General features: G+C 50.8%; 2 protein-coding genes across 2 annotated transcripts; one reads left to right on the plus strand and one right to left on the minus strand.

The window, feature by feature from the left end:
- The first annotated feature begins 4,478 nt into the window (after positions 1-4,478).
- LOC107192781 (excitatory amino acid transporter) lies at positions 4,479-12,820 on the plus strand. Its single transcript, XM_015582118.1, has 11 exons — positions 4,479-4,941; positions 6,392-6,517; positions 6,637-6,844; positions 7,590-7,632; positions 7,705-7,958; positions 8,075-8,308; positions 10,483-10,677; positions 10,801-10,935; positions 11,004-11,112; positions 11,189-11,307; positions 12,457-12,820. Exons 1-11 carry the CDS (start codon positions 4,767-4,769, stop codon positions 12,503-12,505), a joined length of 1,647 nt encoding a protein of 548 aa, XP_015437604.1. The 5' UTR covers positions 4,479-4,766; the 3' UTR covers positions 12,506-12,820.
- A 2,632-nt stretch (positions 12,821-15,452) lies between these two features.
- Positions 15,453-117,443, minus strand: LOC107192775 (protein dachsous). The gene is made up of 18 exons (XM_015582112.1): positions 117,407-117,443; positions 116,422-116,606; positions 58,297-58,477; positions 53,764-54,243; positions 40,084-40,247; positions 39,582-39,986; positions 36,694-37,102; positions 33,584-33,862; positions 32,856-33,079; positions 31,941-32,607; positions 31,409-31,762; positions 28,952-29,278; positions 28,355-28,841; positions 24,745-25,690; positions 24,374-24,659; positions 20,470-20,766; positions 17,865-18,321; positions 15,453-17,784 (listed from the first exon to the last, which is right to left on the minus strand). The coding sequence occupies exons 1-18, from the start codon at positions 117,441-117,443 to the stop codon at positions 15,453-15,455; spliced, it is 8,517 nt and encodes a 2,838-aa protein (XP_015437598.1).
- Positions 117,444-124,071: the final 6,628 nt, after the last annotated feature.

Genomic DNA, 124,071 nt, shown 5'->3' on the forward strand with positions numbered 1-124,071 from the left:
GAGGAATCGCGAGAATCGAGAGGAATCGCAAAAGACGTACGACAGAGGAAGGGAATAAGAAACGAGATTCACTTCGAGTCAATTTGTTTTCCTTAAGGGCAATATATCTTTCGCGAAATAGCTGGCCAATCATCCGTTTCGTTGATCACGAATACGAGCGTGATTTATTGCATACCAAGCGTAACGTAAATTGGAGCACGCTAGATGCAGATAAGGGCAAACGATGGTGCATGCATTGCTCGCACCTGATACAGAAACGGTATTGTACTGGCAACAATACCCTTCTCCGGAACAACGTAAGGATTTCTGATAACGGCGGCCACCAACGGAAAATGTATTTTACTCACTGCTGCCAACAGATTCCAAGTCCTCGCAGCAAGAGACGTTTCACCGTGGAATGCTGGACCTCTCGTGGTTTGACCCATCTTTCGCGTGGAACGTACTTGCATCGCAAACGTACACCTTCAACGTGTTCTTGAATAATTTTTTTATGATATTCACGAGCGAAGATGTGTTCTTTTTAGACCGTGCTAAAAAAAATGAGCAGTCAGAATACCACCAGTAGGTACACACATACACATATGTCACATTATTAAGTTTATATTAAATTTTAAGCGTGTTACTGAGTTGTGTCAAGTCATTTAAATCACATATCACCATACACCGTTACACCATCCTTGCATTAATTGCAGCAAACTTCAAGAGAACATTTAGGACGACGACCGGTGGTGATCGGTTCATTATTATCTATTCATCGATGTAATTTGTTGAACGTGACTTTTCGCAATCTCATTTCCAAATTAACCTCCGTTAGATTTCGCCGTGCACTCGGGTGCTCGCGTGGCTCGAGTCGAAACTTTTCAACAGGCACGATCGATCTTCGTCGACCGTGTTCGGGCCGCGACGAAACTTCGTGAATGAGTGAAAAAACCGTAGAACAAAAATGAAAAACCCTCGGGGTGGAGAACAGACGAGTTCGATGCTTGAAATTACACGTCCCTTGTAACACAGCGTCGTAGAAGGAAATTGAAAAATTTAAGTAGTTCAGAGAAGTTTCAACCTATCGCGATCAACGAAAATTGAATTCCGAAATCATGGCGGGTGTCTTCCTGGCCTATCGAACGTCCAAACGGAAGTGACCGAACGAAAACAAGACTATACATACATCATATGTATATAGGTGAAGAATAGAACGAAGGACGAGACTGGATAACAGTGGTAGTATACGGGCAGGTAGCGCGTCATCGTAAAAGAAGGAGACAGGGAATAAAGGCTGGCCGAAGATCCAAGAAAGAACGGACGGACACTCGAGCTTTGGCTGACGTCGCTTTACGTGCCGGTATAATGGCTCTTGTCTTCGCCGCAGTTCCGAGTTCTATTCAAGCTTCGGGCGACTCACCAACCACTGTGCAACAGTGACGCGATTCTTAAATCTACCTTAAGCAGCCCGGTTTCGTTTTCCGTCGTTCCCGTTCCCTCGCAACACCTACCTATTGCGCGAGTTTTCAATTTCTCTGTCGCCGTCGCGGTTGACACGGCCATGGCGTCTGTCCTTGCGAGCAAACGCACCAAGAACGGTGTGCCAGCCATGTTTTCTCGAACACCGTATTAATCGACTTCACCGTTGCTGGTACACGCATCGAGGAAATAAAGGCAAAGGAAGATTAATGGCCGAGACCAGGCGGCTGGTCGAGTATTCGCGCCCGGATCGCTTTTGTCCCGCGGTAACTACTCTGTTTGTGCTCGTTAAAGCTATTTGCTAGTTCGCAAGTAAACAATAGGGAATCGCGTTATGGTTACGACAATATGATGTAAATCTGAAACTACAACGTCATCGCCTATCGGCATTGTCGGCAGATTATCGAATTCGATCACTTTCGAAGTGTTTCGAGCTGGATCGAACTAAATTTACATGCCACGCGACTAGATTTAGACGCGCTTACAACCGTCGTAACGCTCCTGAAATTCTCCGGGAATTACGTTCGGTGACTATTCCGACAGAAGACGATCGGGAGAACGGCAATCGATAATCCACACTCCGTGTAATTCTCCGTGTGTTTCCGGTAGTCTTTGGTATAGCTTAATTAGGGTATTCTCACGATGTTCATTCACCGTTTGATCTGCTTACGTGTACGTATCACTACTCGTATGAGTAGTACGTGCCCGCCTGGGGGTTCCGACAATCCGATCGCTGGTATTCACCCGTTCGTTTCGCTTTCCACATTTCTTCTTTACTTCCCGTACAGCCCTCGTCGACTAGCGATACAAATTGAATCGGTTGTTCGTTCGTTCGGTATTTCCTAATGAGATCCTCGGATTGCCAGCGAGTCGTAAACCGGATCTTCGACGTGCTGGCCTATAAATGATATTTCTTGCGTCGAGCTTTGACGTCAGTCTGAAAAATTCAGTCTGGACGAACAGGGCACCGATGCGCGGCCGTTTTCTTGCGCGGAAAGAAAGATGCGGAACCGGTGGGTGTATGTACGATACGCTCGTGGAAACTCGATAAATAGAAGGTCTCGTATAGACGGTGCTGTTGCTGTTACGCTCACGGCCGTGGATTATTTACAAGAGGGATGAGAGACTTTACTCCGTCGGAACGATCTTGGACGAGAAGTTGCTTTCCATTATTCAGCAACGGGTGACCCTCCGTCCCTTCGAAGCGCGGAATTCTTCAACGACTGGTCGCTTAATTCACGCGTTTCGAGAAACATTTATCATATGGATACGACGGGAAAACCGGCGTTGAAAGGCAATTCGCGATCGGACAAGAACTGATCGTTTTTCAAGATCACGTTTATTCGAATTGTTACCGAAGACGTCGGGGATTTTACTATGCCATTACAGCACCGAATGACTGAGAGTCTTCTCAGATTCGTCAAGTATATATCACTGTGCAAAGATAAATTCGACATACATCTCTATAATTCTAATCTTCTCGGAATCGTAGCTACGAAGAGGGTGGAAATGTTTCCAAGAAATTATAATCTACCAAAAATGTAGAATTTACAGGACCTGTTCGAAACGCTATGCTTGTTGTAATCGTCAATGAAATGCACACGAATCAAATGATTTTCGTATTTTTAATCACTATTTTCCTCGTGTTTTTAATGTTATGCAAATTGCCGCGATAATGCTTGGTGCCTCCATCTGTCGTTGACCGCGGCAAGCAGCTGAACTACTCCCTCCGCAGTAGAAAAGTCCACTATGGTCGGACGCGAGTAGATTCGCCCCGTACCCGGTCGGACAGTTACCGGGCCTGCATGTACCTACATGTGTAAATACATACTGTACGATATGTATAGAATATATCCATATATAAGATATGTCGCATCCTGCATCTACTGATTCCTACTACTGTGCCGCGCATGCGGTCGTACATATGTAAAAGTAGAACATTGTGGTAGAAAGTTCTACGCTTTTGTAGTATTTTTAATAAATTTTACATTTAATTACTGAATACAGCGGAATCGTTGGTATATATTATCGCTGTTCTCGTATACAGAAGGACAGTTTCACGGTTTTGATTACGTAATCAGAGGCAACCGAGAAATCCAGGGCATTCGAGTGGAGAGATTTAAAGCTGAAGAACAATCCTTTTCATTTTCAGATTCATTTCGTTTCGGCTAATGCATTTTCATCGGGGAAAAGCGGATCCCCTCGCCGTCCCCCGGGCGTAACGCGGTACCCTCTTTCGAGACATCAAAGCATCCGTGGCTTTATCCGGTCTCCTTTGTGTTTTTTCTCTGTTCGACCATCGTTGTTTGCGATGCACAATCAAGCGGCAATATCATCGGCGTCGGTGCACAATCCTCGTTTCTGTCGACCGACTTAGCCGCCGGAGTTCGCGCAAGCGTCTTCCGTTTCGGCTCGGCGACTACGTGCCGAGGGAAAGGGGAGCCCCAGTAAATCAATACGTATATGTCCGCCAGTAACCGGCCAGTAGGAGCTCATCCTTCGCGTGAAACGTGTCGAAAATTAAACGAGCACCGAAATTTCCCAATATCGTACGTTCGCGATTCCGTTGAACTGTTCCGCTGCCCGGGTGACGCGCTTCTATCCGTTCGATAAAGGAGAGACACGAACGAGCATTCGTGGTTCTCTGTTCTCTGTTGCACAGGAACACCGAGGATATCGCCCCAAGTTGCGATCTGCCAGCTCTTAGAGGTAACTGACCCTGTGCAACAGCGCGAACGTTCAGCGCTGGATCAAACAACCACTTCGGGGGACCGGTGACCTCGGCACGAACGTCGATCAGCAAGCTCCTCCTTCGAGACATCGTCGCCCGCCCGTGTCCGCCCGCCCGCTCGGCCTGTTTCGTCGATGTTATCGCGCAGATACCCGAAAGCGTAAGCCCTTCGAGAAGCACGGAACAAGGTAGAAACGCGTTCGAGTGCTGTTGGAACATCCGGTGGCCGCGGATCAACGAGAAATAACCGCGAGAAGAAACATTGCTGTCCGTTCGAAGGGGTGTCGAGTAGCATCCCGCTATCACGATCGAGCTACCAGGCTCTCGTACGGCCGTCAGGCTATTTGGACGTTTGGTGGGAGTCCGTGATTGCTCGTTCCGCACGGATTTCCCGAAACACCCCCAAAACGGCAACCCGTCGTCGTCGTGGTGCTGCCGGGGCCCCGCCGTTAGCCGGGACAGATCGCGAGAAGGGAGCTTGGCAGAATCGGTCGCGCGATCGGCCAGAGGATCGGCCTCCTCGTGCGCGACCGGCTCCACCGCCACCACCTACGCCGCTTACTGGCGGCCCAGTGAAATGGAGGAGAAGTCCTCGGCTCGGTTCTCCGAGTATCTGTTCGCCAAGATGGATGGGCAGGACGTCTCGGCCTCTCAGGGTCCCCGTAAGGTGACCGCCGACACCAGAAAGTTCATGCGAGAGAACCTTCTTCTCGTGGTCACCCTCTCCGGCGTGTTGTTCGGCATGATACTTGGTGAGTACCGAAAACTTAGTCTCAAACCTGAAATCTTAAATCTTCGATCTCCAATCCGGTCGAATACCTATAGCAATAACAGAAAGCTCACGGCTTTCGTATTCGTTCCTCCGAAAAAAAAGAAAAAAAAAGAAACATGTGCTTCGCGTGTATCCACGGGAAACTAACCACGAGATACCTAGTGTCGAACGAGTACACGATACGCCGATATGTCAAGTAAATATCAATTGCGTGCGCATTCATCTCGAACGGAGGGGAGCGCGAGTGTCTTCGTGGTATACCCACCGAACGAACTCGCAAACTTTCCCGAGCTTCGCGTTTCCGGAATGGTGGCCGCCCTTCCCCTTGTAAATAGGGCAAAAAGATTGTATAGGTAGCTTAAAGGCGCGGTTACAAGCTCGAGGTAATGGTCGAAGCGTGCCAAAAGAAAGCTGCACATTCATCCGTTACAAGAAGCATGCCAAGGTCGAGTTCATCCGATGCGAACCGATTTTACGTCTGCCGACAATGGTACGGTCGAATCATCGATTACGAGTGACAAATAAGAACCGTTTGGTCGTTTCACGTTTCTTGACCGAGCCGAACGCCGTCTATTGTGTATTGCGTCACGTGCGCGTGTACAGGACTGGCGTTAATAACGATTGGTTATGCGCGCTGCTTAACGAACGGGGCTTCGTAATCGTTCGATCTATACCTACATACCTATTCTTCGAATATCGTTTCGGAATTTCGTAAGAAGCCGGTGGCTCGAGAACTTTAGCCGACAGAAGAAACAAGCCTTTCCTGTCGCTCGCGTAATAGGTCGCGGACGAGCCGATTCGAAATTCACATTAGTTACATAAAAGCTAATCGCGTTATCGCGTCGAAAGGTGCCAATCACCGACGAGAGGTTTCTTTCAAAAGACTCGTCTAATTAATTTGCCCCCTCGTGGCCGAAGGACCAACCTTGAACGAGCCACTCGTGCACTCGACTCGCCCTATCCTTTTCTTTATCCGTTTAATCGTCTGCTTAATGTCAGGGTGTGTGTGGAGACTACGAAGCAGCTCTGAATCCGAAAATGCAACTTCTATCGGAAACGCGTCAGGCGCGGACGTTCGCAATCGCGTCGAATGACGTGCACAAATCCACAACAGGATTCCTTCTTTTTGCGCGTCAATTATATAGGAGTTTCGATGAAAAGCTCTCGTCTACTTTGCACGCGCGTATCGATAAAGCAATTTGTTACATAACATGCCGTTTCTATAGCTAAATGGCGCTATTCATTCCCGGGGAGATTTCATTGAAAATATCGGGCCTTGCTATGATACTACTCCAAGGTAGCTTTACTCGCCTACGATTTCGCCACGTATTATTTCGATTATATCTCCGCGTTTATTATACAATACTATACAACAACGCGACGTGTCCACGAAGGAGCTGGAGCGGCTGTAACCTCGTTACTCTTTACAGGATTCGGTCTGCGACCCCTGGGCCTCGGCGATGACGCAGTTATGTTAATCAGTTATCCTGGAGAGCTCTTCATGAGGCTGTTGAAGTTAATGATCTTGCCGCTGGTGATCGCCAGCCTTATATCTGGTAATATTCTGAAATTTACGATGTATATATATATATATATCTATCTATGTGCTCGGTGAATACGAAATATCTCACGTTTCTTATTTCGTGATATAAAATAACGACAGGAATGTTTTCAGGTTCAGCGAGCTTGAACGCAAGAATGAACGGAATGATCGCCGTACGCACGCTGGTCTACTTTATACTCACCTCCTTGTTGAACGCTGTCCTCGGCGTTATCCTCGTTCTCCTTATTCACCCGGGTAATCCTGGCATTCGAAGATCGATGGCAACCTCGCACAACGGACGAGCCGTCAACATCCTTGACAGCCTTCTGGATTTGGGAAGGTAGTTTTCTTATCTTCCGCCGGGACCGCTCCTCGTTGGTTATCGATCGGAATCGTTATTTTCGTTCGTTTGCGTGGTCACGCATGGCAACCGCCTTCTGGAATTTTTCCATGATAAAAATGGAGTTCCTTACCCCGTTGTCGGAGCAACGCTCGACTCGTTCTACTAATCCCTGTGCTAACACGGATATCGTGAGAATTTTCACGGTAACCTTGCTCGTTGTTGGAACAGTATCATATCGATTATAAACGTTCGTCTTATCTAAACACAGCGGTAAACCCAATGCCGAGCGATAACATCGTTTAATAGTTTTCTGTTCGCCGTGCCGTTTTAAATAACCAATCGATCCTATGCCCCTAAGTCGCGTCACGTCGGGGCGTACTTCCCTGTCTGGCAATGAGCTCGGCAATACGTTCTGGAAAGAATAGGGGTATCTCGATGAGGATTAAGGTCGCGTAGCTTCACGATCGGTGAACTTTCCTAAGCCGTCGCAACCATCGAGGATGATACCCAACGCGCTGAAAATAGAAGTATGCATATCGATCGTGGGTACTTTAGTCGCAACGGGCAGAACAACTCCGTGTAAAACATACGCTTGTACGCGCGTGTCGTTCACTAATACAATTGCGCGTTGTATGGAGAAACGATTCTGTGAAAGCCGATAATCGTAGGTGTCGAGTACCTATTCGGGGTACTTATAAAAAATATACGCCGTATCTGAATCGAACTTTCTCGAACGTTACAGGAACATGTTCCCGGACAATATATTCCAGGCAGCGTTCCAGCAGGTGAATTTTTTTTGTCTTTCAACGGTCATACGTCCCTCGGTTTCGTCTAACATTTTCGATTGTTCCCGACAGGCACACACGGTGTACGTTCCAAAGACTCAACCGTTTCGGAACCTGACCGACACCATGTCCACGGAGGTCCTGGGAGATGTGGAGCTGACGAGAGTGACTCAGTACAGGAGTGGGACGAACACGTTGGGCATAGTTTTCTTCTGTTTGGTCTTTGGAACGTTCTTAGGTACGCTCGGCGAAAAGGGCCAGATCGTGATCGACTTCTTCAAGGCTGTTTTCGAAGTCATCATGCGAATGGTGTCGACCGTGATGTGGTACGTGCAAAACTTTTATTCCAGAGTAAAGACTTTCACGAAGCAAAAAAAAAAAAAAAAAACAAAGAAAGTAAAATGAAAAAAATACCAATGGAAAAGTATCGTTTGACTCGTAGGATGACTCCAGTGGGCATCACCTCCGTAATTGCCGGGAAAATACTGGGCGTGACCGATCTGGCGTTGGTGATGTCGCAGCTCGCTTGGTTCATCGTCACGATCGTGATCGGTGTCTTTTTCTATCAGCTGGTGATCATGCAGCTGATCTACCTCGCCATCGTGAGAAAGAATCCTTTTAAATTCTATGCCGGCCTCGCCCAGGGTACCCTCACCGCCTTCGCCATGGCATCAACGTGAGTCGTCGATCTTCGAACTCAGCCCGACCTTCAGAGTACCCATAATAATCGGCTGCCTTTACATGGCCTCGGTCGTCATCGTCATCTATTTTCCGACCCATTTTAGTTTCGTCACACGCATTCGCTTCGATCCTACCCGCGAGATTCCCTTCGGTCCCACCTCCTTTTCTTTCGTTTTCGGACGTGTCCTTTTCGATTATCAGTTGTTGAAAAAAAAAAAAAAAACAAGAATTACAAATAAACGAAACAAGACGATAACGCGTTCGAGACACGAAAACCACCAGGCCGGGAGCATACGATTTTCGTATCGATTGATAGAGACAATATGTTTCAGCTAGCCGAGAGGAGGCTTTGCGAGGCCGTGGTCCCGTACTATATTCCATTCCAAACAGCTCCGGTTTTAAGCAGCGTTTCACAACGTCGCTCTACGGAGACGTTGTCGAACGTTGACGGAGCCGTTCATTCTTCCCGTCCAAATTTTGATCCCTCGTCAGGGTCATTACGTTTCTTTAATATTCTCGCGTTTCTCATGGGGAGTTCTCGTCATGACCAATGAGAAAGAGAGATAAAGAAAGAAAGAAAGAGAGAGAGAGAGAGAGAAAGGGAGAGAGGTATGCAGTTCTGGGTGGCACTTAGGATGCGGATACTCCCGGTTGTCGGTGATCGTCCACGAACTTTCGGTGAAGCTTGGCATCGATCCGTCGTTAATTTACCAACGTCCGTTTTAAGAAAAGCACCGAAATTTCGAGGCGCGTGCATTCGAAGGAATGAAAAGTGGCGAGAGATTTGGAAGGACACGCAATGATACACAAGTGCATGGGAACGGTGTTCGTGTCTCTTGAGCCGGAAATCAGCTGACTCCGTGTCACCTGGACTGATTCGCGGCGCGGAAGCCTTCGAGGGCTTCCATTATCCGAATCTTCGTGCCTTTCGCCGTCGCGCGGGCAGAAGTGAGAGGCCGAAGAAGAAGATACCGGCAAAGGAGGCTTCCGCGCTAACCATGTTATTATGTAAGCATCTTTTCAAGAAATCGAGGAAAACTGAAAAAAATATTGCTTGCTCGCGTCGAGCCCGCTCTTCTAGGTCTGACGGCGACGCCCATCACTGGCCAGAACTGCTGAACTACGATCGTTTTCTATCTTTGATTATTCATTCTCTTGCGGATCACGCGCAGCAACGATCATTTTTTCAGTTTATCCGACAACGTTTATCGTACGTCCAATATCCATTTTCCTTTACTCTCTCCTCGACGATTCCCTAGACTTTCGATCTTCTGAACGTGTTCCCATTTTCCTATTTTTTTCCCTGTCCACGTTGTCACGTTGTCACGTTGTCACTTTGTCACGTTGCTCGTCCTTCGCGTCCAAACCTTTCGATGCATCGTGGGACAGAGAAGCATTCGTACATGAAAAGATCGGAATTATTCCATTCCACGTTGAATGCCACGCGTCGAAACCTTTTCCGTCCCATCGTCGCGGTGCTCAAGATCGTTCTAACCGACCTGCAACGCCAATGTCTAATTCAACTTGTTTTCTATGTGGATTAACTTTTTCCAGAAGAGAGCGTACACAACTATGCGTACACTGTGACTGAGAGAAAGACACAGCTCTCAGTGTATCTGAACAGAGACTGTATGAATATCATGATGATGTATTAGAGCACGCGCTGCACGCGGCCTTTTGCAGGTGGTTCAGAGAGAGGTCGAGGGTGGCCTTGGTAAGTAATCGATGGCCGCAACATGAAGGTACATACGCTTGTCTGTTACAGATTTAGGTTCACTCGGGAGATGAAACGGACGATCACCTTCTTCCCGGCGTCGTTTCCGATTAATCCTGGTTGATTTTCAGCTCGCCTCGCGGTCATTCTGGTTAATTATTTCATTTCTCGTAACGCCTTTCCGTCGGTGAACACGCTCTATCGGTCGACTTACGTACAACGCGTCGTCCCATTATTCTCTTCTTTGACTCGTGTGCTTGTCCCATTCGCATCGCATTGCCATTAAAAAGCGTGTACGACAGCGATGAATCTTTTGTGGAAAAATTTGTCGAACGATCTTTCGCCAGAATGACCCTCCTCCTCATGGACACCGGCAAAGCAGCACGCGGGAAATAACCTTGCTATCCATATAGAAACGCGACATGCACTATCTTTACTAATGCAGCTTTGTACAGGGCTGCCGCGCTTCCTGTCACGTTCCGCCTGATGACGGACAAACTCAGAGTCGATCCCCGAGTCACCAGATTCGTTCTACCGATCGGGTGCAACATTAACATGGACGGGACGGCTCTGTTCGTCGCGGTTGCAAGTATATTCATCGCGCAGATGCATGGCATCGCTTTGGGCTTCGGCGAAATCGTAACCGTAATGTAAGCAGCTGTCCGCCAACTCTAATGGCTTCTTGCCTAATTCTCATTAGCCTAATGTACCTACGAATGCGATGTAAATCTATCGGATCGGCCGAGCTAACTAAGACTCTTTTCTTTTCGAAGCTTAACGTCGACCGCCGCTTCCGTGTCGTCGGCTTCGGTGCCAAGCGCCGCCCTCGTACTTTTGCTGGTCGTTTTGAGCGCCATCGACGCTCCGGTATATAATGTCTCGTTGCTGTTTACCATCGATTGGTTCGTGTAAGTATCGTCTTTCCTACCCTCTGTTTTCCTTCTATTCGTGTAATCCGAAATTTTCACGCGTCCAGGGATCGCATACGAACCACAAACAACATGCTGGGCGATTGTTACGCTGCTGCCGTGGTCGAGCAATTATCGAAGAAAGAATTGATGGCTTTGGACGCGGCAGCCTATCAGGTACGGTATCTTCGTTTCGTATCGAATCGACGCAAGCTGGAAACGCGCGGGGACCAATCTGCCGATTGTGTTTCAGTCGGAGACCGTTCTACCGACGACGATCGCGAACGGATGCATTTCCGCCAATAGAGTACCTGATCCTGACACCATCGTAGTTGAGATGCAGGACGATTCGAGGATAGCCGGCATCGCCAAGTAAACAAGCTTGTTGGTAGGGCTAGGCTATCACTTTGTACGATCACGAACGATCGCGTGCATTCATCCTGGTTTTCGCCTTGTGTCTTTGATTCCGCTTCGATATGCTCGACGGGACTGATTAACTTACACATTGCGAACATAACGTGTTCGATTCGTTGACATTTATAAACGACGATTCATGGCAGGCTTCTTTCGTCGTGCACGAGTTACTCTCATTTCCGTGTTTTCGCGAATCATTTCTAAGGATCCGGCCCGTACCGACGCGGTCGTTACATCTTGAAAATCAATGATCCGCGTCAATTATATCGATCATCGGAGGAGGAAGCCGAGGAGCCTGCAGTACGCTCGTGGTAAACGTAATCGCGTCCGCCCACAAAACTTGTCTCTCTCGTCCGCTCAGACACACGCATACACTCTCCTTTTTTTTTATAAACCGTCCCGTAATTATTAAGCGTATTATCCCACTCGCGATTTACGGCGGCCATTCGTACAGTGAAAATCGTGCCAGTTTGACCTAGAAGCCGTAGATCAGCAGACCGCGCGTAACTTGTAAATAACCAATCAATCGCAAATGTAACGTACCGTGGTCGAATGATTCACACGCAAGAAGCAGAACGCGCTTTCGTACCGGCATTATGCAAATTGTTGCGCAATGACCTTAGGGGTGAACGCCACGATAAATCGAGCGTGGCATCGTAGAAAAGCGAGCGTATGTATTTAATGCCGGGAGACTAATACCTTCGCTCCTCGAGGATCGTTTGTTTACACGCTACGGTCCAGCGAGCGAGGCTGCGTTCTTTCGTTGACTTTGCCAACGCAACGAAGTGTTAACTTCGCAACGGTGGTTAAGCAAGCGGCGAATTCGTACGAATTCATAGAATGTCGCACACAGGTATCGCAGGTCAGACTCGAATCAAGTTGTCGTTCGTGTGTCAAAGTTTGTTGGAATCATTTGTTTTTTTTTTTCTTATCACCGTACCAGGCGTTCATCACATCGATCATAGACATTCACGAGTATACCTATATGTACATACGTAACTTTGTCGATCGTCATCCTCGAAAGCTCATCAACCGCTTCTTAATGTGCCGCTCCGAATCGACGTTGACTTCAATGGCGCCTCGTTCAACGTTATTGTTTCGTTTCAGCATCAGCGTGTTGCAGATGCCCAGGAGCGTGACGGAGGAGACAGTTTGACCACTGATTCATCCCGAGTTTAGCTCGAAACGCGTCCCGTGCATATCGTTAACGAACGCACACTGTCTTCTCGGGAAAGTTATAAAAGAACGATGCGTTTCAACGAGGATCGAAAAGAGGACACGTCGGGCACCCGATCCGTCTGTTCAACGCGTCATATTTTGCCGTTCCGTCGATGCCACGGAACTTCGTGAATCGCGAGTGCTCGTAAGGAACAATTCGAACGCAAGTTTCGCCGTGAAGATCGTTCGTTTCCGAAATGGGTAACGCGTTTAACGGTATATCAAAAACAAAGTCAATATCAAGGAGTGCGCAACACGAGACTACTTTAGGAATATAGCAATAACGAAACTGTTCCAATGCTTCTGTAGTGGCATCGTCGAGGGGAATGCAAACCGAGATATCGCCGATTCAGTTGCGCTCCTGAATAGTAACGATCGTTTCTGTTGATCGGTCGCGCGAGCAGCGTCGAATGTGGTGCCTTATTTTAACGCGGTGTTCACCGGCCGCACTGAAACTGGACAGAACAATTCTTTTCGTTTTCCGGACATACGGAAACGTTAGCTCATTGGCTGAACAAACACATTTTTGGTGATCGATCGTGTTCTACTGCCACAAGACTTTTCCACCGATACGTAAACACTCGACTGTTTCAAGTACCTTTCACGATTGTCAGACAATGAGTAAAACGTTGCACGGCGCCACGATGACTTTGCTACTTTCGATCCGGCTCGTTCCTAACACTGGATCATGATCGATGATGCGAGAACATGTCCCGTACTGTTGGTAAACATTTTTCTTCCCTTTTTTTTTTTTTTTTTTGTTTCGTGTAAACACACCGTAGACATAGTAATGTCGCGACGCAAACCGATTAACGCGAGCCACGACATTAGGAGCGAAGCGAATAGTCATCGGTTAGGTTCGACGCGTGTAATGTCTTTGAACATTGCTGCAAACCTAGGCGAAACGTTGGAAACAAGATTGTAGGTTTCGTTAGAATCTTGACTATTATACTGAATTTAACTTTCGGACCATTGACGACTCTACATTATACAGACTGGTGCACGGAAACCTGCGCGGTGGTGTGCACCGTGTCCGCGATTCTGCCTCTGTGCACCGTCACGATTAGTGTTCCCCTTTTAGTATTGTATAATTGGAACATCGAGACGCTGGTTCTCCGTTTCATAGCGTAGATCCCAGAAACGAACGAAAGAGAAGATCACATCTAGCGCTCTTTGACGGGCAGCCTCAAGACTGGACATGCCATTTGAATATGTCGTTTTAATAAATACCACGTTTAACGTTCTAGGAGAAATTACGAGAAGAATCCACTAACTAATTATAGACACTAGATATGTAGGTCGATACGTGTTCCATCGTAGAGACTGTTTAAATGTACAAATTAACTGGATAAATAGTGCTTCGTAGTGTGTGTCGTTTAACCCGAATGATTCCTGGCGATAATTTACAAGCCCGAGCGTTGTTTCGTTTGAAGAATACATACTCTGCTTTCTTCTTTGGTTCTCCCGTTGTTACGTTGGGTTCTAACAGAATCGTTCGCATCGATGTTTATCCGAGCTACTACACACCTCTGCGCGATACCGACCTTGTGTTACCGTCGAACGGTGAATGGGAAAGTGCTTTGTTTATAGCCTAGAGAGCAGGAGCGGTTAATAGAGAAAGAATTTATCGAATTACTTCAAAGACTACGTGTGAATATACTTATAAGGCTCAACGTGTTGTATAACAAGATGCAGGTTTATACGGGACCACGTTGTTCTTTCTTCCCTCCATCCACTCCCACGTCCCTTCCTCACAATCGTTCTTCGTCCCGTATCCCAAATCGATAACGTCGTAATACGGATCGCAAAGGTTTGCCAAGAAACGAGAATCATGGTTTCCTAAAAAATTCATTTATTTAAGATCCACCATCGCGCGGATCCTTGGCTCACAGGAGAGTCTTTGTACAAAGAGTTTTGTTCTTTTTATTTTTATACAAAATATGACATATCTATTCGCTAGTATTTATGCGTATTCACGTGGCTGGGCGTTTCGTCTGCCCGTGTTACATCGAGATTTTTACGGGGCAAACGAAAACGCGATGTAAAAAAAAAAAAAAAAATAGAAAATTAGACGAGAGGTTAAGGAGCGTGTCCGGATCCACGCTGCCACGAATACCAGAATGATCAGTCCGCTCGTGGCGACGCATTTACGACGCGATGACACACCGCCATGCCCGAGAAAACGTTTCACCGGGCGGTTGACCTAAAAAACGATTACATCACACTGTACATCCGCGTGTTTCGACCGGCATGGCGTGAACATCGAAATCGTTCGCGTGTAAGGGCAGTCTATCGTTTTGATTATAAGGCGAAATATCGTTAATCATTCTTTTCGTCCGTTCGTTGGAGTATTATGTACACGGTTACTTAACGGTTAAGCGCTCGCAGCTCGCGCCTCCTATTTACAGGGATTCGAGTATTTTTTCAGCTATTGATCGGCCGACGCGACGATCGAAACGGCAAGTAACAGTCGTATCGTACAAAAAAGGAAGAGAGATAATATCAACATACAGGAATAGTCGTGCAATCGCCTCATTTTCGTCGTCGATACAGGTATAGTGAGTAGGTACATACAATCCACGCGTCGAATTCCTCGTACAGCGCGATAAGACGAAATTATCTACAATAATTAATGCGCGCGAAAAGGAGGCGTTTGCTTATCACGAGGGGAATAGAAAATTTGCACCTTGGCGCCTCCGATGTTCAGTCATCGAAGGTCAGTCAGCTTACAGTCTCTAATTTATACACACCGCGCGCACTTAAATCACACGATCGGTTCGAATTTACTCAATCCGTTTCTGAACCGTCGAACAGTGCGATCCCGATTTCGAGGTATCACGCGGCTAATACTAATACGTGACCGCGACATTTATTTCGAAAGATCGTTAGATCCGGAGCTCGGCGTCGGTAACCGGAATTCCCCTATTGGCACTCTGACTGGACCTTTGCGTGGCGGGCGGCACCAAAGGACTGATGCTGGGACTTCGTGTCGCGAGGGGTGACAGGGACGGGGAGAAACTCGGACTGAGGGCCGCCGAGGGAAAGGTGGAAGCATCGTGACTGATCGGGGACCTCGGGAGGATGCCTCTGGCTAACGCGGGGGCCGCCAACGATCTGGGAGCAACGGAAGTAAGCAACGGCGGGGGAGGGGCTTTATGTACAGACTTGGTTTTCCCGCTGCTTCCCGAGTTTCCGCTTTGAACGCTGGCAGCGTCGTCCTTCAACCTGGCGATTTCGCTGAACACGTGAGCGAGGGGTTGATAGTGCGGACCCCAGTCGAGGAGATAGTCCCAATTGTACGATCCTGTGAGTTCCTCCTCGCTGTGCACGATCGAACTCAGAGAACCGTTCATGGACGGGCCACCGGGTACCTCCAAGCCCGACATTGGTCTACCGGATTCGCCTATTTTTCCGTAAATCAACGTGGCGATGTCGGCCTCGGTGGCAGCCTCGTCCTCGAACAGGTGCAAGCTGTCGAGGGGCAGCGCTTCCGGTGGTCTTCTAGGTGTGCCGGCCGGGGGATCGACGATACCTAACCTGGCTAAGTATTCCTGAGTATTGTGCACCGACAGATCGCTCGCAGAGTCACCGGTCTGTTGTCCCTCGTTGATCATCCGAATCTCTTCGTCCTCTCCGTCGTCTTCGGCCGAACCTCTGCCCGACGATCCGGACTGATCGCTACCTGACAATTCCGAGGTGGTCTGCTGTTGTCCGGATTGGCCGGAAGTACCGTACGGTGGTATCTCGTCGTATTTGGGTGGCGCGAATTGACAAGAGGCGGCACCGCCACCCCCGTTACCGTTTCCAGAGCCTCCGTTCCCTGCACTACCGACACCGGCCACGCTTCTAATAGGAATAGTGTCGAAAGCGCTTGGATCGACGTAGCTGTTCGACGCGGTGGCGTTACTCTCTCCGTTTAGACCCGGTTTCGTTCCCGGTTTCTTGTGCCTTCGATTGCGCAGGTGAAGGTAGAGGAAAACAGCCCCGAAAGCGACAACCAAGAGAAGCAGAGCGATCAGTAGACCCAAAGCCCAGTCCGCCAGACCTCCGGATGCGGCGACGGCCATATTTGAACCTCCCACGTCGTTCGGAGTGGCCAACGCAGTGGCGCCTCTCGCTTCGTTGATGTCGTTGTCGTCCATCAATGTGATCTCCACCACCGTCATGTTCGACAGAGATCCCTGTCTACCGGAACTAGCGCTGACCACCAATCGCGACGATTCCTCCACGTCCATGTCGATGTGTATCAGTTTCTGTTTCACGATCAACGATCCCGTGGTACGATTCAGCTTGAAATACGGGTGCTGAGACGTCAACTGATAAACCACCCGACCGTCTGGACCCTTGTCGCGATCGGTAGCCGTCACATGGCCAATAACCGTGCCAGGGAGTATCCGAGCTCCACTCCTGATACCGAATCTGTACATTCTCTCGGTGAACTGCGGGTAAAACTCGTCCCTGGATTCGATTTCCACCCGGACTCGGACGGCGGCTGCTCGTCCACCCGTGTCGGTGGCCCTCAAAGTGAAAGCGTATCGATTGCGCAGCTCGTAGTCGAAAACTGCGCGCGTGGTCACGGTGCCGGATTTTCCGTCCACCGCGAACAGCTTCCAGCTGTCGTCGATGTCGGAGAAGCCGGTCGCGGCGGCGGACACGATGGAATAGTTCAGGGAACCGAAAATGCCGCGATCGAGATCCGAGGCACGAGCCGAGAAGACCGTCGTACCGATTGGCTCGTTCTCTCCGACAAACTCCAAATATTCCGAGACCGGGAATTTCGGGGAGTTGTCGTTCACATCCTCCAGACGGATTCTTAGCCTGGTCAACGCGCAGAGAGGAGATACCGGATCGCTGTCGCACGCCATCACCACGAGGTTGTAGATTTCCGGCTCGAGATCGCAGTCGAGGGTTGCGTTCACCAGCACGGCCCCAGTGGTCTTCTCTACGCGAAAGAGGCCGGCGTCGTTTCCGGATGTAATTTCGTACAGCAGATTCGCAGCCGCGCTTCCAGCCAGGTCGTCGTCCTTTGCCTGCAAAATCGCCACGACGGTTCCACGGGCTGCGTTCTCCTTAATCGATACCTGGTGCAACTCTTCCAGGAAGCGGGGGTAATTATCGTTCGCGTCTTCGACCGTGACGATCACCGTAATGGGTTCGTCTCCGGCTAGCGATCCAGTTGTCATATTCTGGTTCTTCGAACCGAGTCGCAGGACGTACCTAAAAAATTAATGTCGTCGTAAGCACTCCGAAAGAAAGCGAATCAACGTGTCAGGTCGTGTCGAATAAACCGTTCTTACCTGTCCTTCGTTTCTCTGTCGAGCACCTTGGAAAGAATCAATTCTCCTCTGGACGCTTCGAACGTTCCGCTGTCGTCGCCAGCAACGATGCTACCGTCCAACAAGTCCACGTCGGACAATCTCATCAGAATGGTTCCCCTCGAAGAATTTTCCTTCACCGTTATCTTGTATTCTTTTCCCGGCAGCGTGCTCTTCAAGCTGCTCAATCGTACCACGATCGAGCAGACGGATGACGCCGGCGGTTTCCCGTAATCTTCCGCCACAACGGCCAGCTCCACCTCTTTGGGCAGGGGTCTTGGTATCGCGGTACGGTTAACCGTCAGAACACCGGTCACAGGATGCACGGAGAAGCCTTTGGTAGCTTTCAACAGATAATATCGTACTCGGCTGTTTTCCTCCGTGAGGTCGTCGTCGGTCGCGTTCACCGTCAGAATTTCTTGCAGGTCTCCGCGTCCCTCTGTACGACAAACGGAAACAGAACGTGAGCATGATGCAGCTACTAGGTAGACACGTAAAAAAATACTTCTAATAATACTGGTATTACTTTAGTATCGCTAGTTGTGAGTTCAGGATCACTAGTTTTGACTTCGTTGTCACTAGTTATCATTAGTTTTTACTTCGTTATCACTAGGTTTAATTTGTTGTCACTAGTTATTACTAAGAGTAACCACCACTAACTACTAACCACCCAGCAACACCCGCTAACCATCAACATACACTAATCGACCTAACCACGAACTAGTGGTAACAAATTAAGACTAGTAATAACTAGTGATAAGGGAGTAAAGACTAGTGATGCTAAAGTAACAACATATATACACGTGTACCGAGGTTCGACTGTCGGTTTTCAAGAAGTGCGAGCGCGTATGTACTCGAAAAGGGCCCGAGCCAGAGCCCGGGACAAAGATCGAGGGATCACTGGCACGAGGTCAAGTACCCTCTGCCTCTTTTTGTCGGAGGTAGGTACGTCCTCGAGCAGCACCACCGCTCTGCCACCACCTCCAGTTCTTTCTTTTCTCGGTAAAGGAGGAGGATAAGCCGTTCTGACGTCGGGCTGAACGGAAGTATGAAATAATAACCAGTTGTATAAATCGCTCGGCCGGTCGAGCCGTGGGGCCAGCTCCGCTCCGCCGTACAAAAATCATTTCGATGCGTTTCAAATCGTCGGATAACTCGGCATTAATGTGCCAAGCCTCGACCTAAAGCGAGGAAGAGAGACGAGGATAACCGAACGGTGGGCCAGGAGAAAGAGAAAAGGAGGGAGCAAGGGGCGGAAGGGCGGAGAGGTGGAGAGACTGAAATAAAACTTCACGGACTCGCAGCCCTTTGGGGATGTCCGAGGTGAGGAGGTAGGACGACCTCGGAGAAGGAAGGGAGGATCTTAACCGAGAAGTGACAGGTACTCTATAATTATTGCGAGGTGCGTATGACCGTGGAGTATACGTGTTCGCGTCACGATGCCTTACTGGGACGAATTCTTATTACCGGCAGCACCGAAGTTCGCCGAGCTTTCTCCCTTCTCTTCATTAATCCCTTCTTCTTTCCAGAACGTGTATTCTGCCGTCTCGGGACACCTTAATACGATTTTGATAATCACCGGATTAACTCGTCTTCCTTGTTCGCTGATCGCGAAATAAACGATCCGCCTTTCACGCGAAAAAGCATCGAAAACGTACACAACCGAGAAGAATTAGATCTCCTCCCCGGATCCCGTGGCTCCGGTTATCGACCGGCTACACGCCTTTCGGATCTCTCTTCGAAGGAAGCCCTTCTCGTCGTCCCCCTGCCTTCTTCTCCCGTTTTCGCGATTCCACGTAGCGAGGGTTGAGAAGAGGCGAAAAGAAGAAGATGCAAATTCGCGAGGCCGTCGCCGTGGGAGCTCCCCCATTTCAACTCTTTCCACGTCCACCTCCTGCCAATCCAGCCTCCTCCGTCACCCCTCTACCGCCCACCCAAATGCACCATTAGGCGCAGGCCTATGTATTTTTAATAAGTTTCGAGAGTCTTCGAAGCCGGTGATCTCGGCCGGCGGTTGCAGCGAAGGCGGCTTTTCGGCTGCTTCGCAAACGGTGTCCTCGCGTTTATTTATGTGCGAGGCGTTCGCAATTCTCCTCTTCTCCCCATACCCCCCTCTCCACACCGCCGTCAACCTCACCCCCTGTCGTCTTTGCCGTTCCTTTTCGTGCGTCTCTCTTCCACCTTCGGTTCCTTCGTTCACCGATCCTTTCGCCGTTCGAGCAGCTAGCTTTTCATCGGTCCCCACCCCTCCACCTCTGTCGTCCACCTTTCTTCTCCATCGTTGTCGTCCTTCCTTCCTCCTCTCTTTCTCTTTCTCTCTGTTCGCCTCTCTTTTCCGCGCTTTATCTTGGCGCGGTGTCAATTCGAGTTTGGAACACGGGCAACAGGACAACGCGTGTCTACTAAAAACCAGTTTTTACACTCGTGTTTATTTCACGCAGAGGGGCATGTCCCTCTCCTTTGTCCCCCGTTGACATGCCTCTTCCTTCCTTCCTTCCTTCCATCCTCGCACCCCCGTTTCAATTTCACCCCGATGTTTTCACGAAACACCAACCGAACAGCTTAAGTTTCTATGAATATTACTCACCTGGAAGAGTAGTGATGTACGCGGATTGCTGCAGTCGAGGCGTGTTGTCGTTCAGATCCGTCACGCGAACTATCAAGTTCGTGATCGCCTCGTGGATGCCATCGCTGGCCATCACTTGCAGGCTGTATTCCGACCGCGTCTCGGCATCCAAACGTCTGCGGAGAACGACCTTGCCGCCGTAACGGTCGATACTGAAAGGGCCTGGATTAGTCACGTTCCCGAATCGGTAAGTCAAAGCCGGGGAACTGTCCACATCGTTCGCGGTGACGGTCGTCAGCACTGTGCCCACTGCTGTACCTGTATCAAGGTTATCAATGAAATTCAATGAAATCAGGACACCCCGTATTGCAAAGCATAATTGGTACGTCGCGTCGCCTCGTTAGATTCGGTCAGGGAAATCGCGCATCGACGAACGTAAGATCGTACAATCGGAAGCTGGGTCGTGGGGTGCACTCGATGAAACGTTCAACAACGACATCGAACGGGAGTCGCTGTATCGTCGCACAATGCCAGACACCGTTGTTACTGATGAATGGCGTCGTTATACGGGCCGTATTTCCCCCTGGTCCTTTTGTCCTCGTGACAGAGAAGCCACTTTGTCACCGGCAGACGATCATTCGCGATACACACACGGTGCGACGCGACGCCGTGGATCCCGGGTCGGGCGGAGCTCTTCCGCGAACTTAAAGACACTCGGAGGGAGCCGCGTTTAAAATGCATCGAATCCTGACTATCGGCTCGTTTCATCTCGCTCGTGGTAAGAGAAGAGGCCCAGCGAATCCCTCGAAAAATTTCGTGCATCGCATCGTGGAGGATAATCTCGGGCGTGTCGTGGGCAAATTACGAGTTACGAGCAGACCGATACGACGCACGGCAGGAAGCTGCCGGAATATCGAAAATCAGAGTCTGCGAGGAAAATATTGTCGCGATTCGTCACGGGCGACGGTAAGTTCGCCGAACAAGAAACGGAAGAGAGAGAGAGAGAGAGAGAGAGAGAGAGAGAGAGAGAGAGAGAGAGAGAGAGAGAGAGCAAGCAAGTTAGGGGTTCGGGATCGTTTGATACACGGCGAACGGTGCAACACCTGCACCGCCAAAAAGAAAAATGATTTCGCGGCGCAGCGTGGCGCGTTCGAACAGCTTCGGGGAGACTAGTTGGCACGCGGCTACGTCCGCTCGTAAATTTCACGGGTGATCGTTAAAGTCGTGTAAATCGGTTTCAAGAGCGGCCGCGTCCCAGAGCCAACGCGTGGCCGGCCCACTCTGTGCTTCTCCGGTTCCGGTAGTGTTCTCCGGCGTCGGAAGCAAAGGTGAGTATACGATCTCTCTATCGTGGCGCGTTCTCTTCCTCGTTTCCCTGTCCCTTCTTCCGAGGATCGAACGAAAACAACCGCTGGAGAACACGGCGAATGCCGTGGAAAGCTCCCGGCTCGGCAACGAGTTCCTCGCGAAATAATAAATTTCCGTCTCTACCCACTCGATCTTCGTAAGTTATATCGAGTTAATTCTGATTACCGGAGGTCCTACGCGTTCGCGGATCGGCAACTGTACAGAGGTATGTACATACATATGTACCTACTGTACGGTACGCGAACGCGATACGTCGGCGGTATGCTCCTTGTACGGAAAATCCGCTCGTCGGTGGTCTACCATTGTTTCGATTTCTCGTGTCAGTGCCAGTTTCGGAACCGATCCGATCGATGCTGTCGTTTAAATCCACCTTCGATGTACGCCCGTGTGGACGGGGCCACGGCGGTTGCGTTCTGTGTACGCCCCGAGTGGACGCGGCGAAGACCCTTCAAGGAACAAAGGCATGGGGCTATCAAACATCGGCGAACCGCACCTCTCGTTTTAGGCCGAACGATAATTATATACGCCGCGTTCCTCGGGATAATTAAAAACAATTAAGTACTGTGCGCTTCGCTAAAATACGAGCGGCGGTCGCGGGAGACCCGGGATCGTTGTTTATTGGCGCTCGCGCTCGCCCGCGGTTCCACGAAATAATGAAGTATTCGGTCGACCGGTGGAAGATCGACGATACTATGAAGCATATTTGCTATTCAATTTGTTCGTTCGAGAGTCCGCGGACGACCACCGGGTTACGTACAGTCGCAGGGAGATTGAAATTCCGGTGGATTTGCGGATGGTTCCATCCGTGTTTTCGCACGATTGCCAAAAGGACAAATCGGTATCTACAAGACCAGTATAGCGTGATAGGGTGTCTGAAAAGTCTGACGCGTTTCTGAGTCTGCGGCGAGTCGCGTGACCACGGTATTAAATAGATTCTATCGAGCATCGATAATAGAAGTGGTAGCAGTCTCGTTTGCACCGGAGTGAAGTTTTACGGTGATACGAATTAGACAGCGATCTCGCGTTACACGGTTTTTAGAATATCGAAATAAGAGCTGGCGAAAAAAGCGTTGTGCCGATTAGACGAAGAGGACGGAGAGGAACTGGGGAGACAAAGAACAACGAGAAGACGGAAAGGAAATGGATGAAAAATAACGGAGAAAGCATGAAACGATGGAAAATCAAGGGTGACAATAAGGATACGGTCGCGGTATGAATTGAGTTAAAGCGCGCATTTTTTTCCCCCGGGACAATAGACAGACTAACACGCGCGAACAAAAGAATCCATCGTTCGAGGTGCCAAGGTTCGTAACCCGCAAAACCATGACCATTTCCATCTTCGAGTCTTCCTCATTCCAGGCCGCATTTTATATCCTTTTGTTTCGCATCTTCGTATTTTATGCGAAGGGAATATTGTTCGAAGAGGACGGTAGCGGCGCGAGGCTGGCGCGAGGCTGGCGCGAGGCTCTGGCGCTTGCGCGTCGAACTCCTGGCCACCTTCGCTAGGTGCTGCTGTTCCATTGAATCGTATCTGTCAATGGGGAACAATATGAGAAGCCGAGAAGGACAGAAGACTGGACGAACGACGCGCAAGCGAGAGACGGCGAAGTGTATACCCGAACGGGCGTTCGCAGCCTGGCCTAAGTTATGCAGATTGTTCCGAACAGTTGGACTTTAATGCCGGCATAAATCCTTTGCCACTTAACTTTATATGTACTCCGAGAGTAGTATGCACTCCCACTTCGACTGGCCCGCGTTGCTCCCTCTCTTTTCGTCTCGGGCCAACTTTCGCCATTTCTTTCCTCCCTTCGTCATTTCTCGTTCCCCTTTCGACCTTTCCGCTCCGTTGTCTCTTTCCTCGGCCGCCTTTGCCCCTTGCTCGGTCCTCTAACGGATCATCGTGCTTCACTTTGCCGCGCAGAAACGTCTCTTTTCGTGCTCGCGTGGGCGACCTTCCAAGATATTTATCTACCGCGGGATCGACTAGATTTTAAACGAACGAGGATAGAGTACGGGGACGGACAGGCGCGCGCGTTGCGAGACTGAAATTCGATCCACGATCCACGATCCGTGAACGATCGCTAGGCGGCGTGGCATGGGGCGTGGACTGGCTACCGTGCGACACAGCCAAAACCTCTTAAAATTAAAAGATTCAACCCCTGCCGCGAACAAAAAAGTCTCATTCGCCTCGACCGATCGGGCAATTAGATCGAAGAACGGGGTCATTGAGTGATCGTCAGCTATGTACGTTGTAAAAGCGCTGATTGGAAATGACACAGTCCGATGAAATACAAGGAGGCGTGCACGCGATTGCGTCTGCGTCGTAACTTGTTCGCGCACCATTGCAAATAACACCAGCTAATAATCGTCGGTTAGCCTTCATTTCCGAGGTACGTTAAGCAGAATAAACGCTATAATTGGACTATACGACCGTTGTAATTATCTCTCCCGTTTAATTTCTAAGGTTCGGTGGCGGTTAATTTTCATGCTACTTTTTTCCCTTCGATATCGTCTTTGCTGTCCTGATTTCATTTACGGGCAATTATTAGCGACTTACCTTCGGACACCGAGATGATGCTGTGCTCCGGAAAAGTCGGCTGATTGTCGTTGATGTCGATCACTCGAACGCTGAGCGCAGCTGTGCCGGTTAATTGGGGATTTCCTTGATCCGTCGCGATGATCGTCAGCCTGTACTTCTCGCGGATCTCGCGATCCAGAACGATGTTGGTCCGAACTATACCGCTGTACGGCGGACTTATGGTGAACGCGTTATCCGGATTTCCGTCGACGATGTGATAGAGGATCCTACTGTTCACTCCTTGATCAGCGTCACTGGCCGAAAGCTGCGTGGCAAACATGCAATACACATACGACTCTCAAACTGTAAAATAACATTAACAAAAGGTAATGTTCGATGGTGTATTTTACCTTGACAACAAAGTCTCCTTTGACGTTGCCCTCCAGAACGGTCGCCGAGTATTGCGTCTGCGTGAAAACAGGCGGATTATCGTTCACGTCGGACACTCCGACGACTACTTTAACGTAAGCTTCCAAGGGATCCGATCCAGTGGTCCTGGCAACTACGGCGAGCACGTGCTTCGAACATTCCCTGGGTTCCTCCTTGGACAGCTGTCCCTCCAAAGATCTTGCCCAGGAATTTGTCCGTCCGTCTTCGGATTGTCCTTCCGTGGGTTTCACTCTCATGTCGGTCCAGAGTTCCGCGTCCAGTCGCGTGGGATCGTTGACACGAAGCATTCCAGTGTCCTCGTCGATGGCGAACGTGCCGAAATCGTTTCCCGATCCAAGGGAGTAGGAAACGTGCTGTCTTCTACCGTCCGACCGGACAGCGGTGACCTGGACCACCTCGGTGCCGGCCGGCGAGTTCTCTTGGATCGCAACCTCGTAGGTTTCGTTTTGAAACTTGAGCACAGGCGACAAGTCCGCGGGGTCACCGACTTGCAGCTCGATCAAGCCACGAGCACTCTTCGACGGATTTCCCCTGTCTCTCGCCAACACTTCCAGGTGGTACGTCTTGCCGTTGTCCTGCGACAAGGACAACGCCGCCGTGACTGCGCCGGTACTCGGGTGTATTCTGAATTTGGGCTTCTCCTGTTCGTGCAAGAACGAGTAGACGATTTCTCCGTTGAGGCCTTCGTCCGCGTCGGTCGCCACTACTCGAAGAATGTTCTTCTCCGGTTGAGTTCCGATCGACACACGGGCGCGAAATGGAAATTCCGCGAAAACTGGAGTGTTATCGTTGACGTCGCTCACTCGGATCTCGACAGGGATGGACGTACTTTTGGCGGCGTACTTTCCGCTATCGGTGGCCACCACGACGAAGTTGTAAGAGCTCCGACGTTCTCGATCCAACGGTCTGCAAAAAAAACGATCGTAAAGAATAACTTTATAAATATCCACGAGTCCAACAGTTATCGACGAATGGGGGAAACGAGTGATGTTTCTATTCGACGGAAAATTCAAGACCGTGGCCAGTTAACGAAAATTACACCCAGTTTACAGCTCGTTCTTGGGGGCATCTTTAATTCTGATGCATCGGCCGATAGACAATTGTTCGAATCCGGAGAACGGGCCGGATTTAAGCGGAAGGTACGGTAGCGGTGGCGGCGGGCAGCTTGTTTGTGTGACGGAAGCCTTAATCGCGCACGGCGATCTTGTGTAATCCACGTCCGCCATTACCGTAACTCTGCGGATCCTCCGTGGCGGCTCAGCGACCGTCGTTTCGTGCCTTAAATCGCACGAAAGCTGGGGGAGGTTGGCTGCTTTTTCGCCGTTACCAACAAGCGAATTTAACGTCCCCGTCGCCGTGAGCTATATGCCCCGAGAAATCGTTGTATCGACTTGGTGGAGCGCGAACTCTCTGTCTCTCTCTCTCTCTCTCTTTCTTCCTTTCACCGATTTCCGCGTTTCTAAGCATCGACCGGTAGGTACGTTCCCCGCGTTTTTCAGATTCGTTTTCCTATTCAGCCGATTCCCGGCGGTGTTCGTTATTTACAAGGTGCCGTTTTCCCATTCGTATGTATACGCGGAAAGAACGGTACGACGCGACTCGACGTCTATATCGCAGCGGCTAATTCTAATCTAATTATACTATCGCGGTAAATTTTTCGCTCGACCCGCGGCTTGAATGCATAATTTGTTCCCATTCAAAGGTGGCCGTTTAACCGGTAACATTCAATTGCCGGGGATTTTTTCCCATGCATGCCGACGGATACCGACGATAACACCGAGGGGCGGGCGTAATTTATCGAATCGGCAAACTTTGTCTTTATTAGCGGCTTCGAGAAGTCACGCGAACTCAGCGAATTCGCGGGCAGCCGATAAGCACCGGCGGGTCCCCGATAATGGGCTTCGCGCGTACGTACGTACGTACGTGTACGTAATAACCTTTAACGAGCGTGGAATAATAATCGAATCCTGGTAGCGCGTAAGATCAACGGGGTTATTTACGATTTAACCGAGTCGACTTGCCCGACTCGGGCCGTACTGTCGTGCGATTAAACGAGGTCGACTATTTTCATTTACGGCAGCACGAATCGCCTCTCCGGAGATGCCAGATAATATTCTTCGAACTGCTGCTCATTGAAAATCATTGTTTCTGTCACGGCAATGTTGCGCCTTAGCCTCCTCCTCCTTCTTCTCGGCCTCCACCTCCGCCCCCGCCTCCGTCTCGGCCTCGGCGAAGCCGTCTGCGGACGAAAGCAAAAGGATCGCGATCCACGAATCCGCGATCGAGGTCTCGCCGCGGTATTATCGGGACCGAATCGTCCTCGACACGAAACTTCGTTATCGACTCGATCTCGTGAGATCTGGTCTCGTTTCGAGGCACGGATCGGGCTGTATCTTCCGGGTGGTCCTGGGAACGGACAACGGAGAACATTGGTACACCCTGCCGGCGGTGGAGAGCCCGGCAAACGGCGTCGACACGCGCAGCTAACAGCAATAGCAACAATAATGGCAACAACGCGACACGGGTGTACGCTCGATGGCTACCAGTGCGGAGGTACGACGAGAGAACGCGAAAAGAAAGAGAGAAGAACGAGGAGGAAGAGACGACACGGTGAGAGAAAGGGACGGAGAAATGACGCGAAGAGAGATCGCGAAGAAGTGGCCCGACCGGGATCTGGTTTTGCATATCAGGCTTTTTGCCGGCTGAAATAACGCATTGAAATGCCACATGGTGTCCCGCTGAAATGACACACGGCTGTCGCGCGGCAAAAGTACGCCCCTGCGTGCCTCCTCGCGGCTACCGACACCCTTCGCCTTCGCCCCCCCCCCGCCCCATAGATCTTCCTATTCTGCGACTCCATTCTGTCGTTTACCGCTCCTTTTTTCGCCCCGTTTCTTTTTCTTCCCTTCCCTACCGACTTTTCTACAGTCGGTTGCGTCTTTATCGAAAATAAAACCAGAACGGACAATGTTACATAGCTATTTGTTTTGTCCAACGGAATCGACAAAGGCCACGCGGGTTCGGATGTCTTTGTTGAAAATTTCGTCGAATCCTAAAAGGAATCCTAATGTTATCCTAAAGCGATTCTGATCGATGTTGTACTTGGCGGGTGTCATATGTGAAGTTTTGTCACCAATTGACGTTTAACGACGCCTCGCGATACACAGTTATTGCGCGTGTAATCGTGACAATCATAGCAAAGAGGGACGAGGAACGATAATTTTATGACGTTTCTAGAGCTACTGCCTTCTTCCACTTCCCTCACCGTCTAGTCGAAACTATTGCTTCTTTCTCTACGTACCGCCCGCTCGCACCTACCAACAGTACCAACTACGTACTTCTTGTTTTATGACGTTGGAGTGGCGGTGTAATATCCCACGCGATAATTAATGTCAGAATGTTATCAGTTTGTCGGTGTTGTTACCGCGAAGAAAAGAACATTACGGTAGAAGGGATTTGCCAAATAGAGGTGTTGCACGATCGTGGTGAGAAGATCGCGTAAACACGTTGTGTAGATGGGAAAAATGCTCGACGCTTTGATAGTAAAGAACAGAAGTTACAATTACTCACCCAGCCGTTGTGATCACGCCAGTTAGGTTGTCAACCCTGAACAACCAGCTTGTCTCCTCTGCGATGGAGTACGTGATCTTCCCGTTTACTCCTTGATCGGGATCGGTCGCTCTTACCGACATCACGCTGGAATCGGGCGCCACATCCTCGGATATCGTCGCCGCGTATTTAGCAGGATGATAGTTTGTAGGGTAATTCGACGACGCGTATGGAAAGCCGCTAGGCAATCCGAAGCTGGGATATTCGACGTTCTGAAGCGATCCTCGTGGTCGCGACTCGGTGTATTGATTCTGGGCGAACGCCGGAGCGTTGTCGTTAACGTCTAAAACGATCACGGTCAGGTTGCATCGAGCCTCCAAGCTAGGTCGGCCTCTATCCTTCGCCGAAATCGTCAACGCGTATTTGGAGACAGTCTCACGGTCCAGATGCGACATCGAAAGCATACCGGTTACAGGATCCAAGATGAATTTTGCGCCGATATTGCCACCTGGATTCAACGCGATCGATCAGTTGGACAATTGCAAGGAAAATTATTTATTAGGTACATACATGCATAGGTACCTGATAAATACTGGTTGGAACGACGGGAATACTCACCCACGATACTGTAATAGATCTCGCCGTTCTTTCCTTCGTCAAGATCGGTCGCCGCGATCGTGTGAATCACAGCAGTCTCTTGGTTCTCCGGGACGGCCAGCGTGTAACACGAACCCGCCCGGAATTCGGGACTGTTGTCGTTTTCATCCATGACTAAAACTTGGAGCGTGCTGATATCCAACAGCTTGCTGGACCTTGCCAGAATTGGGACCGAGTAGAGGGAGGTCTCTTCACGGTTCAGGGGGCCGCGGAGAGTCACCAGACCGTTTGGGGAAACGGCGAACTTGTCCGAGGCCACGTTGCTCGGAATGCTGAAGCTGATGTTACCTGCGCATAATCGTAGTATGGATTTTCCTCAACATCTTTGCGTTTTTATCGACAGAATAGATTCTAACAAAACACACATGTACAGGTACGTAAACATACATCGATATATCGGTCAAGATTCAGTTCTGTAGATGGTTCGGACGCGTTGGTATAGATTTTCAAATTCCAGAAGACGGTACTTACGTTCGGTCACCGGTCGTAGATTATGTTTCAACGGGCTTATTGTTGGAACAAAGCAACGCGATCTTTGCGAATGTTCACCCCTCCCCCTCGGCCTAGCGAAGAAAGTATACTCGCGTGTATTTCGTGCTCGTAGACGAAGCAGCAAAACGGTAGTTACGGTGGCGACACGCACACGCTCGTGCCGCACGTACGCGAATGCCTATGCGTACCGCGGCAAGCTGGCGGCACGATGATATACGCGGCCATTGTTTCGCCTCTCTCCTCCTTCTCCGCGTCTCTTCCCTTCCCCACATTCCCGTTCTCCCTTTTCCCTGCGATGGCACGGACGCGGTTCCGGAGCCCTACCAGGACGGGTCGTCCTTCGGGGTATTGCATAGGGACGCGCGGGTCCCTTTGCCGGTTGGTTCCGCGGGGCGCGCTAATGCGCTCGTCTGATACACGGGCGCCGCCGCCCGGTCTAGATAAGCGCAAAACGAGCGATATATGTACCCTGTTGTCGGCCATACAGAACGCTTTGCTACGAGACCGGGAACATCGGACTTTCCGAGCGCATGCTTTTAGTAATAATCGTGTGATTGGGCTTGTTCCGCGTTGCTCCTCGTCGTTCAGCTCGGGGACGTTGGAGGGCCAAGAATCGAACAGGGCGACGTTGTAAAACCGATCCGAAAGATCGTGCACGATGATCGCCCTCGGATCAGTCGATAGACGAGCCACGTTGGTTTCTAGTTTTAAACTAAACCGTACGCGATTAAACGAGGAAGCAGGACGTGCAATGTCGAGAGCGGGGACGATTATCGTTATCGGATGTACGCTGAAAGTAGAACCCGAGCATCTGTACCATGCGGCGGCGGCGGCGGCGGCGACGACGAACGTATCCACGAGGATGGAATTTTCTCGTCGCTGGAATCCTTCGGCGAGCTTTTAGAGCGGCGACGAGGAACACCGTTGGTTAGTCGGTGGGAGGACTAAAAGGAAGGGGAGACGAGACTCGGCCGCAGCAGGGTATACCGCAAACGTTACACACGGATGGAACGCGTTCTCGACCCCGAGGGAGCCGGACCGCGAGTCATTTCGTTGAATTTACTATAATGCCCCGTACCGACCGGATTCAAGGCAATTATTCGAGGTATTTTCATAGCAGCAGGGCTTTCCTATTAGCCGGGCTGGGTATCCGCAGCAGCCCGACGCCGATTATATTCCCTTCTCGCAGCGGTACGGCGTAGGTGGCGCGCACCTTGCCGTTACCGTGCGGTGCCCATCCGCGCGGATGCCGCCACAGAATATGTATGTATATACCGAAGCAGCAGCAGCAGCAGGTAAAGTCGAAAATTCAAGAGGGAGAACGAGGGAGAACGGATACGGCGAGGAGAGAAGGAAAGGAGGCATAGCGATGGTGGTGGTGGTGGCGGCGGCGGCGGCGACGACAGGGACAAGATAGGAGACTGTAATTTCAACTTCTCGTCCTATACAGCGCTAAATTGACAGCCCCTCCTGTTCCGTGGCACTTTATGCACCGACGCACCACCGAAACAATAACGACGCGAACGAAACACCTAAAAGGGTAGCCGCGAGAGACCCATTTTTGGTCCTCTCCTATGTCCTTGTCGTCGCTTTCGCCGGCGTGTGCGCGCGTGTACGTGTGTGGGGGAGATCGATAAGTTCCGAGCGTGCCGAGTTCGGCTTTGTCCCTTTGCATTATCCTTGCAAGCGTTAAACGACTACACGCGGTTTCTATCTGATCATCTTTCGCGAGCAGTGATATACGAGCATCGGCGGATATTTATCAATAAACTGACCGGTTGTAAATCCAACGGTTTTATCCCTGCGTATAGGGAATAGGTATAATGGAATCGGGAATCAGGAATCGGCGATCTTGATCGATCCGCGGCAAGATCGTTAAGCCGATCCGATAACACTTTCGGAGAGATCTGCGGTGAACGTGCTTACCCTGATCAACGATGATAGAACCGGCGACGTTTAGAATCGGCGCTCCAACCTGGAGGTCCTCTGAAACTCTAGCTACTGGGTTGGCGAGCAGTAGCCGAGGAGGCCCGTTGGTCTGTCCAGAAGCCAGCAGCGTCAGAGTCAACCTAAGAGTCGACTTTCGCGGCGGGGAACCGTGATCGTTCGCCGTAATCTCGAGTTCCGTGGACCTCGCCATCGGCCTCTCCAAGCTCACTATACCAGACTCGTAACCCACCGAGAATCTCGCCTCCTCGTTCGCCGATGTAATCACGTACGATACACGGCCATTGTCACCTGCGTCTTTATCCACGGCGACCACTCTCACGAGCGTAGCTCCTGCAACGATGCCAATTTACGATATGCCTATTATCATACATATATAATTGAATCGCCCGTCTGTCTCCACCTTAATACATTCATTCGATATTAACATCGAACCATCCTTGCCGTTGTATAATACAACACAATAAAAACTATGTATTTTTATAGGTGTATGTATTGCGAAGCCACTTACCTGGTAAGAGATCAGGCGTCACCGGGACTTTCGTTGATTCCGGAGCGACGAAAACCGGATCGTTGTCGTTCTGATCGAGAACGATGATCCTCGCGGTCACGGTGGATGCTAATCGTTCGCCTGGTGAAGCGCGATCGGACGCCCTCAGGATCAACGTATACTCCGCCCGTTCCTCCCTGTCCAACGGTTTCGTCAAAGTCAGAGCACCGGTCAGGGAATCGACGGCGAAGCTGCCTTTCGACGGAATTTCGGCTACCAGCCCGTATCGTAGTTCCCCGTTCAAGCCGCTGTCCAAATCCGTGGCGGTCAGATTGTACACGGTCGAGCCAATCACAGCCTTTTCGGAGACGCGAACGGGAATCGGATCCTGGGGCCACCGCGGTGGATTGTCGTTCGCGTCTTCGATGACGATCTTAACCGAGACGGCGATGCTTTGAGGATTCCCGATAGAAGTGGTGTCCAGCGCTCGGATCTCCAGGTGGTATTCGCTGACGTTCTCGCGATCGAGGGAATGAGCGACCACCAGCTGGCCGGAGCTACGATCCACGTCGAACGCTGGAAACTCGCTGATCGGTGTCAACGAGTCCAGGGTGAAGGCCACACGACCCGCGGGACCTGCCCCCGACACCGAACCCACCGCATGTCCGATGCTCGCATCCTCGCGCACCTGAATCGCGCGTTAATATTATACATATACATATTATATATATTATTACAAGTAGATATACCTATACGTATGTGTGTATAATTCAACCCATTTCTCGTAATTAACTTTTCGCCATCGTGATCTCGCGATGACTCGACTGTCGGAGTTCCCGGCACGGCGTTTTCATTATCGCTCGTCACGGTCGTAAATTCCGAGAAAAATCGGGATCGAACAGAAGCTAAAGGGTGGTGACTTTGGTCGATACTCACGTTAAAGGTAAGACTGCTGCTGGTGAAGGTCGGCCGGTTGTCCGCGAGTGCTAAAACCTCGACTCTTAGAGCTCGCACGCTGTGCCGTGGTGGTCGTCCGGCGTCGGTCGCTTTCACAGACACCCGGTATACGTTCCGCTCTTCGTGATCGAGAACCGCCTTCGTTCTGATCATACCGGTGATCGGGTCGATGGTGAAAACGTTGTAACCGTCCGAGTCTCGGTCTGAGAATCAAGGTTATTCGTGAACGTGAAGTAATCGAAGCAGCAGTAAAAAGTCGCGAGACGGAGGGCGGAAGAAGTCGGGAACGAATATCGTTGAGACGCTATTAAGGAAATGGCAATATTACGGGGGCTCAGCGTCGATTTAAGCATGTATCCGACGATGCCTGGGGATGCCGAAACAGTCGCGGCGTTCGTGAACGTGCTCGAGAAAATCAGTTGCCGATCGTAACGAGAAGATATAATCGTGCAACGTGTTCACCGTGGGCCCCGCCGATGCTCCATAAAATTCAACAAAGCCGCTCCAGTCCATTTTTAAGACCGTGCATAATTGTTTCGGTAACTGGCTAATTAATTTCTCGTAACGTTTTATTTCTTTTTCGAATTCTCGCGGATCGACGTAAAAGGCGGAACAGGTTCGATCTTTTACGGTGCCCCCACGTATCGCCCGTTCGTAGGGGTGTCCGTTGTTGGCCGATCGATCGCACGATGCATGATCAAAGTCACCTTTCAAGATGCTGTAAGTCACCGTGGCATTCTCGCCAAGGTCCGTGTCCAACGCCCTGACTCTCGCGACTTCTGTTCCCGGCGGTTGTTCCTCCCGGACGCTGACCACGTCCCCTTGAGGATCCACGATTTCGGGCGAATTGTCGTTCACGTCCAGAACCGTCACTTTCAGGGGCACCCTGACAGCCCTCGACGGCGTTCCTTGATCCCGAGCCTCGAGCACCAATTCGTGCACACTCTTCGTCTCTCTATCCAGTGGTTCCCTGGTGCTGATCTCGCCTAGAAGTCACGAACGAAGGAAAATTAGACGATTCGTTACGATCGCAGACAGTACTCGCGCGCATCCCATACGTGGAACCGTTCTTTTAACGAGTTATTCACAAGTTCCCGTCGCTCCATTTAGCAGCTGACGTTCGTAAGTAGAGGTCGAAAAACGTTTATGACTCGCATTCGTTTCAGCTTCGCGAGCTGATTACTAAAACCGTTTCTACGAGGAAAATTTACATCCTGATCGGTCTCGAAGAAAACGCCTGAAATCGATCCAGATGGACCATGCACAAGGAACTGAATTATCATAAATATCCCCGTATAAAACTCGATACGCACGGCCGACAAACGTACAGCCGACACCGCGCGGATAGACCGACCTTATCAATTTCCCCGGACGGGAACGGTTAATTGGATAATCGCCGTTCGTGCGCTCTAAGAAACGCCATTTGAACGCTCGAATTCCACGGTCGCGCCTCGACTCCGGCTATCGTATTTCGTTTCCGTCCTCTTCTCGCATATTATAATCGTACCACGGCCGCGTGTAGAGGTCCCGCGTGTAACGAGCCTCGCTGTAATTACGTACTCTCGCAAAGTAGATGCTGTTGCAGAAGTCGCGAACTGCGCGAGGGTTGTAGAAAGAGCTGGAGATCGAGCAGAACGAGTAGGAGGCAACGAAGAACATGGAGAAGGAGAAGGAAAGAGGAGAGCTGAGAAGACGAGGTAGAAAAAGAAGATGAGAAAAGGGGAGAAAAGGCAGGTCGAAGCTGTCTTGCCGACCGGTCGGTGCATTAATGGGTAATTAAGCAAGCGCCTAGCCGACCTAGCAGAACTATTCCAAGATCTGGAAAAGGAACGGGATAATAATTCGTACGCAAGGTCCACCGGCGTCGGTGTTCGTTCGGTGGGACACACAGGGCACCCGCGTTCCTCCACGAATTCTCGACGTACCTAGTCCAGCAGGACGCGTTCTCCTCGTCCGGCAGCACCGGCACAGAGAACAGAACCCCGTCGACGTGGCCGAGCCGTGCTCGTCGTCGAGAAGACAAACGATCGACGAGGGACATGCAAACGCGCCGGCATCGAGGGATACCATCGCGGAACAATAAGAAGTATATCGTAGGACGCGTGCTAATGCGTTTCTCGTGTTAACCGTGGGACCGTGCGACGACGGGTTTCTCCGTTCCCTCCGCCAGACCCGACTCTCTTTCCGCTTTACCCGCGTGTCTCTTCCAATATTTGGAAATCCATGCTCGTCCGAGCGTGAGTTAGAAAAGCCCGTTTCGCGTTGCAGCGTTGCACCGCGATCCAAAGGAGATTTCTCGGAAACGATCGGTCCTCTGCCCTGGCAAAACTGTCCAACTGCCGCCTATCCGCCTATCGCGAAACGGTGGATCGCAATGTACGACGGCGGTTCTTCGCGATTTATTCTGAAATTTCCGACTCTTCCGACGAGTACCTACATAACAGGCTATAGGTCTTCTTCCTTGACTTTTCGGAGCGGCGCGGCACGGCGGCCGAACAATGTGAAATCTCCCCCGACAAAAGATTAATACATATAGAAGCGCCGGGTACGACGGGGCAGCTGATACTTCCGGCAGAGGGGGCCTTCGTTTTTATTTTTCTGTGCCGAAGGTTCGCGCCGAGACGACCGAACAAGTCCCACCACCTCTCTGCAAACAGGCAACCCGGCGAGAGCTCTCGGTGGGTACGCGAGGAAGACCGGCCTGGTCTCGAACCAGCATGTACACAAATACTCTCGTGTCGCATGCCAATCAAACCACGTATGCGCGTAGCATACGGGAAGGAAGATGGAGAGAGAGGCAGCGTGCGTGCTCGTTTAGCGGTGCACGCTGAACCCGGACCCCTTTCTGGTGATTTGTTACACGCCGGCCAAGGTGAAAGCACCACTCTTACGGGATTATACTTTGATATCCACGAAGCAGGGGAGACGCTACAAAAACGAAATAATCGCGCCACCGTCCGCATCTCTGATATTGCGGCGTTCTACGGTCCTCCAATTAAAGGCATTCGTATCAAAAATAAATTTACCCTTTTCCCCTTCACCCTCCAACCCCCGATCTTTTTTCTCCTCACCGTTCCGGCCGCTATAAATCTTGAACTCGCGCCTCCGCCGAGACGCGAGCTTCTACAACATGGACGAAAGCAAGCGAACGGTAGAGCTTTGTGCGCCCGATTCATTAGGCATTTCGAGGACTTACGAAACGCCCGCGGAGATCTATCGAGGTTTCGAACGCTTCCAACTGGGTTGCCCAATCGCACGGAATCGAAATGTTCAACAATGGGGTACGCAACTCCGGTCGATGAACGTAGCTCGGCTTGACGCAACAGCTACGCGTGTAAATTAACAGCGTCGACGGGTGAGGGCTATTTAGGAAATTAATCGCCTGTTTCTCTCGTTTCCTCTCGCCTCGCTCAGCGGCCGCCGTTCGAATTCAATTCGAATAGATCATTTTTTCCGTTGGTTCTCGCGGCCACGTCGAGTGAATTCCTTCTTCGGATTACTACAAAGGAATCCCAAGCTGTAAATCTCCTCTGGCCGAGCGTTCTTCAATGCCGTTCGGTTCTGTTCATTTCGTCGGGAATCGACCGGCAAAGTGGATTCGCTAATATTTTTCCCGCGACTCGAATATCGCGTGGGATATACACTTCGCTCCGGTTGACTCCTCGACTTCGGTATACTTACCAGAGACACCGTTCGTAAACACTCGAACGTCGAGTCGCGTCGTTTCGTTTCGTTTCGTCGAGATGGTCGCGTACATTAACCGCTAAAAAGAAAATACGCGGCAAAGAAAAAGGGAGAAAGAACGTAGTCTTCTTACCTGTGTCGGGATCCACCGCGAAGCTGCTGTTGGGCTGAACCACCGCGTATCTGAGCAACGCGTTCTTCCCCAGATCGGAATCGGAGGCGCTCACGGATCCGACCAGCGTACCCGAGGGCAGATTCTCCAGCAATTCGAACCCGTAGAAATCCCTTTCGAACCGCGGATCGTTGTCGTTGTCGTCCAACACCGTCACCAGGACGGATGCGCTCGCGGTCGCAGCGGGTGAACCGTTGTCAGTCGCGAGTACCGTCAACGCATGACGATCCAGGGTCTCGCGATCGAGAGTCTGCGCCAGATAGATCCAGCCGGTGTTGGGGCTGATCCGGAACGCCGAGGATCCTTGGAGACGGTAACTCAACCTCGCGTTATTGCCCGTATCAAGGTCTACCGCGGTCACTTGGAGAATCTGTCGGACAAGAACAAGCTGTTTTAGCGTGTTTCCCAGACACGACGACGCGAAAAACAGAGAAACAAGTAAAACGAGTATCGCGTATTATACTTCGTTATTTTATTCATTATTCGATAGTTGTATCAATAGTTTGTTTTGTTATTTGTTATCACTAAATCCATATATACTGTTTTCATTTTCACGTTAATTCGTATTAGGATAACGCCGAACTTCGGTGACGACATCTATCGTGTCGGAGATTTAAGACCTTCGTTGACTATCACAGTCTCATCGTGAGTTCGCGCGTAAACAGATTGTTACGGGTACCTCTATGGAATCTGAATATCTGCGAGGCAAACGTTTGTCGCGGAGACGAAAGAAGAAAAGTAAAAAAGAAACGGGTTAGGGCGTTCGTAGAAGAAGAGGGCGGCGACGAGGAGACAGATAGAGAGAGAGAGAGAGAGAGACAAAGAGATAGAAGCGGCTAGGAGACAAGACCAGTCGATCCGGTTGTTTCGTATTAATTAAACGCACCCAAAGACCGCGAACCCTAAACGCGTTCGAACCGGCCGATATTTTCCGGCGCGGGAGGATCGTGAATTACGAAGGTTGAAGGAGAAGAACAGAAAGAAAAAGGAGAAGATGAAGAAGAAGAAGCGTAAGATTGAGGGTATACATATAACTTTGTATCCCGTGCACGAAGCTGGCGCGCGGGCAATGATGGATGGCGAACGAAGGGAGAGGAGGCGAGCAGATTGAAGGTAGGAAAAAGGATGAGGATGGAAAGCATCGTTCGTCGTTGTTCAGGGGGAAAGGAGAAGGGCGTAAAGGTGGGGAGATCATCGAGCACCATTAGAAGGAGAACCTGACGTGGGAGCAGGCTGTAATGTGTCTAACTGTACGTTATTAGTTCGCTGTGGGTGAAGGGTTACGCTCACTGTAGCCAGGTTACTCTTGCTGGCTGCCACATCCCTCCCCGCTCGACCTCTTCCCTTCTCTCTCGTTCCACCGCGGCTCAGATATAGTCCGGATACCACCGACAGCTCACAGATCTGTTTCGCCGATAGATACCACCGATATATACGTGTATACCGGGAGAAAGATGGAACGAAAGATCGAGTGGCGAAGGAAGAAAGAAAGAAAGAGGTAACGGCGAGGAACGTGCGCGGTTCGCGTCGTCGTTCTCGCTCTATCGTACCCTCGTGTATCCGTTGTATTAAAAATGTGACGTCATTTAACGATCCTATCTCGCGGCAACGATCTCGCGACCATTCGTCATCGGTATCCTCGTATTCGGGATTACGTCTACCGGTGGCTACCACCGCGAGGAATCGTTGTTCGTCGCTCGTTCCACGGCGGTTAGATAGCGCTGCCTCAGTGACGAACGTGTTCTCGGCCGTCTAATGACTCTTTCTCGACTCCCCTTTCCTGTTCGGTTCCCGCGCGTTTTCTCTTTCGAATCCACGTTCTTTGAGAAGGGCACGTACAGTAGTCTCCGGCGGTTTCGACACCGACCGCACGATCTCGTAGTTGACTCTGCTCGAGATAAATAATCATTTCCGCGGGCTGTACTCGGACAGCGTAACAGACTGACAAAAGGTTTCGCGAGACCGCGTGAAGATTCGTTCCGCGTCCGACCGTAATGGTGTTTAACCACGATAAATAACCTCTCGAGCGGAATAACCAGCAAAGCCTGTTCATAAAACGAGCAGCTACGCGCCGCGTTTCTGTTAAACCTATCAACGATTACCTATCAATCCCGGCGCATCCCGGCTCCATCGTGGCCAGCAATATACGCGTACATATCGCGTTACAACGCGCCGCGTTCCTATATCAAACTATCAGTTATACTCTATCAATCCTTGCACCGAACTGGTCTGTCCGGTAACCCCGCAATCCGCATCAACTAATCTCTCGCGCATTGCATCCTTCGACTAATTCGTATCTGTTCTATGCTGACAGGGTGAACTCGATGGGTCAACGTCTTCTTCTTCTCCTTCTTCATCTTCTTCCACCCGGTTCGGCGCTTCTAATCGAAGGTGAACGAAAACAGTGGAAGGCGAAGAGCGGATGGTATGGTAGCCGCCGCCGCGTACGTTCGATCCGAGTGGGAGCAAAGGTTTAACGGGAACAGTCTTCCTGGTTGTCCCGCCGGATGAAATTACGCATGACAAAGACGACTTTGAGAAACAAAAAGGATGGAACACGAGGGAAAACGGCAGGAACACAAGAGGAAGGCTGTTAATTCCTGTTCCCCACCTCCCCCTACCGATCCAGAATTTTGCTTCTCCTCTTTCGCCGACTACCCCCCATTCCCCTCTCGCTGACTCTTTCTCTATCTATCCCGATTCGTTCCATTATTTTTCGCGTGCATTTCCATGTACGCTCACGCACTCCCCCGCTCCCTTGATTCCCTTCCGCGAAAGGGAATCCTACCGCACGTCTCCTCGACAAACAAATGCCCGCGTGACGGGCGTGTAATGAAGATTTTTCTCACTTGAGAATCGAGCTTGGCGCCTTCGGGAACCTCCACGTGATACTCGTTCCTCTCGAACACTGGGGGGTTGTCATTCACGTCCTGCACCTCGACGCTCAGGCTTAAGTTCGCGGAGAGTCCGGCACCGTCCAGAGCCCTTATCAGGAGTCCGTGACGTTGCTGGGTCTCGTAATCCAATCTCCTCGCTAAATAGAGCTCCCCGGAACGAGCGTCTATCCCGAACAGGTCGTTGCTGTTCTGACCAAGGACGTAGCGTATCGGGAGTGTCGGGGTCGTGTCCGGATCGGTTGCGTGCGCCACGTACAGTGTAGTGTGTAGGGGATGAGATTCCGGTACGGAGATGCGAACGGTGCTCGTCAGGAAGATCGGTGGGTTGTCGTTCGCATCCTCCACGTTCAGTTCGATCTGAAACGAAAAACGACGATGGACAATAAGAATTCGTCGCCGTCGTGAAAGTTATCGTTGCGTTTCGTTTTGCTTTACTAATCCCGACGATGCCTACCTGACAATAACCAGCAGACACTCCATTACGCGCCTCGACGCTCAGAATGTACTTGTCTCGGGTTTCTCGATCCAACGGAAGGCGTATCCGAAGCATTCCTGTGTTGGGGTCCATCGTTAGATCCGGTTCTTCCTTCGCCAAATAAAATCTCGTTGGCCGTTCACCTGTGAACACAGTTATTATCGTTATTAAATGGCTACAAAGTGGCTTTTTCTTATACTTTTCTTTTAAATAATGATCGTTTTAAGAACGGTCGTCGGAAGCTGGATTCTTTGATGGAGGAGATAGGGGTCCGCGATGGGCGATGCGCATACCCTCGTATTAATTTTTTTCCTCGACCTTACCGAACGAAGAGTTCATTCGTTTCTTAAACGGAACGCGAGAAAAAAGAGCGGAAACGAAGGGAGAGAAGGCTGAAAGCGCAAAAATGACGAAAAAGTCGACGGATACTATATAAGCAGACTGCTCGTTAATTATAACCTGGGCTTGTTCTCACGTCTACATTTTGCTCCTTTCCTTCCCTCGGCGTGCAAATTGCACGAAAATTTTCGTAATGGGCAACGGGCGCGTGATTCGCCGCTGCCACGAATGGCATGATCGATTGATTGAATCGAATGCGCGCGATCTCGCTAAGCACCGTTCCGCACCGCGCCGCGCCGCGCCACGCCACGCCGCGTCCCAGACATACGCGCGCGGGTAGAATGCATCATTCTTTAACGATCCTCCCAATTACCAAGTACCTGTACGCCTTCGAGAATCGAGACGAACGTCCTCTTTTAACTAATTTCCGCGAGAGTAGCGTCGGACAGATAGACGTAGGAAATGACTGATGACCGACGACCGGTGGTTAAACGAAAACGAATCTCTCGTCGGCGCTGACCTCGGCCGATTTCATCGTGCGAGTTACGGCCCGACCAGGGCTTGGCTATGTCTACTGCTTGAAATCAATTAATAGGCAAATCGAGCGGTCATTACCGCTGGCAGACGCAATTGCATGATGGACGATTCGACGGCGAAGCAGGGCATGTTCCGTGCATAACGAGTGCCGTTCCCCGTCCGCCCACGTTCGACGCGCCAAGAATCGTAGGGATGTTCAGTTGCCGCCGCAATCGCCGCAACCGCCACTGCGAAACCACGCGGAATCCCACGTGGTATTGTTCTTGCGTCAGACTTGTAGATCGTCTCTCCGCTTTTGTACACGCTATTCAACGTTCTCGAGAACCGTTACCGCTTTGTCTCGCGGTCACTCCGTGGAATAACTTCGTGACGTTTTCTCGAGCCCGATTGATCGATCCTTTGTTGCTTCGGGATAGTTAGTAGCAGCCGAATTTTTCACCGTTTATATTACAGGCTAGCCGTGTGGTTGTAAAAACGTAAGGGTCTGCGCGCGCCATATCGCGGGAAGCCTGTCGATAATTGACTCCGATGGATCGATCGATCGCGTTCTGATCCAAAACGGGAGAGATCGCGCGTGTACCTCTGTGAATCGGTTACATGTTACATGTTACGTACATCGTTCGTGGATTCGTTTCGACAAAAGCCTCGGATCTACCGCGTCGCGATCGTCTCTCCCATGAAACCGATCGAGTTTTTCCTCGGACATCCCAGGAAAAACCTGGTAGACAGGAATGCGGAGTAGGCACCGCCTCCGTGGGTTTACGCGCAACGTAGCCGTGGTCGCTACCATTTCCACGATATCCGGTGACGTTGCACGCGTCGTCTTCGTCGTCGGATCGAGGAGGTGGGACTGGTCGCTCGGCTTGTCGTTGACAACAAGCAACAACGATCGCTCGGATTGTAACCATTTTAAAAGTGGTAGCTCGCAAACACGAATCACACGATTTAGGATCTCTATACGTGCGTAGGTTGCACGTTTATCGTTTATACGTCGACTCCACGCGTGGCACTTGTAAGGGCGCGAGTATTCGCCTTCTGTACGACGAGTTTGCGGCTACCACCTACCGATATCAATCTGGAGAATACATCGGAGTACGCGTACGCACACAAATGGAAGCGCGCGTTTGCGTTACACCCGATCGAAACTTATGCTTACCAGCTCTCGATCGCCGTGTTATTAAAATCGTTGTAAACTCGTCCACGCGCATGTAAATGTAGTCCGCCGTACGTGCATGGTCGGATCGGGGAACACCGACGCGGACTCGAGCGCGTAAATGTAAGCAGGTTCGTACGAAATTGTGTATCGTAAAGTGTAATTGTAAAATAGCGTACGGACAAGAACGGGAGCGTGATGGAAACACACGGTGGTGGACCTCGCGTGGATTCCATAGCTAGTGGTAGTAGCTCGGCAGAAAAGAGAGAGAGAGAGTCGACGTACGTATATACGTAGCCTCGCATCGACACGCTGCGCTGTATGTACACCCATCGGCATTCGGTGCCCGTGTTATTAAACGTCCGCGTGATCTTTTTCCAACGACTCGCCGCGAGAGGAGGGTCCACCGATCCTGTACTACTCTCCGTATATAATTACGATTTACTTCGCTTCCCGATACGGCAAAATCGTCCGCGTGTCCGAGGGGATACGAAGCTGGACGCGTTCTCGAACTGGCAACGAGATTGCCGAGACCACTCGGATAATCGTCGCCGCATTTTAAACCGTAATATAAACAAACCGCGATCGATTCGCGGCCATCTATTTATCGATAATCGTTAAATTATAATAGTCGGGCCAACTCTCGTATCCGACAACGACGGGAATTCTGGTTCGCGAATAAACCGACGAACAAGCTTGTATCGCGATTATACGCGTTTCAGAAGTTACGGCTGTCGTGGTCGTACCTACGTCGAACCAGGTCATCCCTATCTATTGTCCTGTGTATCGAGAGTCTAAATTGCGATTCGTGCGCGAGCTCAGTGGCGACAGTCACAGTCGGTGAACGGGTTTTTTACCCGCGGTGCCACCGACTCGAGAGGGCTTCGTCACCCCGGTTACACAGGCGTGCCTCCAGGGTGCCCACGTGGGTGTAACGAAGACAAATCGCTCGCGTATTTGATTAATTCGCAGAGATCGCCGGTCCAACCCGGTCCCTCGGAGCCCTCGTGGCCCACGTCTGGCCATCTTCCCTCCAACCCACCCCTCCTTCTTCACCTCCGCCTCATCCTCCTCCTTTTCCCGTTTTCCTTTGCCTCTGATGTTACGTCCTCCTTCCGATCCTTCTCGCGCGTTCGTCTCCAAGCTTCGTGAATCGAATCAAGAGCGAGTTTTTGTTCGAGAGCCCGAGTCAACCGAGGAACCAGTAACCTACTCATTATTGATTCTCGCCCCTTCGTGTCCTCCTGGTCCCCCGACCATCCCCATCTGGAACTCGCGACGGGCCCTAGCATCGTTGCCAGACTCGTAAAATACGTTCCGTGAAAATGCTCAATGATGATCTTAATAGAAAGCTCTAACAGGGAGTCGTATTGCTTGGCTTGATCGCGCTGCATTCGTTCCACAAAACAGGACCCACCTAACAAGACAGAGGCTATCGTATCAAAGATGCGTAGGTATCTCCAATCGGTTCTCGTAATTTTTAATCAACGTAGCACGGACTTCGGTCATTACATCGCTTCTAATCTCTCAATCTGCGGAGTCATAAAGCTCCATTAGCATTGCAAATTTAATCGTCGCCTGAATCGCAGTGGCCGAACGACCAATTTACCATCTACTCGATGGGATACCGAAGATCCGTGCTCGTATCGCAGTGGGTTCTGCTTATTTAAGAATGGTTGCTGACAAAGCAAAATTTCCCGCGTTCGCGATTACGATTTACCTGTCTCGTTTTTAAATCAAGCGCTACGCTACGGTATAGCCGTCCAGTCAATGGTTCACCGATCGGTACGTTCCCGATCCTGGTGTGCGTGTGCGTACGCGTGCGTACACGTGCGCAGTACGTTCAGGATGTACCGATCCCCGGCTAACAGCTCGTACCCGTGCAACACCTCGTACCACAACGTGGCCCCTAGCGTACCCGACAATACGAGCCGGTAGAAACTCGTCGAGAGCTCCCCGATTCAGAACAATCCCGCGTTCACCTCGTATTTACAGTCTGCCCGTGTCCTCAGTCCTCGCCACGAGTTCCGTTTATCTCCTATCCCTTTCCCTATTCGCATCTCTTTCCGTCCTACCCACGCTCCAATGCCGTGTATCTTTACCTCTTCACTTTGGTTCACCACGAGGCAAGGTAACCCCCTCGGATGCCGTGTTCCTTGCGACCGACGTCGTGCCAGCCCTTTTTATCCTATCCTCTCCTCTCCTTCTCCCTGTCTCCTTGTCTCCCTCCGTTTCACCGTTCCCGACTCGCACCCTCTCAATCGCACAAATGGAATTCATTTCTAGTTCCTTGACTCCCGTTCCCGTGCTCCTTTTCTTGTCTCCGTCGATCTCTGTCTGCCGTTCCCGCCCGACGATAATCTGTCTCGCTTCCGCTCGGCTCGTTCTCACGTGCAAGACGAGCCGGGTCGAGCCGTTCTCCGCCCCGCTCCGCCCCAATTCGCTCGGGAGCGCGACGAGGAGAAAAGTTTCAGTCGATCGGACGGACGGTCGCGTAGCCATCGCGCGACCATTTATGTATTTTTCTTCGATAGATCTTTTCTCCGCGGGCGTCGCGATCTCGCCACCCTCGTTTAAACGAGCCGACGATATAAACTCGCGTGGTATTCGCCGCAAAAAAACTTCCCACAATTGATTATCGAACGTACGCGATCGAATCGAGTCCGTGTACACAACACACGGTTGCATTCCCATCCGGAAAAGAACCCATCGGGCAGACGTTAAGCCGCGTTAATAAACGACGACGTCACGGCATACGACCGAGACTGCATCCACTCGTTCCACTCGTTCCGTACGCTCCCGACCGATCGCGTGCGGAATAGTACTTGGGCAAAGTTAGAGAAGCCGTTCTGCGTGGCCTCTAGTAGTTAGCTCGGGTCCTCCCTATACGCTCGCTTTCTTGCCGACTAATTTTCTCGTGGCCGTTACGCGAACATTCGCGTGCAACGAAACGCCCGGCTGCGGGATTTTTATTTAATACCGAATAGTTTTATTGAATATCGATCGGCGGGAATGCCTTTAAGAATACTCTCCGGGCTGTTCACGTGCAAGTATCGCGCGACTCTCGGTACACGGCAAAAACTGGGAGAGCACGGAGCAAAACGCGAGGCAAGAAGCTCTCGTTTAGTTAATTAGAAGCAACAATTATCAGAGGAATGCGATTGCCTTGGTTGGCCGTTTAGAATCCGATCGAAGACAATTATAGATTACAGGTATGCTATCGTTTGGTACGGTATGGTATCGTTTTCGACGAGGCCCGTTAAAAGATGACGAGTCCAACCGCGGACGATATTCGTCTCTAAGCACAGCGTTTAATTGCTCTCTCGTCGGATGAAGAAGAAGGAAACGAAGAAATCCAGGAGGCAGAAAAAAAAACCGGTGTACCGAGTTTCACAAGGAGAAACATTCCGGGTTAAGAAAACTCGCGATAAATTACAGACTGACGATTCGATCATGCCGTATAAGGACGCACGAGGAGTTCTGTTGCCTACGCTGCTGCTACCACGCTGTATACCTCACAGAGAGTTTCTCTTATTTTGCTAATTAGCTCGTAACGGGCCATCCCACTCGAGGTCGATCGATGGCTGTGATTGTAGCTGAGACTGTGGCTGTGGCTGTGGCTGGTTATATGTATAGGAGACGTTGGTCGTCTTCAGGGGCGGCATCGTGGCCACGGTAGCCCTGGACCGTGTAAACGCCGCGTTTACGAGCGCCAAGGAAAGCTCGTAACCGCCTTCGGTGAATACTTTGTCACCTCGTCCCTTCTTTCCACGGACGCCGAAACTGTTCGCCGGCCGGGCTATTCACCACCGAATTACGAGCTATTTCGCTCTAAATAGGACGCGGTTCCCCCTCTGGCCGAATCGTCGGATCTCATCGTACGGCATTCGCGGTTTCCAACATGATAGGTATCCACCGCGATCGATTTCAGAATGCTTCGAGTCTGGTCGGCAGCCAATAAAAGTCGGACCGTTTGCATAAATTCGCGGATTTTTAATTGGACAGGGCAGGCAGTCCCGTCGGTTATAGCGACCAAGCGAGATAGCCGCGATCGGTGTTGACGGCGAACAAGGGGAATCGAATTCGCTGGCTGTTCGTTAATTAGGGAATGATGCGCGATCAAATTTGAGAAATACAGTTTAGATAATTGCCGATTCGAACGAAATAGAGGGAAGGCGTTCGGTCAGCCACGATTTTAATCGGGTTCCATTCACACTGGACGAGTGTTCGGCTCCGTCGATGTCGCCGCCACCGCAACGATTCGTCCGCGTTGCAACGTCATCGGTCGTCCAACGACGATTCCAGCGCTGGGTCCATAAAATCGAGTCCTCGCCCCCGTCCCTGTGACGCGGATACGTGTCTCGAATTCCAGGGACGCAGCGTGGGGAATGACCCCTAAACCAGATTTACGAAAATCGTCGAGGGAACGACGCCTACCAGATGATCAGGACGTGCCTCCGCGAACCAGCGACACTCTTCTCCGCGTAGCGAAAAACGACCTCGTAATTAAATAATGATGATTAGCCCACGGGTCGTGGTAGCGTCGAGCGACGCGGCGAATGCGATGAAGAAGCGATATCGCGGCGAAGGTATGCTGTCGTTGACGGGGGTCTCGCTCGTCCCTCTTCCCTCTTCGGCCATCTTTCGTTCGTTCCGTCTCCCTTCGCCTCGAGCTTCTCCACGGTTCTCTTTAACGCGTCAACGCCGTCCCTGCCACCTCCTTTCCGTTCACCTTCCATTCTTACAGCTATATCGACGTGCACCGGCACGTAGGCTTACTTACATATATACATATGTGCAGTTACCTACATGTATAATGTACACACGGAACGTTTCACGGATATCCAAGCAAGCATCGTCGCACGGAATCCCCGCGGATATTTGTTCCAATTGCGGCTCGGCTATTGCCAGGTCTTCGAATTTCAAGTTCTCACCGCGACCACGGAACGGCTATCGGCGGGACGCGACGCGGCGAGGTACAACGAGCGTGTAGCAGGCGCACAATAGCGCAAGAAATGCAAAATGCATCGAGACCGGTAAACAAACGAATAGAACTTCGTACATGCGTAAAACGTCCCGCTGCAGGGATGCGGCTAAATGGTCTGGTATATACGGCCGACGATTGTGCAGAAGGAGGAGGAGAGGAAGAAGAAGAAGAAGAAGAAGGTTTAGAAGCGGAGGATGGAAAGAAGGACAAGACAATGGACGACGACAATAAGGTTGCGCGCAGCTTGCAAGCGAACGAAAATAAAACGATACTCGACATTAGCTAGCGTTGTCTAGCACCGTGGTTATTGTACGATCCCATCGCGAAACACGCGAAAAGTTATATCGGACATAACTATCCTCATCCCCAGGCTAGAATCTAGGTAGGTCACGATCATGGACACTGAAGGTGGAACGAGCCACGAAAACGAGGGTGAGAAACTACAGGAAAGAAAAGAAATTCACCATATGGTTCGGTACTCTGAAACTGGAGTCTGCAATTAATAGATCGAGAGCTGCTGGCAGAGATTTTTCTCCGAATTTTGTCATCGACCGATTGCCTACGGAAAGGAGCTGCAAAAATTTCGTGCTTGACAGCTACAAAATTGATCGAAAGTAGATATTATGTGTATGTTAACCATGTATAACGTTTCGTTATACGTGCATCGAGACGTCGGGTGCCGCGCGCATCGTTTCTCACCTACGTTGCCCACCTTTCCATCAGGATCGGCCTCATCGTTCAACAATCTCATCTAGGATTACCCCATAGTAATTCTCTTCCCTCGAAATTCCGGGTGAGGCGGCGCGGAATGGGCTCCGAGGCATAGAAAGGGGATCGAATCGCCGAAGGATCGGAGAAAGAGCGAGAAAAAGATATATGGACGAGCACGCGGCGCATGTACGGAGAGCTCATAGAGGACCCTCCGCTCTCTAGACTCTAGACTGTGAGATGGTAAACGGCGATAACGAGGCGCGAGATAGGAGTCGGGAAGGCGCATCATAGGTAGACCTGGTACGGAAAGAAGGGGAAAGCCGTTCGTTCTCTTCCCGTTGCGCTCTCGTCCGCGCCTCGTAGCAGTCGTAGCGCAGCCCTATCTGTGCATCTGTATGTATGTTTCGCACGCACACCGACCGCACACTCTTGGCCCGCCCCCAATTTTTTTTTTATATGAAATCAGTCAAATTTCTACATAAAAGTAATACTAGAAGAGTTAGTCTATTAGAAACTATCGTCATTTATACTTTTTTCGTCACTTTAAATAGAATTCATCGTCGTTTTTTTTTCCCAATCGGCCCGTGCTCACGGCGATCGAAAGCGATTGCCGTGTCTGACCGGCCACAATCGCGCATACGCGACTCCTCGAACGGGGAAGAGACGTGGTTTTCCTGCCTGTAGCGCGCCGCGATTCCAAACGATTTATATCGCACGGTCCGCGTGATGGATCGCCTCGGTGAACGGGATAGCTTCGGTCTCCTGTCGAACGTAGCCAACATTGCAACACCCTGGTAAACGGCTACACGGTATAGGATGAATTTGTTTCAATTAGAGCGTGGAATCGAAACTATTGGGGATATCGCAACACTATTTAACCATCGATCGTTTCACAACGATTGAAAAAGATTAGGTACACTTCATGCGAACCGACTCCACATTTTCTGGGATTTAGAAGCCTGGAACGAACAATGAGCTCGCCACACCTGTGCGAGTTATTAAATCTTCTTCGCGAAGCTGCTTTATGGACTGTGGAGATTTCTGTGCCGGCCGATTCCTCCAACTCGTAATATTTCACGCGCGACCGGAGTTGGGTGAACTTTCTCAGGATTCGTCGGAACGAATCAACGCCCCGAGAAATCTAGGATCTATTTTGCGACGGCGATTGTCTAGGATTAATATTATATTCAGAAGGGGAATAGATGCGATTCAAAGTGGATCCGTCACCCGACAAGACCAAAGTTTTCTTATTTACCTCGCCAGGCATGCGTTTTCTTTCCGAATAAGCGAGCGGAGTGATCGGACAGGGGACACGAAATTCCACGAACGGAATTACGCAAATCAGACTGCGATGCGAGCATTCGTCCTGCCGTGGCTGAGACTTCTCGCTATCTTTCTCGCGGATCTCGCAGCGCGGTTTAGGTTGGCTCGCTCGCTCGCTCTCCTCAGGATGCAAAGACAGCAGAAGCAACAGCATCGGACTCCGAAGAGACGGTGCCTGCGCGAAATTTGCAAGTCCGGCGAAAGCACGATGCGCGGACGAGACCGCACGGATCTTCTCTCCGAAGCGGACCGAACGAAGGGAAGGTCCAAAGATCCGCCGAGTGGAAAAGAAACAAAAGGAGCAACCAAGGGAACACAAAGGAAAGAAAGGCAGCAGCGAATTGGTCGGCTCACGACGCGAAATACTTCACCCTTGAGCAGAAGGGAACTCTACTTTTACAGTCATTCCGGTTTCGAACGATGGCATGCCTGTACGGTATGCTTATATATATATATAATTCTCTTTGATCCGTCGCGGCCCGGCCCCGACAAATTTTCAACTTTAAATTCGGTCATCGGCGGAATCGGTTGAAATGCGAACGATCCTACCCAGACGGGGAACCAAATTTTATCCGAGGTCGTAACGGCCAGATCGTTCCCCGAATTATATCTCCGTGTATCTTTATAGACACTTTCGAACGACGCCACTAATCCTTGATCTTTATATAGTATCGCCGTTAAATTCGTTAAAGACTAACGACGTGTCGACAGGATAAGATTACTCCGGGCCGCGCCGGTCCTTTTCGAAAACTTGAAATTGTTTTTCCGAGGACGAGACGAACTCCGTGAAACGGCATTGGTTCAACAGTGGTTTTTAGTCGGCCTACGAATTATCCTGGAACACGGAATAACGTTAATATGGAGGAGCCTCTTTCGGAGACCGAGGCCATCGAGAGGAATCGCCATCGTCGTTCGAGTCGACCAATTAGAGAAACCGAAATGGATCGTTAGTAAACACGTCGGTTGTTATCTTCGGAACAACTTTCTTAAGAGGAGAGCGTCGCCTCGCGTCACACCGGGAGGGTTACCGATATATGTATGCTTAAGTACGCGGTGGCTCGATATTTGAAGTGCACATCGTTCGCGGCAACGTTCGCGGAGAATCGATGCACCAAACCGGCACAAAGGGAGCAGAAATCGAGAACAGACCACTCGGTTTCGGCTTCCCTCGGACCTCCGCCGTCTCCGCCACACCACCGTTCCTCCGGGTACCTTCGAAAAGGAGCGCAGAAAAGGGAAAGACGTGGTGCTGGGAGCCCTCAAAGAGAGCAGAGCGGTGATATTTAAAGCGTATGCAAAGAGTGCAGCTCCGTAGCAGCGGCAGCAGCTCTCGCGGCGGAGTGAGCGAGAAAGAGAGAGGCAAAAAGTCTTGGACAATGGCTGCTTGCGTTCGGCTGCCCGGAATCCGACTCGCGACGATTTATGCGACCTCGACGACGACGACGACGACGACGACGACGACGGCCCACCGCCTCCTCCTCTTCCTCCTCCTTTCTCCCCGAGTCTTCTTCTCATCCTACTCTCTTGTCCCGTAAAATTCAACCCTCTCGCTCCATCTTCCGCCCGGCGTTCGCCACACGAAGCGCATTCTCCGGACAAGAATCCCAGGGTACGAAAAGCACGAAACTGTCGATCGAGAAGTATCCGAAATTACACCGTGGAACAATCCGATCGGTAATTCGATTTCGTTGGAAATGTTTCTCCGATTATACATATTCGAATACTTCCGGTCGAGGAATCTTATCAACGGGATTACATTTTTACAATTACATTCTATCGAAAATCGCGACGAATTACGATTCATTCGAAAAATCCCTTCTGTTTCTAGATTTGGGGACGATGAAGGGAGAGAAGCCCAACGGCACTCGAATTCTTCTTATTTCCATTCCCGATCGGGCGCGTTCGCGGTGCGATCGCAGCGAATACCGAACGGCACGGTATTTGGTACAGGCGCTATCGAAACTCCCAGAAAAGTTGGGAGCGGCCGCTCGTTCCACGGATAAGATAAAGCCGGTCGTCTCTAGTCTCGATGATTCTCTTTGCCTCTCTCTCTCTCTCTTACACACACGTACACATACACTCTGCCAGGTATATACCATAAAGTCGGCCGTAAAATGAAACACGTTCCTCACTTTGTCGCCAGGGTTTTATGGAAGGATCGTGCAGTCGTTGGTCCCGTCCGTCCACAGGTCCGAACCGTGCCTGCCGAATAAGGAGTTCGTCTATATACGTTGCTTTTAACGACCTTCTCTTTTTCGACGATCAAATGCTCGTATAACGACCGCGGTGTTTTTCGTATTTCCAGAGAGATGCGTCCCTCGGCCTTATCGGAACAGGTGCTCGTAAAGCGACGGTACCGTCTTCCGGCGCTGGCGCGCCTCGGCCATCTGATAACGCGTTTCGATGGTTCGCAATAAATACGAAATTAATGAAAACCGAGGGAAGTTTGCGAGGCGAAATATCATCGAACGATACGGGTAGATATCCACGCGACGTTTAAACGCGCGATATTTTTACCCGGAACGTATATGCTTCTAGCATAGAGAAATGAATGTCTAAACACAACAGGTCACATAAAATAGCATCGACGACCTGCTACAGGAATAGTCGATGGCTTGCATTCGTTTACAAAGCGAAACACTTTGCACCTGTGCCAACGATCGAGCCCCGTCGGCCTCGTCTGACTTTAATCTGATAATCTGATTGGCTGCTGTGTGTCAAATATTGTGGGCCCGAGTGCCAGGCCTCGATCTTCCGTGCGAACAGGTTCCTCGCGCGGACGCGTGGCCGATTGGGAGCCAGCCGCGGTCCGAAATCATTCGGCCGATCGAATCTATAGAGGAAGAGCGTGTTTAAGCGCGAAACCCGAGACTGTTTCGAAACTGCCATTACCCAGCATCAAGCCGCACTCAAGGCTGCAAACCGACTTCTTGCTCGTATCCTTTCACAAGCGCGTCGTTAAATTCGCCGGTGGAAAAAAGGGCGGAAGGCCGAGGCTCGCGTTAACGTCGTTGCGCGCGCGATTCCCGAGTTCACCCACGTCGCCGCCGCGCCGCGCCGCGGTAATTACGATTTATCTGAGATCGCGATCGCGCCGCGCCGCGAGGAATTCGAGAACGTCATCGGTGTGGCGGTAATGCGGCATAATCTGTGAAAGACGCTCGAACGAGGAAGACATTTCGCGACAACCAACGCCGAATCGGAGGTCCTTGCGTCGAAAGTGGTCAGGATACTTTTTAACCTCGAATAGCCTACGTTTCCCTGGCCCTCTTCGCTCGATCGCTTTTTCTCGCGATCGCGCATAAAAAACCGCGAAGGCAAAGAGAAGGACGGAGACTTCGGGAAAAAAAGAGATCCGTCCGTCTCGAAGAGTAACGGAGAAAGAAGAAACAAGAGCGAAAGAGAGAGGCACCGCGTCGCTCGACGTACCTGGAACACACTCGAGGTTCGCGCATTGATATGCAACAGGCTGTATATGCGGACCATGGCGGTCGAACAATACGACCACCGGTAAGGCACCACCGTGTAAACTATCGACCATTCTCGAGCCTATAACGTACCGAACCGTGCCGGTCGATACGCCACGAGACACTTTACACGGTGCATCGGGTATATGGCGCGGTGAGCGCAAGTCGTGACGCGCCGTATCTTGCATCGGATGTACCACCAGTGTGGAAACACGGATACGTACCTCTCCCGCCTTTGCCGTTCTCCTCCCGCTCCCAACCCTCCGCGCGAGTTGGACCGCGACCGCGGCCAAGACCGCGCCAACCCACCCACCCGTTCGCGACCTTACCCTCCTTCGTATCCTCTCCACCTATTCGTTTCCTTCACCGTCTTCTTCTACCTTCTCCTTTTTCTCCATCTACCCCGATCGTCTCTTTCGCTACTTCTTGAATTCTGTTTCTTTGACCCCACGTGTTGCCCACCTGTTTTTACCCTTGACCACGACCTCCCCCCCTTGGCTCGTTCGCGTAACGATAATCATGGTCCCGAAGCGACAAGGGATGAGCCTCGATATGCACGCTCGCGACTCGGCAAGTTTCGCGAAATGTTCGAGGCTAGCTGCCCGTCGAAACGGATACCGCGTTCCTCGGAGGCATCGCGCACAATAGACTCCCTCGTATGATTTACATGCCGCCGGTTCCCCCTTGGACAGAAGAAAGAGGGATACAGGATGCTCGGTCCGAAGCCTGGCTGCCTCTCCTCGTACGATTGCGCGCGAGCGCACATTCTGTTCGTAGGATCGCTCGACGTACTAGCACGTACACCAACACGTGGCCGTTTGCTACGTCGCGCGGTTGCCGCCGTTTTCTCGTGACGCGACTATGCTAACGCGGTAACCGCGCGCGTGGAATACGTTTTCGATGCATTCGCCGGTTGCCGACCGGCGACCGTACCCCTATTTACCTTGCTTTCGAACCCCATCGATACCGAGCCTGGTATACATACATGTATGTACATATATGCGCGGGAATATTCGCGCAATTTCCGGCCAGAAGTTGACGTAACAACGGCGACGAAAAAACGCAAACATTCTTCGGAGACGGAGAAATTTCGTCGGTCATGAAACACTGGTCTACGAGCAAGAAAACTTTTAAACACGTACCTGGTGACAAAGATGACGCTGTCCCTTCCTTTACTCCACCCACGAGACTGTTCTGGGGTGTAGTTTCTTTAACCGTGAGAGTGTATCGCGGTTTTTCGCAACTAGCGATTCTGTGACCAGGGGAGGAAACGGTGATCCGAACTTCGACGTCGACGATGCTCTTGAGACCAGCCGCGTCCGTTGCCGTCACGTTCAACTGATGCAAAGACGAGCGAGACAGCAAGCTGGGCCTCGCTACTTGTAGCTCGCCGGTGTTTCGATCGATGTGAAACACTCCGGCTTCGTTGCCGTTCGTGATTCGATAGGCAACTTGGCCGAAGAGACCTGCGTCCAAATCTGTGGCCACCAGCCTCAAAATCGGCCCTTGTACCGGGCTGTCGCTCTTCAGGGTGACGTTATACTTTTGAGGTTCGAAGACTGGACGATTGTCGTTGACATCTGTTACTTGCACCCTCACGATAGCCACGGTACTCAATCCTCCTGCAACAAAACAATCGATAGATTAGGTTTTATAAACGACAAGACGATACATATATACATGTACAGTCACCAGGTAGTGAAATAAGTGTTAAATCGAATGCTAATTTGGCACACATTTCAGTAATTCCAAATACCAAATGGTAGGATGCCCTTTCTCTATGTTACTTTTTCCCCTAGTAGAAGCCGACTTTGCTCGTGGGTGTGCGTGTATATGTATATGTATAGAACTTGACACGCGTTTCGTGCGGAGACCAGAAGTGCAAACCGGCGCGGCGACACAGCAGTGCGATTATGTTTATTTCATTCTCGAGCGAAATCCTCTTATCGAACCAAATAGTGTCGGTGAATTAACCGGCGTAGAGAACGAATCTACGGGGTCTCTCGAAGCTGGTCGACATAAATCTCCAGCGTCTCGTACCGTTGCCTTTTTTCGGAGCCAATCAACCTCTTACCACCATTCAACGTCGTTCTCTCTCCCTTTCTACCCCTCTCTGTTCTTCTTCTTTCGCCCACATTAAAGTTCATTCCTTCCGTTTTTCTCTTTTCGCTTAAAGTCCCTTGATTTCGATTTCTCGCACACATTAATTCGAGGATCTAGCACGCAAATATCCTGTGCCAAGGTGCCAATATTAACAGTTCGTTCTAGGTTCGTAATTGTATTTGTTCCTTCGCGTACCATCCTCTACTTAAATAAACACACTAGCCGATCCCATAGTTCTTCTTTCTTTTCCAGACGTTCCACTTTTCGTGCAATCACACTCCTGGAGCATATAGCGAGCACAGTCGCTCTGTTGTTCGTCGAACGGGATCAAAAAGAATGGAAAAAAATCACGAGCTGATAATTCGTTTGCGCGTTGAAGTATCGCCTCCCTCCGCGTCCGAATGATATACGGTCTGACGGAAAGTAATAACGCTCCCTCGATCGCTATCCGTAAATCACGTTATTCGGCGGGGCCTAATCGTGTTCTACGATTCCTCTTCCTTTCGTCGAAGCGTCGGACGGTGACCGAGGATTAATTAATCGACGCCGAAACGGCCCTGCGAACGAGCGCGATAACGCGGCCGGCGCTCCTGGTTGCCCGGGCTGATTTAGGCGAACTCCGGCGCAAGTGTTAATATTAAAGACAGTATGTAAAACGGGTAATCCGATGTTTAAACGGTTTACACCCGTAACTCATAGTAATATATGGACACGGCCACGCGGACCTCGGAGCGCGACGAGATTTATAAGTACGAGTGTCATTGGAGTCATGCGTCAAGGGCCAGCCTTCCCTTTCCCCGTGTGCCACCTCTCTTCGACGTGCCGCGCCACACCGTTCCTTTCCGTTCCGATCCGTTCTTCTAAGTACTCCATTCCTTCCACCGAGAGGACCGAAAAGAACGACGAACCTTTCGACCATCTTCCCGCAGTGTCCACCGGACATCTTCTGCACGACTTCGAGGTATCGAAATGCCGATCTTCGGGACCCTACCTATACTCGAGCACGCTAATTCCCTTTAAGAAATGCACCCCTAATTTCTCTATCGAAAGATTCCTTTTCTTTTCGGGTCTCTCGCTCTTTGTACCTGCCTCTTACCGATTCTCCCGCTCGAAACGAACGTGTCGCAGTAGGATGCCGCTACCCGGACTAAGGTAATGGCACATTATGTGGCCAATGATTGCAGAGGTGCTCAAATCGACGTAGATAAACAAATAACGTGACGTATTTCGTAATCCGAAACAACGAGTTACCTAACGTTTATTCTTGACCGATCGATCTCGATAAACTCCCGGTCTCTCGAGCTGTTATTCGTCGACGAGCTCGAGGTCGCGCAAGCACGTGTGTTCTTCGAAAAGAGCCGCAAAGGCAAAAAAAGCTACGGGGACAATGATCGCCGGTGGGAGTTAAATCCGAAAGATTTATGACGCCAGTGTCGATGCAGTCACCGACGCGGCGGTGTCGTCCCGGCTTTCAGGAAGTTGCTGCAACTCCGGCCGCGCCTTTCTTTGCATTTCTGTAGGTACGTTGATCGTAGGACGTGCATCAAGATGCGCGTCTCGTTTCGCATGTACACCACGTAATGCGCAATTTCCAGAAAGAAGATAACATCGGTCCAGATCTCTGTTTCGTCAGGATCACAAGCGACAGTTGGAACCGAAATTTCGAGATTTTATCCGTATCATCCTCGCATTGTTCAGCGGAGGACGAGCGCGTCTCTCGTCTTCAGCAACCTTGCTCCTTATCTTCTCGAAGAAGAGAAACGTTTCGGTGAAGTGAACTTGCACGATCGATTTTATATCCGTTTCCACATAACTATGCTCGTGTTACAGATTCTGGTGAAGAGCAATCGATTGAAATTTATCATCCTACGGGTTAACAAAGAATCCCTGAGAGGACGGCCGGTGTTCAATCTGTAACAGCGATCGGTTCGCTTACTCTTAAGACTGAAAAAAATGGCTGGAGAAAGTCTATCGCGTACAGATCTCCGGACACTCGGTATACATATGTACAGTTCATTATTAAATTTAATTAGCCACAGGTTTAATCATTCTCACATAAAGTTAATTCGGCGTGTGAGTTCGCGACATTCCAAAGTATTTGATTAAGAAATCGCGACGTAACAGCAGGGCCGGTCCTAGGTAATAATTATAGGTATAAGTTCGCCGTTATCCAGCACCATTAAGGCGATACAGCGGCGCGTTCGGGTTACCCCCGTTGCTCTTCCCAGCAGATGTTTATCGTCGAATGCGTTTTCCAGCTAAGTGTCGGGGTTTCTAGCAGCGAAAATGAAAGATGGCCTTGGCATCTCGTCTTCCGGATGGGTAAACGTTACGTTCGCTCGTGTAAATCGTCGATGGCTCGAGTCTCGGGGGTGCGAGTGTCGCAAGCCCATTCGTGCACCGAACCGATATAACCGAAGTAACTTTTTGCGCGACATCGACGCGTCCCGGGAGGGATAGTTATCACGGCGGCGTGGCGTTGATATTATGCCTCGTAATCGCGTATCTCGAGAGCCATTGGAGCCGAGACGCGTTCGTTCGAGCTAGCTCGGTGCTGGCGTCGTCTAAAGTCGTCAGCAGGTGGTATAAATCACGCCAAGCTGGCTCGCGTGGTGCGCTGGTCGATCCGTTGATGCCTCGCGGTTGGTCCGACCGTTGTGCTGCGCTGCGGTACGCTCCCGTCATATTCGCCGAGCGGTACTATTGTCCCGATGCTGTCGGCGAGCCTGGTAGCACACCGTTCGAACAATCGTATCGATAACGAGCGACAATTATGGACCAGAGTTCTGCTGTTTGCAAAACGGCATCCAGCCAACAATAGAGCTTCCACTCGCCTCTGCTCCTTCGTCCTCTCTTCCTCGAGTTCCTGCTTCTTCTATCGCGACTCGGTCTTCCCTCCGCTCTAATTTTCTTATTAATCCAACCAGCCACCATTATCTACTCTATCTGTACAAGTTTTTTCCACTGTTCTCGGTTCATTTAAACGTCGTTCGATCGTATCGACGAAGAAGCTACTACTATATCTGTTGGAAACCTAACGCCAACCTTCCGGTGGATCAATGGACTTCAGTCATTGTCCTCTTCTCACGTCGTTGGACTAGCGTGGACGGAGGCTGTTGAAAATGGGCACACACCGTGCACCGACGACATAAATCATACACCCCATTACAGGGCTACTAGATCTTGGCACGGCGATAGGCTAGCTCGTCCTTCGTTCCACCAGCACGCGGCTCCCGTAGCTAGCTCTTTTTCTTCCTGGTGCCACGTTTCCGCCGTGTGTCGCCGCCCCGCGCCGTGTGGCTGCTGCTTCTTCGTTCTCGTTTCTGCGTCTCTCACCTCTACGTTAGCGAGAGATAAGACCGAGGAAAAGCATTGTTCGCGCGGTCGGTACTTTATGGGCTCCTATTTTGGTCACGGAAGATTCGTTACGGTACGTCGCGGCGACGCTAATCGATCGACGTATCGGGCGAAAGTTACGAGATATTATGTACCTCGTTTCGAGTTCAAGGGACTCGACGCGAAATAGCTGTCGGATGGGAAATAATTAAGCGCGGCCTTCTTCGGGTTCTTACCTCTATCGGTGGCGATGACTGGGACCTCGAGATAGGGAGAGGTTTCTCTGTCCAGAGGTGTTCTCACGCAGATATCCCCGGTGTCGCTGCGCACCATCAGCTGCTCGCTTTCAACTCTTCCAGCGGCCAGCGTGTAATTCACCATCGCGTTCACGCCGCAATCCGGGTCGGTCGCCTGTACCTGAAAGGGTCGAGATTTTCAAATTAATTGCGCGCCGTTAAGTAATTGCAGGGTGTCGCGACGAGTTGAATAAACAGGGACGTCAGCGAACCCGTGGGTATCGATTAACAACCAGAGATTCACGAGTGCGGAGGCCGGCCGAAAACGAGGCGCCGCGCAGCGCCGCTCCGCGCCGCGCCGTTCTAGGGTCCGAATCCTCGGCACGGGGCGATTTGTTTAATTTCGTTCAGCGTTCAGCTGAAACGGGATACCCGAGGATCGCCAGGAAGGTGGTCCATTCGTAATAGCGGACCCGGTGACTAATTTGCGAGTGGCCCGTTTGCTCCACCTCCCCACGAGAGGATAGGATCCAGCGACGTTATAACGACGAACGTGGAGGCGGTGATGGACGCCTCCGTGCTTCCAGCACTTGTTATTTATGCGACGACGTATCGCCACCTCTCATCCTCGATGGATTACAAGTTGCAACGTTTTTCGTTGCGTCGCTCACGAAAATACCCGAACATATTTTTTGGTAGGTCGCAACACGACCAACGCGACACCGCGCATTTTCAGAGGAGGTACGACGACAGGAGTTCTAAATACACTTAACTCGGTCCGTGACTTCCGCTCTACCGCTACGTCCACACTACGCGGCTGACCACAAGACGGACAATTCTACTCACACGTGTATATGTATACACGCGTAATACATAAAACTCGTATTTCGTCCAGGTGAAAAGTTGCTCTTGATCGTCGGACGAAACGTAAGGCAGACCTTTTTTATTTCCGTGGCAGCACGGTATCGGAAGTACTGCGTAACTAATAGATAACGATCGATCGATGGATCTGTAATTGGTGCCGCAATCGATCAAACGCGGGAGTAACGTGACGAGCAATCGGAATAGAGAGGGAGATAGAGATATATATAGAAGGAAGACTCGTAAATTTACCAGCTCGGCACGTAATTTGCGGGATAGTAGTCGTGTAGTGTGCCAATCGTCGGGAACTGGAAGCAGAAGAACTCGAAAGACGCGAGCCAGGGACGGTAATGAACCCTTTAACCCAGCCAGAGCTGCTTTAATGACAGTTTAAAGTTTCTTCTCGCGTTCGAGGTATCGCACCGGCCATCTAGCCGTGATCCGAACGTTCACCGGAGAAATCGTACCGATCGTGTTCACCCGGGAACTTGGAATCGCGGGATCCGATTGCGATCGATGATAAATTACTCGGTTACACGGCTCGTCGTACTCGTCGCTACCAATCGCGTCTAAAATTCTCAGACGGCGATTACGATGAGAATCGTAGGCGAGCCAAATTCTGCGAAACTCGGCGCAATTAGGGCTCTGTAACGTTCGAGAGTGGCAACAACACAGAACGCGGCAGTAACTGTTTCGCGACTTTTCCTTCGCGAACAACTACTCGGACGCAGTTGCCCGATTCGGTGCAGATACGTGCCTACCGAGAGAAACGAAAACGAAGAGAGGCGAGCTTCCATCGAGAAGAGCGAAGAAAAAGAAAAAGGAAGCAACGGAGGCTCCAGCCGTAAGGAAGAGAGACAGTAGATAATAAAGCAGGAGTCCACGAAGAATGATTTACGGGCGGCCGGTCGAATAACTTTCCCGCCAACACTGTTGCCACCTTGAAGAGGCATTGCATCTGCGGCTCGCTTGGTCCTAGCGTCTCGACGAGTAACACAAGGGACAAGATAAAGGTTAAAGTCTCTATAAACAAAAAAAAAAAAAGAAAAGAAAAACGTGTACAGGATTTCTTTTTCAAATCAAGCAAGGAATTTGTTACTAATTCCGAATCATGGAAAGGGGCAGGCGATAAAGAAGTAGGTTTGCTGTTGCTCGGAATTGTTGATTCGTTAATCCTGCGCATTAACTACCGTTTAATCTCTCGCTGGCGTCCACTATCGCGAAGACAACCAGTTTACGATTCGCGAACGATGTTATCGAGGCAACCTTTCAGTTCGTTGAATTATTAAACTCGACGCGTGATACGGTTAAATGTAGGCAGGTATCTTGTTACAAACACGCTGTTCACAATTTTCTTGGCTAATCCAATAACTCATGATCGTGCGCGACGATAGTTTCACTTTCTATCGACAGATTAATACTTATTCGTTTACTTTATGCCGTGGCAGTTTCACGGGCTCCTCGTGTCCAGTTCTCGACGCATCTGCATAATTTTCCAATTTAGATTTGCATTTCTAAATTGCATTCTCGCGCCTCTTATCTCTCGTCGGTTATCGTATAATTCCGAGTAGTCGCGAATCGTTCCTTTGTTGGCTTGGGTCGCGTACTCTTACTCTTTATCCTTCTTCTCGGAGCATTGTAAAAATGTTTGCATCCCGAACGTTACGAGAACGCCCCGTCCGTCGATTCGACGCGAATTTTGTCGAATCTTTCGCTGGCAGTCTAGGACGGAAACAAAAGAAAGAAAAAGCAAAGCAAAGACCGGAGATGGGAGGAACGTATTGCCCGGTTGCGGCAGGTTCACCGTAGCTGTATTAAATCGCGAGCAGTTTTACCTGTTATTCCGCTGCCCGGCGAATGTATACCACGCGGTGCATTGTTCCGCTGGTTTTGTTGCGCTCCGACCTTGCGGGGAATATCGATTTCAATCGGGGTGTATACGGAATACAATCCACCGTGGGTTTCCTTCGAAAAGACCGAGAGGGAGGAACAGAGAGGGGCACAAGAGAGATAGATAGATAGATAGAGAGAGAAAGAGAACAGCGCGGCGTGTAAGGATCTCTGAATACCAGAGCGCTCTCGAACCAAATGCCTCCGCGCCCTTTGCAGAGAGAACTCTGTGAATAACAGCTCGTGTTTTCAAAAACGTTTTACCACAAAGGCGCTCCATAAACGCGAAGGGATTCTATCGAATTTCCAATGAGATTCTTCTTTCCGATTTGCACGCAGCAAAACACATCGGTCCAACTTTTTATGTTCTGTTTTCCCATTAGTCGAGGCTTTTTAGAAACCATTCGGTATGTTTCCGCCTCTTCCGACGACCAATGGTAGCGGGTTTCGGTAGGCGGTGTACTCGTTGGCTACTGCGAGAGAGGTGAAGGAACAGCGTAAAGGTTGCCGTTGCTCCTTTTGCTCGTTTCTCTCGATTGCTCGTTCACCACGGGCCCCTCTCGACACCTTCATTTTCTTTCAACTTTCTTGAAACCTCCATCGCTGCCGATTTCTGCGCGCGGTTAGTCGCGCGACAGCGGCGTGCCGTTGCGACTGCGATCAAAGCCGCGAGACAACTCGCCCGTTACAGGTACAAATTGTCGGGCTGCTAAAGTTATCGCCGTAAATCGCGGATGACTCGGCGTACCGCATCTGGTATGTCGGGTTTTATTCGCCGCGCCGGGCCCGCGATGACGATACAGCTCGGCGCCGGCCGTACAAGCGATAGATGGCCCCGCAATTGACCATTCTTTCCGATGGGACGCGCTCGAACCCGTGGCTGTAATTGCGCGTGCGTTCCTTCTCGCGGCGACCTCTCGATGCATTTTTTGCGTTTTTCATTTCTTTCTCGCGGATTTTCGCGTATCGGAACGAACTAGCGAGTGGTCGAACGCAATACAAGAAATCGAGGGAATAATAGAGATGACTTTTCGAGGACGACGTAGATTCGCGACCGGAGAAAATGGTGGAAATCGAAAAAAAAAAAAACAAAGGGGAGGTTTCGCGCAAGCCATGGTAATTTTAGCTATCCCGATAAAAGATCGCGTGTACGAGGCAATTATTCTCGGAAGATAGGTATGAAGCTCCGTTCGTATAAAATCTATACTACATATAGATGCATGGCTCTTCAGCGCTTAAGAAGACCCCATTACGAGGTTATAATCGATCTCGCCCGTAATTGCTAGACCGGTTTCCAGCGTTCCGGATCGTGTGCTGCAGTTCGGTGTAGCTCGCCTGGAAGTTTCGTCGCGTTGCTCGGTACATGTACGTACTGAATGAGCTCTGTTCCGTTTCTACGTTCTTCGCGGTTTCGTAGTTAGAAATCGGTCGCGGTCAACGATCGACACGGGGGCAAAGTCGGCGCACGATACCGCGAAATCGCGATGCACTCGCCCCGGTTTGATTAATGCAAGCGATTCAACGAGTTAATAGCCCCGCCTTTCAGTATTTCCATCATACGGAAAAAATATTCGTTAATATTGTATGAAATTCCCTTGCATTAAGCTTACCGAAAGGCCTCGCATTCCCCGAGGTCAACGATGCCGCGCGCGCGAACCAGGTATTCGCCGTGTGTGTACACACTGCGCCGCGATCGTTGCCACGCTACGATATAACGATATTTCATACGATTATCCTTCACATCGTTGGGTTACTAAATCATCCACCAAAGGCAGTAGTATCTTCCTCCTGAGCGGTCGTATAATCCTCCGGAGCGATCCATAAAACCGTGGCGAACTGGAGCGCGATTGCCCTTAACAGCAGCGCGTCTTGCGTCCCTTCAAAACCGGCATGCCTGTCAAAGGTATCGCGCGATTTATTTCGCTTCCGACGCGAACGCCTCATTAGCGACCCGCTAAAACCCCGTTCGCTTCCTCTTTCGACTAATTAACGCGGATCGTACACCGTGCGTTTATTAACAAACGTCGGCGAAATTCCAACCGCCACGTGGTCCCTTTCGCGAAATCATTTCGCGATAAAACTACCACCACCCTTCTGGACGCGGGAGAGCGGAGTAGGTATCCGAGAGGATTTTTCTCCGTTGCCCGGGTCCTAACCCCCCGTCGTCCCGGGTGCTTTCCGTTGGTCGTGCGTGCGACCACGCGGGCCGCTGGTTTTTGCTCGCTCGAGCTCGACAGATAGAGCTGTTCGTCGAGTAAGCTCGGAAGCCATCCTCGGTATTCCCGGCTCGCCGACTCTCTGATGGACTGACAGTCGTCCACCGGTGCCACGAGTATTCCTCGCGATCCTTTCACTCCGCCGTCCTATCCGCGTTGCGTTCTTCTCGGTCTCGAGCCGGGAAGCGTTTCCTGTCCCCGTGTGGAGCGGCCGCTGATCGCGACACGACAGGACGTTCGTTCTCTATCGATCTATCTTTGTTTTGCTCGTCGACGGTAAACGATAGCCGAAGCTTGGGCGCGGGCGATTCACGGTGAAAAATAGGTACGCATCGAAACGATTCCAGGAAACCACTCGCGCACGCTCGTTACGTACGCAGATATAATCCGGCGTAGTCGCGTTTAAAATTCTTGTCATTTGCACATAAGGCCGCCTAATTGCGCGACCATGCGACGCGTGGACCAAGCGCACGCGAGCTGCCCGGTTATCTAAGAAAGGGAAAGGGAGTGGGAGAGCGAGGGAACGAGAGAATGGGAGAGGACGAACCGGAAGTTTCGTGGGTGGAAGCCTGGTCCGCGCCACGATCCTTTGTCACGCGAATTGACATGCAGGAACGATGCCCGGGTAGCCGTCACGTGAGTCACCGCGGGTGTGCGACCGCACAATTAGCTGGATGCGTATTCCGTTTGCATAAATAAATATGCGCGTGTGTTGCCGCCTCCCTCTTCGTACCGCTCCCCCACCGTCTTCGTCTCTCACTCCCGTCGAATCCGCGTATGCATGGCTGTACCTGCGCACGTAGGCTGCAAATAGACGGTGAAAAATCGCGAACGGCGAAAGAAACAGGAAGGAAAGGAAGCGCGAGGGAAAAACAAGACCGACGAGTAAGAGCAGGGGAAGAAGAAGAAGAAGAAGCGGAATAAGAGGAATAAGCGGTGTGGTAAACTCCGTTCTGTATCTCCAAATAGAGACTCACGGTTCCGCGGACTAATTGAAGTTGGAATTTTTTCCACGCGCACAATAACCCATTCCCCGAGCGTTGCGTGTATGCCGAGGAATTCACGGTTTTATGTGCTTGTAGCCGCGGTTCAACTGACCCGAGTCTCGATAATAGAGCGCTCAGAATCGCGTAGTAATTGCATCGCCCGGGTTAGAAGAACGGTTACTAAAAAAAAAGGAAATTAAGATCGAAACTGTGAGGCGAGACGGAACGAGGTTTCACGTAAATTGAGTGGCTGGCAAGTGGGCGCTGGGGAGGTACCGGGATCGGTCTAAATGTCCGCGACAAGAAGATAATCGAGCTCTCGGTGTCCCAGGGTACCGGAGCTCGTCTCCCGGCGCAGTTACAGCCGGTATACACGACGTACGGTACTAAATGTCGTGAGCGGTACCGAGCCCGGTACGACGCTTTACATACGAGCTCGCAAGAGCTTACCGCGGCAAAAGTGACCGCTAAGGGAACCTAGAGGAGGAGGGAAGTCCGCACAATGCTACCAACCCGACGAACTCTATAGAGCTGTCACTCACTGTTGCCCGAACAGTCGGTTGCCGGAGACGACTCGTCTTTCTCTCTTTCTCTCTCGCCTCGGTACTTCTTCTTCGATACTCTCCTCTGCTCGTTTTCTTCATTCGCCGAGTCTCTACTTTCCTCTCCCTCCGGTCGTCTCTTCTTCGATTCTGCCACGCGAAGAACCGCAACGGGTTCATCGACGTTGATTTTCTATAGAGTTGGACAAGGAACATCGGGGACGTCACGGATATCACTGGGCTCGTACGCGTTGTCAATGATCGCGCGAGGACCGCGGGCATCGACAAGACGATCATCGTAAAGTCACACGCGACTCGCGAGTCTGTTGCGTTTCACCACCGATCGACTCGTCGCCGTCGCGTCGGGCCGGTTCGTTTCCGGAGGATCCAAAAGGAGCGTGTATTCGACGGATCGTACCCAGCCGATCGAGAGACGCGACACGATCTTCTCGCGGAAGAAGAAGAAGAAGAAGAAGCTGTGTGGGACCTTCTCTTAACCTTTGCTCTTGGGGTGCGTGTTTTTGCCATGGAGCCGCAAGCCGAGAGGCGAGTCGAACCGGGGCCCCCGGCGGGTCGGTGTCCGGTAATTGCGATGAGATATGGCGGCCACTTCTCATTAAAATAGTTTAATATATATTTGTCAAGCTATCACCGCTACGTATGTCCAGCCATTCGTTGTCGCCTCTCCTCCCTCCGCGCGTTCCTCCCCTCCTACGTGGGGAGACAGCGGGATCGCGGGGTTTATTTTTCGCAAATTCGGCATCTGGCTAATAGCGGCCGTTTGTCTCGTTGTCACCGGTAGGGCTCGTTCACAGAAATTCAGGTACGAACCTCGCCGCGCGAGAAAAGACGCCAATCGACTTCCCGAGGCTACAAACACCACGATCGTCGTTTTCATTATTTCTCCGCAAGAATCTGTTGAGATTTCAGCGTGGTATGGGTCGTCTACAGTTACAGGAATCGTTAATGAAACGGGCGTCGAACGAACTTATGCATCGGGCGGGAGGAGTACCTATACATATACATATGCAGGTATAGATATTCGTTCCATTTAAGTTTCAAGTCTACTGCATCGTATCTGTTCCTATTCAGAAGGCTATTTGCAGGTATCGAATGAGCGGTTGAAATTACTGTTCCTCTAATCGACGCGACGCGACGCGACCCTCTCAACTATTCCTCCTTCGATCGACAGCGCGGCAACCATTAGCTCTATCCACGATGTCGCTAGAAATGTTACATTATTGCGAGTGGCACTTGCTCGCTACTCACAGTATCCTCTTGTTTCTCTCTTTATCGCTCCCTACCTGCTCGCATAACCATGCACGAAGGATACTAGGGTGCAGAAGAGCTCGTTAGTAATCTGCCTTTACAATCGGCCAGTATATACGTAGCCGTGGGCGGATGTCGACAGTTAAATCTGCAGTTTAAACGCGCGGATCGTTGCACGACACTACGTACACACGTAGGACGTTTTTATGCGTATTAACCGAGTCAAAACTGGCATACGGGGCCGCGATAATTGGAGCCCCCGCGTCATGGAATTGCACCGCGACCTTGGTCAAGGTGCGAAAGGTTTATCCCAGCAGTCTCGCCGAGCAGAAACCAGCTCCTTTATCCTGTACTCGTACCCGCGCAAGGCTCGTCGTTACTCGAGCGTTTTCGTAGCTTCTCGTCGCTCGAACGGCAATTAACGAGCAGCCGACGATTCGGCCAATACGATCGCCTGACGTTCACGGGAATTTTCTCGACCGGGTCGTTAAACGATGCTAACGTTTCAATTCCGTATCCACGACGGAACCGAGAATTGGAGGAGGGAAGTCTCGGATAAACGTTCCCGCCCCGTGAAATTATCGACGAAAGCTTTTCGAATAATTCAGACTTTTACGACAGTCTTGAAAGCACGGTCCCAAGTCCGTTGCCGCCGCAACCGCAGCCGCAACCGCCATCGCCACTCGGAGGTAAAAGCGAAGAATATAAATACTCGGAGACAAAGAGGAGCGAGATGCTCGCGGCTCGAAAGACCAGTTTATTATTATTCGGCAACCGCCCACGCGTAGCTGGTTGGTTCCCCGTTCCTCCCATCGTCTCGACCGGTTGCCCCGATGCCCGATTCCCGGCCTCGGATTCCGCGTTCCTCCGTTCTGTCTCTTATTCTTCCTCCTCCCACCGCGTTGCTTATTCTCCCTCGTTCGAGAAGCGACGGGCCTTCGTCGAGAAACGACTCGTGGAAAAGCAACTGTCGGCCGAGCGTGCCGCGCAACCATCGGCGCGGGTTAAGAGAAAGGTCGTCGATTAAGATAGCTGTCTGGTGTTCGTGGCGTGCCTTCTATAGTCCTTCTCTCGCTACCCTCTCTTCCTTCCTCGGTTCTTTCCTCCCTTTTCCGATCGGCCGTCGTCGCTTCGCGTGGTTTGTCTCAATAGAATACGATCTACGAACCGGTCGAGCGACACCCGCTACCCGCTACCCATGTGCCACCCTTTTCCTATCCTATCCTTTCTCCGTTTCTCCATCCCTCCACCTCCCCCATCCCTCATTTCTCGTCGATTACCAAGGATAAGGATACATACGGTTGCGAAGATTTTCTAATATCGCTCGTAGACACGGATTTTGGTATTCGACAGGATTTACGAACAATGCCGTTTGTAAAATTGTTACAGCGATTCGTTTACCCAGCGAATCCCGCCGAGTGTCGTTTTCTCTCGATCTAAGTACCTACGTATTAATTGTCCCCGTTGTCGGTGGATCGATCGAAATGTCTAACCGTAAAAGGAACGAAAGGCGATTCCAAATAATCGATGCACAGTTGGATTTCCAAGGGTCCGGAGTAATTGCGTCGGCCGGGAACGTCTCTGGCAATCCGCGATCGTGGAAGGCCGTGGCGATCGGTTGGCATATGTAGCGGCCGGTAAAAGAACAGCCGGATAAACGAGATCGCAATAATCGATACACCTATCCTCGCATTAAAAGATCCCCTTGCGCCTTGTAAGTCCGTCCGCGATATTATTGATCCTGCGCACGCAATCGGCCGTATCCCATTGCGATTTAATCGATCGTACCGATTAATAATCGCGTCTCTGAATAACCTGGCCTTTTCTCCCTTACCTCTGCAGTACCCTGGCACCCTTCCGTTCCACTGAAAAATCTCCTCCGCCGTACGGTTTCCCTCCGCTTCTCGATCGTCTCAGCCGGCGACTTGGCACCCAATATAGCGAGACGAATTTATTACGGTCGGCGAGCCGTCGCGCGTTCATATCTTTTCGCAGGTCGCCGCGTGTTCGTGCGCGTACCCGACTATGTAGATATCGTGTAACGGGCCAAGCGTGTAACGAGGACGCGTTTGTAATCGATATTTCGCATTAGCCCGGCCGAGGACGGGACCGAGACGTGAACGCGAGCGGAATTTCAGTCCTCGCGGACGGACGGACGGACGGACGAACGAACGAAGGAAAATACAGGACGAGGAGGAGGACGACGACGACAAGACAGTACGGTCTCGCGACTCTTCGCACGCTTCGTCTTCGTGGAATTGCGAGAACTTGGAAGATTAATGGGACCACGGGGAATCCGGCTCGCGTTTTTGTCAGCCGGACCCGATCGGTCCTGGTTCCTGACAGGACTCGGCCGCGCCGCGAATCACGTTTTAGTCGGTACGATCGGTTGCATTATAATAAACCAAAAACCACCTTCGTTCACCTGTCGGATCCAAGGGCCGCGTAACTCTTGTCCGCCCTGGTGTCCGACAACGCACCGTGTCGTGTCCTGTAACCTCGCACTGTGTACTCGAGATGGCCCGATTTTTTTTTTTTTTTCGGGGAATTCCTTCGATAGGAATACATCGCGAATTGCGCGCCGAATGATTCGCGTATGCCCGTGGAACCGGCGCGTCCAAGGTGACAGGGAATTTCTGAGATTAATGAGGGCGCGAGAAACCTGATTCGCATTTTTCTTGTCTCTCCTTGGCTCGGTCGAGCGAGTCTCGGACTTTCAGCGAGTACACCGTTCTTTCCTTGTCTTTATCCTTGGCTTTAACCGTAATAAACCGAGAAACGAACGCGTTCACGGAACTTCTCCCGCCGTAAGAAAAGTCGGTAACGATCGATCCACGGTACCCGAACACCGCCACCGCCGCCCGTTAAATTTATTCCAAGGTAGCTCTATTTTTTCCGTCTGCGTGGAACAGGTCCGGCGATCGTCGTTAAAGACACAGACGCTCATCGATACGGGAATTCTTTATTGTTACGAGAAACGAATTAATGGAAGGTGTCTCCGCTTGTCTCTGTAATTAATTGATCTCGCGCATGATCGAACGAACGTTCCTCGGAGCCTGGTCAATCTCGCGCTCGTAAACGGCTCGGTTTTAAGTACGTTCCATGGGGTAACCAGTTAAATGGATCGGCCGTCATTACCGGAGAAAATTAAGCTCGCGTTTCATCGGCGCGCAATCTAAATGATTGGTCCATCAAGGCGCTGAGTAGACGGAACGATAGATGATAAAACGCACTAGATAAATAACCACTCGTCCGCGTACCCGTATTCGAAGAATTGTTTTCTGCCGTATGAGATTTCAATTAAGAAAAAGAAAGGCTTGTGTGATTGGCAGGTATGTTCGCGCGGTTCGCGGTTGCTTCGTGAGAAAACCTGACCACCCTTTCGATCCACAAGTCGGCCGTGAACCTTTCACGTTTTCCTTTGGTACGGGTGTAAGATTTCCGGAGAAGTCATTTATCTACCCACGTTACACGAATTAATATAAATTACGCGTAATCTGCGTTCGGATCGGGAAGAACTGTCTAAACAGACTGGTAAAACCTGCGGATTAGAAGGCGCACGTCCGAAAGCGAAAAGAAAAAACGAGCGAGAGAAGAACGAGAACAGGTAGAGGCGATGTAAAGCGGCAGCTTATCTTAATAGATTACCGGGCCATTCGGCATAATTTGCAGACTCCTATTACCGGCCACGTCTGCGAGTGTCGTTAGCCACGGCGATAATATTCCCTCAATTCAGGCCATAGGCGTTAATAGCGTTAATCTTGTCGACCAGCAAAACGCTGATTAACGTCGCAACCCGACAAGATCTGTTCGTCGGATAAAATCAACGGTCTTGATCGCCTCCCGTGCGATCGCTGGCTCCTCGGCCCGACAGCGTCGCGCGTCAAGAACGTGGACGTATTTCCAACTTCGGTGGGAGTGCAACAAATGCCTTAACGAGCACGGCCCTTCGACGTTTGCGTCTTCTCCACGGACCAATCGGTACCGGCGTGGCATGGCGCGACGCGTCACGATGGATCAACGTTCGTATTCGCGAAGAACGTCGCGTTGCGTCGTCGATTCATTCACGAGCCGCAGGGCAACCTCGAACGAACGCTCCTATGTACATTACAGCGAGCTCGTAGGTACAAACCTGCGAACCTACACTGTACGCTGTACGTACGAATGACCGCCTCTTTGGCTGCATTACGATGTATGTATTAGCATAATTATTGGTTGTTCGCTATCAGTGCCGGCGGGCTGGCGTTCACCAATTTATGATTTCATCGCTGGTCGTGCCGTGTGCCACGGCGCCGTTAAACCAGTGCATCGAGAGTGCAGAGACCAAGTTCAAGCACGAGCCGAACGGATCTCGCCCATTGTTGTTCCTTTTTCTCGTTCGGCATAGTCGCGCAACCACCAACCACGAGGACGAGGGCGAGTACGTAGGTTGTTTACGACCTGGATGATTTTTATACGTCGATCGATCGACATTTCCGTTGTGCTATCTTTTTTCTTTTTCGCTTCGGGTAACAGTCGCGTGACAGGGAGAGGGGTCGAAGAATTTGTAGAGCCGTCAAATATTCCTACACATATACGTACATATCTGCGTTCGATAGATACTCGAGGATGTCGATCCTTGAGGACATCTTCGGAGCTCCTGGCCCCCCATTCCCTTTTCTTTCTCTCTCGGTCTCTCTTCTGCTCTTTCATTCCCGCGGAGCAATCCGGTCCTTAAGTGGCAGGTGCTTAAGATTCTCTGCGATCGTGCGAGGAGAACCAGTCGTGCTGCATTTGGATCGCATTCGAACCTCTCCTTCTGTCTTTGGGTCTCTTCTTCGTCGATCTCTCTCCCTCCCTCGCCTCATCCCCCCTCTTTCATTCGATCTGCTCCGAGCGCCGCGTATGCTAAAGCGTCTTCGATCTTTCCGTCCGCGCGAGTTAACAGCGTTCACCGTTCATGACGAATATTTCAGCGAATCGCGTTTAAGCGTTTCCGCGCGGCGGCGAGATAACGATCTTGCATACGAACGGAAATTCTTTTCTGGGTATGTACGAGACACGATTTGCGTCTAACAGTAGTACGCTTTTCGCTTTTCGATTTCTCGAAGGGTTAGCGCCAGAACACCGGAACGTTATCGTGCCGATGGATCTTGGTATCACCGCGAGCTACAGACGAGAGGGCGGACGGAGGAGGAAAAACAATTTGTCACTCCGCGGTGACCCGCGGGGGGTCTGTTGTTCTTCCATTCATCGGTTCGTGTCTGCTCGGTGTGTAACGCCGTCTTTTTTTTCGCGACATCGCACCGTTTCTACGAAGCCGTCCCGAAATGATAACCTGCTCGAGATCGCACGTGTACAGTTGCTCGAGTCTTCCGGTTATGTAAGTGCAGGGGGAAATAGGTGGCAAAAGAAGCGGGGCGTGATAAAAGGAGACAGAGACGGAGGATGTAGAATGTAGAGAGAAACGAGGCGGTGTAACGCGTTGCTCGTTCTCTCTCCAGCTCGTTCTTTCCCTCTCTGATCCTTTCCCTGTTCGCCTCCCTTCTTCTCCCGGACCGTGCAGATGTGTGTGAAATATAGGTTGATATCGCGATAAATAATGAGGTGCCCTTCGTGGTGATGCCCCGGGCTGCCGCTACTGTACTTCCACGACGAGCTCCCTCCTCCTATCCACCGAGTGAAACGTGTACTTGGTGGCTGGGTGTAGTCGGGTTGTACGCCGACCCACGTAGATCCTTAGCGCCTACGTAAAGTATTGCCATTGCTTGACCGTAGCTGGAACGATCGGTTAACCTCACGGACCGATTGGCATTGTGGCCGATCCACCGTCACTTTTTGCCCCGAGGATCTTCCCCCAGCGGAGCTCTCTTCGAAATTTCCTTGGAAATTGCAATCCCGCTTCGACGAACCGCGAAACTGCCGCGGGTAAATACCCGAGAAAAACGGATCGCTGGTGGATTTTTACAATCCGTTTTGTTAAACGAATACTCGACGGATCGAACGTAGCCCGAGGTGTTCGCGTTTTCATCGAGTCGGGTCCGTAAGCGCAATAAAATAAAATATCAGTTTCGAATCTCGCCGATCTCATTCATTATGCATACGGAAACACTTATTTACGTTTATCGGGCGCGTGCGCGCGCGTACAGTTCCTTCGACAATTCTCTGCGACCGAGCAATTTTGATAAAATGTATGGACCGTATGTTATTTATAACCTCGGAGAGTATGGTTAAGGCAATTTCGTCTTCCGGTTTCTCAAATTCGTTGCCTCCAGACATTCTCGCCTGTACGAAGCTGTGGAACCGACGCTAACAACGGTATCAACGGTACCACAATTATTCCATTCCTCCACTCGCTTTTCTTTCCATTTTGCCTCGAGTCGGTTCAGTGCTTCGATTCTACAGGGAAGAAAAACGAAAATACCGACCGATTCTCGCGTGAAAAAAAAAAAATTACCTTAAGTGGTTCCGCTTCTGCGCGAGAAACGCGATAAAATCTATAGTCCCAACGAAAGCAATCTGCACGACTTTCCAGCACGTTGACAGTATGTAATCATTGCTCGAGCAAAAAAACGGAAGAAAACACAAGCAGAAGAATTTCAAACGCGACGCGAACAGTTTGTCCGTCGGACAACGGTGATGTAGAATCCTCGATCGTATGTGGTATTTACAAAGAAACACGGGGTTCACCTGGCGTACGTACGCCGCAGACCCCGCTTGTGCCCTACGAATGTAAGGAATCTATTCCCCTCTCCCTCTGGTTAACGATCATCCGCGTAATCTTAATAGCGTTTAATTATACGGCCGCGCAATATGATAGAAGTCGGCAATCTTCCCTATCCGCATCGCGAGCGTGGCGCACCACGCGAAACACCGCTGTTATACCTACCAGATCGGACGATCCATCCGGCTGGCGATGAATATCGCGTAGCGAGAACTAAAACACCATTCGATCTTAATGACGTGGTTACAAATGGATAAAAAACGGCCGGGGGCGGGTGAGCGGACGGGAAGATATCGGAGGGAGATGGGAATAGAAACGGGCAGAGCGCCGGGGGATAAAGACGAGAGCAAAGAACGATACTTTCCAGCTCGATGAGCAAGGATCATCATCGACGTTTTGTTCCTCTATTTATGTACTCCCTCCTATCCCTCGTACCCGCGGTCCATCCCCTCCCGATCGCTCGAAGGATGAGTGTCGGAAATTGAATTTAATCCTTCCGAGTGGTTAAGCTCTGCCGGGCTTGATTCGTCTCGCGCGGCGGGTCACGATTCTCCTCCGTTTCGATATACATATGTATACTCGTAGTATACGCGGGCGAGAGGAGTCCAGGCAAGTCTAGTCGCATCGACTCGTATTGAATCAACTTGAGTCAAATCAAGCGAGCTGTGAGTTGCCCTCTCTCCGGGCCAAGCACTGGCGTTCGAGTCAAGCGGGGTCGTAGTCGTGAGTTACACAGTTGAATCGCGCGTGGTTACACGCTTGTATCGGGCTGGCTCACGCAAACCGTACCTAATTATCGGCGGGCGGTCGCTCGGGTATAGGACGACTGCACCGCACACGGTGCATCGTAATGGGGACCGGGACGATCTATTTGTTGGAACGGGCACCGTGTCGAGAGATCGTGATCTATGTCCAGTCTCCGGGATACCTGTATTCTTACGAATCGAATATTCGTCGCCCGTTGTTAAGCCTCGCAGGAGACCAAAAAGTAAATCCTGCCCGTGAATCTTGCCAGTCGGTCACGGTCCATTACTCGTCCGTAGGTATCTCATTTTATGTTCGGACGATAATTCGTAACTACGTCCTCGACCCCGACAAACGCATTCGCCGTCGCGTTGTATGCGCAAACGAATGCCGAACGCTACTCGCAACGAACCCAATTTCGAGCCGCCACATCGCGCCGGAATCGCTCGAACGTGTAATCGACGGCGAGTGACCGAGCAAACGGATTTCACGCGATTTTACATCTAATGGAGCGAAACTATCTGTTTGTCGGGACTTGTGCAGTGGTGCAACGAGAGCTCGATTTACCGGGAACGTAGATCGACACGGAGACATTGCCTGCGATTTATATTCGATCGGTGTACGCGGTTCTCGAAGTTGACGCGTTTAATTTACTCGGTCGGATACGATCCATGGAAGCGTTCAGGCCCGATCGAATAATGATTCTGCCTTTGTCTGACATTAATTTCTTTTAATTACCTCTGCTTCCCTGTTTCCCAGATAACGAAAATTTCTCTGTCGTACCACGCGTCGTTAGAAGAAGACAGGTTGGTGACTGTACAGCAATGAACTCTTTCGAATTTTTGACACGGTCCTACTACTAGGTACTATACGTCTATGATTCTCTCTTGCATTGCCTATGTCCTCGAGGTGTCATCGTAGTAAAATATAGCGTACCGACCGACGAATCGCGGAACCGGTAGTTTCCTTTACCGGGAACGTTTTCCACGAACATCGCGTCGAACACACGTTCGATTTGCCAACGCGTCTGGTTAAGCGATTAACGGACTGGATCTAGTTAGCCGGGCTCGTTATACGGCCGCGCCTAGACGTTTTTTTCTCCGCGGCGTCGCGAGTGATTAAATCTGTGTGTTGTTGTTGCCGCTGGGAGACAGGTGAAAACGAAGTTTCTGTTTGCAGAGCGGTAACGCATGCCTGGATTTATAGTTTCCGGAGCGTAAACGGCGCTGTACAAGCGTAATTACGCCGAACGGTGGTCTGTAAACGCGATGGCGTCGCCTTCGCGAATTCACCGCGAGCCTCTCGACGGAATCCAGTTCCGCGTAATCTCCGATATAAATCTTTGACGGCGATATAGAACGCGGGAATTTCTTCGGTTTTCTTCGGACGCGTAATAGTAACCAGGATCGCGATAATCGGTAGCGATCGGATTCGCCTAATACCATTCCGTCGACGGTGATATTACTCGGTCGCGTTCGATTCAAAGAATTTATCCGTACATTGGGAAGCAATTATCGACGTTTCAAGGGGGACCGAATAGCGTGCAACCGGTACCTAGAAACGACGCGGCGCAGCGTGGATTTCTTCCATGTTACCGTTGAATTCCAGGCCTGTTGCACACGGTCGCGGACACGCTAATGCATCCGATCGGAATTTATAGTTTTGCTCTGGACGCCAATCGGCTCGTTTCCTCGGCACAAGCGATTAGATTCATGCGTTTCAATTAACACGTCGACCTAGCTTCCGACGACACCGTTCGCGATGCACCTTGCTCTTCTCCCCCTTTCCGCGTTGTCTGTCCTTCCTCTTCGCAATCAACCTTGCCGTAGTTTGTGTTAGTGGAAAAGGTTTTATAATTCAGGCACGAAATTGCACACACCACCCTACATTCCGCTGGAAGGTCGAGCAATTAAACGACCAGCAACAACTGTTCCCGTGGATCTCGCGGTACTTCTTACAAGTACGTAGATACTTTTGCAATCCATACAACGATTAAACCAAGAACAAAGATAGCAAAAACCGTCCACCAGTCCGTGTGTCAATCGTACGTTCGAAAACCATTCGTTTTGATTACACCTTTCGACACCGTCTTTATCCGGTAGAAGAACAGATAGGACCGATACGTTCTTCGGCCGGTGTGATTTATACCCGATTAGAACGGGGAGAGGAAGAAATGCCAAAGACCGAAATTCCTTCGATGCTCATTTATCTCGTGGCTATTTAATCACCGTCCAACACAGCTTACGCGAGAGCAGGAAGAGAAGAAGACGCGGAGCAACGACCAAATGGAAACGCGGGAGGGAGGGGAATATGGAATCTTAATCTTAATCTTGCACGTTATCCCAAGGCTTCTAAACGCTAAAACGCTTCCAACGAAGCGGCGAACCGCGCCGGGAACCCGGACGGCGATGACCGGTTCGTTTCTTTCCTCCTTTCGTCTCCTTTCCTCCCCTCTACGCTTATTCTCGGATGTTCTCGGAGCATCACCTACTATCTCGGTCGCTTCTTGTTCGTTACCGGTGCCACCATTTGTGTATCAGAGACGCCGAGTGAAATGACTAATGTCGCTATTAGCACCGACCGAAAACTTTACGTCTCAATCTATCTCGATCCTCGTTACGTCTCCGCGTTCTCCGTTTCCCTGCCCGACACCCTCGGCGATAACACGGTTTGAAATTCTTGGTCAACGGTTCGACGAACTCGCAGTGTCGGTTTAATCTGTCGTCGCCTTTCGTTCTGTTCCCATATGTGAAAGTACAAATACGCCTCACGACGATCGTGTTTCGCGTTTAGATAGGTCTGACTATGAACGGTCTATATCACTTTTCATCGTTAACGTCAATCTCTCGGTGAAAATGCTGTCGGAATACGATCGATCTTATTGATACCCGTCGAACAAGGTAGAATATCCTATAGCCATCCCCGAAATGAATTCACCACGGTGGGTCTTCTTTTGATGGTCGACCGCCCGTTTTTTTCACCGTTCACGTGCGTTCATCGACGACGTCTCGTGTATACGGCTAATGCCCCGTGACGTAGATCGAACGCAGCCCGATGGGTCACGGTATCTAGGCCGGTGATATATCGTCGAAGGGGATAGACGAGAGACCAGAGTCACGTCTGCGCGTTGCCATCGGTCGTTTCGAACTGAACGGAATTCAGATGTCTATCGAGAACGCAGCCCTCCCCGAGGCATTAGCATTCACAAGCATTTCATTACGCTAAAACGACCGACGCGGAACATCGCCGGTTTTCGAGCCGACGCAATATTACGATAAATTCGGCCGAATTAATTACCGGGCCTGCGTTTAACTAAATTCAGGGACGTATTTCGCTGGCACGCTGCGCTGCTGCACGCTGCACCACGCCGCGCCTCGCGGGGCTGGAGCGGACCAGGCCGGCGGGACTCGTGTAGAAAAAGAAGGCTGAACGAGGGGGAATGGGGAAGCTCGGACCTCCGTATCGAAAGTCATAGGGACGGAGGGGAATAAAGGGAGCAGGGCAGGAAGGACGGGAGAAAACGTGTACGAAGAAGAGAAACGGAACGAGAGAAGGAAAGAGAGGGAGAAAGATATTGCCAGGAGTTACGAACGCATTACCGCGAGGCGGCGAGGTGTCGAGCATGTTTATGCCCTGGTTCACCGGACTCCCGATAGTCCCTAATGGGCCACGACCACGCTGCCTCCTCGACTTCGTCCCCCCCCTTTCTTCCCTTCCCACCTCTTTCCAACCCTTTCCTCCCCGTTCAAGCATGGAAAAGTCTTCGTCATCGTTGCCCTTTGTCGCGTCCTCCTCTTCCTCGTCTCTTCTATCTACGTACATATTTCGTTCTCTCGCGGGCAGGATCGTAACCTTAATTAGAAATGGCATCGGGCTTACGTTCCGAAGGAGGCCGAAACCTTAATTAGGGATTATATAAGACGGCTCGAATAGGCATGACTACAAGAGAGTCGTTCGGTCGGTCGTTCGGTCGCGGATCGGGGAGTGAAATTAATTAACGTGCCCTTATCGCCTGAAACCACCCCGAAAGAACGCGTACAAGAACCTAACCCAGACCACGGGCACGTCGACGAATCGTGTCGACGTGGAATTATCGGCACGCGGAGCGGGACGAGTTTAGCGCCGCTGAATAATCATCTTACACGAATCACGGTATAATTCCTGAAGCGATTGCTACTGAACGCGATTCGTCCATGCATTTGCATAAATAGTACCTGCTGCATCATAAACGGACAACCTCCTGTCATCTTCTTGTTCGCGAGCAACTTGAATCGTAGCACCCAAGGGCTTTCCGTAACCGCCTTTGAAGATCGAACAATTTCGAACGACGTAGTCGAAATATTAGAAGAGGAACGCGTCGAAGGTCCGAGAATCGGCTGTAAAAGTCGAACGTGAAAAAGTAAGGAGAGAAGGGACGATAGAAAGAATCGCGATTTTTTTTAAAACGCATGACAGAGACGGAGAGAAGAGAGAGAGAGTGGGGGGAGAGAGAAACAAGACGCGGGTTGGGGACGAAAGAGAAACGGCGAAACGGACAGAAAGGGAGAAAAAGAGAGAACGGTTATCGGTGGGTAAGTGCCCTCCCGTGTCGAGATAACGCCGACACCAGGGGCGACAACATCATCCACGCCGGTGAATCGTACAAACGTAATCCTCGGCGCGTCACTAGGTAACAACCGGTAGGTAGGTATTTAGGTAGGTAGGTAGGTATACGTAGGTAGGTAGGTAGGTAGGTAGGTAGGTAGATCTTTCTTTCTCTCTGTGTGTCTTTTTCTTCCGTTCCATCTCCCGCGTACTCGTGCGTGTACATACCGCCTCGTCGAAGACGAGACCGAGGATGCCGCGAAAGAGACTCGTTGAAAGCGAACGAGAGGAAAAGACGAGCGAAGGAAGAGGGATGGAGAACGAATTGACACGTCATTCCTCTTGGGTAGCGAGCACCTGATCGCCGACCAAAGGGAATAAGACCGGACCCGATCAGCGCGGCGACACGCGCTCACGACCTCTGCGAACCAAAAAGAAGAGATCCGTCCGCGAACAAGGTCGACCTATTCGTCTTCGTGAACTCAGAAACGCAACCCTGTATCGTAGTTCGTCGAGAATGAGATAGCTCGGGTCGCCTGGTTCCAAATTCAGATCGATTGGCCTCTGGAGATCCTACCGATAAATAACTATGTATTAATTCATAGATTCTCCAATTGAAAATAGAGAAGATCGTTACGCAGGGAACGATTATTGGCCATGCAAGCCTCTGGTGTCACCGCACGCACGAACACCACACACGAGCGTGTACGTGCGTGTGCCTTGACACGTAGATTTTCGAGATAGATGTGTGGCCGTCGTGGCCCGAGTGTGTGCCTCGGAGAGGATCAGGACCTCGTATCCTCCACGACCTCCTATCGAACGGACCCATCGTTTTCTGTTCGCGCCGGACCTTGTCCCGTGTCGGTCATTATCGGCCCTCATTATATTGGAACCGATCAATCACCTCACGTCCGAACCGCCGTCGACAACCTCGCGGAATCACCTCGCCGAGCATCCAGACCCACCTGAACGTTCTCGGACACGCCCGTGCCCACGGATGAAGATACGCATTTGGAAAGCGTCGAAACAGTTGCGACTAATTACGGGTTTCGTATTGACGTACATGCAGCGCGTCCCAGCGACGAACCTTTAACTCGCCACCGATCGTACTTACACTAACGGCTTCGTCGCCGGTTTCGATTCAACTACGGTGTTCGCGGGCTATTTGTTACCTGTGAGGTGCGATGCAGTCCGATCCGACAAACATTCTCGCCCATTCTCGTGTCAGGTGAAACGAAACTGGCGCGGCGTTTTAATTCCTCGATGATACAACATCGTACAAACACGTGACCGACCGATGACGGATGTACCATGCTCCCGGTGGTTCTCGGATTCGACGTGACCAAACGTCACTTTATGTTAATCGGTGAAACACCGAGGAAACGTCGCATTGTGCCGACTGCACTCGCGAAAATTTATGGCTGACATTTTAGCAGTGCCGGCTGATCCAGGGAGAGGATCGTCGAGATTCTCTGTTAACGTATTTCGTTAGCATCGATCGCGAGATTCCGGGAGAGATCGATTACGAAAAGAGAACTCTGAAAACGAACGAGATCGTGGCGAAAGGGTAAACCGCCGGGTCAACTGGGAGGGGCTGGCTGAATGATAATAACGAGGATGAAACGTACGGTAAGGTGATTACACGGGACACCGGTGGTATCGGTATCCCGCGTAAAACGAGCAAGATGAATGAACAGCCGGATACGAAATTAAATCAAATAAAGATTAATGAATCGATAAATTTTAATAGGCCGCGTGTCTAGATTAAACTGTGCAATCGGAGGATGTAATAGACGAATAAAAATACAGGAGGAGAAGAAAGGAGTGCAGAGGGAAAGGTTATATCACGGGATCTATTCAGCAGGGGCGTACACGGTTGCTGGCGAACGGGTGAAGAGCGTACCGAGCGGTTGATTAGCAATTTTAAAAGCAATAAAAACGATTCATAATTCGTCGGGAGAAAAAGCGGCCGCGCTAATGAGAAACTGCCGCACTCGTTATATAGTGTAGGTATATGTATCTATATCTACATATACACGCGCGTGTAGGTACGCGACCGTGTGGACGACTACCTGCGCGTTATGGGATATCCACGATCTCGATCTCTGACTCGCTGCAACACGGATCCTACTAAAAAGGTTCGATCGATGAAATATACAAAATGTCGTTGCGTCGCGTAATGCGATAATACAATATTATACACGTATGCCTACATACATATGTACCATATACGTACTTAATTATATTATATTTATAAACCGTATATTAATTTAACGCGATACAGCCATCTTTGATATTTTGGAGCCAGAAGTCCATCGTTTAAACGATTGATATTTTTGTTTATTACTCGAGAACGAGGTACTATGTTACTCAGTTAAGCACAGAATGCAGTAACTTGATGGTAATTAGTAGAATAATTTCAATGTAATGGTTTCGATTACGTCATTCGAATACAGTCGTCTGGTATCGTTTATGAAAATGAATAGTAAATATACTAGTTATTACTTTGGTATTACTAGTTGTTACATAGAATAAACGAACGCTAAAAGAAACTTTGCCGAACTGTCTAGTAACTACGCGTACTAATGTACACGTGTGTAACTCGCGTGCTTCGTGCAGACGAAACACTCGTACATCCTCCGGTGATAAATATTGTTCGTCGACAAAAAGCTCGGAACTTTGGATATCGTAACGGTTAACCGCATCTTTCGTACCGGTCGTCGTGAACTTTAAAAGACACGCGATGGAGAAGGAAGAAGACGGAGGAGAGTATCGGAGGGTCCCGAAAGAGGGATATCGAAAAGGGACGAAAAAGATGGGAGAGGTAGGCGAAGAGGAGTGCGACCGGACTCCATATCTGGATGCCCACCATCCCTTTCTGCGCTCCGGCGTTATCTGCATAATTAGTTACTTCGAGTATATACGTGTATACGCAGCTAACAGGAGCGACTCAATTCGTACTGCCCTCTTATTCGTTTCGCCGGCGTGCTCTCTCTCTCTCGCTCGTTCTTCGTCGCCTTCTCGAGAAAGCACGGAAGTTACTCGAACGACGCAAAGTGGTGAAAAGAAAAAATTCAACGAGGAGAACCGCAGTATCATCTCTCTAAACGTACTCTCCCAGATATTGGCGTCCGATGTAACAGTATTTTAAACATCCTCTGCGACTACATACCGAGAATCGTGACACGGAGCTCGATCGGTCTTTTATTTCAGCCCGGTAAACTTCCAACGAAATTTAATCGGAAAAATCGATGGTTTTCTTCCTGTCTAATTTCCCACTGGCCGTTTTCACGTAAAAGTTATCGACCCGGTGGTTGGATCGATCGGTACACGACCGACTTGAATCGTGCCAGATTTAATTGAGCCGAATCGGTCTGTCGGCACGGAAAGTTAATTATTTATATATAATTGAAGGTACGTAGCGCGGTGGTAGATCGCACCGATTGCGTATTTCGTCATCAATAAAGTTCCGCGCAGGTACGGCTTTCGCGGTATCGCTTCTCATCTGCGAAAACATCCCGGGGCTCGAATTCTCCTTCTTATTTTCTCTCTCGTTCCCTCCGTCGTCCGTCCGTGGATACGCCCGGTTCTCGCCGTCTCTCTTTTCCGTTCGACGGCGGCGGCACATCGGCGAATGGGCCCCTCGAAAGACGGCTCCAACGCGGGTAAGCGAGTGAGCGTGTGAGCGAGCCTGCGTCCGACGACGTACGAACGGGGACTACAGTCGCATTAATATCGTTGGATGATGAATTATTGCACGCTTGAGGTTTAATTTATTTTTATTCCATCGTAATACTTATACTCTCCACGAGTAGTCGAATATGTATGCATGTTGTCGCCCTTATCGCGCAGGCATATATGCATCGCATCGAACGATGGAACCGCCGTTTTTTTCGACCACCGAACACACTGGACGCGTCGAAAATACGTCGTAAACTCGATCGAATCCTCGCCGATTTCGTTCTTACCGGTTGCGACGCCACGACGCGACGCGCCGGCGACGGTACAAGTATCTACCGGAATATGTACCTACCCGTGTACAATATATTGTAATCTTTCGAATGTCTCGTTACGCCTCGACTTTTCTCTCTTTCTACCCGATCCGCTAGAAAGTCGCAGTTTAATTAATTCGCTGTAACACGGTCAGGGAACGCGAGAGTTCGCTCCGGGTCTCCCTTTCCCTGTCGCGGTCCGGGAACGTGAGATTTATCACGGCGGGCCACACGGCTACAATATCCCCGATGCTGGCATTCCGTTGGATTGTCTAACCGCGAGATACTCGTTAATATCGTCTCGGTTCGGCTCCGAGCACGGCAACGCGATTCTAAGTTTCCGATAGAGAGGCGATCGACAGACACACGAACGTACACCGTATCGCGGGGGAAACATTTGTTCGTCCGCAAATTTGTATTCCTCTCGGCGCGGTAACGGTGCGTAAAAGATTTCTCCCGCGAAAGGTTCGGCCAGCGCTGGCTGACATTTACGGTGTACGTGTACATATTCACACACGTTTAGGACCGTTTAACATTTCAACGGCGTGTTCGATTCTCCTTATTTATGTTGCACACCCGACGGAGTTCTTGGCAGATTTGTTAGCCGGTATCCGTTGCCATATACGCGATATTAGTAGATGCTAGATACACCGGGTGGAATTGGTCAATCTCCAGGCAGCTGGAACCCAAGCGTTGCCCAAGGCGAACGTTAAACGTCCTGCGACCCGATCTCTTCTTCGATTCCCTCGGCGTCGTCGGTTCATCGTCGTTCCTGGCATCGCAAACTTTTGGATCTGGTTCGCGGTCCGCGTATCGTATCGTATCGAATCGTTCCGTATCGTATCGTGTCGCAGTTTCCTCGCCACTATTAAACGAGTCTGGTGCGGTTGCCTATTGCAAAACCATGCCGGTATTCCCCGTCACGGAATTACGACCGAACCCCGCTAAGCTGTTCGAATTGAAATTCGTAACGCTATTTAGTGTCTAGTTTCACGACGTAATTACTGCTGGGAAGACGCAAGGGCAAGGAAGCAGTTAATTCTTGAGTATGCACAAGAGATCGAGACGATTTCTCTCTCTGTCTCTCTGTCTGTGCGTGACCGATTCGTTAACCGGTTAACAGCTTTTAGCCTGCAGTAGAGATGGATAGCGCTGAAGTTTCCTGGGTGTAAATGTCTATTCCTTCTCTCCTCGGGGCAGGGTGAAATGTTTTGACGAGGGAAGAAACGGAATCGCGAATCGTGAATCGCGCGGTAGCATCGATCTTCGTCGTATGGTTGGGTCGCGTTATCGGACGTCAAGGTACGCCGACAGATTCGTTCTTAATTAAGTCGTCGTTCGTTGTAGCAGCATCACCACCTCGCGGCGTGCCCCCGGACCCCTCTCCCGGGGGCCAGAGACACCTTCCTCTCGACAAACGAAAGTGGAATCGAAACGAACCGAACCGACGAAGAAGGAACGAGTCGTGAGAACGACCAAAAGAAAAGAACGACGAGAGGCCGAGTCGGGGACGAAGTTCGAGAATCGAAAGAAAAACAGAGACGGAGCTAGCACCGATGCGAAGAGAAGGAGAAGGAGTGGCTCGAACGATGGTCCATGGAGAGGACCTAATCAGCGCGCTAATGCACCGATCCGTCATGTCGCGAAGCGACCGCGCGAGATAAAACTCTGTCAGTCGCTTATACACGCCTCGCTTCCAGGATCCAACGATGGTCAGATCCTCGGGAGACGAGACCGGTACGGTAGGCACCCCCTATTCCTTCGGCGACAGGTGCTCTCGATAGGAATGCCTCGTCTTCGCGTGAAATTACCGCTCTCCGCATAACCGCGTAACACCGATTACGTCTACTACCACGAATTTTCCGAATCCCTCCCTTCCCGTATAACTTGTCTATTTGTCATAAATCGATGGTTTCCGGAACAAAGTACACATGTAACTATTCCGAAACGCAATTTCAATTTTTCCGAGGTATCGCCGAAGCGCACGAGATTATTCTTACGTTGGAGAATCTAAAAGCGGTTCATCCCTGTGCTCCTATCCGAAGTCGTTTTGGCCAATACAGGTGGTGGACAGTTTGATTCACACGAGCTCTCTCGAGGAAGCGCGCATTCACGCGATCCCCGAGACTCGTTCTACCGTTAAGGCGTGTTTCCTCGATAGGCCGAGAAAACTTTGATCGATGGGAAAATAGTACCTCGCTGCGACCTACTTGAAACGCCAGAGCGACGATCGCTCGAAGCGGTGTGCGAGTATTCTATGTAGGTAAGTACGTTTATTGCCTGTCGTCGACTCCTGATCGGAAGTCTCGATATTGTGCCGACGCGACGCAACAAGTCACCGACTCCGATCGTATCGTTGCCGTAAATTCGGCGACAATTTTAATAACGTTATATCTCGACAGGTTGCCGCAGATTCGAAGTGCGCACGAGGAACAGGGATACCCGAAATTGGTGTGTCGCAACCGGTTTTCCACGGGACGCGATAACACCGCGAATGAAAGAAATGTTTCACGGGCCGAGCGCAGATACGAAAAGTCACAGTCACCTCCGTCGCGTGCGTTGCGCACGGTCTTGTGTTGGATTCCATGGAAACACACGATGTTCACTGTTCGAATACCACTTTACTTCTGACGTAGAGTAAGGACAAATTGGGGAACATTCTTTCCTCGACACCCCTAGCGCAGGGGTGGTGGTGGTCCAAGGCCCAGAGAGTCCAGGGCCTTGGGTTTTTCAGTTTAAGTCACGTCCATCCCTTGTAATGGTTTTTTAGGGGAAACGTAAAAGTGAAAGTTGGTGCTTTTATTGGCACCTTGAATGTCGGTACTCCAACACTTGTCGCAACCGAGAAAAAGAACAGTGCGAAGAAAAGAAGAGAAAATTTTATACATACACCGCGAACCCTGCCCTGCCTCCTTAATATTCCTTCTCAATAGTCCTCTGTGCGACGAGTCTCCGGTTAGACGTTGACACGCGTACGGGGAGCAGCCCATTTCGTGTTAACCCGTGTCTCCGCTGCTGCAACGGCGTGCAACGTCGTTGTTCCCGCGCACACGAGAACTCTCACCGTGACTCGAAAGACGCAAGGTACAGGAAAGGTAGTATGGGAAACGCAACGTCAAATGTTTCTCTCGTACAATGTAGTCTCTCGTAATAACCGCGTAATTGTTCGTGCATTCGTGGACGTTAATTCCGGTACATAGGATTCAATTCAGCCTAGGCGCTGATATCTTCAACGCCATTAATATCTCTCGTATTCGTACTCGGATAACTATCCCGAAGATTAATGCCGACGGTTGCCGGCAATATTCTCCTTGGAATAGCATCTGTCGCAAGACACGACCTCTCGCTATAATTATCCGGACCTAACCTCTGACGAACGTACAGGAATTTCCTTAATGAGGGATTCACTTTACAACGTGCTCTAAACGCGACGCCGACACATCCCTAATTAGGGACAAACCGATTAAGCTACCACTATTCTGCGTCCCCCTGATCCTCCACATTCATCATTTTCGTTCCCGTTCGAGTCTAGCGTGCGATCGTAAGAAAGCCGACTCGTACAATTTCAAGGGGGAAAAAACAACGGGAAAAGAGGAGGCAGAGGAGGGGGGCGGAGAAAAAGAAGAGAAGGAAGAGGAGAAGGGAGGGGGGAAGAAAAAGATTTTGATGTCGGTCGCGGAGTGCATCAGACCAGACTAGGATAAGACCGGCTTAGAGATTGCCGCGTTTACGGCCAATAAAGTCGGCTTCTTGTTGCCCGTTAAAATGTCAGCTCCAGTTTTTCATCGACGCAGCGTCTTTACTGCTTCGTTCCCTCCCTGTTTGCCGTCTGGTCTCGTCTCGTCTCGTTGCGTCGCGTCGCGTCGTTCCTCCTTTTCCATTTCTGGCCAAGAAGTAAGACGCGCGCGTCCGCCGTCTCGGACCTTCCGAAAAGACGAGAGAATGCGCGTCGACGAAGAAAGCCGCGGGCTGGATAATTTATATTACCCAAACGGTAAAAAATAACACCGAAACACGATCGCGGAATGAAGGAACCCCTTGCAAAATACTCGAGAAACGCGTAATCGGGAAGATCGGAATTCCCTAATAATTGAAACGGTTCGCAAGAAACGGGAACGCAGGAAACGAGGTGTAAACGAAAGAAGAAGTTGATAGAATGTAATTCCGCGGGTAATAGTGCACGCAAGTAGTCTGTTCTCTTCTACCGGTTCTCTCATTCTCGCGATCCGGTGGTCGTTTTTGCGGCCGGTGGAATCGATCTACGCTGAAATCACTTCGAGACGAGCGGGCGACCAGCCGCCACATAACGCACACACAGCTGCGAATGCATTCTGTTCGACGAAACCGGACGATCGACGAACGAGGGGGGGAAACGAAAGGAAACGTTTTCGATGGAAAATGTTAAACGGTACACGCGTTCGTGGTGACTCGAAGTATCTTGGGTTTGCGTCGTTTTCCTGGGAAAGATCAAGTTCGCGAGGAAACGAGGGAACGAACGAACGAACGGATGGGCTGGCGCGAGCATGTGCTTCCGTGTACGTGAGCGATCATACGTGGGTGGGCGTGCACCAGGCGACCGGTGTGCATTTTGACGTTTCGACTTTACGATCCGGCACGGCCACGACAACCTGCGGAATTAAGGATGTAGATTGCTATCGTCGGTTGGTCGCGACTCACCGAACGAGCACGTATACGTCCAGCCTCGTGAATCCCCCGCTGAAGGTGAATCCAGAATGCCGTATTCGCGAATTCCCTCACGAAATTACAGGGATCGGGACTCCTGATCGGCATCGAATTTGAAAGTTAATCCTTCACGGTGATATATCGCGGCGCATCCCTTGAAATATTACACCTGATTTCGTTCGTGCGTTACAGCTACAATGTTGGTTAAATTACAAACACACGTGGAGGATCGGCATAAGTTTCGGCCGATGCATAAATTTCGCTCGCTTACTTTTACGAAGCACGATTATCGATTGCATTACAACCGACTCGATTTTTCGCGAGACAAGTCGTCCCCACCACCGGCACCGCAACTACCACCGACTTGCGATCACTATATTCCAATTAACCGTACGGCTTGTGACGTAACCACCGTTCGCTTCTAATCCATCTTACCCGAGGCCGTAATCGCACGTTTCCTTCTCCCGTTTAATCATTCTTCTGTGCTTCTCGTACCGATCGAATCTCTCAAAAGAGGAAAAGGAGGAGGAGGAGTCGACAGTGAAGGGGAATAACACCGCGGTCATATAGGCCACTTCTTCGTCGAGGTCAACCTCGAAACGCAGATGTAACACTTGTAAGCGCGGAATAGCTGCTCGACCACTCTTTGTTCCCTCGTTTGTTCTAATGCGTTGCAAAAGGTGAACGATGCGCGATGCAATGGCGAGTCCAAACCGCGGACAGAAAATCCAATCAATTATCGTATTCCCTTTACCCGCGTATCCAACCGTTCCAACCGATTCAGTCGGCGAAACTATAACTCCCGGATAGGTGCACAGGAGTGTTCGCGTAGGAGGATTACGCAATGTTCAGTTAGACGCGGATAAAACTATGCGGCTTTAATTAACGGTCGTTACGGCGTACAACAGGTAAATTCAATCCCGGCAAGAATTTACAGCGAGTCCGTGAAATATCCGGCGGTGCTTCTCTCATCTTGCCTCTCGCGGGCAGAGAGATGAAGAGAGATGAAGAGAGAGGAAGAGAGAACGAGAGGTGAAGAGTCGTCGAGGGAAGGCTACGTGGCCTTAGAGCTCTATCGGGGACGGCTACGCACGAGGCGGGTCCCATCAGTGCGGCTTAGGTTAGTTTCGAAGTCTCATCTTACTCTCACGTGGGGCGGCGTAATGAAGCAACATGACTTGCGGTTTGCAGACCCGTGTTCTTGCCTTATTGAAAGCAGTGTCGCTCATCCGGCCACTTCGGAATGCGTCTATCCACCGGTATGTGGCACCTTCTAGGATGTCGAGGTTTGCGAATCTACCCCTCCATGTGCAGCTACCATATATCCGTTTATTGGTATGCATAGGTAACAGGTATTGTTAAGAGAAAAGACCAAGTGTCGATCAGCTGATACGTGCATTTGTGCTCACGCGACGATACGAACGGTTATTATGGTTACGGAGCAAACTATGTGCTCCTTCTCCGTTCGATGAACTCTAATTATTTCGATACTCTTGTTATTATGTGTGTTTGCCACCTGTTCTCTGCCTCGGACGTTCTCGGTCTCGACAACCGTTACTGTAATTTAATTTAATTTAATCCATACGGGTGAGATCCCATTTTTACAATATTTGATTTAAAACGTTACGGCACAATAATACAATAATAATCAAATGAGGTAAATGAGATATAACACGTATAAGAGTAAAATTCAGATAGATATAAAAATACATTGGTACTTAACGTAATGATGATAAAAATAACTATGTCACCCTATCATAGAGAACACTGTAATTCATTTTTCGTTCATTGTCGTTCCAATTATTCGCCAATGTGCGAATTCTATTAATTGGGTCTGTGTTATTGAAGCGAGAAAAGTGTAAAGATGGTCTGAAAAGCATAGGTGTTCTAGTGTAATAGCCAGTTCGCTATCAACCGCGAAATAAATCAGTCGTATCGACCGTATATCGATCTCGATTATTTCTCAAATATCTTCTCCCCGTTAATTCCACAGAATCCACCCATTTTTAGTCTTCTCTCGATACACGTATGTATACATACATATATATTTGATCGTACCCGGTGGTCATCCGATTCGACCTTGACCGTGAACGTTTAGCGTTCATCGGTGGTTGTTACGCGATCGGCCTTCCGTGCGATATCCGACGAGGAAAATTTGACCGATTCTCCCGAGCGCATCGCGACGTAGGGTGGTACATAAGTAACAGGGATCGCGTTCCACGAGCAACGACGAAGCGGCTGAGAACTTTCTCCGTTGGCCCGACGCCTTCTGCGAACTGGTCCTCGACCGGTGGACGCGGAGAGTCGCGGGCCGAATGGATGGGGTCGGCACCCAGGGCGCCATGAATTATGCAGCGGTGCCCGACATACCGGTAAATTTCGCCGTAAATCGCTTTGGAAAGTTTCTTTCGCGCCACGTGAGCGGACAAGTTATTAGATCTGTATTTGCGGAGACTATATTTTTCGAAAGGCCGTCGGAGCCCTTCGGTACCTTTTTTTTATTACGAGGTAATGCGAGAATCCTCGGATCCGACGTATTTATCGCGTACGGGAGTTCGCGACAAACGAATATATTGTACCCGGGACCGCGCATCGTATTTCTCTCTTTTTCTCCGATAATTACGGGAACAAGCAAACTCTATTTTAAGGGCTCGTTCGTCGGTGCGTGCGTAGTCCCCCGCCTTCCGACCGATTCGTTTCGATAAAGTCGAAACAAAAGTGAAAAACGCGTCCGGGACGACGGGACGCAGAGACCGAGTCGTCGAACGCACGCCTTACGTAACGATTTAAATGATCGGTACGCAGTGTGTAGGTACTTACGACTGGGTTGTTTTTGTCGCGTAATCGTTTTACAGTTTTCTCCACGGTTGCGCGGACGAGCGCGACGACGAGCGTACGGGAGAGCGAGCGAAAAAGTTCCGCGACAAGCGCACAGTTCCACGGGTTCTGGATTCCAGGGTGTCGAGTGTCCTTGAAATTGTACGCGGAGGAACGCCGTCGGACAAGAACCTTCGATTCCACCGGTCGATCATGACTCCGAGTCGTTCCGGATTATGTCTTGCTTCTCGCCGCTTCGTGTACCTCACCGCGTAGACATTTTTACCGCCTCTCTCCTCGATCGTCTTTCCCGAATGCTCTTAAAAACGCCCATGATAATTACGTTTTGCTTTAATCACTTTTCTGCCAATCCCTCTTTACGAGCGCGTAATGTCGTATTTTTTTAATGTTCGATGCCGCTCGAAGGGACAACGGAAGAAGCAAAAAGCGGTCCGCGAATGGGGTCGAAACGGAGGGGGAACGTGAAAGGGAGGTCTTAATCTCGGTCCCTCGATATTGTCGGCAGATCGCATCGGTTCGGAGATGCACCCACGCTCGCTCGGGTAGACGGCGTCGGCGGCGACGGCGGTGGTGATGGCGGCGCTCAGGGTACAGGTGCAAGGCCCGATTCGACTCGCTCGTCGCCGGTACCGACGACTATTACGGCCATTAACGGGCAAATTTGAATCGGAAAGGCATTAAAGATATTTTATGGTCTCCCGTGGCGCAGGGCACCCATCGGACACACGCATACGTGGCACTCGTATTCGTTCGGTGGATTGCCCATGGCTGCTCTTAATTAACGTTATAAATAATATTAACGCCCTTTTCGTCGATTTGCCGAGCACAAATGTACGAAAGGTACTCGAAAAACGTACGCCAGGAGACTCGCGGCGCGGCGTTCCTTTCAAGTTTAATCGTAACTGCAAATCTTGAATGCAAATGAAATTAATTTCCTGTCCTTTTGTCCTCGTCGATGAGAAGGACGAAGTGGACGAGAATAGAGCGGAATTACTGTCTCGCGTCCACTTTGTCCCCTCCTCCTCTCTTTTTTGTTTTCCTCGTCGTTGTTTCTATTAGTGCGAGCCGCTCGAGGGAGCCTGTATAAATTAATTAGTAGATATGTCCCGATACGTGGCCTCCCACCGTACGACGTGCCGCTATCTCGTTCTCTATCGAACGTCGACCGCCGTGAGTAACGCATTACGATCTCGACCGTGTTGCGTGTGTTATCCCTTTCTCTCTTTCTCCTGGCCGGCGCGAGAAGTTTGCTTCACTCCGTCGCGTCGGCGTGCTTCCATCCCTCACGCCCCTCGGACCCCTTCTCCACCTGTCCGTTCGCGCATGTACACCGGCATGTTGACCGCGTGTGTAGAGCCGTGTATATCGACCACGTACACGGAGGTGTCGGTAGAAAGGAGACCCCTGCAAGCGCCACCGAAGAATACTAACGGTCCGGTGGCTGACACACCGAAGGGCTACACTGACAATGAGAGCAAGGGTGTAATTGGTTCCGGGGTAATAAAACACGGTGCTCGGGAGATAACCTCCGGTTGAACGCTTCTACGATATTTTTCCTACGTACCGCCCCACGCCGATCCGACGTCGTTGCAGTCCGTACAGTTCCACGGAACGAAGCAGAATGCGCAGAGGCGATCCGGGCAGAGCTCCGATTTGGGTATTGGGCAGCGAAAACGAGAGTTATACACGCGGTTTCGCCAGCACCGATCGCGAGAAACGCTTCGGCACTTTCGAGATACGATCGACGAAGTGCTACCGATCCTTGACACCGATGGACGTTAATCATCCTGCGATAAGAGGGATCCTGAATCTCTCAGTTTCGTAAGTCGACGAACACGGTTACGCTGTAGCAACACCACGCGTCGCGTGAGGTCCACTGGATCCGTGGTCCCGTAAAACGCCTGGCCGATGTAAACCGGGACGGTTTCGTGTAACCGGTCCATTTTCCGGCGATTCGACGCGGACAAGAATCGATTCTCCACGATCGTTTTCCTTTCAATGACTCGCGAGCACGAAATTCTTCGACGATCTATTCGGCGCGAACTCCGCGTCGGGCAGGGATGCGCGAAATTGCGAGATTCGAGATTCGAGATACGAGATCCGTGTTGTGACGGCCGACGCAGAAAACGAATACGAAGCGGAGAGCCGCGGTGACTAGAGAGAAAGAGAGAAACCGAGCGGCAGCAATCGGTGGAAGAGGAAGACGGTGGTTCAGGGCGGTCGAAACATTCCCGGCTCAGGGCGTGCATTAAATATGATATATGCTTATTGAATTTGTAAGTAAAACGGCCGACGGTGGAACTGCAGCACCTCGCTACAGAACGGAGGAGAAGCTCGAAAGAGAACAGAAATACCGAAGGAAAGGAGTATCGCGCTTTCTTCCTCTCGTCGCTTCTGCGCTTCGACCACTTAACCCCCTCTCTCCTCTCCTCTCCACTCCTCTATCCCTCTCTGTCTCTTCGTCCCGTTTGTTCCTCAGCCTGGTAGCCATGGTGGTAAAGCGTGCATAATTAGGAGGAATTCAACGGGGATTACCCTCGTACGGATCCCATCCAGTCATCCTGCTGTTGCCCTTCTTTGTCGAGCAACTAATTTATTTAATCATTCCAGCGTCGTCCACGGGGCGGCACCTTTGCTCGCCCGCTGTCCCTAAGTTGTTTAATCGCCCTAAGAGGCTGTTTCTCTTCTCCCCGCACCTTCGGCTCGTCCTCCGCTATTCGCCACTGCAGCTCTTCATCGCGGTACCGTGCTCGTCGGCCTTAACCACGTCCTTGGTGTCGTTGTTTAAATTTTCGAGGATCCTGAGTAGCCGGACAACCGTCCATTCTTTGCAGCGTCTTTCTTCCGTGTCGTCGAGTTACAGCTCTCTCGCTGTGTCTCTCTTGGACCAGTCGAACACGGTGGCACGATGCTCGCAGAGAGGAAATTATTACGTATCTCTCAACTTCCACGCGCACCTTCTTTTCGATCCCGTATTAGCGTACCGGAAGAATACCGGGGGGACTAAGGCTTAAAGCGAGGAAGAAGCGACGACGATGCATCGGTAGAAAAAAAGGGAGCAGAGAAGGGAGGAAGGGAAACGGATCGAGGGGCTGCAGCGTAGTCGGGCTCGATAATCGGGCGAGCGTGCCGAGGCGGGTGCCCGACTGGCTGTGTTTTGCCCAGTCGCGCGTACAGCGAAACGGAATCCGGTTCGTGGAACAAAACCGCGTATCCTCGTTGACAAATTGAGTCTCGAGGAGAAGAGTACGCGTTCGCGCGTCCATACATGCCTCACCGGTCGCTCCCCCTCTGCGCGATATACATATACCGCTGCGCCGCCCGCCTTTCCGAATTCGATCGTGTCTTGTTCTTTCGGACACACGCGTCCGTCCGTTCTACGTCCACCGTCCTCCGGCCGTCGATCGACCGATCGGCGATAGTTCGCAAAGTTGATGTTTACAAACGCTATATTTCACTTCGAGAAGAATTCAAATTGCATTCCCCCCGGATCAACGATCGCGGTGCAAGACCGAGAAGTTGCGCGTTGGGACTTCGACGCATGATCGATAGACCCGAAACGGCGGTCGGTTAAAAAACGACGCCCGGGCAAGGCAACTGCAGAAACCTTATTTCTTTTCTTTTTTCTTTCATCGTCCACGTCCCTCGCCTCCCAGCCAGCGGCACCCGATGGAAATTAATCAAAATGCACGCCACGGTAATGTAGAATTCGTCAGTGCGTACCAGTCATTGATTCAGCGGTGGACGACACCATCTCGAAGGGGGGAAATAAAAATGGAAGAAGAGGAGGGAGGTGAAATGAAAAGCACAGAAGTAGCCGAGCCGAAGGGAGAAAAAAGAAGAGGACGAGGAGAAGGAGGCGGCGGAGGAGATGGAAGAAACGAAGGAGAAGGAGGAACGCTAGCGGAATAAGAAGAAGAGGAATAGAGGGAGCCGTGCTCGAATCGAACGAGTATAATTTTAAACGGAGTTCTTTCAGCTCGAAAGTTAACCGGTCTGGTATTCTCCTGCCTGAATTATCGTTGACCTCCAACACGGTCTTACAAGGCACTCTCCTCGAATACAGGGTTTCTCCCGGCGACCCATCCCCTTGCTCCCCCGGCATCGGGACCAGGGCCAAGCAAGCTCGTTCCGACAATGTTGCACCGCATAAATTGATACCCGGGTCCAGGAGTTCCTGTGTTGCCGGCGAGCAACATCGACATGCGCATGCACTGCAACGGTGCCGATGCACCGGGATCTCCGAGCCGAATCAAGCCGAATCGAGCCGATTCGGGTCGAACCGAATAGACACAGGATACCCCCCCCCCCTTTCTATCCATCGAGAACTTAAATTAGACACCGAAAATGCCGCGTCCACGATCCACCTCCAATAAACACACGGCCCGCTTTCACGTTCGTTTATCTTTCTCATCTGATCTGTACTAGAAAGCGCACCTTGAAACGTATTAAGTGCCCCTTTCCCGAATAACTCGTCCCTGTGGTCCCCCCGTTTCTCACACGGCAATCGTCGCAACGTTGAAAATGAAAGGCAAGACGAAGGAATGTAGGTACGGCTCTCCCCTACCCCTTCCAGCCAGGGAGGCACGGAAAGCATCGATTTAGATCTCAAGGGCCTCCGTTCGAAGAGCAGAATCGCCGGCGGAAGCGATAGTAGGCGAAACAAGCTGAAACTTCGCGTATGGGCATAATCGATACAACGAATCGGGTCGACCGGGGGTTAGATCGGGGAGGGAATAAGGATCTCATCGAGGCGGAGCGATGAGGTGCGGTACGGGGTTTGGTTTCCGCGATGCGCTCGATTTGCATAAGCGCATCGGTAACGGTGATACGGTTGTTCTGTTCCACGTGAACGTTGGTGCACAGCCTGGGGTAGGAGTGCGCGCTCGTGTATCGGTAAATTGGTGCGAGGAACTTGAGAGGGGCGCAGCCCGCGGCGGCGGTGATACTCGTCGTGTCCCATGCCACTAATCGATTTTACCGGGCGAAAGCGTGCCTCCGCGCTACGTCTAATTGGTAATTAAGCTTAGGTTTACGGCTCTCGAAAGCCAAGCTACCGTCGCCATCCAGACGAGAGAAACGGGTCGGGGTAGGAGGAAAAAGCGAGACGGAAAGCTGGAAGAAGAGAGCGAATGTGGCAGAAAAACGGGTAAACGGCGAGAGAATGAAAGAAGGAGAGAAATTCCTTCGGCGCGGGTTTCGCTTGGTCGCGGCGGTCGGTAAAAAACAGGTGTCTCCTACGACGATCGAGTTAACTGGCGGATAATACGAGGACGTTTAATTGCGTCATGCCGCGTCGCTGCTCGTGAAAATCTCTGCGATGCGGCTCGCGACGATTAACGCGAAAACGGTATCATTCGCTCGATCCATCGTGAACGTTCTTCCGTTCCAATCGCTTGCTCGGACGTTCTGTCCTCGAAGCACCGAAACAACAAAATCAAGATAGAACGGAGGCGATGTTCGAAGAACGATCACTCGTCCCGAGGTAACGATCACTAATCCCTGGTAGACAAGCTCTCGTAATCGGATTGGCTAATCTCGTTTTCACCCGATTCGTCCCATCAAAACAGACCGGACTTCTGACACGACCAACCTCGCGGCACAGAGGCGGAAGAGTTGTTCGTCTATCAACGCTTCTCGTTCGCCTTTAATCCTCGTTTCACGGACAGCTGACAAAAGAAACGTCGCATCCTATCGATCGATTTTTTTCATCGTCCCTTCCCCTTTTTCCCTTCTGGACGTCCGCGAACGAAAGACAAATGTTCCCGACACGTTATCCGAAAAGAGAAGGTACCGCAGCCGCGGTCCATTCCATCTTTTACGAACCTCGAAAGAAAGAAACGATGGAGTTACGGTAAGTCTCTTCGAGCATGGCGAGGCGAGCCACGAGTCATCTCGATTACACCGAACCCGTCTCTTGCCTCGGTGTACCTACCTCCTTTCTCGTTTTTCTCTCGTGTCCATCTTCGCTCCATCGTCCAAGATGGAAGGAAAAAGGGCACCGAGCCTCGGCCCGGGTATCGCTAGGACCATCGCACGGAGAATTCCCAGAAATAATACGAAAATCTCAGCGGAGGCTCTCTCTCCTCCCTCCACTCGCTCTTTCCACCTCTACCTCTCGTCGCGTCTTCTCCGTTTTCGGTGCGCAACCCGAGAAAAATCCACCACCGTGTGCACCTTTATCTGTTTTACGTTCGCCTGCTACGTACTACGTACGTAAGAATGTATACGTACTTAGGTACGTGTCTCCCCGTGGTCGAGTCGCAAGACTCACCGGCGGCGGAGTTACTACCTTCTTCCTTCTTGCCTGCCGGCACGCTGATATATAGCGCGCATAAGAGATGTAGTCAGATCACGGTCCCCTTCATGACGCTGCTTCTACACCGGCGAACACGTTCTTTCCTACGATAAATCCTCGCGGAATGTAAAACCTCCGGTCTGGCGCACACGGGCTTGAAGAGAGCAGTCAGCGAAGGCGGGGACCGTCTGTCCTCCTCCTTTTCATCCCGCGCCTATTCTCTTCGCGTCTTTCGTTTCATTCGTCGTCTAGATTCCAACCTCCTTCCGCGCGGCGACCTCGTGAGAAACCGTCGATTCCACCTCTGTCGTCCCCATCGACTCCCATTCCGCCAAAAGATCCTCGTCCCTGTCGTTCTATGCCACGACACTCGGCGAGGTGGAACGATCCTCCGAAATGGGCGAAGTCGCGAACGTTCCTACCAACCGATCTAACGAATTCCCGAATGAAACGAGATTCCCTCGGCCCACAATCATCTCGCGCGCTTTCTCTCCTCTGTTCCCTGGTGTTGGGGTCGGGGCGAGACGAACGATGGAAATCGCACCTTTCTCCGCGTCACTGTATGCAAATCCAGCCCGATATTTCACAGAGACCGACCGATCGTGCATCTCGTGAATCCGACGTCGCCGGTACCGCACGGAAAAATGGAAAGACAAACTCTCCTCGATCGGCCAGAGATCCCCCAGATTCATCCTCGCGCCATTTTCTCCCGCTCCCGTTCTTCTTTCCTCGTGGGAATCTTTTGTTCTCGTGACGCGTGCCCCGACTGGGTTAACACGCGAAAACTAGCAAACTCCGAGCGTACGTGGCCCCCGCGCTTTAAATCCACTTAAACCCCATGGTCGATTAAACGTGCGCGATTCTCTCTAATCACGAAGTTACTGAGCGACCTCCGTAGAAATCCGCCTCGGTAATTAATTTATGCGGCTAGCGTCTCACGATGGTCAACCACCGAGATCCAGCGCTTCGATACATTGTCCCACGAAATAATTCTCCATGCTTTTTCTTCAAACGAAGGCTTCCTAGCCCCACTTCCCCCTTTTGCTCCGCGATCTTGCCGAATTAACGAAACAACCGGTCACGTTAATTACGAGCGAAAGTCCCGTGGTACTGGGCGAGCAACGGATTCACCCTCCGCGCCGCGGTGCGCTGCGCTCCATCGATTCACGACGGGCAACGGGCATCGCGACGAATTTCAATTCTACCATTCGATTAATCAGAGGGGAAGGACAATGCCGGTGGTGAGTCCTATACAACCGTGAATAATTTGTGCGCGCGACGACTGTAGATTTTATGATTGACACACGACGAACGAAAGTTCATTCGTGGCAGTCGATTGACAGTCAAGAGACACGAGGTGCTGTGAGAACCCTCGTCTTCTATCGAAGCGCGTCAATACCTTTCATCGAGCACACGCGTTGAATGAAGATTAAAAGGGGGAACGTTTACAAAGCCGCGTAAACTTGTCAGGAATATCTATATACTTGAACTCCCTGTTTATCGAGAACTTGAAGCTAGAACTCTTTGTACGGCGATAGATGTTTGTTGGAAAAAAATATACAATCGTGGCGATTATTTAAAAGGATGCGTATAAAACGGACGAATCGGCACAGCGAGGCGAGGCGCGGTGAGACTCACTTTGCCCACACATGGCAGCGACGAACGGCGCTTCGACGTTTCGACGCTGCGACTTTCCCTCCGACTCGCCGCGGATCGTGCAAATCCGTTAATCGCGAATTAAATCTCGGACCTGGAAATCAACTCGTTCCGCACGCCCCGTACACAGCGGATCCTCTTTCCATTCGGAGTTCACTGAAATCTATCGACTAAATCCCAGTCTCACCGAATCGAATTCATGGCAGATTCCTTATGCAGGGTGTTGCTAAACTTTCACGAGGTGATTCTACGCGTGAAAATGAAAGGAACAACAAGAATTACGAAATTGTGTTGGGAGGTTTGTTTTCAAATTGTTAAGAATTACAAGATTCGAGTCTGAGATATCTGAAACCAGTGTAAATCTGCGTACAAACGATAAGCCTAGGGCACAGAAGTCACGGCGTGTAAACTGTCGTTGTTTAAGGCAATATAGGTGTTAGGTACCTTTAGCTCATAACCGAAAGAGTAATATGTGTAAAACTTATACTCGTGCCTGGACTATCTTCTGATGACAATTCGCAAGAAAGCAAAATCCACATGGAAGACCACAGCACACAAACGCACAGAATGAACACTAAATATAAACTAACTTAAACTAAACGAAAACTCACTATGATAAATAAATTGAAGCGGTTATTTGGAGGGGTTGTATTCAAACGACTTTACCTATCCTAAATTTTAGCTGTTACTAACTCGAAAGCAAAGCCCCGAATGAAATTTCGTGGTTCATGATTTTCCTTTTATTTTCACACGTAGAATCAACCCATACAATTCCTGACACTAGTAGCCAAACATCTCTGTATACCCAACGATCTTATTCACCAGGTACGAAAACGTGTGGTAAAACCGAAGAGGACCGATCGGCGAGTTTCGTGCAAGGTCAGACAGTCCGGCAAATTTATTTCACCGGAAACGCCTTCCAACACTTCCCGCTAACGACCGAGCGAGCGAACCGACGAAATGAACTCCTGCGAATTCGCCCCTCGAACGGTTCGATCGAAGCACGCAACGCTTACCGGGGAGAAAGGAATGAACATGCGGCGAACCGAGCCGATCGAGGGAACCCGATCTCCGACGTTTCAGCGGTATCGTTCCATAATCCGGCACCGTAGGCGGTACACGTACACGTACGATCGGGAGCGTAAGATCCACCGAATCGCGGAACGACGAGGTGCATTGCACCTGTTCGGGCAATGCGATCGATTCGCCCCCGTGGCTTTTGATCTTGCACCTGGACAGCACTTCCCCTGCCCCCCCCCCTTCCCCGTCTCTCACTTTCTCCATTACCCGCGCCTTAATTAATTCGTAAACGATCGAAGATTTTCGATCGCCCTATTAACCGCTCGACAAATCGTCTTTCGATCGTTTTGCTGGTCGATTCGCGGCTCGTAGACACCAGGTTCGAGGGAAGACAAAATTCCCAGAGTTGTCGTATTGATCTTGAAGGTAATCGGAATCGGTGAGAACAGAGCTTGGTCCGTGGATCGCGGGGACGAGCGCGTTAATCCGTATCCAGAAGTCGTGCGGCACCGGTCAGGGTTCTATCGGCGCGTTTCCCCGGCAGACATTATTTATAGCGGGTTAAGATATCGTTCTCAAATTGGTCGGTGTACACCGACGGCGATACGACGCAGAATTTTTCATCCGACTTGCGGCCTTTTTCTTCGGTGTCGCGAAACTCGCCCCGCGTGACAGAGACCGAGAACAGGGAGCAGGAAAGGGAGCGGGAAAAAGAGAGAGAGAGAGAAGGTGAAAGAAGAGGCAAAGTCGAGATTAATTGCCTATCGACCGTTTGTCTCGAAAGTCCACCGCGCGAGGCCCAGTTTCAGCGAGACCAGTTTGTTCTGCGCTGAGACAGGAATATCGTGACCGCGGATCGCCGCTCCGTCGAAAGACCTACGCCTAATTATTGCGACCGAGCCAGGTTGGAAAAAGAGACGAGGGACCGCGATAAACAAGCCACTTCTCAGCTCCGACGCGCCGTAGCGTTTCTACGACCGCCGCGAGTTTTCGAAGATTCTCGTCCCAATGAGAATGTATTCGACGTACTTTTTTTAGGGGGGCAGCTCTCAATAACGATCGCGAGAAAGCATATCCCAAATTGTTCTAAATTTCGGTAAATGAAAGTTGATTTTGTGCGTGTCAACAATCAGAATGAAGATCGAGAATTCGTGCGATCGAAGGCGGTCTTATCAGTTGCCATAGGAATAAACGGAAGGCGGTGCAAATTACGGTGATTCCAAGATTTCCGATTCTCTGATCGAACGAACGAAAGGAAGATCGAAGGGACCGTTTCGTGGTTGATAACGGACGATTATAGCGCCATTCGTGCGCGTAATACAATCGACGAGTCGTAAAGAGACGTCGAAGAATATGGAAGCTCGCGCGTAATCATTTGCCCTTAAGCTAATTGTTTCACCCGGAATTACAGAGCGGTATGGCGCGCGTGTACACGCCGGCGACGCGTTAACGGTTTCCGTCGAGCGTTCCGATAATTTCGCTTCGAATCCAAGTACCCTAAATTGCTGTTTGCTTAATGGACGGCCGCCATTATTCGGGTATCCGAGATTAACAAGCAACGACCTCGTGAGATTTTTTCTCTCTTCGTATTCCCTTGTTCCTCTTCCTTTACTCTCGCCCCTTTTCTCTTTGTCTGTTACGCCTGTCCCCCCTCCCCTGTGCCAGGTTCTACCTCCTGGATGTACGATCTTAACAGAATCACTGCACGCGTACGTCGTCGCACTTTGCTCTTCTCGACCAACCGATCTTAATCTCTGTTCCAAGGAATTCAAGAACGTTGCGCTGGCTCGTTCGCGCGTACTCGAACGGGATGCTCGCCAGTTATCCGGTCGTGCACACCAAACGCCCGCACTCCCTGTTTCGAGACCAGTAGCTTTTGTCGTTTCGCTTTAGGCGTGAATGTTCTTACGATAATCGCTCTTCCCAACGTTCGCGGTCATCGCGGAGATCAAACGGAATTTGCTGCCCTTGGAAGGATCTCCATTCAACGGGAAAGTCGAACCGCGAAGTGAAAACGTACGAAGAGCCACGGTTACCGTGTTCGGAGGCAATTACCATCAAGGCCAGAAGAGGCCTATTAAAGTTAGATCAGCGGAGACGAATAACCTAGGTGTTTCGCAAGCAGGATGCGGGCCGAGCGCGTAACGCCGTGAAAATCGCGAGGAGAGCACGGGGGAGGGTCGCGCAATCGGCTCGGTCACGCAAAACGATCCCGGTCCCAAAGAAACGGAGGAGGCGGACCGCAGAAACTATGCAGTCTCGAGTCTCCCCGCGATCGCGTCAAAGACCGAGCAGGGGCCAACAGCCGCCAGACCGCGTACGCACGAAGCCTGTGAGTAATAGTAATAGCTTTTAAATTGTCCCTCGCTTTAATGGCAAATAATATCCGCACCGTTTCGCCGTCCCCTTTTTTCGACCGGCGAAGCTGTTCTTCGCCCCTTTCCCTTTTTGCTTCTTCGTCCCTCGAGACATCCAAAGACATCTAGAGACATTTAAAGACATCCAAAGACATCCAAAGACATCCAAAGACATCCAAAGACATCCGAAGGCATTCAAAGACGTCCAGGTGCGTCCGCGACACGCGCTGCATTCCCCTCGCCCGTTGCCATAAATACGAGGTCATTCGAGAACGAAGATTTGTGGTTTTTGCGAATTTCGCGACTGAATAAGAACTGCGGGCGGGACTTTTATCCGACTCGACCGGACAGCTCGACAAAAAACGCTAACGCGCCAGTCTTTCGTTGCCTTTCGAGCGTTGTAAATAACAGGGAACCGAAAGAACGGGGTCGCTTATGCCTCCTCCGAGCAATGTGTTTGCTGTAACGTTTTGCGCGTATCGAGCAAGTTTCTCGGCGGAAGCTGTACCACGAAACATTAATCCCGCCTATCGCAAACTCCTTGCACCGGTTGACACGCAGCGGTTATAGGAAATTAAAAGAATTCGCGGCGAGCTTTTTCCTCGTGCGGAAACTGACACGAACAAAATGACAGGAAGGGCTATTGTTGCGCAAAATTTTACTCGCGTTATACGAGATTTTACAGATCCCCACATTGGCCAGAAATTTCGCACGAGTCGAAATCACGGCCGAGATAAAAGAACTCGTTGTTCGATCCTTCGTGCAACGAAGGTAACTTTTATTTTATTAGCACGCGCTCGAGGAGAGTTCGAGAGGCGAGCTCGACGGTGACGTGATTCGCGTGGGAAGCTCGACACTCATTGTCTATCTTCAAATACAGTGTATAAATATTCAACAATTCCGGCGGTAAGCACGGTTAAGCACGGTCAGAAAAAAACGAAGGGGGCGTATGGAAATCCGTATCTGCGCTCGCCCCGAGGCTCCGTCTCGATACCACGACCCGATACCTCTGCGCTCGGTGCGCTCGGTGATAGCACGTCGACCGGCTGCTTCGATCGAAGCAATTTCTGGCTTGTCGATCCCTCGATCTCGAGCATTCCAGATTTTAGATTTCAAAATCCAGATTTCCATTGGACAAATTTCGCCGCGAAGGTTCCGTTCGATGCACGCCGCGGTCGGAACGCAAAGGATCCGATTCAACGGTCGTGAGCGGCGGTGTTAACAAAAGCACGAACAGGTGAGGAAACCACCTCCGCGCGGTAGCGTCGTAAAAGCGAAGGGAACGAGCTAAAAATGAGCGAGGCGCGGGCGGCAGCGTATAAACGGATAAAGAAAGATAGTAGGAAGTCGCGGCGAAGGAGAACCAAGAGAGAAGATGGGGACTCCCGCGGCGAACGATGCTAAAAAATGAGCGAGGTTCGGGTGAACCGGCGCGGCGTTGTCCGACTGAATGACCGCGCCGTTCCGCCACGAAAGTTAAACCGCGAGCCACGAGCGAGCGGGTCGACGCGCGTGCGTACGCCGCAGCGCGACCACGCGCCCACTTGCACTCTTGCACACGCGCGAAACCAGTGAGACTTAGCAAACCGTACCGTGTGTATGCATCGGTGCTGTACCCAATACGCAGGTGTCCGGCCGTATGCGCGAGCAAGACGCTACGCACAAAAGAGGGTACGCTGCTAGCGACCGGTTCGCGGCCCCTTAATGACTCGTAATCACGAAACGCTGATGTCCCTGAGTTATGACGCGCGTTCCCCGGCAGGGACGTGTACTCGCCCGTAAGCCCAGACCCGGCCACGAAGGTGAAACTCTCCGAGCGACAAGGAAGAACGCTGGACTGGATCCCCTCTTACGTAACACCTACAGGGTGACCGTGGCACACCCTTCGCGAGCACGCTTCCGTTTGCCCCCGCGGCAGCACGAGTTACGAGCCTGTTCGAAATCCAGATTCCGTCTGAATCGGTCGTTACGCGCCACGCTCCTCGTTCTGTCCTCGATACAGCTTGTTAAAGTATTACATATAGGTATATGTACGTACCGCCACTGCACAGCCCCGAACTGCCGATACTCGGCGGCTTTTCCTTGCGCCGTTCGTTTCGTTTCTGGCGTCTTTTACGCGCACCTCGTGTTAAATAGGTAATTACGCGGCTCTCCGCTAATACCAGGCTGAAACGGCCGAAGAGGATAGTAGGGTACCGGTCGTGTTGTACTCTGTGTTGGTAACGGTTAGCAATCAGTAGTACGAGTTGGACGCCTTCCCGTAAAATTCTAGCTGTCTACGAGATTAATAGAGTCGACTGCATCCTTCTCTGTCCTGGCGTCAAATGCGCGTTCCTCCCCTTTCTTCTGCTTCTCCTTTTTTTCATCGCTACCTCTGGCAACCGTCGATTACCACCCTACCCACGCGTGCCTCAAAGAGAAGCCACTAATGACTCGACCGTTTATGAATACGGATTATTCGAGTGAGGTCGGAAGGACGATAAAGGATTATCGCGAGGAGGCGTTCTTTTGTACGGTGGAAGGCAAGCGTGCACGGACAACGGTACAAAAACAGCCCTGTCAGAGCCACCTTCCACCTCCACCTTCCACCTCCACCTCCACCTCTACCTCCAACTCGTAGAAACCCTACTCTCTATGCCTGCCTCGTCTCTCGCGTTCCTTTCGCATCGCCAGACTTCTTTCTCCTATTATTCCCTAGTATTTTTCCTCGTGCTAGTCTTTTGGCTCTCGGCAGGGATGTTAATTCCTGGATCGACGACCCCGAATCCGTACGGAGGAATTTGTTGCATGGTTCAAAGGGTATGCGAGGGTATCGATTAACGAGAGGATCGAGTTATTCCATGACCGAGAGAAAATCGATCGATTTATGGATCCGGCTTGTTCGAAGGAGGTCTGGGTCAGTGGAGGAAAGATGGAACCGGCTCGCGGTTTTATGGTCGAAAACGAGTACAGAGCTCTGGCAAGAAAACGCGTCAAGGCCGCTACGCGTGGACGCCGCCGCCGCCACCTTTAACGTGAAACTTCTTCAGCGAATATTATCCCTTCCGGCCTGGTCCTCTAGACCGCGAGAGATACTTATGGAGCTGGAAAAAACGAGAACGCGTGTTTCTTTTCCGCTCGAGCATAATGATCGTTGCTTTTCCATTACCGGCAGTCGTCTCGGAGGAGCTTGTTTCGCTCCCTTTTTAGACACGGCGACACCAACGACGACGTCGACGACCCGGAAACCGCGGCGAATATGAATTTCAAATTGTCTCCATTATCAAGGACGAGGGACGCGATTCCTTGCAGCTATGTCCTCGAATGTCTTCCCCGGGAACGAACGGGGCGGAAGTCGCGCTCAATAGTAACGTCTTCGATGTCGACACTCTCAAACGAATCGGCCGGTTCATCGACTTTCATGAGTCCACGGTACCGTGACTTTCGAGTACCGGATACTTTCCTCCCGCGGAATGCGTCTGCGATCGAAGATCGATCGAGGGACCCCTCGCAAGAAAGATTCCTCGGTTTTGCTCACCTTCGCGTCGTCCGAATCGACGAAACCTGTTTCATCCAAGTCCGCTCGTTAATTATTCGCCTATGACAAATTCACGGGAGCAGGATCGAGCCACGATAAATAAAAGAATAAAGGGGGCGCGAGCGAACCACGAACAGCGAACGTCGAACGGAAACGTATCTCCTCGCGTAGAGGTGTCCCCCTCGTATAAATTATAGAGTATATCCGGATACCCGACTATAAATCCACTCGGTGGTCTCGTTGATTAATCGGGCACGACGATCGGTTGTGATCCACCAACGTATCGGCTAGACGTACCTACGTGTGAACGAGGAGGGAGATGGGTACACGGCCTGTTTGACAGAAAACCTGTTTTCTCTTTGCCGCGACACGATCGGGTGACTCCTTATGGTCGATTGAGCGGGGTTTGCCATTTGCTGGAAACACGAGAGGATAATATTATCTTCGAACGAGGCATAACTGTGTCCGGGCATTAATCAGAAGTGGGCCATCGTTTCCGACTCGATTCCCTATTCCATCGGCCGATAATGAAAACGATTAAGTACCGTGTAACGTTCTCGCATTCCACGTGGCGCGAACGCTGAACGCCAAACGCGTCGAAGGGGAACGAAGACGAACGATCGTGTCCTCACCGTGGCAGCGTGTTACGTAAATTCTCGTCGAGCTTCGCGGGGTATTATTTTCCATGGCGCGACGCGACCACGCACGCCGCGCCGGCTGATTTTACGTGAATGGTATTCGAGACGCGGCAAAGACCGCTGACAGAAGGACGATATTCAATCGACACGGTTGAGACGGAAGAGGAAGAGCAGAGAGAAGGAGAAAGAGAAAGAGGAAGGGTGAGAAGATGGGCGCAGCCTCCTCCACGGTGGCTACCCAAGGTCCCTCTCCTCGGCAGGTTTACGACGAGCCAACGCAAACACGACACTTGGCCGCTAACTGGCCACCTAGCTACCGGTGACTAGCCTCTTCCTGCTGCTATCCCAAGCCCTTGGAATTTAACCGCATTCACCGAGCCGCTCGGCTCGCATACTCCCACTCCTCGGTAATACTCTTACGGCTTACGGCATCGGAAAACTGTCTCCCCTGTACCGCTCCTTTTATAAATACAGTACGATCGTCTTCCTGCTAGTTTGATTTCTCTGTCTCTCCGGAGAGTTGTTCGTGCGTTCGTTCTGTCCGACCCGAAGAAACGAAAAGTTACCGTCGTTCCGTTCCGTGAAACCGACATCCGGGTACGAAGAGCGGGGTACTTTTGACGTACGCGAGCCCCCTCGAAACCACGGGAAAGAATTAAAGATGCAACCTCTAGATTATGTCGTAGCCGTCTCTAAATAATATCCGCGACAGGTACCATATTTATCGAAATACCTTGCTTGCCATCCGGCGCAGCCCCGTACAATAGCGGAGTAAAGAGTACCTATATGATGTATTCTCGTGAGGAACCGTGGTCGACCAGTACGTTGCGCGGGTCAGTGTCCGATATCTCATTCTCCCGACTACATTGCATGTATACGTTCTGGTACATGCGGTTTCACCTCCTTCCCCTCCTCCCTGTCTCTCCGCGGCCACGGCCGTGGACACCAGCGCACAGACGACTAGAGAAAGGAGAAGAAGATTTGCAGATGATATCTATCGCGGTCGTATTCGCTTCGAAGACAGAAGTGGCTCTATACAGGCTGATATTATTTACATAGTTGTGTTTATCGGCATATAACTAGGAGGACCAGAGCTCGCTGGACTCGATGGGGTATCTATCGATTACGCGGACGAAGACGAGTACGCTTTTATTCTTCACTCGTGATTTGTGTAATTAGAAGTACGATTGACGAACACTCGGTACAGTAGCAGAGCTTGAATACCTATTCCACGATGTTACTGCAACTCATCTCAAGACGATTACGCAGGATCTTTTGCACGAGTCGTCAAGGTGGTCGAATCGACGTCTCGAGTAGTCGATTTCGTCGTGTAACGAGGTTCGAAATACAACGTGTTCAATAGCAAAGGAATCGAAAGGAAATAATGTAAAAGAAACGAAACGTGGATGACCTATCGTCGAGGGAACGAGTCGTCGCGTAATGCACGCCGATTTCAGCCGGTGCAGTTTGCATAACGGATCCTCGTATGTATCTCGAAGGTCGGCAGTCCTTACGCAACAGATGTCTGTTCTTTCTTTCCGTTCTCTTCCCGTCCGCTCTCCTTTACAATACAAAATCCCATCCGGTTTTCCAATACAGACTTACTTACTCTCAGTTCGATTGCACTGCATGATATAATTAAGCGTTCGGCACAATCGCATAATTCGAATCCGTCGACGTCCCTCTAAATGAGAAAGCAAACGCCGTGCGTTCCGCTTCACCGACCGAGTCGTCCGTCTTACCTGAAACAGAAAGAAAATCTTAGGTTAGATCAGGTATCGCGTGACCGCACGAACGTTTCAATTACGCGACGCGATAAATATCGCGCGGAACGAGGCACACCTCGCGTAAACTCGGCTGGGAAACGCGTAAATCCCAGAGAAATGTCACCGGGCCGGGTCGGGCCGTGCCAGGCCTTTTTACTAGCGAAAAATTGCTCGCCTCTTGGTACACGTTCGCGCGTATGGCTGTGATACATCGACGAAGGGATGGACACTTGGCCTTGCGTTATACTTACTTACAGATAATTCGCGGTATGTAGTTGGTTTACGTCGATCGGGGAGCGCACGGCGGTGCCTCCGACTCGATCGTAATTACCGATAATAACAGTACCAGTTTCTTTTTCTAATTAATATCGATCCCAGGCTCGAGTACAGGATAACCGTGAATTCGCGTCGGTATTCGTAACGCAACGATAATCGATCGCCGCGGTAGATGAACGGCAACAATAATTAATTGCTGCTGCGTCATAATTATTGCTTTCGCGGGTAATACTTTTCTTGTTGCTCGTAAATGTTACCCTCGACGCGCAGTATACATATTTCATCGTTATTAATAGGTCAAAGACATAGATACGCGGTCTCGAACGAAAAGAACGGGCCACAGGGACGCGATCGAGCGGTCGCCACGAAGACACCGCGCGGTGGTTGCTCGCGAGAATTGCTCCGAAGTGGCATGACGGCACGATTACGCAGATCAAACTGATAAAGAAGTCGACCGACACTGTCGTTTCTTTCGGTATGATTTTTTTCGCTTCCATTTTTCTATTTTTCCATGTCTCCCTTTCACTTCACCGCTTGTATTGTGTATGAAATACAGAAAGTTGTTTCTTCCGAAACGGACTTGTAAAACTTTCGAGGATTTAATTAACGAAGAGGAGAAGAAATCGCGAATACTTTGCCGCGACTACACAGTGACGCGAGAACGTGGTGGGGGGTTTGTTATCGGCCGTCGATAAGCCGACTAAACGATTGTCGAGTTAACGTCTCGTTGGGGCGTAACAGAGATAGCTCGGTTCTCTGCGTGTGGTCTCAGCCCTGACACCGGGTGAGAAAACGTCGGAGGAGTAAGACGCCGATGAACGAGTACGAAGACGCAACGAGGACGGTAAAAGAGGAGAGAAAAAGAGTGGTGGGGGCAAAGACTGGACGAGAACGAGATGATTCGAGGGGACACGCGGATACTGCCATCTAACCCGGGACAAGGGCTGCAAAGGAAGTAAAAAAGTCTCGACCCTGCTGCCCCCCGGTGAACATTATTACACATTTAACTAATTTCCTTGTCTCGTAAAATACGGGAAGACCGCGCGGTGGTTGCACGGCTCTTACAAAGCATGCCGCCGTTATGGCACCTACGTATGGAGGCTTGATTCGAGGACGCGTCGATAAAGTTCGGGGCAATGGACATGGAAGGAAGAGAAGAAGACGCGGAAACCTGGATCCACGAATCACCCAAAGTGGGCGTTATATTGCAGCTTTAACAGCGCACTTTATTGATTCGCTTTTTATTGCTTATTTACGAGCGAACTCGAATTTGCACGCTGTTATCTCGAACGATCTCGCGCGAAATTATCTTCCGACGAACAGGACTGGGGAATTTTTAGAAACGCACCGTTGACGTAGCGCCACTAGTTTCGAGCGGTCGTAGACCTTCTGACAATGGGCTTTTTAATTGTATCTGACGCGTATTTGGCACCTCTGGTGTACAATATGTTAATGCTCCATAAAACATGATTCGCCGATTCGCCGTATTTGCAAGTCAATAGAGAGAGATTTCGATAGATTATTTTCGAAGGTCTTGGAAGGATTCAATTTAAGACAATTTATCGACGCCCATGATTTCTGCTTACGTACGCGCTAGAAAAAGGGGATTTTCGGCGAGAACGAACGCACGGTCGCGGGAAGGAGGTAGAGTCGACGAGCACAAGCCGAAGAAACGTATGTATCAGTCGGAGCTATCTCGCGATAATCTCATTGTCGCCTTCGACCGTTACAACGTCATTAAGGATAGTGGTGGAAAGCAAATATGAGACCGCGTCTCACGTTTCACCCAGGCTTGCTCGACGACAGTGTTTTTTTTTTTCGCGCATCGTCTCTCTTCTCTTCCAGGCGGCGACTTAACACCACCGTTTCTCTTTCAAATTTAACGATTTCTCGATTGTGTCGAGAAACGTAACCTTGTCCGTCGATCGCGAGCTCATGGAAGAACGATGAAACGGATGCAATACCATCGATTTTTCTAGCTCGATGTTTATTACATTCCACGACGCAATCCATCCTAAAGTCGACTCTCTTGGGCTTCGAAATGGTTAATTAAAAGTTTTACGATACTATCGACGAGCTTCCAGTCGCATTACTTTTCTCCTTTCGACCTGTTCAAAGACGTATCGAAGTCATAAGAACGGGCCGAAGAATAAACCCGTTCGCTGCTCGTAAAAAGTAAGCGAAACCAGAAAACTGGTTTGCATAAGCCTTCCACCGGGTTTTGGTTCGCCAAACCCCGAGGCGGAATAACGAAAGTATCTATTCCGATTATATTGTAACGATGGCGGCGCGACGATGCCGATAAATCTTCCGATTCGATAGGTCGAGAAGGCCGCGCCGCGTCGGAGCGCTCGCGAGTTGCGCGCGGGATTTCAGGAATTTCAGGAAAAATTTCAAAAAAACCGGCGTGCAAGAAACCGCGGCCGCTTCGATTCCAGATTCCAGATCGCCTCGTCCGGGATTCGTTGCCTCGACCCTCACGATCCTCTTTGGCAATTCACGCTGTTGGTATAACGATCGCTGCGTGGCGCGGCGAGAACAATGGCCGTTTACGGGTGTGCTTGGGAAACGGGAGAGCGTCGCGTCGCGTCGTGCCGAACCGCGATTACGGAAACGTTTCGTATTTTATATCTTTCCATTGGAACGCCCTTAGGAATCCAGGAATCGCGTTCTAGAGAATCAATTACCAATTACAGTAACGATCCGCGAAACCATCGAATTTTCTATTCATCTTCGTCTCTTTGCCCCATTACATCTGCCCGTTCCTTCGATCGTTTCCTTTGTCTCGCTCGGTGTCGTTCCGTGTGCCTCGCTCCAAAACTCTGGCGGCCGGATCCTTCCATGGCCCCGACGATAAGGACGCGTAATGATGATTGCTTCGTGGAAATATTTGTTTCACGGTAACACGCACAGTTGCGGGTCGGCAGTAAAAATCTCGGCACGCGCGTGTGTGTGTGTGTGTGTGCGAATGCGTGGAAGAAACAAAAAACGAAGAAAAAGAACCTGGCGTCGTCGTTTGAAATCGTAATTTCAACGATTTCGACGCTCCCATAGTGCTTAGTTTACGTAAGGCCGATCAAATTAGGGGGTTCCGGTGCCCGCAAGAAAGTCATTCTTTCCTCGTGGATACCATAAGCCAAGCCGGAGAAACTGAACTGCCCTAAAAGAGCGCCGAAATAATCGGTTCGTCCATTACGTTTGGGGCACCAGACCAGAAGCATCCGGAAACACTACCAGAGTTTAATTTCAATCGAATTTCGCGTCGATAGTATTATACAATCAAATAATTACCCGTCTATGTACATCGACGATCATACCGATACTCGACGAGCTGTTTATCGAGGCGTAGTGAGGGGCGAGGAGTCAGGGATCGCTCGGGAGCGTAGCGGTATTACAAGTTTTCCGCGGCGGAACACGGGCCAGTATGTAATTTCAGAGGAATAATTGCGGGCCACAAAAAAATATGACCGTTCGCCGAAAGAGCCGAAGGTGGACGGAGACGAGCAAGAGAGGAAAAGGGACAAAGTAACCGGTAAGGTTGCGTACAGATGCTGAGTTTGCCAGCATGTCATTGTTACCCGCCCGGGGCTAAGTCGAGAATTCAGCCAGAACGTTTCTGCCTTCTCCTCCGCGTCTTCCTTCCTCTTTCTCGTCTTCGCCTTAGCCTCGGCTTCTTCAGCGCTGTTTGCTCGATCCAAGCGACCAGTGACAAACGATCGACGACCGTTCGATAAACCGAAGCACTGTATCGACATCCAAAACACTGTATTATGTGTAAGGTATTCGACGTAATTTCGAGCGAATAGTTTTTTTTTTCAGCCAGAAGAAAACGATTAGTCGGCGAAAAAGCTGCACGGTAGCGAAAGGAGCTGCTCGCTTCAATGAAATATGTACGTCTATACATCGAATGGCAAAAGGAACAATATCGTTCGTACCGTTGAAAGTAGCGGCGAGCGACGACAGCTCCTCGATCATCGCGAACACGAGCAGGTTTCTTGCATATGCTTGTCGGGATTCCTTTAGATATTTATCGGCTTTAATGTGGACAAGGGACCTTTCGCTGCTGTCGTTTTCGCGAGCGGCCCGTGAACTCGACTAAACCAAAGCCGACTAAAGGAAGAACGGAAACACTTCTTCTATTCCTCGATCACTGGAGTCGGGGCAATTTCACGACGACCGAGTCAAGCGTCGATATATCACCGAGAAATGATGGGAATCGGGTCGGAGTTCCCTCACGGCCACTTTCTCTGATCGACGATATTGATCGATGCGATGCGAATGATCGAGAACAGAACGTAATAACCGGACATTCCTCCGAAATATCCGGATCGACAGATCGGAACGCAGGAAAGAAAAGCTTTCGAAGGTTTCGTCGGTTACGAGCACGCGGCCGATGGATCCAGCCTGATACGTGTCTGCGCGTACCGAGCGTATCCGGTTCGCCTTTGGCTCTCGGCGCGGAGAAGAGTGTTCTTCGTGTTTCTGATCGAAGAGGAAACGTAGACGACGTAGACCGAGAAGGTGCGCGTCGAGTGCGTCGCGTCGCGAAATGCGAGTTAAAGGGACGGTAGACAAATGAGCGGAGCGTTCTACATAGATCCCTTCGCGAAGATTGGATCGAGTTTCTCGCATCGTGAGAGAAAAGAGTAACAGCGCGGGCTTCCCGGCACCCTGTGCACGTTCGCAAGCTTCCTCGGCGAGCCGTCGCGAAACCGAACCGAGCGAAACGAAACGAGAGAGCGGAAGAAAGAAGAACGAGAGGAAAAGAAAAGGGTGATCTTTCTCCTCGCGAGAGCTCCGGAATATGTGTCTGCAAGGGCCTATTATGCGAGAGTGATAAATCGACGGGCAAGGCCGTCAGGAATCTCGATAAGGTACCCTAACCCCTTCTCCGTTCTCCATTGGGATAGCAGCCCGCGTTCTTCGTCTTCCTCAAGCTCATCCCAAAGCACGAGGTTGTTTAAACTATCGGCCATCGTTGTCCATCTAGATTTCTTTTTGTCACTTGCGTCTGCTATGCTCTTACTTCTCAACGGGGCATCGTCTATGGTTTTTCTAATGCCAAGGGCACACGATCATCCCAAAAATCGCCAGGACGGAAACTGGGGCGTCCGTTTTCCCAGTTCGTGTTTGCCAAACGCGGCTGCAAAACGCACAAGTACTCGCAGTCGGTCGTCCTCGAAGATTGCTCGCGTACAAGATGAAAGATTCTTCGGATCTCCAAGAGCCTGACGTATCTCGGTAATCTCGAGTAGGAGTCGTGAGGACGGTGCGGCGGATAGAAACGGATATGAACGATCGTCATAACGGGCTTCTTCGCGTGGGGAAGCCGTGGAAACGGGAAAGGTGACGAGATAAGGAGTCGCGCCAGTGGTCCCGGAATCTCCGCGAACGCCACGGGTCACGGTGCGCGGGTAACTCGTGTAACTCGAAACGACGAACCCGGAGTTGCCCGTTACCACCATACCGCCGCATCGTTTGCGCTCTCTCCCTCTTTCTCCCTCGCTCCCTCCCGCCCCGCTTTTCTACGTTTTTATCGCTCGTTCCTCTTTGCCACTAAATGTGCCGTTATACAGCGAGAAGGGCAACGAGTACGGGCAACACAACGGAGGCAGTCGGCGTATGCAACAACGACGAGCTACATCGCTGATGCGAAACGTATTGCCGGGCTGGCCGTGTCGGGTCGGGTCGGGTCGGGCCGATTACTTAGGATTAGCACGCGCCTACTTGCGAAGAATAGAGTGCCTCCTTCCCTTTTCTTTCCTTCCATTTCCGTGGCGAGAGCACCCTGAGAATCCGATGCGAAGGGGATGGCAACAGGAACGACGTTCGACGCGAAAACGAGAGAAACAGCACAGAAATGCAAGAGAATGAAAACGAATGGAATGAGGAAGGAGATACGAGAGTCTCGTCCGATCGCCGAGTAAAAGAGAGTTCGTGCGGGGGAGAAAGACGGGGCACGGACAGGAGACAAAGAGAGAAAAGCGACAGACTTACAAACAAATACACGAGGCGATACACGAGAGCAAGGATCTCCCTCTCCTTTCTAGCATCTTCTGCGCAACCTTTGCGACGCTCGGGTTCCCGGGTGAATGCAAATGAGACAACCGGGGTACCGGTTAACCACCTCTGCCACCGGGGAAGACGTTCCGACCATATCCATCGTTCGCATCGTCTCCGCTCGGGACGATCGATGACGTTTCCACGAAAGAATCCGCTTGAAACAGCCCGCGCCTATGCGGATACAGGCGATTATTCTTGCTCCCGATTCAGATCCGTACAAGCCGCTGATTCCCGCGACTCGCAAAATTCTACGTATCGGACACTTCGCTACCTTCCGTGGCCGGAACGTGAGAACCCCGTGGTCGCAAGTTTTACGAAGCAACGTGAAACGGTACAATGGAGCAGAGAGTAGTGCGAAGCGTGTTCGCGCCATTCCGCTTCGCGTGGATAGAATTCACGCGGTCAAGAGCGTGGTAAACGGCGTCAAAGTGGCTCGCCGCGCGTATCCCTCTGCGCGACATTCCGAGAGGAAAGCTCTGCGCTTCAACGGCAACCGCCTGGCGTCCCCGGGAACTTTATGGCTCATGAATGAAACATAGGCTTAACCGTATATCCGCGGGGCTACGTGCTGCAACGGTGGCTTAATGTATGCCGCGATCGCGAAAAATGCCGAACCGATAAATAGAATTAAGGCGGGGACCAGTGCCGTGGTCTTTGCAAGCGTCTCGATATCACGAACACGACGCGACCAGCGGAGCGCACGGCGATACGTACACCCGCATACACCCGTTATACTCGCTACACACGTACGACCGATTCCACCAACAATACTGCCGCAAGATTTCGCGATCACGTGGAAAGAAACACGTTGCCGAAACGATACCCGAGCGAAACCGGGTGAAAGCTGATCGAGATGAATCACGAGGATCGATGGATAGCGAAAAGTGGTGCATTTATATACGCGGTACGTTTCCGTATGCCGGGACAACTGCTGCGAACACCTCGTGAATCGTCTGCGTTCGCTGAACATCTTGACGTGGAAACACCGCGAATCCATTAACCCTTCGGACACGACCAGACCCTACGCGTTACGTAGAACACACGTAAGAAATGTGGGATGTAGTACGGTATGACCCACATAATGAAACGAAATTTTGAAAACCCAAATATAAAGGTTTAGATGTAGGTCTTGATTAGTTTCTCAGATGCTTACCGTCTAATTGTAAGATTAGTATTTTTTTTTTGTTTTTTAACTAACACTAACCAACTCAGATCGGTAATAGATAGGTAGTAGTAGAAATACACGTGTAATTTTATTTACTTGGGCTTTATACACACTTGCTAACGCCCACGAGCGGCGACGACCGGGAGAATTCAATGTATTGTACAGAAACATTTTTTTTTAACTTTACATTTAGGGTTCTCACTCCACCCCCTTCCCCCCTAAAAAATTTCGTTTCATTATAGCGTCTGGGTCATACCGTACTGCAGCCGAAATGGGAATGCTAGAATAACAATAAGCGGAAGATGACAATCGAGTGTGGCGCTCGGAAGATTGAAACATCGACCGGAGGTAATATTTCAGAATAGCGACGGGTGGTTGTAACTGCGCGACTATCGGCACGAATGACGCTACCGGAACGCGGCGAAAAAAGTTGTCGCGTTAAGTTTGATCGGGCCACTAAAAATACAGACGGAATCAGGTATAACGCTAAATAGAAGGCGTACGGGCCGACCTCTGGTCCACACTCGGAAGCGAGTGTCCCCGAACGTCGTAAAGAGCAGGGCCAGAACCCTCTCGCCTCGGCCCACTTAACCGCTTAATGGCGGGTCAAGCGGCAATAACGCCGCCAAATAATCATAAAAATGAGGTTGGTAGCTACGCGGAACCCCCCGTCGCGTTCGTAGCGCCGCGTTAACGTCCTCCACGGCGACGGTGTATCTTATGCGGGGCCTTCGCGGGGGCCTGCAACGATACAGCTGTTCGAGTCACGGATCTCGGCAGACCGTGCCAAATAAATCACCGAGCGAATTTCCATTCGCTCGTTTCGTCCCCGCACCGGGCACGCGCGCGTGCACGCGGCGTTTCAACTTTACGCCGCATTCTACATACGTATGTGTACCAACATTGAAAATTAACTCGTCGAACAGTTGATCTACAGATTGAAAAATTGTTTTCGGCTACCGTACGCCTTTTGTCTTTACCACCAACGAAGGTGGGAATAGGGCGGGGCAGAAGGACAAATACGCAATTTACCGGGGAAGAAACGAAGAAGCGTGGTCGAGATTCCAACAGCACACGGTGTACCCGGAAAATCACGCACCGTACAATATTGGGGGTGCCACAGTAAAGAGATCGCCTTTGCTACACACGTCTGACACGTCCCCAGATACCAGTACGACGGACATTTCCACGTCACTCTAAACGATCCACAGGGCACACTGCCTGTCATTATTATTATTATTTCCAAGTGCGTTTCATTGCATTGCGAAGCTTCCGCTTCTCTAATCCTTATATCGAATGCAGGTCTCGTGATGGAACGAAGTAAACTGGATCGTCCGCTCTGGATCGAACTCTCGCAGTTTCCCCGTTGGACGCGTCCGTGTGCGCAACTTATAATAATCGAACCGTGGCAGTAACCAGAGGTTACGTATCAAACGAGAGAAAAGGAAGAGGGACTACCCGAGGGCTCCAGCGATGCCGGTCGATGCGGTGCCCCCGACGATTGGTTCGATTTAATAAGCATATCACGAAACTCTATGATTATACGAGAGATCGCGAAAGCGTCGGGCGCCGAGCCTGGATCATCTTTATTTCCAATTAGATCCACGCTGGAGCGGAGGGGGGGGGGCTCTCTTAATTGACGGAATACTGAAAGAAGAAAGGAAGATCCGACCGCACGGGAATTATTTTTAATAAGAAACCCCAGACACGTTTTATCGTTCGCGCGGACGAAAATCGAAACGTTTCCCAACCGATAGGTCGTCCACAGTATGACTACTAGTTACCACAGGAACAGACCAAATTCACGCAAAGAGAAGAATGACGGATTCGGAGAAATGGGAAATCGAGAGTCGCCACCACCCCCCGTCCTCGACGTGTCCGTTGTTCTCCCGTTACAGAAGGACAGGAGGCAGCGTTCTCGAAGGGGTAGCTCTATAATCATAATTTAGCCATAATTACATTTATGACCCACTTTACCCTCGTAAATTGTCCACGAAGATCGAGGCCCTCGGTCGTCGTTATTACGCGCCTCGGATACCATGGCCGATCCTCCCGAATCACTTTTTCTTCCTCTCTCTTCTTCTCCTTCTTCTTTTTCCCCTTCTTCTGCTTCTTCTGAATCTTCTGTTTCTTCTCCTTCTCCTTCACTTTCTTCTGCTTCTTCGTCGTTTCCTTCTTATTCTCTGTTCTTGCCGCGTATTCGACGTCGTTGTCGTCGACAGCGCCGTCTTCGTCCTCTTTTCGACCTTCCGAGGTTATTAAGATCGTGATTGGAAGAGGCGAATGGCTCGGTCGCCGGCCGATGCGATGCGATGCGATGCGAGAGTTCAGCCACCCCGAGTAATCGAGAACGGTGATAATCCGAGCACAGGGGAAACGATAAATTCCAGGTATCGATCTCTTTCCGAGGAACGCTAATATTCTCCCGAAAATTAGCGCTCGTGGCTTGTTTACGAAGGCTTCGGCACTGCCCACGGACGGCTGAGCCGCAAACGTTTCGGTTAATCGACGCCCCTTCCGTTTCTCGCACCGTGACGCTATTACACGGACCGTAATACCGGCGTGGAACGGCGAAACCGCGACGAGACAACGAGGGCACGAGATAGAGACGGTCCTTCTGGAAATTTCACGATTCGCTCGGCGAATCCACCGTAACCGCCGCACATCGAGGAGAATCGCGTGATCGAGGGTCGAAGTATATTCACCGAAACGAAACGGTACACCGACATCCGGCCTATCGAAGCAACGGAAATCGATGTGCTGTTCGGTGGTATTGTTGTTGTCGTCGTCGTCGTTAATGCGAACAAGTCAAAACACTCGGCGGATGAACGTTCTTCGGGTGTAGAAGGCGAGAGGCAAGACGAAGCAGCTTCGAATCGATCTCGACGCAAGAAGAGAGAATTCGTCGATCTTGCCGGAAACGGTGGGGGCTCGTTTTCGTGGAGGGCAAAACCTGAGGTAGGAGTGGACGAAGCCAGCACCGACGACTACCACTGCCTACCTACCTACCTACCTACCTACCTACCTCCCGAGTTTCTCGACTTACCTACAGGAGGTTGTTGCAGCATGGTTGTTGTACTCATACCTATCGGCTACCCGCTCGTTACCTTGCCCCCACGACAAGGCGTTGTGCCCGCGATCCTGCCAGGTCCGTGTTTCCTCATCGACAGCAGCCAGCCAGTCAGCGAACCGTTCACCTCTTTCAAAAACTTCCTACGTAATGTCAACCTACGACGACGATTATCGTGGTCTCACCCACGAACCACGAATTTTCCAAACATTTCCGTGATACCTTCTACACACCTTTCTTCAACTTTTCTCTTTCGTCCCCCTTCGACGAGGGTTCAAGGAGAAATACGCGGCCATGGTAAGATCAAAGGATTTTCAGACAACGACGAGGACTACGCCGCGACGACCGTTTCCTGATCGAAGCCGCTGGAACGTGACTCGTTTGCAAATGATCGAGGCATCGGGAAAAAAAGTGCGAGGAAGACATTAGGCATTTCTCGCCTCTCGAATCTCGAGCGGTCAGGGACGAATTCGCGCAAATTTCGTAGTCCGACTTATGATTAGTCGCGACGCAGCCCATCATTACACGTATTACCATCTCTCGCGCCTTTGGTCGAAGGCTTCCGATACCCGGGCACGAAGCAACCAGCGCGCATACATTCGGCTGGACCGAGGGCATAGATAATACGGGAGCGCCGACGGATAATTTTACAGTACGCTCGAAACTTTTCATGCGATACGAACCGTCCGTTGCGTAGCACCGAGCAGCCATTACGTTATCCTTAACCGTCGCGTCGTCGGATTTTCTTCTTTGCCCATTCGATCGAACAAACGACCGATCGATCGGTTGGTTACCCATAAATTGTACCGAAGATCGTCCCGAATTTTAACTGAATACACTCGAAATCAATCGACCGCCCAGCGGAATTTTCAATGGATCTTGGTAACGAATTCTCGTAGACTGCAAACCAAACGTATCTACTCTGTTCCTTTCGGAAACGTTCTAACACGAATTGCAGTGCCGTAGAAACGAAGAAACCGAGAACATTTGTTGGATCATTAAGTCCGTTCGTTATTTATTTGTTTCTCCGGTTTTGGTTCATTCGAATTGCTCATTCGCGCGGGAAAAAAAACTCTCTGTTGACCACAGGCTACGATGCTGGACCTTGTTGTGGCTTGGTTCAGTGTAACCAGTGGTGCATGATACATTGTAACGTGGGTTATTATTTCCCGATGGTCTCCTCGATGAAAACGATATTCCCGCCTCCCTTCGTCAACTTACTCTTGTTCGGCTGCCTAATTGCGCGGCGATAAAAAAGAAGGATCTCTCGCGATAGTCATGCCGCACCGCGCCGTTCTAGGAACGGTTCCTTGTTTCGTTAAAACTGAATGCAACCAGCCCAACAAAATTGGCGTCTGTCGTCGGTCACGAAAGCTCTAACAAATGCCCAGGAGAAGTCCATTTCGAGTGACTGGCTGGCTCGCAGGGACTCGCTAACAAATCGTCTGTCGTCGTGGCGTGTAACCTGCCTGCCATTGTGACAGTCGCACTGTTAAGCGGTAATAGTAGACAGGTTATCGGCAGCTGTTACAACAACTCGGACCTTTACGTAACGACCGGTGTCAGTTGGTGCGAGTACGCTTCGCAGGGGTCTGCCAGTACAGCTCCGGCCTCCGTTCGTAGGTAGAGCCGCGGTGGCTGATGGTATCGGGCTGCGCTCCCCACCGGAACCACCGCCGCCAGACGTACCTACTACACACTTGCTCGTGACAAGGACGATCCCCGGCGTGCGTTCCAATACCATCGCCATTATTACGGGGATCAATTTTGTGGGTCCCATGTGGTACAAGCACAGACGAGAAAACGTATCGAGTTCCGATTATAAGATACTAAAGAACCACGTTCGGCGAGAAACGGTGGTATCGCATCGTTACCGCGTCGTTACCCCACGGCACTGGCGTCGCGTCGAACAGAAGGTGGACATTCCAATTAAGTCGATTCTATATCGGACTGGCCATCGCATCGACCAGCCGCGTTGTCAGTGGCCACGCGGGACGACAACAAAGAGGCGAAATGACCGAACACGCTCTACCGTCGCGCTGCGTATCGCAGTGACACGAAAAACAGAGACAGAAAAACACGCGTGTAGGTATACGCTCGGCCGACTATGTACGCATTCTATTAGGTATATTATTAACACGGCGCGTACGAGGCCGATCATGCACGGGGCAGATTCCCTTTTACGAGCGCAGGGGTATCATCCGGAGCATCATCAACGACTCGCTCACGGTACGCTACCAGAGGAGGCTACAGGAGTGATTTTTGCGTGGGCAACGGTCGTTCCAATAAAATTCGAACGGCAGACAATTTTCGATTACGCGTGATCTCATTAACTTGCCCCGTAGACGTCCGCCTCTTCCTCCTTCTTCTCGTTCGCCTTGCCCCTCTTTCCTCTACCCTTTTTATGCCTTCTGTTCTTTTTCGTTCAGCCGCACCTCCACGGATTTCAGCTTCACTGACGCGGCCCCCGTACGCTCGAGGTCGGGGGACGATCATTATTTTAAATTCGCTCCAAATATTGCTACAAAAAGCGCATATTGCATTTTGCGGTGATCGGCCGAACGAAGTGGATGTTCGTGAGGCCGTCGGTCCGCCTGACGATGGACCGCTTCGAGTCGCGGAGGAAACGAAACGCTTGTATGCGCTCGGATCGTGCGACTCGTGTGTACGCGAGCGAGCACACGTCGCGTTGTGTCGCGTCGATGTCAAACGAAACCGCGGGCGGCATTAACCTCCGACGTGGAACGGACAAAGACACGTAGATCGGCGAGAACCAGTGATTTTTCACGAATGGCACCGTAGAGCCAGAGACCGGGAGATGAAGAGGGAGGAACAAAAGATGGGCAACGCATGGTACGCGAACGTTACGCGAGTAAAATGGCGGTACGCGAGATCGCAGCTTGGTTGCGGTGAGTCAAGGATATCTACCGAGGAGCGAGGAGCAAGGGGTAAGAAAGGGGAGTCGCGAATACGGTGCAGAGAAAGAAGAAGAAGATCGACGAACGCGCGTCGAGATGGAAGAGAAACGAAAAGACGAGGCAAGGTGACGACGGTGGTGGAGGAGGTGGTGGAGGTGGTGGAGGTCGTGGAAGTGGTGATGGTGGCAATGGTGGCTGTGGCGGCAGCAGGGAGACCCGGCAGAAGCGGGAGGTGGCTTAAAAATGAAGTAATATGGTAAAAATATGGCGGGCAATTTTCAAGAGAGACGGAGCTAAGCCTGTTACGCGGCAGTCGGCGAGACACTGACGTAGCTGGTGCAGCGGTGCTGTACGAAGAGGGTAGCACGCGCGTTTGTGTGCGAGTACGTAATGTCGGTAGGCCAAGAACTCACGGTAGATACGCTTCACTCGATCCGGCAGCGTAAAGATGGTCGTCCAAGATAGCGTAAAGTTAATAACGAACGGCTGGATAGACGCAGACACGGACGCGAGCGCGAACGCGAACGTGGACACAGACGCGGTGCACGAAGGACGGACCGAAAGAGGGATCCTTCGCGGCAGGACGATCAAAACCACGGGAGGTTTTTTGCTTTCACGTTCGTCATAGCTGACCGCGTAAACGTGAAATGCTTGCGAGCGTGTAAAATCACGATCCACCGGGGGATACCGCTGCGCGACGTGTACGAGATCTCTCGGCGACGTAATGGCGTCCCGACGTTGGATTACGCGGCTCTGACCTTAATAGGTACATACATATGTACATATTAAACGTAAAATACCCTCGTCGAGCTCGAAATCGATCCAATGAATCGCCTCGTTTCCTCTCGCATACCTCGCATCCGTGGTTACGCGCTGCTCGGACGTTCTGATACCATAAAAATCTACCGTTGGAATCTTATCTATATTATACGGAATTATATCTCTTTAACAAAACGTCTTTTCACCCATTATATACATTTATTTCAAAAGATTCAACATTTGATCGACAGCCGGTGCCAGTCCACGCGATACTACCGAAAACCTCAGCAAAAAGGACATAATTCTGTACCTTTCGAGTACACTCAGAAATTCAGCACAGTCAAGGTGAACCTTGCACGTGTACGCGTCGCCCTGAAAGAAAAGTTTCTTCCACCATGACATCCTAGAAACGCCAAAGGATTTCTCCTCCATCTCCTCCACCGATTAATTCACAGCATTGTAGCAACCGCTGCCACTTCGACTCTAGCCAATGAGGCAAAACGTACATTTCCATCACTTCTTCGCTTCGTCAGAAAAAGCAGTCTACCTCCTAGCTTACGACCTCCGTTGATTACAACGGTCTCATCGTCCGCGCGAAAACATCCGTTATCAGCCATTAGATAGCGTACGTTAATACGACGTCGTACGACTTACGTTAATACAACGTTCGGCATGGATGCATCGCAAGGAAAAAACCTGTTCTGGCTAGCCATAAACGCGTTTCACGCGTAAAAATTGCTAATCTAATGCGCACCGATAGAAACGACTGGGAGACTGCACACGCGATCGTCTTAATAAAGAGATAATTAATGACGGTGGCCCTGGGAGGAGTAGATAAAACCGCATAATCTATGGCCGATATCGTGCTTTAACCCGGTCTGGCCAGACCGTCCGAGAAAATTCTACGAGTTCTCCCCCGTTCCTCTGGTCCTTTAATTATTCCCGAGACATTTCTCACCGATCGGAAGGCATAAATCGACGCGTGCGTTTTCGCGGCTGCTGGCACGCACGCGATTACAAACCGCCTAGAGTCTAGATTCTAGATTGTCTAGAACAACGTTCCTCGAACGTCTCGACGCGTGGCCATCGATCCGATCCACCGATACGTGCTGCCTCTTGTTCCCCATTCAACTCGTCTTGCCATTTCGAAGGCTGTTCGTCTCCAATAGAAATCCGTGTCGATGCGTCTGCCACGGCTACGGAGAAAGGTCGTATGTACGTACACGAATGCTCGGACACGGTCACACACACACACCTTTCAGCATCCCCGTCGTGTCGAGAAGATTCCCCGCGGAATCGTTCGAGCGTTGCGACTGCGTGCAACACAAGTACGCGCACCGCCACGTCCCCCTCCGGTCCGTATCATAGCCATGAGAATAGAACGCGTATCTACTTACAATTAGTGTCGACGATGTACGCGCTCGGGTTTGTACGTTGCTCGACCTAAACGCGCACACAACTACCCGTTGTGGTCGGCTAACGAGGCACCGGTACATCGTGTACGCATTGTACTTGTCTCCCGAGCGGAACGAATAATGGAACCCTCCGACGCGACGATTTCATCTTCCCGGTCGGAACAATCGATCGAACTGAGAACTGAAACGTTCCGGAATAGCTGGCCGATCCCATCGGGTCGGGACCAGATTCGCGATCGCTTTGGTAATTTTGCCCCCTCTCCCCAGCCTTATAATGCGTACGTGTATTAACGAAATCGAGTGAAGATTTGTAGATTCCGCCAACAACCACATCGTAGGTCGCAGCGTACGTGTGTGTCGTGCACACAGACGCGATACAAGCATTGCGTTAGCGTTGTCAGGTGCCCGTGCCGATGACTGCGCGCATATGTAGTTCCGTTTACACGTGCACTTGCGTCACCGTGAACTTACTTCGAAACGAGTACAACGCGATACTCGCGTCGCGTCGAGTCGTGTGCGACACACGTGCCACGCATGCCATTCAAACGTTCCTCTTTACACTTTATCGTCCTACGTTCTCCAGCCAACAATGCCCGCGTTCATCGATTCGATTCGATCGGTTAGATCCAATCGACGAGAAGGATTCCGTTGTTAGAAGAGGTACCGGATTATGGGCGCGACCCATTGCAAAGCGACCGTTGAATCGTCGAATCGTCGAACGATTGGCGATCGGTTGTGTGCCGGGCAAGTCGAACGCAACAGTCGCGTCGGGTTAACGAAACCGGTAAAGGACGGAATCGGTGTTGTAACGTGTAATTTCGATCGACACCGAGATACGATTCTCGACTCGATAGTCGATACCGCAACATCGAGAGACCGAGTATTATCGCGATCGTGTGGTAACGTAACGACATCCAGGCGAAATTATCCGAATACCGGCCGATTAATAAAGCTACAGGCGAGAAAACGAACGCGTTGAACGTTTCTATTTTATGTAATACCGGGCTCGATCGATCAACCACGTTTAAGATCGATCGAGAACGGTGCGCGCAGGTGTTAAGACACACGCTCGGTAGACGCGTGAAAGGATTGGTCTACATTCCTGCACGACGATTGTGTGCCGCGACGCTGAAACAGCGGGAGCGCTTGTATACAGGGATCGGGTTCGAACAGCTGGAATGCGTATCAGGGACCGGCAGCACGCTTTTCATCTGTAAGTTTCTATAGACGAACGGACAAACGGACGGACGGACGGACAATCTTCAATTATCGTGATAACAAATAGCTGTTGATTGTACGGCGAGGCCGCGCGGTTTGGTAGCCCTAATCGTGGGGTCAAGCATTCGAAAACAAATGACCCCGTCGCGTAATTTACGACGCCGCGGTCATCGCGAACGGAACCCCCGCCCCGTCTCACCGGGCCCCCATCGCAACGCGCGTAATTAATTGATTCAGCCTCCTCTCACGGACGTCCGACCGTTCGATCGAGCGAAGAACAAATAAACAAAACGTTTCGACTTTTTCAAAGACGCCCTCCCCCCCCCCCCCC

Source organism: Dufourea novaeangliae, unplaced genomic scaffold, assembly GCF_001272555.1.
Source record: "Dufourea novaeangliae isolate 0120121106 unplaced genomic scaffold, ASM127255v1 scaffold379, whole genome shotgun sequence".
In the NCBI taxonomy this organism is placed as follows: domain Eukaryota; kingdom Metazoa; phylum Arthropoda; class Insecta; order Hymenoptera; family Halictidae; genus Dufourea; species Dufourea novaeangliae.

Excerpts from the sequence above, each read along its gene's own strand:
- LOC107192775 (XM_015582112.1), bottom strand. The coding sequence starts at position 117,443 with ATGAGTACAACAACCATGCTGCAACAACCTCCTGTAG. Across the intron at positions 37,103-39,581 it reads GCGCCAAGCTCGATTCTCAA|ATTCTCCAAGTGACCGCGGT; the intron begins GTGAGAAAAATC and ends CTTGTCCGACAG. Across the intron at positions 28,842-28,951 it reads GATCTATTACAGTATCGTGG|GTGGCAATATCGGCGCAAAA; the intron begins GTGAGTATTCCC and ends CGTTGAATCCAG.
- LOC107192781 (XM_015582118.1), top strand. The coding sequence starts at position 4,767 with ATGGAGGAGAAGTCCTCGGCTCGGTTCTCCGAGTATCTGTTCGCCAAG. Across the intron at positions 10,678-10,800 it reads GGCGAAATCGTAACCGTAAT|CTTAACGTCGACCGCCGCTT; the intron begins GTAAGCAGCTGT and ends TTCTTTTCGAAG. Across the intron at positions 11,113-11,188 it reads TGGACGCGGCAGCCTATCAG|TCGGAGACCGTTCTACCGAC; the intron begins GTACGGTATCTT and ends ATTGTGTTTCAG.